Source organism: Rhinolophus sinicus, linkage group LG10 (genome assembly GCF_036562045.2).
Source record: "Rhinolophus sinicus isolate RSC01 linkage group LG10, ASM3656204v1, whole genome shotgun sequence".
In the NCBI taxonomy this organism is placed as follows: Eukaryota; Metazoa; Chordata; class Mammalia; order Chiroptera; family Rhinolophidae; genus Rhinolophus; species Rhinolophus sinicus.
Genome location: NC_133759.1, coordinates 66,290,309 through 66,417,942, shown reverse-complemented (window position 1 = coordinate 66,417,942; position 127,634 = coordinate 66,290,309). Strand labels below are relative to the sequence as shown.

Genomic DNA, 127,634 nt, shown 5'->3' with positions numbered 1-127,634 from the left:
GGCTGCCACAAATTGTCCCTGTTGATGGTGGTCGAATAGCCTCCTTTAGTATTTCTTGTAGTGCAGGTCGTGTATTAGAAAATTCCCTCAGCTTCTGTATGTCTGGAAAGGTCTTTATTCCTCCTTCATATCTAAAGGATATCTTTGCTGGATATATTATTCTTGGCTCATGATTTCTCTCTTTCAATAGTTTGAATATTTGGTTCCACTCCCTCCTGGCTTGTAGAGTTTCTGCTGAAAAATCTGATGATAATCTAATGGGCTTTCCTTTGTAAGTTACCGTCTTCTTTCCCAGGCTGCCTTGAGGATTCTTTCTTTGTCGTTGATTTTAGACAGCTTCAATACAATGTGCCTTGGAGAAGGCCTGTTGGGATTGAGGTAACTAGGTGTTCTATTTGCTTCTTGGATTCGAGGGTCCAGTTCTGTCCACAAGTTTGGGAAGTTCTCATCGACAATTTGTTTGAATATATTCTCTGTTCCCTTCTCTCTTTCTTCTCCTTCTGGTATGCCCATTATTCTTATATTGCTCTTTCTGATGGAGTCAGAAAGTTCTTGTAGAGTTCTTTCATTTCTTTTAATCTCAATCTCTTTCTTCTTCCATCTGTGTCATTTCCAGATTTCTATCTTCGATGTCACTGATTCTTTCCTCCATCTGGTCAACTCTACTACCTAAGCTGGTTATTTCATTCTTAATTTCTTCTATTGAGTTCTTAATCTCCAGAAATTCTATTTGGTTCTTTTTTAAAATTTCAATCTCTTTCGTAAAATGCTCATGCTGTTCTTTGATTGTGTTTCTGAGTTCATTTAACTGCCTATCTGTGTTTTCTTGTATCTCGTTGAGTTTTTTCAGAACTGCAATCTTGAATTCTTTGTCATTTAAGTCACAAAATTCTGTATCTTTAAGTGCCTTTTCTGGAGATTCTTCACTTTCTTTCTGAGCTATCTTGTTGCCTTGGTTATTCATGGCAATTACTGGTTTACTATTTGTCTTCCTAGACATCTACAGGAGTGGGTTCTGCAACAGGTTGATAGGAAGCGGTCTTTTTGTTTTCCAGTACTTGTTGGTAGAATGTTTTATTTTTTCTCTAACTGCAGCTTATTTTTCTTCTCCCACACGGTAGTGCTATGTTTTCTCTGCACTATTCCAGCTTCTCACACAATGGGGGGATTCCCTGGGAGACCGGCTTCTCCTCTGTTAATAGTTCATCTAGGTCACTGGGCGCAGTGTCCCAGTGGGTATGCGGAGAGCTTTTGATGTTCCAAAGCTCTTCCAGCTCCTGATTCAGAGCCTGTATGTTTCAGCAGTTCTGTTTACTCTTGCAGGGACCCGCCCAGGTAGGTGGGGCCAGGGGCAGGGTGAGTTGTGAGAGGTGGCCCAGAGCAATTGTGGCGACCACCACCACAGCCGGTCCTGCTTCCACAGCTCCCTCCCCTTTGCCAGACCTAGTTGGGCTGCGAATTTGTGTCTGCGGTCCACAGTTCTCAGAACAGCAAATATTCTGTTCTTTTGCTCTGACACTGCTACTGTTCCGCTTCTGGCACCGGGCAGGTGGGGGTGGCGCGAGCTCTGGGAGGGTAGGGAGGGGGCAGCTAGTCTCAGTGCCTAAGGCTTCCATTCTCTGCTCGGCAGTGAGGGCTTAAACCACCGTTTTCAGCCTTCTTCCCTCAGTCTTTTCTCCGAAGTCTCTGCCGTGAGCGTTGGGTTCAGCCGTGTTATATGCTGTCCCCTCAGCCCTGTGGGCCATAAGCGGAGCCCTAGCAGTCCGAGTTCTTCCCGCTCCCGCAGCTGCGGTAGTTTCGGGAAACAGCGAGCTCAGAGCACTGAGTGAGGTCTGTGTCCTGCGCCCGCGCGGCTTCCCTCCTCCTCCCCCACTCGCGCGAATCTCCCACCTGTAGGTAATTTCAGTCGGTAGTGGGCCTCTTTGTCTTGCCTGTCTGCTGTGCAGGGAGTCCTTTGTGGAGTTATTGTTGTTCGATTCGTTGTAAATTCCAGGGGAGCTTTACAGAGGCTCACCTCACGCCGCCATTTTCCCGGATACTCTCATTTGAGTTTTTGAACCCAGAACTATTTATGGACTTTTCACTTACAGGTGCCAGTACATTTTTTCCCCCTGTATTAGTTTGAATTGTGTTTGCTGTTACTTGCAATTTAAAGAGTTTTAGCTAATACAGTAATTTGTACCAGGAGTGGGTGGTCTCCTGGCAGCCAGAATCCCATAAATGTCCACAACAGAGCCATAAAGAACAGATTATGGAAACATTGAATACTTAAGTAGAAAGGAAATTAAACGTTATCTGACCCAACCATGTCACTTTATGGGCAGGTAAATAAATCAGCAAGAAATTAAATAAATCAATATGCTCTAAATGAATGAAACTTTATAGAGTGGGTTATTATAGCCCAGTACTCTGAACGTTAACAGGAAAAAATTTTCTCAGAACAACACTCAAAATGAATATAGTGTATTGTGAAACTTTGCTGATAAAAATTGGTCCCACAACATGGATGGATCTTGAGATTATAATGCTAAACGAAATAAGTCAGACAGAAAAAGCAGAGAACCATATGAGTTCACTGATGTGTGGTATATAAACCAAAAACAACAAAAGAACAAGACAAACGAATGAGAAACAAAAACTCATAGACACAGACAATGGTTTAGTAGTTATCAGAGGGTAAGAGGGGTAGATGAGGGTAAGGGGATCAAATGTATGGTAATGGAAGGAGAACTGATTCTGGGTGGTGAACACACAATGGAATTTATAGATGATGTAATACAGAATTGTACACCTGAAATCTATGTAACTTTAATAACAATTGTCACCCCAATAAACTTTAATTAATTAAAATAAAATAAAGGATTAAAAATGAAGGAAAAAGACTGGTCCCAGTCATGATGTAGCAAACTCACTTCATTTCTCTTCAATAAAAAAAATTTTGAGTACCAGAAATGTATTAGGCATTGAGTTAGGTGATGGGTATGGAGCAGGGTATAAGATCAGCAACGACTGTATACTCAAGGAACGTTCCGGGGAAGGCTTTACCCCCAAATTTTTTTACAATTATTACTGCAAAGAAAAAGTGCAGGATGTTATGAGTGAATATAAGCAGAGGACATGCCCTGATGTTTAGGCTTAGAGGAGGCTTCCACAAGGAAATGACACTTAAATTGAGACCTGAAAAACAGTAGAAACCTGACCAGTGAATTTGTAGGGTGGAGGATTCCAGGCACCTGATGATTCCCTGTGATGAGAAAGAGCTTGGTTTCTTGAAGGACCAGAAAACAAACCAGCTAAGTGGAAATAACTGAAGTGGGAAAAAGTAACTCAAGATGAAGGTAGGGAGATAGGTAGGAGGTAGGTCACACAGGGACTTTCTGAGACATTTGGAAAGGAGCTGGACATTATCCTAAGAGCAATGGGAACCACTGAAGGGCTTTACACAGGGTGGGGGTGGCTTATAGTTTTGAGGGGCCCAGAGTGAATGCACAGAGATAAAGAAGCATTACAACAACAATCCAGGCCAGAGATGACAGGGATACAGAGAATAATGATTTGAGTGGAGGCAATAGTAAAGATAAACAGGAAGCTGACTCAGTTAATATTCAGGAGGTAGAAGCAATACACTCTTTTTTTCTGTACTAGTTTGAGTTGTGTTTTCTGCCACTTGCAATTCAAAGGGTTTTATCTACTATAAAAGGTGGTACTAGGAGTAGGGTACTAGGAATGGAGAAGTAACGATTTAGTGATAAGTGTGATGTGAAATTCAGGGAGAGGGAGGAAACAAGAGTAATGGTCTTCTGGGATAAGGCAGGGGTGGATGTTGGTGACATTTACTGACTTATGGAACAATGGAGAAGAGAAGGAGGTGGAGTATTAAGAGATCGTGATGAAGGAGAGGACTAGTTTTGAGCTGTGTGTGAGCTAAAGGTCCTGATGAGGGAGCAGACAAACAAGATTGCAGTGGGAATGGTATAACTATTGAAGCCAGAGATTCTCAAACTTTTCCACCTATGTTTCTTTAAAAAGACAAGGAAGGCAGAACTTCAGCAAGTGGACCCTCTAGTGAGTAAACATCTAACATCACGGCAGACTAATAAATTGCCATTACTTCAAGCTGATATTCTTCAAAAATCCATTAGCTATTTTTTTAGTGGAGGTAGGTGGACACAAACAAGGAATTTTTAATTTGAAATTTATGTTTTCAAGTTTATTCCTCAGAACAATCTATGAGGAGGGTTATCATTAGCCTTATTCTAGTAGTGGAAAGTCTGAAGCAAAAGGAGGGTCAATAAGCTGGTATGGATCATGGTCAGAAAACGGCAGAAGCAGGATTTAAACTTAATTTTGTCTAACTATAGTGTCTGAATCCTCACCATATCTCACATAATAATTTGAAGTGGGATCTTAGTTTTTCTAAAAAACCACACTAGATGCCTTAACATTTTAAAATGTTTTAAAATATAAGGAGGAAACTCAGATGAATTGAGTACCTTGTGCTGATTTTAAAGAGACTCAGGATTAGGGGAAAAAAAATCTTTATATAGACTCAAAAAATATGATTCAGTTATTTTTGCTATGTGTAACGAGCTAACAAGTCATGTTCAATTTTGTTAAATAAAATGTAGGAATTTAGAGAATTAATTTTTATATTCTCCAAATTCTCTTCATTCTATCTCAAACACAAACACCATTAAAACCAAATAACATAATTTACAGTATGGCATTTTTAGAAATAAGCACATTAAGATTTTTAATTAAATTTATTAGGATGACATTGGTAATAAGATTATTTATTTCAAGTATACAATTTTATAATATATCATCTGAATATTGCATTGTGTGCTCACTATCCAAAGTCAAGTCTCCTTTCATCAGCATATATTTGACCCCCTTTACACTCTTCACCCTCCCCCCAACCCACTTCCCTCTGGTAACTACCATACTGTTGTCTGTGTCTATGAGGCTTTTTTTTTTTTGGTTTGTTTTTTTTTTTGTTCATTTGTTGATTTCTGTTTTATATCCCACATAAGAGTGAAATCATATGTTTCTTGTCCTTTCCCATTTGACTTACATCGCTTAGCATGATAATCTCAAGATTCATCCATATTGTTGCAAGTGGCAGTATTTCATTTTTTCTTATGGCAGAGTATATTCCACTGTGTATGTGTACCACGTCTTCTTTATCCTGTAATCTATCGAAGGACACTTCACTGGTTTCCATATCTTGGCTATCATGCATAATGCTGCAGTGAACATAGGGGTATGTATATCTTTACAAATAAATGTTTCCGAATTTATAGGGTAGATACCCAGAAGAGGGATTGCTGGGTCATATGGTACCTCTAACTCCAAAAATTTTTTTTTTTTACTTAAAGTTTATTGGAGTGACAATTGTTGGTAAAGTTACATAGATTTCAGAGGTACAATTTTGTATTACATCATCTATAAATCCCATTGTGTGTTCACCACCCAGAGTCAGTTCTCCTTCCATCACATGTTTGATCCCCTTACCCTCATCTACCCCTCTTACCCTCTGATAACCACTAAACCAGTGTCTGTGTCTATGAGTTTTTGTTTCTCATTCGTTTGTCTTGTTCTTTTGTTGTTCTTGGTTTATATATCACCACATGTCAGTGAAATCATATGGTTCTCTGCTTTTTCCGTCTGACTTATTTCACTTAGCATTCTAACCTCAATATCCATCCATGTTGTCACAAATGGTCCTTTTACATCTTTTCTTACAGCCGAATAGTATTCCATTGTGTATATATACCACAACTTATTTATCCGTTCATCTATCGAAGGACATTTTGGTTGTTTCCATGTCTTGGCCACTGTAAATAAAGCTGCAACGAACATTGGGGCACAGTTGTCTTTATGTATAAATGTTTTCAGATTTTTTTGGTAGATACCCAGGAGAGGGAATGCTGGGTCATATGGTAATTCTATGTGTAATTTTTTGAGGAACCTCCAGACTGCCTTCCATAACGGCTGCACCAATCTGCATTCCCACCAACAGTGTATGAGGGTTCCTTTTTCTCCACAGCCTCTCCAACACTAGTTACTATTTGTCTTGTTGATGATAGCCATTCTAACTGGGGTGAGAGATATCTCATTGTGGTTTTTATTTGCATTTCTCTGACGATTAGTGATGTTGAGCATTTTTTCATATGTCTATTTGCCATTTGTATGTCCTCTTTGGAGAAATGTCTCTTCAGGTCCTCTGCCCATTTTTCATTTGGGTTGTTTGTTTTTAGGTTGTTGAGTTGCATGAGTTCATTTTATATTTTGGATATTAGCCCCTTATCGGAGGCACTGTTTGCAAAAATCTTCTCCCATTCAGTTGGTTGCCTGTTTATTTTGCTGATGGTTTCTTTTGCTGTGCAGAAGCTTTTAAGTTTCATATAGTCCCATTCATTTATTATAGCTTTTACTTCCCTTGCTTTTAGAGTCAAATTCATAAAATGCTCTTTGAACCCAAGGTCCGTAAGTTTAGTACCTACGTTTTCTTCTATGCAGTTTATTTTTTCACGTCTTGTGTATACGTCTTTGATCCACTTTGAATTAATTTTGGTACATAGTGATAGATAGCAGCCCAGTTTCATTCTTTTGCACGTGGCTTTCCAATTCTGCCAGCACCATTTATTGAAGAGCTGTCTTTTCTCCATTGTATGTTTTTTGCTTTTTTGTCAAAAATTGTCTGTCCATATTTATGTGGTTTTATTTCTGGGTTCTCAATTCTATTCCATTGGTCTACATGTATATTTTTCTGCCAATACCATACTGTTTGGATTATTGTTGCCCTGTAGTACAAGCTAAAATCAAGGAGTGTGATACTCTAGCATTGGTCTTTTTTTTTAAGATTGCTTTGGCTATTCGGGGTCTTTTGTGGTTCCAAACAAATCTGATGATTTTTGGTTCTATTTCTTTTAAAAATGCCATTGGGATTTTGATGGGGATTGCATTAAATCTGTATATCGCTTTGGATAATATGGCCATTTTAACTATGTTGATTCTTCCAATCCGTGAGCATGGAATGTCTTTCCATTTCTTTGTGTCTTCTTCAATTTCTTTTAAAAATGTCTTATCGTTCTCAGCATATAGGTTTTTTCACATCCTTGGTTAAATTTATTCCTAGGTATTTTATTCTTTTTTTCTGCAATTGCAAAAGGAATTGCTTTTTTAAATTTCTTTTTCTGAGATTTCATTGTTACCATATAGGAATGCAATGGACTTTTGTACGTTGATTTTGTAGCCAGCAACTTTACTGTATTCGTTGATTGTTTCTAATAGCTTTTTGGTGGAGTCTTTAGGCTTTTCTATATATAGTATCATGTCATCTGTAAAGAGTGACAATTTAACTTCTTCATTCCCAATTTGGATGCCTTTTATTTCTTTCTCTTGCCTGATTGCTGTGGCAAGGACTTCCAACACTATGTTGAAAAGCAGAGGTGATAGGGGACAGCCCTGTGGTGTTCCTGAACGTAGAGCAAAGGGCTTCAGTTATCACCACTAATTATGAGATTAGCTGAGGGTTTGTCACATATAGCCTTTATTATGTTAAGGTATTTTCCTTCTATATCTATTTTATTCAGTGTTTTAATCATAAATGGATGTTATATCTTGTCAAATGCTTTTTCTGCATCAATTGATATAATCATATGATTTTTGTCCTTTATTTTGTTTATGTGATGTATCACATTGATGGATTTGCAGATGTTGAATCATCCTTGTGCCCCTGGGATGAGCCCCACTTGGTCATGATGAATAATCTTTTGAATACATTGTTGTTTTCGATTTGCTAGAATTTTGTTTAGGATTTTTGCATCTGTATTCATCAGAGATATTGGTCTGTAGTTCTCTTTTTTTGTGTTGTCCCACCCAAATTTTGGTATCAGGGTAATGTTGGTGTCATAAAATGAGTTAGGGAGTACTGTCTCTTCTTCAATTTTTTGGAAGAGTTTGAGCAGGATTGGTAGTAGAGCCTCTTTGAAGGTTTGGTAGAATTCACTAGTGAAACCATCTGGTCCTGGACTTTTGCTTTTGGGAAGGTTCTGGATGACTGATTCAATTTCCTTACTGGTGATCGGTCTGTTTAGATTTTCCAGTTCTTCATGGTTCAGCCTAGGAAGGCTATATGTTTCTAATAACTTGTCCATTTCTTCTAGGTTATTGAATTCTGTGGACTGAATAAATGGACTGAACTCACCAATAAAAAGGCACAGAGTAGCAGATTGGATCAAAAAACTAAACCCAACCATATGCTGAATATAGTCGTTCATAGTATTCTTGGATGATTCTTTGTATTTCTGTGGCATCCTTGATAACTTCCCCTTTTTCATTTCTGATTTTATTAGTGTCTTCTCTCTTTTTATCTTAGTGAGCCTAGCCAAGGGTTTGTCAATTTTGTTAATCTTTCAAAGAAGCAGCTCTTTGTCACATTAATTTTTTCTATTGTCTTTTTGTTCTCTATTTCATTGATTTTTGCTCTGATTTTTATTATTTCCTTTCTTCTGCTGTCCTTGGGTTTCATTTTTTCTTCTTTTTCTAGTTCTTTATGGTGTAACATGAGGTTATTTATTTGGGATTTTTCTTGTTTCTTGAGCTAGACCTGTAATGATATAAATTTCCCTCTTAAAACTGCTTTTGCTGCATCCCAAATATTTTGGTAGGATGTATTTTCATTGTCATCTGTTTCTATGTATCTTTTGAACTTTCCTCTAATTTCATCTTTGACCCGGTCATTCTTTAAAAGTATGTTGTTTAATCTCCATGTATTTGTGGATTTTCCTGCTTTCTTTTTGCAGTTGATATCCAATGTCAAAGTCTTGTGATCAGAAAATATACTTGGTATGATTTGAATCTTCTTAAATTTGCTGAGACTAGTTTTATGTCCCAATATATGGTCTATCCTTGAGAATGTTCCGTGTACATTAGAAAAGAATGTATAGTCTGATGTTTTAGGATGAAGTGCTCTATATATGTCAATTATGTCCATTTCATCTAATGTGTCATTTAGGGCTGCTATTTCATTATTTATTTTCTGTTTGGATGATCTATCCATAGCTGTCAATGATGTATTTAAGTCCCCTAGTATAATTGTGTTTTGGTCAATTTCTCCCTTTAGTTCTGTTAGTAGTTGCTTGGTATATTTCGGTGCTCCCTGATTGGGGGCATAAATATTGATGACTGTCTTCTCGTTGTATAGTCCCCTTTACCATTACGAAATGTCCATCTTTTTCTCTTGTTACGTTTTTCACCCTGTAGTCTGTTTTATCTGATATCATTATGGCTACACCTGATTTTCTCTGGATACTGTTTGCTTGGAGTGTCAATTTCCACCCATTCACTTTGAGTTTATGCTTGTCCTTGTAGCTGAGATGTGTCTCTTGGAGACAGCATATGGTTGGGTTTAGGTTTTTGATCCAATCTGCTACTCTGTGCCTTTTTATTGGTGAGTTCAGTCCATTTATTCCTAATTTTTAAGAAACCTCCATACTGTCTTCCATAATGGCTGTACCAGTTTACATTCCCACCAGCAGTGTATAGGGTTCCTTTTTCTCCACATCGTCTCCAACACTTGTAATTCCTTGTCTTGTTGATAATAGCCATTCTAACAGGTGTGAGGTGGTATCTCATTGTCATTTTGATTTGCATTTTCATAATAGCTAATGAAGTTGAGCATCTTTTCATATATCTGTTGGCCTTGAGAAAAGTGTCATTCAGGTCCTCCGCTCATTTTTAACTGGATCATTTAATTATTTTTGTTGAGTTGTATGGGTTCTTTATATATTTTGGATGTTAGCCCCTTATCAGAGATGTTGTTTGCAAATATTTCCTCGCATTTTGTTGGTTGTCTTTTTGTTTAGTTGATGGTTTCTTTTGCTGTGCAGAAGCTGTTTAGTTTGTTCTAGTAATTCATTTATTATTTTTGCTTTCCTTCCCTTGCCTTTGGGGTCAAATTCATAAAATTCTCTCTAAAACTAAGGTCCATAAGTTTAGTGCCTGTGTTTTCTTCTATGCAATTAATTGTTTTAGGTCTTTGATTCATTTTAAGTTAATTTTTGGTGTCAAATAACAGTCTAGTTCCTTTTTTTTTTTTTTTTTTGCATGTGGCTTTCCAATTTTTCCAACACCATTTTTTGAAGAGGGTTTCTTTTCTCCATTGTATATTTTTGACTCTTATGTCAAGAAATTAGTTGCCCATATATTAATACATGTAGGTTTTTTTTCTGGGTTCTCAGTTTTCTTCCATTGGCCTGTGTGTCTGTTTTTCTGCCAATGCCATACTTTTTTGATCATTGTAGCTTTTTAGTATAATTTGAAGTCAGGGTGTAGTATAATTTAGCATAATTTTTAGTATAATTTGATATTTCTGGTTTTGTTCTTTTTTCTCTGGCTACTCAATCTTTTGTGGTTCCATACACATTTCATAGTTTTTTGTTGTATTTCTTTGAAAACTGACATTGGAATTTTGATGGGGCTGCATTAAATCTGTATATTGCTTTGGGTAATAAGGCCATTTAAACTATGTTGATTCTTCCAATCCATGAACATGGACTATCTTTCCATTTCTTTGCGCCTTTTTCAATTTCTTTCAGTAATGCCTTGTAGTTTTAAGTGTATAGGTCCTTCACATCCTTTGTTAAGTTTATTCCTAGGTATTTTTTCTTTTTGTTGCAATTTCCAATATAACTGGGTTTTTTTGTTGTTGATATTTCATTGTGTACAGAAACACAAGGGATTTTTGTACATCAATTTTGTATCCTGCAAATTTACTGCATTTGTTTACTGTTTCTAAAAGCTTTTTGGTGGAGTCTTTAGTGTTTTCTGTATATAGAATCATTCATCTGGGAAAAGTGACAATTATTACTTCTTCGTTTCCAATTTCTTTCTCTTGCCTGACTGCTCTGGCTAGGCCTTCCAGTACTATGTTAAATAACAGTGGTAAGGGTGGGCATCCTTGTCATGTTCCTGACTGTAAGTGAAGAAAAGCTTTCAGTTTTTTACCATTGAATGATTTAACTGAGGGTTTGTCATATATGACTTTAATTATCTTGAGGTACTTTCCTTCTACACCTATTTTATTGAGTTTTAATCATAAATGGAAGTTGTCTAATGCTTTTTCTGTATCTATCAATATAATCATATGATTTTTGTCCTTTATTTTGTTAATGTGGTGCATCACACTGATTGATTTGCACATGTTGAAACTTTTGCCCCTGGAATGAACCCACTTGGTTGTGAAAGTATTATCCTTTTGATGTATTGTTATATTCAATTTGCTAGTATTTTCTTTAGAATTTTTGCATCTGTATTCAAAAGAGGTATTAGTCTGTAATTTCTTTTCCTTTTCTTGCTTTCTTTCTTTTTTTTTTCTTTTTGTATTGTTCTTGTCAGGCTTTGGTATCAGCATAATGTTGGCCTCATCAAATGAGTTAGGAAGTATTGGATCTTCTTCAATTTTATGGAAGAGTTTGAGAGGATAGGTATTAAATGTTCTTTGAATATTTGGTAGAATTTACTAGTGAAGCCATCTGGTCCTGGACATGTACTTTTGGGGAGGTTTTGGATGACTGTTTCAATTTCCTCAGTGTCTATTTAAATTTTCCAGTCCTTTATGATTCAATCTAGGAAGGCTATATGTTTCTAAGAACTTGTCCATTTCTTCTAGGTTATTGAATTTGGTGGCATATAGCCTTTCATAGTATTCTTGTATGGTCCTTTGTATTTCTGTGACGTCCATGTAACTTCTCTTTCATTTCTGATTTTACTTTGAGTTTGTTTTTCCTTAGTGAGTCTAGCCAGAGGTTTGTCAATTTTATTAATCTTTTCAAAGAACCAGCTCTTTGTTGCATTAATTTTTTCTATTGTCTTTTTGTTCTCTATTTCATTTAATTTTACTCTAACTTTTATTTCCTTCCTTCTACTGACTTGGGGCTTTATTTTTTCTTCTTTTCCTCATTCTTTAGGGTGTAATGTTAGGGTGTTTATTTGAGATTCCTCTTGTTTCTTGAGGTGGGCCTGTAATGCTATAAACTTTCCTCTTACTAACACTTTAGCTGCATTCCAAATTTTTTGATACATTATCATTCTCATTTGTCTCCATGTAACTTTTGATCTTTTTTTATTTCTTCTTTGACCCAGTCATTATTTAGTATCATGATGTTTAATCTCCATATATTTGTGTTTTTACCAGCTTTCTCTTTGCAGTTGATTTCCAATTACAAAGCATTGTGTTTGGAGAATATACTTGGTATGATTTCAATCATCTTAAATTTTGAGGCTAGTTTTGTGCCCCAACATGTGGTCCATCCTTGAGAATGTTCCATGGCAGTAGAAGAGAATGTATATTCTGGCAAGCAAAGCTTGTAAATATTGATTATGTCCATTTGTTCTAATGTGTCATTTAAGGCCAGTATTTCCTTACTTTTTATTTGGAGGATCTATCCATTGCTGTCAATGGAGTATTTAGGGTCCCTACTATAACTGTATTTTTGTCAGTTTCTCTCTTTAGTTCTGATAGTAGTTGCTTTATATATTTTGGTGCTCCCTGTTGGGTGCATATATATTAATGTGTTATGTCTTCTTGATATATTGTCTCCTTTATCATTATAAAATGTCCATCTTTGTCTCTTGTTACCTTTTATATCTTGAAATGTTTTGTCTGATATAAATATGACTATACCCTTTTTTTCTCTGGACACCACTTTCTTGGAGTGTCCTTTTCCATACCTTCACTTTGAGCCTATGTTTGTCCTTGCAGCTAAGATGTGTCTCCTGAAGAAGCATATACTTGGGTTTTGTTTTTTGATCCAACTCGCTACTTTGTGCCTTTTAATTGGTGAGTCTGTCCATTTACATTTAGGCTGATTATTGATATATGAGGATTGCTATAGTCATTAATAAAGCACATTTTAATGATTTTTAAAAGTAGCTAAGCTACTTGCTAAACCAAATATTTATTTACATAAAAGAACTAAATATTATTTAATATTATAAATTTTTAAACTTGAAATCTCATATAAGAAAAGACACTTCCAAAATAACACCAAAAGACATGTCTTTTTTAAAGCTTTTAATTAAAAAAAAAAAAGTAAAACAGATGGCATTATAAAAGACAAGACAGTATTTAAATCATAATATTTATGTTCTTTGTAATTTGCTGTAATAATTCCTTTTCTTTAGAGTATTTTTTTTAATGCTCATTTCTTCCCAAAGAAAAATTACTACAAAAAGTTTTTCAACATAAAAAAACGAATTCAGCATCTCCTTGGGAGCTATAAAAAATAGGTACACTTTTCAGTGAGAATACAAATATGTAAAACTGATGAAGCAGCAGTTTCATATGATTCTTATGTGTTCATGCATATGGTAATACAAACACAAATGCTTTATCTTGAATTCTCGAGAGACTATTTCCAGTTTCAACCTGTTAAGAACAAAAACTAGGACAAAGTTCTCTATTTGTTTGCCAGAGAATTCTCATCAGCTTTAAATACCAGTACTGCAATTGTGAAATGATATGACATAAGGTTTCACAATAAATCAATTTAAAAAGCACAAAAAATGCTGGTTCCTTCTTTAAAAGGCATGTGGTGTGTGTGTGTGTGTGTGTGTGTGTGTGTGTGTGTTATGTGCTTTTTAAAATGTTTGGAAAGTTATTATCATAAAGATTTAGGGATTAGAACTTAATCTGACCTGCACAGAGATCCCAAAATTCTGTCACTCTGCCACTAATGCTAAGCACCTTGGTACCACTCAGAAGCTGACATCCAAGACAGGAAGGGAAAGGAAAAAATGAAAAAGAGTATGATGATAAAGTAGAAAAACATGAGAAGTTCCCTACCATTCTGTTAAATGAGAATATGATGATTTGTGCTCCTATGTAATTCAACATATTCCTGAATTCAACGTATTTCTTAATTCAGTCATGAAGTCATGTTCATTTTGGTTTATTAACACACACAATTTATCTTTTTTTTGTGTGTGTGTGTAAGTATCAGGCAACATTCATACATTTACCTAAAATTGTATGAGTGTTGTCCTATCTTCTGGGTTGATTGGAGTGATTGTTCCATTAATGGATCACTATTTTATGACTATAAATACTGCTTTTTTATGGTTTGTTTTATGAACACCATAATTGCAATAAGATAAATACTCTCAAACATCTATGAGTTCATACAAATACCCATTTTAATAATAAATTCAGTAAAAGTCACAGCAATTTGCAGTGGAAGCATTGAAAATGTAACAGAAATCTCAAATAAATGTAAAGCTTGGAACATTATATGCTAAATGCAAATTGTTACTTTTAAAGTTGAAGGTAAACTTAAGTAGATTTTCTAATTAGTTAAATTTCTAAATATGAAATTTTCAACGTAAGTCTCAATTTCTGAGACATATATTGGAAAAATAAAAACTCAGCAAGAAATACATTGTCAGCATTTCTAGTGACCTGGCTAATAAAAATTTCAATCTCAATGCATACCAAAATACTGCCACATTTTGCTATTAGAAAGTGTTCTTTCATTTTCCAATGGAATTCTATATTCAAATGTATTCAACAGAACTTTAAAGGAAATGAGAAGAGAATAGGAGAGGACAAGACAGGAAAGGAGGAGAAGAGAGAACCAGTCTCATGTCCTTCCCATAGAGATTCAATGTGGCATATTAGGTAATACACAATTTGGCAAATTTCAGACCACAGACTGCATATTTTAGGAGTCCACTGAATTAAAATTTGTGGTTACTAAATTTCAAAGGCACTAATGTAGTAGTTTTCTGGGAATTATCAAAGGCAGAAAACATAGTTCCTCATGGTAACATCCTAACTAGAGAAAATAATGAGAATTTCAGGCAGCAGGAATTGGAAGAACCAATTTTCTCTAAATTCTCCACCAAATTAACTTAAAATTTCAGGATACAGCAAAGGGATTCCAAGGCAGAAAACCATACTGAATTCTAAGGTTTTACATTCTCATAATGCGTCATTCTAGACTGTTCTAGAGTTCTACGAGTATGATTGACCTTTACTGGAAATCCTTTCTGCATGTTCAGACCAGAACCAATAGTTGAGAATTGTGGGTAAACCTCATAAAAGGCATTGTTGTATTCAAAGTCTTTATAACAGATTTTTTTGTGGGACTCACCAAAAGAGGAAAGGAACTTCTTTAGGTCTGTGAGCCACCAACAAACCTGAGTGACATTTATGGGTTTCACTGGCCATGCTGACTTAGTACAAAGAAAACTGGAATAGACGTCAGGGAATCACAACCACATCTTGGCTCTATCACTAAAACCCTGTTTGTGGGTATATAGCATTTTCCCCCATCCAAAAGACAATAAAAAAAATTGCCCCACATCCATTAGATATAAAATAATAAATGATGTCACCTTTAGTGGTGAAATGATGAAACATGAAAGACAACAGTAAAGAGTTTCACATCATAATGATAATTTCCTTAATAAAAATAATAAACCACAAACTGATCAAAGGGAAAATATGGGATATTACTCTAACATTTTGGATTTAAAATTTCTACTACCATAATGGTTCTGTACATCAGTATTGATTGTTATCTATATATTTCTTTGCAGTGCTGAGATTTTCATATATTTTTTCAGGGCAAGACTTTATCTACTGATAGAGAACCTATGATGTCCTCCTGAATTTCAATATATAAGATACCAGGTTTACATTAACAAAATAATATTTTTCATCTTACACTTTCAGATTGCTGTCTATATATAATAAAAAGCATTTAATATGTTTGTTTCCAAATATTTCTCTGTAAAATAGGATGTATATTCTACATATCTGTATATCTTACAGAATAGCAGTTATATTGGGTATGTTTGTTTCTTTATGTTACAATTTACTTATTTACCCAGTGTAGATAATACAGGCCCCTAAGTTCACACGGCTGTTGCGAGCATCAAGGAGATCATTTATACACAAGGTTTTTGTTTTTTTTTTTGAAATAAATAAAGCATTATGAAAAATGCCCTTATGCTGCTACCAGTTACGTGAGCAACTAGGGCTTAAGTCAGATCCCTTTAGGGAACAGAATATAGAACTTCCTCTATTGCAGCTAGGTGATAAGACCTGCCTCGTTCCTTAGCTAAGAGCTGGGTAACTCTAGAGAAGAAAACAAAAATTTAAAGAGAACTTTCTAAGGCTGGTAGGAGGTTGAATTTTCTTGCCAATGGATCAACTGAACTATTTAGTCTGTACACATTAAATTTAAAGTTAGCCTTTAATTTCCAACTATTGCCCAATAGTTTAAAGAAGAGAAGAGGCCACACCCACTTATGATGTAACAGATAAAATGTTTTTTGTCTGTGGGTAAACACAAAATCACATTTCTTTGCTAAACAGACCCCGTAGGTTTAATACAATTACTGAATTTTCCTTCAAAAGCTATGGTTGCACAGATGTTTCTTATGATTTGGTCTTCCACAAATGTAAATAAGTTTTCTTAGAAAAACATCCCCACATATACTTCATCTTTTAACACTGCCCAGTTAACTGAAATCTGAATGTTTCTCTCAGATGTATTTTAAATAAAGCACTGTAATAATAACCATTTTGTGTAACTTCTTAGTCTCCAACATAAAAATCTCAGCCTAGGGGCCAGCTTTTACTCAGATTACTTGTTTTAGATATGTGTTACAATGGACGATAACCATAAGTAAATATAGAAATAGGAAAGAATATAGAAATTTAAAAATGAAAGGAACTACATTAAACATAATCTTTTTCACTGGTTGGTAGGATTATGGCTAATGTAATCTTGATTTTGGTTCACCGAACTACATTCTCTACAAGTTTTTAAAATTTGTTTGCTTGTTTTACAAGCATGTATTATTTTTATTACAACGGTAAGGGGGAGCCAATTGCATAGAAAGAGTTGCAGGGATACAAGATAAATATACTGCCTCAGATGCCACTGATATTTTCTCAGAAACTTAACAGGAATTGGAAGGCTGACAAAAAGTTCCTTTTGACAGCTAGCTCAACCTGCTTGAACAGTGTTAAATGAGTAATAATATGTTTTTTAAAAACCAGTGAGATAAATAGCACTTTAGAAAAAAAAATTAAAGCATGTTTCCTTTTAGGGGCAACTAATTTAGCAACATTTAACAAGGCTTTTAAAACTCAGTTGTCATGGAGCACCTTTAAATATTCACACAAAAAAAGATGCAGGCAGCTTAGAGATGACTATTTCCTTCTTCATGAGATGCCTAATTGACTTGCAACAATGCGAAATATTCAGTGCATCTGGTTGGGGCCGACATGGATGATGACATGTTTCTCATAAGCCCTTTTCATAGTTTTCTCTATTTGCTTCAGAAAAACTTGTGGGATTCGTCCACACAAAGTATGCACAGTTTCCAAAAACTTCAGTTGAAGAGGGTAATACATGGATTGAAAGAGATTGTCTTGAAAGGGAAACTAAAAGATAATTTTTAAAAAAAGAAAGAAAAAGTTTATTTTAGTTACTGAAATGCCATTTAAAATACAAATAACTTTTACTAAGGAATGAAACAGGGAATTACTGTAAGTACACAGGCACAGGTTTGTATATACATAGTGGAACATTTCTATGAGGATTGAGGTTCAAATCCTGACTCAATCCTGTGCAACCCCATGTAATCATTAACTCATTCTTGGCCTCAGTTTCTTTACCTCTGAAAAAAAAAAGGATAATTTATTTGGGTCCCTAAAGCTCTTAAAATATAAAAGCAAAGCATATCTCTAAGGACAGGTTGGTCTCTGTATAGCATGCTCTTGCTGAGTAGAAGCAAGACTCAAGTAGACACTTGAAATCTATAAAAAAGCACTAAATTTTTCATAATTTTTGCCTTTGTAGGAATCTTAATTAAGAAACTTTAGGGTATATCTATGACAATCTCATGAAGTCCTGAGTTTAGCAATTACTTTTAACATTTATTAGCAGTGAACTTTATTTTAACAATTCAAATACCAAATACTAATTGTTGGTTTTTCCTACTTAATATTGGGCCTTAAAAAAAAAAAGTTTCTTGTTTTCCCATGGAATGTGTCCATGACCAGTACTTTCCAAAATAAATCTTTCAGATTATTTAGTTATGAGCATGTGTCAAAGTTTTACTACAATCTTGTTGAAAGGGAAAAGGCCTCTAGTAGCCCAAGTCTAAGATTCATTTTTGGAAAGGACATTTTATACAAAAAGACTGGGGAAGAAAAGGAAATAAAGAACGGTGAAAGGTCAGTATACTCTTGCCTGACAGCAGAGTGGGTGGGTGTTTGGTTTCCTAGAACAAGTCTTCATACCTTTAAAGTTCATCAGAAATATTAGTTAAGCATGCTTATCAGAAACATGCTGGGAATTTTCTTTCTGGGAATTTCTTCCCAGAAAGAGATGATAAGTTATGTAATGCAAGATAGAGCTGCCTGCGACCGTGTTTGAGACACTTTTTCTTTCATAGCACAATTTAGATTATTGGTAAACTCCTTTTCACAACTATATCCTCAATGACAGGAACAGAATAGATCAAAACTATGGAGTCATCCTTGATTCCTCTCTCCTACATTCCTCAGCCAATCTATCAGCAAGTGCTCTAAACTCTCTCTTGAAAACATACCCTAGACATGGCCACTTCCCATCTTCCTGCTATCACACAAATGCATGCCAGCCCCATCACTCACCTGGGTAGCTTCAATAAATCTTATTAAAGAGCTTTTGCGTTTTCACCCACCAAGTTACCAAGGTGATATTTTTAAAGCATAAATCAGAGCATACCATTTTCCTGCATGGGCTTCTCATTGAAATTAGAATGAAAGTTCAACTCCTTTTGTGTCCTAAAGGCTTCATGTGACCTAGAACCCTCCATGCTCATATCCTCTCTCCCCTCGTCTTATCAATTTGTTTTCCCTGGCTTCTTCCCTGTCCTTAGGGTATACCACATTCATTTCTGCCTTAAGGACTTTCCCTGAGTTATTCCTTCTACTTAGGAGTACATTCCTGCAGGTTTCTCCATGGCTACCTCAATCTGATCAAGTCTTAGGCTTGCAAAGGCTGCCCTGAAGACCCCAGCACTTCCTTTACCTGTGACTCAGTCCACCACCCTGTTCGGGTTCCATTGTCTGATACAATTTTTATTGATTTCTTTGTTCATGTGAGCATCATCTGGATTCCCCTACTCAGAATACAATATATATATACAGTATATGCTTCATGGGGACTGGGCTTTGTCAATCTTGTTAAATTCTGACTTTGTTAGGATCTAGAATTAATTCTGAATAAAATAGGTTCTTCTTAGATCAAGTTGAAAGAATTATTGAAATAATGTCTATCTGATAGATGACTTTCTTTGAGTCATGATAGGAGGAGACTGCACTTACCTTTCACACAAACACACACACACAGGATTAGTGTGTGTGTGTGTGAGAGAGAGAGAGAGAGAGAGAGAGAGAGAGAGAGGTGTGGAGAAAGAGACGGAAAGGGAGAGGGAGGAAAGAAAAAGAGGGAGAAGGGAGAGGGGCAGGGAGAATATTTTCAAAGAGAGATGTGAAGAGAAAGAAATATAGTGAGAGAAAGAAAATGTTTATAGAAATAAAGAGAGAAAAAAAAAAGCAAGTGGTGAAATGTAAGAAGCATAGGGAGAGAGATAGTGTGAAACCGTTACCATCAAAACAATTTCTAATTATTGAGCACAATTTGTCAGGTGCTGTAGTACTAAAAGTTTAAAGACCATCATTGTTGAATTCTCACAACACTTTTATGAGGTAGCTAATATCATCTCCATTTAACATATGAGGAAACTGAGGCTTAGTAAAGGAAGAGCAGAGTTAATGACTAATTACCAGAAAGTGACAAAATTGGGACCTGAAGCCAGGTCTGTCCATTCCCAAAGCCAAGCCCTGACCCCACTGCCCTATGGTGCACAGCACTGTGGAAGGTCAGGAAATATGTATTTGATGATGGAATCTGTCTATATTTATTTACATTTCAGGATGAGGTTAATGATATTCCTGATTGAAATGCTTGAATGAAAAATGTCTGTTTAGGCCCAACTGAAGAACATCATTGAATGTATTAGACAGGATCATTCACGAAAGAGTTTTTTGATCCTCTTCTGATCCCCCAGAAAACAAACAAGATGCATTGTAACTCAAGAGCCACAGTTGCTCAGTCCCAAACCAGGGTTAACAGATCACAAATGAAACCTGAGACTAGCTCTGATGTACACATATCTGCTACATGCTTATTTAATATTCCATTTGTACTCCTAAGTGGGTTTGACACTGGAGTCGGTGTTTGAATATCTAAATGTGATGATATCACTAAGTACAAAACAAAAAATTTCTTACGTAATTAAATCACTTGGCCTTTAAAAACCAACAGATGGAAATGCAGGAGAAGAGGTGTTAGCTTATAGGCATGTGAAACTCTTTCCCTGCACAGAAGACAATCCTGGGAATTCCAGAGTTGGAATTCTCTGGAATTCTCCTTAGCAAAATATACATTTTTATAGAGACAAAAATGTATTATTATGTTGCAGGATTCATCCCCTACCTCATTCCTACCAAAGCCAGTTCATGAATCCATGAAGGTTCCTAGATCTTTAGGAGAAAAATCTCGAATAAAGTGTACACACTTTATGTCAGGGGTCAGCAAATTTTTTCTGTAAAAGGCTACATAATAAATAATTCAGACTTTGTGGGCTATATGGTTTGTCACAGTGACACATTTCTGCAGTTTCAGTGTGAAAATAGCCACGGACAATACATAAATGAATGGTAGTCACCATGTCCCATTGATTTATGAATGCTGAAATTTGAATTTCATATGATTTTCTCATGACTTAAAATATTCTTCTTCTTTTTATTTTTTCCAACCATTTAAAAAAACCATTCTTAGTCCATATGTCTTACAAAAACATGCAGCAAGCCAGATTTGGCACAAGTTTGCCAACACTTACACTATGTCTTGGAATTGTTTCAAAAGGAAAATCCTTAAAAGTAACTTCTAGTTTTCCCCTAGCAATCTCAAGGTAAAAGGCAATGTGAAATGCGGCATTTCCCAAAGTGTGGGATCCAAGATACAGTAATCCCTCCTTATCTGAGGTTTTACTTCCCATGGTTTCAGTGACACTCAGTTAACCACAGTCTGAAAATATTAAATGGAAAATTCAAGAAATAAACAATTCATAAGTTTTAAATTATGTGATGTGCTGAGTAGTGTGATGAAATCTTGTGCCATCCAGCTCTGTTTTGCCTGGAAATGAACCATTCTTTGGTCCAATGTATCCATGCTATATATGTTATCCATTGATCAGCTATCAGATAGACTGTCCTGGTATCTCAGTTCTTGTGTTCAAAATTTATTGTTATAATTTTCTTTTTATTACTAGTTATTGTTGTTAAACTCTTAATGTGCCTAGTTTATAAATTAAACTTTATCATAGGTATGCATATACAGTAATCTCCCCTTATCCATGGGGGATATGGTCCAAGACCTCCAATGCATGCCTGAAACTACAGATAGTACTGAACCCTAAATACACTATGTTTTTTCCTATACATACATAACTGTGATACACTTTAACTTATGACTTTCAGTCAAGATGGCCAAGTAGGTATATACTGTGCTCCCTTCCTCCCATGACTACATCAAAATTACAACTAAATTATGGAACAATCAACCTGGAGAACTATCTAAATACTAGCTGAATGGAACTCCCATAAAGAAGAAGCCACGGCATCGAGACTGGTAGGAGGGGTGAAGACACAAAATAGGCTGGTCCCACATGTGGTGGTTGAGAACTGGGAGGGATATCTCAGCTGCAGAGGTCCCCATGAGGAGCAAAGGATCCCAGCCTCATACTGGGCTCCCCAGTCATCAGTGCGGGAAGAGGAGTCCCCACAATATCTGGATATAAAAATTAGCATGGATTCTGCCTGGGTGACATAGAGAACTACTGGAAACCCAGATGTCTTCTTAAAGGGCCCACACATAGACTCACTTGTTCACAAACTCTCACCCTAAGCTCCAGCAAAGGGACAACACCTTGAAATGTGCCAGGGACATATGGGGAGAACCTGAGTTTTGTGGCTTCAGAGCAAGAGCTGGAGGGGCAGCTGACTGTTCTAGCGTTGAGCCCTCCTCCCACATAGCCTGCAGGCACAGGTGGGTACCATTATTCCTGGGTTGAGACCTCCCACACACACAGCCTGCAAATGTAGGCAGGCACCAAATCAGAATCTGTGTTAACCACTCACCCCACTCTGGTAACTTCCTGAGACACTGACCCACCCAACTTTCAGACTACCTGAACAACTTTCAGTGGCAGGCAGCTGGCCTTGGATCTCACTGCAGACTTTCCTAAAAACTCTCTAAGGTCTGCAGGCTCCAGACAGGCAGTGGTTGGCCTCGTAGTGTACTGCTGAGTGGTCCCAAGCTCGGAAATGGTGGCAGTGGGACTCAGTACACAGTGTGGCCTCTTCCACATGCTTCTGGGCCCAGTGTTGGCAGTTAGCAACCATGGATCACTTTGTAGCTACTACCAGGTGGTTCCAGGCTGGGCACAGGCAATGGTTGACCTTGGCATGCATCAGAGTCCTTCCCAAGGGGCCTCAGAACCAATAAACCCAGTGGCCAGCTTCAGACCACAACAGAGCACTACCTACTTAGCTCCAGAAAAGGTATGGCAAAGGGCAGTCTCAGCAGTCAATATAGCACCACTGGGGCAAATCTCCCTTTGTGGGGTCAGCTTCCAAACAGCAACTCATTCCCAGTGGTTGTGACCAGTCCTTAGAGCCAGTCAGCGTGAAGATCAAACACACCCCCTGATGTGCCAGCATCAATCAAGGGTAAACTACAACATGAGGGTACACACAACCCATACAAGGGACACACCTGAGCACCTGGCACAGGTGACCAAAAAGACTGCACCGTTGGGCCCCATAGGACACCTACCTACTACATAAGGCCACTCTACCAAGACCGAGAGACATAGCAGTTCTACCTAATACATAGAAACAAACTCAGGAAACAGGAAAAGATGAGAAAACAAAGAAACATGTCCCAAATGAAAAACCGGACACAATTTCAGAAAAAGAACTAAGTGAAAAGGAGACAAGCCATCTGCTAGATACTATAGAGTTCTAAACACTGGTTATAAGTATGGTCAATGGGCTTAGGGGCAGAACAGATGAACTCAGTGAGAACTTCAACATAGAGATAGTAAATATAAAAACTGACATACAACCATAAAACATCAGAAGTGAAAAATAAAATAACTGAAATGAAGAATACACAAGAAGGAATATACAGCAGATTAGATGAAGCATAGGATCAAATCAGCAATTTGGAAGAGAAAGTAACAGAAAAGACTCAATCTGAAGAGGAAAAAGAAAAAATGATTTTAAAGAACAAGAATAGTTTAAAGAATTTATGAGACTATATCAAGCATAACAATGTTCATATCACAGGGGTATCAGAAGAGAGTGAACAATTGATTGAAAGTGTATTTGAAAAAATTATAACTAAAATTTTCTCTAATTTGGCAAAGGAAATAGACATACACGCCCAAGAAGCACAGAAAGTCCCAAACAAGATGAACCCAAGGAGGCCCACACTAAGACACATAATTAAAATGCCAAAAGTTAAAGACAAAGTGAGAATATTAAAAGCAGCAAGGAAAAAGCAGTTAGTTACTTATAAGAGAGCTCCTTGTAAGACTGTCAGCAATTTCTCAAAAAAACTTTGAAGGCCAGAGGGATTGGTACAAAATATTCAAAGTAATGAAAAACAAGGACTTACAACCAAATTACTCTACCTAGCAAGGCTATCATTCAGAATTGAAGGAGAGATAAAGAGCTTCCCACACAAGAAAAAGCTAAAAGAGCTCATCTCCACCAAATCAGTATTACAAGAAATGTTAAAGGGACTTCTTTAAGAAGAAGTGTGTGTGTGTGTGTGTGTGTGTGTGGGGGAGAACATAAAAATGGATAATAAAATGGCAATAACTATATACCTATAAATAATCACTTAAAATGAAAATGGATTAAATGCTCCAATCAGAAGACACAGGGTAGCTGAGTGGATAAGAAAACAAGACCCATACATATGCTATCTAGAAGAGACCCAATTCAGATTAAAAGACAAACACAGAATGAAAGTAAAGGGATGAAAAAAAAAATTCATGCAAATGAAAAAAAGCTGCAGTAGGAATACTTATATCTGACAAAATAGACTTTAAAACAAAGGATGTAACAAGAGACAAAGAAGGACACTTTATAATGATAAAGGGACCAATTCAACAACAGAATATAACCCTTGTAAATATTAATGCACCCTACATAGAAGCATGTAAACATACAAAGCAAATATTGACAGAAATAAAGGGAGAGAGTGACAGTAATACAATAATGGTAGGGAAGTTTAACACTCTATTGACATCAATGAATAGATCATTCAGACAGGAAATCAACAAGGAAACAGTGGCTTTAAATGACACACTAAATCAGATGGGTTTAATTGATATTTTTAGTACAATTCACCCAAAAGCAGTGGAATATACACTCTTTTCAAATGCGCATGGAACGTTTTCCAAGATAGACCACATGTCATGCCACAAAACAAGTCTCAGTGAATTTAAGAAGACTGAAATCACATCAAGCATGTTCTCCAATCACAATGGTACGAAATTAGAAATCAATTACAAGAAGGAAACTGAAAAACACACTAACACAGGGAAGATAGATAACATGCTACTAAGCAATGAATAGATTAACAATGAGATCAAGGAAGAAAACAAAAGCTATTTTGAGAAAAATAAAATGCAAACACAATGATCCAAAATCTATGGGACAGAGCAAAGCAGTCCTAAGAGGGAAATTCAGAGTAATTACAGGCATATGCAAGGAAATAAGAAAAATGTCAAATAAACAATTTAGCTTTACACCTAAATAAACTAGCAAAAGAATAACAAACATAGCTCAAAATGAGTAGAAGGAAAGAAATAATAAAGACTAGAGTGGAAAAAGTGAAATAGAGTCTAAAAACATACAAAAAACAATCAATGAAACCAATAGCTCATTGAAAAGATAAACAAAATTGATAAACGTTTAAACAGACTCATCAAGAAAAAAAGAGAGAGGACCCAAATAAGTAAAATCAGAAATACAAGATGAGAAGTTACAACTGACACCACGGTAGTACGAAGGATTATAAGGAAATACCACAAACAATTACATGCCAACAAATTGAAAAACCTGAAAGAAATGGATAAATTGCTAGAAATACACAATCTTCCAAGACTGAGTCAAGAAGCAGAAAATCTGAATAGACTGAGAACTACTAATGAAATCTAGTGAGTAATCAAAAAAACTCCCAACAAACAAAAGTTCTGGATTGGATAGCTTCATAGATGAATTTTACCATTCAAAGAAGAATGAACACCTATCCTCAAACTATTCCAAAAAAATCAAGAGGAGGGAAAGCTCCCAAGCTCATTTTATGAATCCAGCATTATCCCAATTCAAAAACCAAATGAAAACATTACCAAAAAATATTATATGTCAATATCACGAATAAACATAGATGCAGAAATCCTCAACAAAATATTAGCGAACCAAATTCAGCAATACATTAAAGAGATCATACATCACGATCAATTGGGATTTCCTCCTGGGATGCAAGTTTGGTTCAATATCGTCAAACCAATTAATGTGATACATCACATGCAGAAAAAGCATTTGACAATGTCTGGCATCCAGTTATAATAAAAATTCTCAGCAAAGAGGGAACATACTTCAGCATAATAAAGGCAATGAATGACAAGCCCACAGCCAATAGCATACTCAGTGGTGAAAAGCAAAAAGCATTTCACTTAAGATCAGGAACAAAACAAGGATGTCCACTTTCATCACTTCTATTCTACATAGTATTGGAAATCTTACCTACAGTCATCAGACAAAAAAGAGGCAAAAGGCATCCAAATTGGAAAAGAAGTAAAACTGTCATTATTTGCATATAACATGATATTATATAGGGAGCACTATAGAGTCCACCAAAAAAACATTTAGAACTGATAAATGAATTCAGTAAAGTAGCAGGATACAAAATTTATATTCAGAAATCAGTTGTATTTTTATACACCAATAATGAACTATCAGAAAGACAAATTCAGAAAACAATCCCATTTACAATTGCAAAAACAAACAAACAAACGAACAAAAAAACCCTAGGAATAAATTTAACCAAGGAGGTAAAAGACCTGTATTGGAAAGTTATAAGACATTGAAGAAAGCAACTGAAGAAGATACAAATAAATGGAAGCATGTACCGTGCTCATGAATAGGAAGAATTAACATTGTTAAAATGTCCATACTACCCAAAGCAATCTATAGATTCAATGTAATCTCTATCAAAATACCAATGGCATTTTTTACAGAACTAGAACAACTACATCTAAAATTTCTATGGAACCATAAAAGGCTCTGAATAACCACAGCAATCTTGAGAAAGATGAACAAAGTTGGAGGTATCATGCTGCTGATATCAAACTATACTACAAGGCCATAGTAATCAAAACAACACGGTATGGCATAAAAACAGACACATTGAGTAGTAGAAAAGAATAGAGAGCCCAGAAATAAACGTATGCCTCTTACTCTATGACAAAGGAGGCAAGAATATACAGTGAAATAAAGACCAACCTTTTCAGTGAATGGTGCTAGGGAAACAGGAGAGATATATGCAAAAAAAATGAAACTAGACCACTTTCTTATACCACATACAAGAATAAACTCAAAATTGATTAAAGACTTAAATGTAAGACCTGAAAACTTAGAATTTCTAGAAGAAAACATAGGCAGTAAACTCTCTGACATTGCTCTTAGTAATATTTTTTTTCTGGTATATCTCCTCAGGCAAGGAAAACAAAAGAAAAAGTAAACAAATGAGACTACATCAAACTAAAAACTTTTTGCATAGCAAAAGAAGCTATCAACAAAATGGAGATATTCACCACTGACACCTCCAATCAGGGGTTAATATCCAAAATATATTAAGCACTCATACAACCTAACACCAAAAAGCAAACAATCCACTAAAGAAATGGGCAGAGGACCTGAATAGATATTTCTCCCAAGAGGATATACAGATGGCCAACAGACATATGAAAAGATGCTCAACGTCTCTAATCCTCAGAGAAATGCAAATTAAAACCACAATAAGCTATGACCTCAAACCTATCAGAATGGCTATCATCAATAAATCAACAAACAACAGGTACTGGTGAGGATTTGGGGAAAAGGAACCCCTGTGCACTGTTGGTGGGATTGCAGATTGGTGCAGCCACTATGGACAACAGTATGGAGGTTCCTCAAAAAATTAAAAATAAAACAACTATATGACCCAGCAATTCCACTTCTGGGTATTTTTCTGAAGAAATCCATTAACTCGAAAAGATATATGTATCCCTATGTTCACTGCAGTATTATTTACAATAGCCAAGATGTGGAAGCAACTTAAGTGTCCATCAATATACAATTGGATAAAAAGATGTGATACTTATATGAGGTGTGACAATTAAGTTTGAGAACTTGTTGTAATGATGTTGAGAATCTTTTTTGATATCAGAGGGATTATTCATTATGAATTTGTACCAAATGGACAAAGAGTTAACCAAGTTTACTATTTGGAAGTGCCGAAAAGGCTGCGTGAAAAGACTTGAATTTTTTGCCAATAATCCATGGCTCTTGCACCAGTACAACACACCAGCTCACACAGCACTATCTGTGAGGGAGTTTTTAGCCAGTAAACAAATAACTGTATTGGAACACCCTCCTTACTTACCTGATCTGGCCCCCAATGACTTCTTTCTTTACCCAAAGATAAAGGAAATACTGAAAAGAAGACATTTTGATGACATTCAGGACATCAAGGGTAATATGACAATAGCTCTGATGGCCATTCCAGAAAAAGAGTTCCAAAATTGCTTTGAAGGGTGGACTAGGTGCTGGCATCGGTGTATAGATTCCCAAGGGGAGTACCTCGAAGGTGACCATAGTGATATTCAGCAATGAAGTATGTAGCACTTTTTCTAGGATGAGTTTGCAAACTTAATTGTCTGAGCTCATATACAATGGAATATTGTCCATAAAAAAAGATGAAATTTTGCCATTTGTGACATGGGTGGACTTAGAGAGTATTATGCTAAGTCAGATAGAGAATGACAAATACCATATGATTTCACTTATATGGGGAATCTAAAAAACAAAATAAAAGAACAAACAAAACAGAAACAGACCAATGATACAGAGAACAAAGTGATAGTTGCCAGATAGTAACCAGGGACCTTGGGAATCTGGGTGAAAAAGGTGAAGGGATGAAGGTGAGGGGTTTAGAAAATAGTTGGTAACCACAAGATGGCCACAGGGTTTTGAAAATTAATTTGGGGAACGTAATCAATAATGTAAAGATTTTGTAGGGTATCCGATGGACATGTGTCCCATTTGGGAGACCACCTCAGGGATGATATAGATGCCTGATCTCTGCACGGTACACCTGAAGCTGAACAATACTGAATGCCAACTATAATTTTATATATATATATATATATATATGTATGTATATGTATATATATGTATGTATAGGGTTACAGGAAGCGGAGTACAGCATTAGGAATAGAGACAGTGGAAATGTAATGGCTCTGTGCGATGTCAGAGGGATATTGGATGGGTGGAGAGGGGTTCACACAGTGTGAGGGATATAAATGATAAACGTCTAAGTATTGCTTTGTCTTGTGCACCTGAAACTAATAAAATTTTATATATATATAAAGAAGTACAAATTGGTAGTTACAAAATAGCCATAGGGATGTAAATACAGCATAGGGAATATAGTCAATAATATTGTGATAACTATGTATGGTGTTGGGGGTGGGTACTAGACTTATGTGGGAATCACATCTTAAGTTATATAAATGTCTAATCGCTATGCTGTATACTGGAAACTAATATTGAATGTCAACTCTAATTGAAAAATAAAAATAAATAATGAAAAAATTTAATTTCTAAATTAGGCACACTAAGAAATTAACAATAACTAATAATAAATACAACGACTATAACATTATACTCTAATAAAAGTTATGTAAATGTACTATCTTTTTCTCAAAATATCTGATTATGAAGATGGCTACGAAGTGACTAATGGGCAGGTAGTATGTGAGATTTCATCACGCTACTCAGAAAGGTGCTCAATTTAAAACTTATGAATTATTTATTTCTGGAACTTTCCATTTAATATTTTTGGACCACAGTTGACTTCAGGTAACTGAAACTGCAAAAAGCAAAACCATGGATAAGGGGGAACTACAATATAGGAAAAACCATAGTATATATATAGGGTTCAGTATTATCTGCAGTTTCAGGTATACACTGTGGGTCTTTCAGGTACCCCCCATGGATATGGGGGGACTACTGTACTAGCAGGCAGCACTTGATATGATTTTAGGTGGTGAACCACAAAGTAAGTTTATTTCAACCTTTCCATTTACTGCAAGAATATAGTTCACATATCTTTAACTCCTCCATGACATTTGCTAATCAGTCTCTTCAAGGTAGTAAGAGGGGGCCTCGGGTCTTGAGGAGTCCAGTTCTAGGCCAGAATCCTGTTTGTGATTTCTGAATCAACCATAGGATATTACAAGGCTGCCTGTTGGCTTGTGGGGAAAGGCTGCCATCCCTGCACCAGACCTGGTACACAGGTACTGTACTGTAGTTCTCTTGAGGGAGTTGCAGTTACAGGACTCTGCCTACTTCTCATGCTCATATGTATATCTGAATTCCTGTCCCAGGCACCTGCATGTGGAGGCCTGCTGGGGGGTGTTACATTTTCAATTGTGCCTTCTTTCCTTCTCATTCCCCCTCCCCTGGCCTAGGGGTCCATAAAGATGCAGGAGTCTTGAGATGATTCCTGCCTCTGTGCTGCGTCCACTCAACCTCCACCCAGCACTCTTTGGTAGGTAAAAATGGAACACCAAACACGGGGAAGCTGGTGCCTCTTTCCCTCTCCTGCCTGTACTATTGCAGTACTTAAATAAAGACTTGACTGTTATTTTCAGTTTGACTCCTCATCCTAATTGACTACCTCCACACCTGACTGTTCAACAGGGTGGAGGTGTCGAGCAGGCAATACACTTAGCTTGAAATAAATAATATTATTTTATTGTTATTGTATTTTCTTTACCCTAACCCATTTCCCTCTATCATGGCAAATGGCACAGGGTTCTCTTTCTTATATGAAATGTCCTCCTTGAGTGAATTTATTTAAGGGGAAAAAAAACCTGAGTGACTTATTTAGAAATACTAAGTAAAAAGTGAATATAGTATTAGGGGGTAAATGCATATACTGAAATAGAGTGACTGAGTTTGGGAAAATCTGGTATAACTCCGTACTCTGGGAAATTATTTGGCCTTCAGAGGGCACGGTGACTAAAGCATCCACAGTGCTTCATGCTGACAAACGTGTCTGCTGAGTGGTGGTAAGAACACACTTACATCCCGTATTGCTTCATAGAGGGCTTTGAAAGTTGGCTGTTTGTCATCATGGAAGACGCCTCGGTTCCCATGCAAAACAGACACCCCTTCAAGCTCAGCCTCTCTGCAGTTGCTTCCATACATGCAGTGGTCGGGACGGTAGTTCCATGGGCAGGGGAACACATAGAGACACTCTGGTGATGACAAGAGAAAGACACGTGTCCACGGTCAGCGCCAGTTCTCTTCTACATGCCTAGTGATTAAACCAGTTTCTATAAACTGCACACGACATGTGATTCAAATGCATGAGTGTGGTTATGACTCATAGACCAAATTTCACCACACTTGTTAATATTCTGAGATCAGGAATTGAAGGGGCACACAGTGATGTTGGAGGTTTCACCTTCCAAAAGGAGGGCAGTATAACATGATGGAAGGTCAACAAGGGCATTTGACAGCCTGGTCTAAATCCCCATTCTCTCACTCAAATACAGTGAACCCTAGGTCCATTGACTTAATTTCCTGGTGCTTCCATTTCCTCATCTGTCAGATGGGAATAACAGAATCTCCCTCTTATTCTGATGATTAAACTTAAAAAACACACATGTAAAATGCTTAGCAGAGTGCTGAGCACACAGTGCTGAGTGTTAGCAGCTGTAATAGACACTTCTGAAAGTTTCTGTGAAATAGGCAGACCAGTAAAATAGAAGTCAAGATTGAAGCAAAGATTCCTTTTAGGATTAAACACCTACCAACAAACAAACAAAAAAAATACAGAAAAAAATGAACAGAAAACTACAACAGCAAAGGGAAAAAAATCCAAAGAAAAAAGCAAAGCCAAAAAACGTCCCTATGTCAAGGTAAGTATATACACTGGGTGAGCATGTGCACACACATACTTGTGTGTTTGTATCTGTAATCCAGTGGTTCTTAGCCAGGGGCGATATTACTACTCTACCTTGGGGCCATTTGGCAATGTTTAGACGGAGACATCGGTTGTCATATGTGAGAGGGGCTGCTACTAACATCTAGTGGATAGAGAACATGGGTGCTCCAAACATCTCACAGTGAACAGGACAGCCTCCACAACAGCAGTAATACCAAGGTTAAGAAACTGCTGGAATCCTGTTTCCTCTTGGTGGCTAGGATGATACAATCAGCAATAAATTCACGACCTCCTAACTTCCTGGCTCCTCGGCTTGGTGCCTTTAAGGGCAGGGGCTAGAGGACTATGGATCAAAGCTCTGTGAATGTACCATGAGATTAGGAGAAAAGCCCATGTCAGAGCACACAAGAATTAGAGCAAATCAATTACCAGTGGCAGAAAAGCAACTTAAAGATGTGCTTGTTGGTTGGGTTGACAGCATTCCTTTCTCATGGGAGGTACCACTGCTTACAGAATATTACAGAAGGCTTCAAGATGGGAAGCAGAGAGTGAAGACACCATCACACATCCCCTCTGGCAGACTGTGTATTGTATTTCTACCGTTCAATCCTTATAGTGACGTCCAAGCAACCTGAATCAAATTCCTAATTGTTTACAACGCAGACATTTTTCTTTTCTTGGGAGACTTCCATTCCAGCATTATGTTCCTCTGACTTGCATTCACCTCCACACTTGCATGTAAATAATCCATAGATGGGAGAGAGCAGTGCTTATCCTGAAGTCATGTTATTTAGATTTGAATCCCAACTCTATTAGCTGTGTGATTTTTCTGCAGTTTCATGCAGAGGGTGGGTGTGAAGACTACATGAGTGAAAATATCTAAAAGAGCGTTTGTGCTTTAGCACTGTGCTCTACCCTAGCCCAATTGTTTTCATTTGTAACCCAATGAGTCACATCACTCATTTAGGATAGCTGCCTGGGCGTTTGAATTTACAGTCCCTGCTTAAGCACCTGCTAATATTCCCTGCTGAATCAACTGCACTAAAACCCATCTTTGTTTTTGTAAACACACTGATAGATTTAACAACAAATATTCATTGAATGCCTGCTATGTGTACAGTTCCTGCCTTCACGAAGTTTAAGATTGGTGATGAAAATTTTTGCCTTTTCCCAAGTAGTGTAGGATCCCCACTACAAAAGGAAACCTTTTCTCTCTTTGCGGCCTCTTTAGTGATGACACTCTAAGGTAGAAGATAAAATAGAAAGGCTTTGAAATCAGACAGATGTGGATTCAAAGTTGGCTTCTGCCACCTCCCAACTCTCTAACCTCAATGAGTTACTAAAACCCTGATCTCAATCTAGAAGCAGTAAAGAGAAGCTAAATTATCCTGGTTTGAATCCCAGCTTTACTGTATATTAGCTGTGACATAATAGCAGAGTGGCTAACAGAAAAAGCTCTGGAGTTAACCCACTGGGTTTGAATACAGAATTTCACCACTAGTTGCATGAACTCAAGAAAATTATGTAATTTTTCTGGGCCTCCGTTTCATCATCTGTAAAAGGGGGGAGATTGTAAATATCACTTGTCCAAATAGGATTTGTGGGAGTATTAAATGAGTTCATATATACATATATGTACTTCGAACAGTACCTGACACAAAGAAAGCACACAATAAATCTAGGCGGTAATAATTACTATTATCATTGTCATTGTTATAATGAGAACATTTGGTTGTCAGAAGGATAAAACAAGATGAATTGAATGAACCTAGCACAGTTCCTGACACACAGTGCACTGCTAATAAATGTTTTACTACAATTGCTTCTAGACATGCAGGTGGCCAGACATTCTTAAGCTTTTCTGGGTTACAGATCTCTCTGAGAATCGAATGAAAGCTTTAGGCCCTATCTCTGGAAAAACACAACTGAGTATATATGAAGAATACTTGCTTACAACTTTAGGGGTTTATAGACCTCCTTCATGGAGTTTAAGACCAGCTAAGAACCCCAGCTATTGAATGTCAAATATGAAAGACGGAATTCAATTCACATCTTTATACTGCCTTCAGAATTTTCCAGAGGAAGAAATGTAAAATACATCAAGCATATAATTAAAACAAGCATTGGTTCACCACATTATTGCAAGGCACTGTTGTCACTGGATGAGTCGGTGCTATTCCTACCCTCACAGCTCACAGAATGTACACTCTTGCAGAGGAGATAGTAGATAATGTCATCAAAATGAACATGTTTTATCAGGATTCATAGAAAGAAGGTCATTTCAGTAAAGTTTCATTTAAACTTAGACTTATAATAACGATGGAATTTTGACAGTCAGGTACAGAGGCCTAGAAGAGCATTTGAGGAAGAGAAAATGTCCTGATCATAATCATGTGCTTTAGAAAAGATAAGCCATTATTTAATTTTGCTGGGGCAAAGGCAATCTATTCAAAGGGGTAAAAAAAATGGTAGAAAAGTTGTCATATAAGTAGATTGTTTTGACCTAAAATATTCAAGAGTATAAATCTATATTAGATTCCAAGTAACCAACTTTGATTCTAGCTAGACAAGCAAAAAAAAAAAAAAAAAAAAAGAAAAAGTTTTTCTCCCCCCTTCTTTCAAAAGAGGAGGGTAGCTCATAAAATCAGAGGTAAAGCTGAATTGGGGAAGGAAGTAGAGCACTCCTGGAATACGGAAGAAAGGGACAAATAACGTCAGCTTTTTGGCACTGCTGCCAGGATGAACCAGCCTAGGCTACTTTCTGTTCTTAGATTCCCAGACTCAGGTTCCCAGGAGATGGGCTGACCGGTATAGTGGGAGTCAGGGGCCGGCAGGGCTCTAAGACTCCATGCAATGGGGAGGAGGGGTTCCCTGGAGGAAAACTGGGGCACTGTAACTAAAAGAAAGGGAAATAAAAAATGGGCAATTAAAAATAACAGATGTGTCATTTTATTCACAGATAAATTTGCATGGGTTACACTTTGAAATCTCCATTTGGTTAATGGGGAAAGGAGGAGGAGAAAAGAGCCTCAACTAGCATCACAGGGTGGGCTGAAGATGGAAAACCTATACAGATAAGCCAATGAACATGCAGAGTGGAACAATGATGGTTATTTGGCACATGATCCGTAACTATTCCAACATGGATCTATTTTAAGCAAGATTACCAGGGGTGTCAAAATCTGATGTTTAAAAATCATAGCATGTTGAAATAGATTATTTTTCCCCTTCTGAGTGAATGGTTTTAAAATTCCAAATTCCTAAAGCCTTAAACTACTGCAATTCTTATTAAAATTACCTTTTCAAGTCAACCTGTCTTCCTACCCTGGGTCTTGGCCTATTTCTGTCCATTTTACATAGATAAAGAAGCTCTTCATTACAGAGGACAAATTGATGGTTGCCAGATAGGAGGGGTTTGGGAGTCTGGGTGAAAAGGGGGAAGGGATTAAGGAGTACAAATTAGCAGTTATAAAATAGTCACAGGGAAGTAAAGTACAGCATAGAGAATATGGTCAATAATATTGTAATAACTATGTATGGTGTCAGGTGAGTACTAGACTTTTTGAGGTGATCACTATGCAAGTTATATAAATGTCTATTCACTATGTTGTATACCTGAAACATATATAATATTGTATGTCAACTGTGATTGAAAAAAAATGAAAAAAGATCTAGTACCTATCTGGCACTATACCTAGTTATTACAATATTATTGACTATATTCCTAATGCTATACTCTACCATGCTATACCATGACTACTGTGTAACAGGCAGTTTGTATTTCTTAATCCCTTTCCTTCTCCTAAACCCCTCTCTCATCTTAAAAAAGTCCCTCTAAGATTCTTTGTAATACTGTGGTTTTATTTTTGTCTGGGAAGCTCCTTATCTGTCTTTCATTTCTAAATGATAGCTTTGCTGGGTAAGGTATTAAGAAATACAAATTGATAGTTAATGCAGTATGGTGGAATATAATCAACAATGTTGTAAAGATCACGTCATAGACTGTCCAATGCGCTATGCACCTGAAACTAAAGTAGAATAATATTGAATGTCAACAATAACTAAATATATAGGTATATATAGTCACAGGATGTGGAGTTCAGCACAGGGAAGATAGTCAATGGTATTGTAACAGCTATATAAGATGTCATAGGGGTAGCAGCTTGGAGGGTGGATTATCACTTTATGAGGGGTTTAAATGTCTAATTGGTACATTGCTTTGTACACCTGAAACTAATAAAAAAAATTCTTATAACTGAAAAAAAAAAAGAAAAGAAAAGAAGCTCATCATTAATGGATTGTCTATGGGTCTGAAATGCCTTATGATACCTTCAGGAATCTACATTTATTTCCAGAGCTGCCAACTATTTGCAAAGTACTGTATGAATTGATTGTCTCTTACATTTCTCCTTATATCAAACTCTTGGGGTCTCTAAGATTATGGAATAGATTATGCCTGATTATTTTAATTTCACAGTGAAAAAGTCTTGCTACTCACTCACTAAGCTGTATCAACAGAACAGAGGCTGTTTGATTCCGCTATTAATAGTTTTTGTTTGTTTGTTTGTTTAGTTTTGTTAATGTCTCATTCTGGAATTGAGCTTTCCCAGCCTTCTCTTCCTCCTTCTTCCACAATGCACCTTGTTCCAGAAAAGGGCAATTAATTCTTCAAAGAAGATTTACCTTCCTGACCACAAAATCAAAAGCTCTTCTCTCTCTCCAGCTTTGATAGTCTCTTTCTCAACCCCTCATTTGTTTCCTTCATAGTATTTAACACAATTTGTGATTTTGAACAACTACTTGTTATTTTTTGGGAGTCCACCTTTTCCAATAAAAGGTAGGTTTCACGAAAATGGGAACTTGGTCTATTCTGTCTACTGCAATATCCACAGTGCCTAACCCTGTGGCTGGCACATAGCTCAAAAATATCTATTGAATAAATAAGTGAATGAAATCTTATACTTTTCTTTACCTTCTGTACCTTTTTTCTTTCCCTGTCCTCTCTCTCCCCATTTTCCTTTCCTTATACTTTCCTTGCTGTGGTCCTTCTCTTCCATCTACTTCCCTCTTTCACTCCATTCTCTTAATTCCTTTAACCAAAAAAAACACACAACAAAACAAAAAAAACACTTCTGAAGACCAACACCATTTAAGTCACTAAGCTTTGCACTGTTGAAGACATAAAATAGACACAAACCCCTTCCCATGAGGACCCTATAATCTTCATTCTTGCATTTTTATATCAGAGTTCATGAACTTCTCAGATTCCCCAAACTGTGATTTGTTACCAGTTTCCCAGAACAGTCCTAATACTAGATAAATGGGCCTGTCAACCTTCACAAAAACACTAGTCACTGCCTGTTACAGGGTACTTTTGGTGGGGTGAATATGCAGTGTGGCTGCACACTTGAGCATGGAACTCCCGTAATGGCTGGCAGTATGAGAACAAGACCTTGATGGGGCCAGCGAAGAGGCATGTTCCATGGACTGTGTTCTGTTCCCTGTGGCCCCAGTAAACCTTCTAACTCCCTAGTATCATAGTCAACTCATGGACAATCTATGTGGATCCCATGGGCATTTCAGCTCTTCTCACTCCCTGTGGGCAGGACCCTACTGCCTCTACTCGGACTGGGTGGCCTGCCTGTGACACTTGTACATACTTGGCTGACCGGAGCCTATTTTTCTAGAAATTACCCCCAAAGCAGGGGGAGACCTAGATGGTCATGTTTGAGAGAGCAAAATGTCAAATGACCTTGAGCCTCTGGTCCCTGATGACCAGACTGAGTGGTCTCCCTATCCAAAGAGAACTGATTCAAAGCTACACTAGGAATCAACTCATAGACTGGCTCAGGCCAATCTCTCTCTCTCTCTCTTTCTCTCTCTCTCTCTACTTAAGAATAAGAATTAGGAGGATTGACGTCATCAAAATGGCGGCGTGAGGTGAGCCACTGTAAAGCTCCCTTGGAATTTACAACTAATCAAATACCAATAACTCCACAAAGAACTCCCTGCACAGCAGACAGGCAAGACAAAGAGGCCCACTACTGAATTCACCTAAAGGTGGGTGAATCGCGCAAGCTGGGGAGGAGGGAAGGGAGAAGTGTGGAGACGGAACCAAGCGGGCGCAGGACACAGACCTAGCTCAGTACTCTGAGCTCGCTGCATCCCAGAACTACCGCAGCTGCGGGAGAGGGAAGAACTCGGACTGCTAGGGCTCTGCTTATGGCCCACAGGGCTGAGGGGGCAGCATGTAACACGGCTGAACCCAACGCTCACGGCAGAGACCTCGGAGAAAAGACTGAGGGAAGAAGGCTGAAAACGGTGGTTTAAGCCCTCACTGTCACAGAGAACGGAAGCCTTAGGCACTGAGACTAGCCGCCCCCTACCTACCCACCCAGAGCTCACCCCGCCCCCACCTGCCCGGTGCTAGAAGCGAAACAGTAGCAGTGTCAGATCAAAAGAACAGAATATTTGCTGTTCTGAGAACTGTGGACCGCAGACAAAGATTCGCAGCCCAACTAGTTCCAGCAAAGGGGAGGGAGCTGTGGAAGCAGAACCGGCTGTGGTGGTGGTCATTGCCGCCATTGCTCTGGGCCACCACTCACAACTCACCCCGCCCCTGGCCCCACCTATCTGGGCAGAACCCTGCAGGAGTAAACAGAACTGCTGAAACATACAGGATCTGAATCTGGTGCAGGAAGAGCTTTGGAACTTCAAAAGCTCTCCGCATACCCACACGGACACTGCACCCTGTGACCTAGGTGAACTATTAACAGAGGAGAAGCCAGTCTCCCAGGGAATCCCCCCATGTGTGAGAAGCTGGAATAGTGCAGAGAAAACATAGCACTACCGTGTGATAGAGAAAAAAAAGGCTGCAGTAGGAGAGAAAATAAAACATTCTATCAACAAGAACTGGAAAACAAAAGAAAGACCTCTTCCTACCAACCTGTTGCAGAAGCCACTCCTGCAGATGTCTAGGAAGAGAAATAGTAAATCAGTAATTGCCATGAATGACCAAGGCAACAAGATAGCTCAGAAAGAAAGTGAAAAGTCTCCAGAAAAGGAACTTAAAGATACGGAAATATGTAACTTAAATGACAGAGAATTCAAGATTGCAGTTCTGAAAAAAACTCAGCGAGATGCAAGAAAACACAGAAATGCAGTTTAATGAATTCAGAAACACAATCAAAGAAAAACATGAGCATTTTACAAAATAGATTGAAATTTTAAAAAAGAACCAAAAGGAATTACTGGAGATTAAGAACTCAATAGAAGAAATTAAGAATGGAATAACCAGCTTAGGTAGTAGAGTTGACCAGATGGAGGAAAGAATCAGTGACATCGAAGATAGAAACCTGGAAATTACACAGATGGAAGAAGAAATAGACTTGAGACTTAAAAGAAATGAAAGAACTCTACAAGAACTTTCTGACTCCATCAGAAAGAGCAATATAAGAATAATGGGCATACCAGAAGGAGAAGAAAGAGAGAAGGGAACAGAGAATATATTCAAACAAATTGTTGATGAGAACTTCCCAAACTTGTGGACAGAACTGGATCCTCGAATCCAAGAAGCAAATAGAACACCTAATTACCTCAATCCCAACAGGCCTTCTCCAAGGCACATTGTATTGAAGCTGTCAAAAATCAATGACAAAGAAAGAATCCTCAAGGCAGCCAGGTAAACGAAGATGGTAATGTACAACGGAAAGCCCACTAGAATTTCATCAGATTTTTCAGGAGAAACTCTATAAACCAGGAGGGAGTGGAACCAAGTATTCAAATTATTGAAAGAGAGAAATTATGAGCCAAGAATAATATATCCAGCAAAGATATCCTTTAGATATGAAGGAGAAATAAAGACCTTTCCAGACATACAGAAGCTGAGGGAATTTTCTAATACACGACCTACACTACAAGAAATACTAAAGGAGGCTATTCTACCACCATCAACAGGGACAATTTGTGGCAACAAAAACATAAAAGGGGGGAGAGTAAGGCCTGAACCGGAATATGGGAATGGAGAAAATAAGCCTGCTGAAGAAAATGGAATACTCTATGTATCAAACTTTCTTTTACATAAACGTAAGGGTAACCATAAACTTAAGGGTAACCAAAACTGAAATATATACTGTAATAAAAGAAGAAACAGAGGGAAACATCATAGAATACCACCACACAGAAATAACAGACAACAACAAAAAGCAAAGAAACAATGGAGACACAGCCTAACCAGAAAACTAAAGATAGAATGACAGGAAATCCTCACATATCAATAATCACCCTAAATGTAAATGGACTGAACTCACCAATAAAAAGGCACAGAGTAGCAGATTGGATCAAAAAACTGAACCCAACCATATGCTGTCTCCAAGAGACACATCTCAGCTACAAGGACAAGCATAGACTCAAAGTGAAAGGGTGGAAATTGACACTCCAAGCAAATGGTACCCAGAGAAAATCAGGTGTAGCCATAATGATATCACATGAAACAGACTTCAGGGTGAAAAAGATAACAAGAGACAAAGACGGACATTTCATAATGGTGAATGTCTACAACAAGAAGACATAACAGTCATCAATATTTATGCCCCCAATCAGGGAGTACCAAAATATACCCAGCAACTACTAACAGAACTAAAGGGAGAAATTGACCAAAACACAATTATACTAGGGGACCTAAATACATCATTGACAGCTATGGATAGATCATCCAAACAGAAAATAAATAACGAAATAGCAGCCCTAAATGACACATTAGATGAAATGGACATAATTGACATATATAGAGCACTTCATCCTAAAACATCAGACTATACATTCTTTTCTAATGTACATGGAACATTCTCAAGGATAGACCATATATTGGAACATAAAATCAGCCTCAACAAATTTATGAAGATTGAAATCATACCAAGCATATTCTCTGATCACAAGGCTTTGAAATTGGATATCAACCGCAAAAAGAAAGCGGGAAAAAACACAAATACATGGAGATTAAACAACATACTTTTAAACAACGACTGGGTCAAAGAAGAAATTAGAGGAGAGATCAAAGATACATAGAAACAAATGACAATGAAAATACATCCTACCAAAATTTTTGGGATGCAGCGAAAGCAGTTTTAAGAGGGAAATTTATATCATTACAGGCTTATCTTAAAAAACAAGAAAAATCCCAAATAAATAACCTCATGTTACACCTTAAAGAACTAGAAAAAGAAGAACAAGTGAAACTCAAGGTCAGCAGGAGAAAGGAAATAACAAAAATCAGAGCAGAACTAAACGGAATAGAGAAAAAAAGACAATAGAAAAAATTAATGTGACAAAGAGCTGGTTCTTTGAAAAGATTAACAAAATTGACAAACCCTTGGCTAGACTCACTAAGATAAAAAGAGAGAAGACACTAATTAACAAAATCAGAAATGAGAAAGGGGAAGTTATTTATCACGGACAGCACAGAAATACATAGGATCATCCAAGAATACTACGAAGGACTATATGCCACCAAATTCAATAACCTAGAAGAAATGGACAAGTTCTTAGAAACATATAGCCTTCCAAGGCTGAACCATGATGAACTCGAAAATCTAAACAAACCGATCACCAGTAACTAAATTGTATCAGTCATCCAAAACCTTCCCAAAAGCAAAAGTCCGGGATCAGATGGCTTCACTAGTGAATTCTACCAAACCTTCAAAGAGGATCTAATACCAGTCCTGCTCAAACTCTTCCAAAAAATTGAAGAAGAGACAGTACTCCCTAACTCATTTTATGAGGCCAACATTACCCTGATACCAAAACCTGGTAAGGACAACACAAAAAAAGAAAACTGCAGACCAATATCTGATGAATACAGATGCAAAAATCCTAAACAAAATTCTAGCAAATCAAAAACAACAATGCATTCAAAAGATTATTCATGACGACTAAGTGGGGTTCATCCCCGGGGCACAAGGATGGTTCAACATACGCAAATCCATCAATGTGATACCTCACATAAACAAAATAAAGGATTAAAATCATATGATTATATCAACTGATGCAGAAAAAGCATTTAACAAGATACAACATCCATTTATGATTAAAACACTTAATAAAATGGGTATAGAAGGAAAATACCTTAACATAATAAAGGCCATATATGACAAGCCCTCAGCTAATTCATAATTAATGGTGAAAAACTGAAGTCCTTTGCTCTACGCTCAGGAACATGAACGGGCTGTCCCCTATCACCTCTGCTTTTCAACACCGTGTTGGAAGTCCTTGCCAGAGCAATTAGGCAAGAGAAAGAAATAAAAGGCATCCAAATTGGGAATGAAGAAGTTAAATTATCACTCTTTGCAGATGACATGATGCTATATATAGAAAACCCTAAAGACTCCACCAAAAAGCTATTAGAAACAATCAACGAATACAGTAAAGTTGCTGGCTACAAAATCAATGTACAAAAGTCCATTGCATTCCTATATAGTAACAATGAAATCTCAGAAAAAGAAATACAAAAAACAATTCCTTTTGCAATTGCAGCAAAAAGAATAAAATACCTAGGAATAAACTTAACCAAGGATGTGAAAGACCTATATGCTGAAAAATATAAGACATTTTTTAAAGAAATTGAAGACGACACAAAGAAATGGAAAGACATTCCGTGCTCACGGATTGGAAGAATCAACATAGTTAAAATGGCCATATTACCCAAAGCAATATACAGATTTAATGCAATCCCCATCAAAATCCCAATGGCATTTTTTAAAGAAATAGAACAAAAAATCATCACATTTGTTTGGAACCACGAAAGACCCCGAATAGCCAAAGTAATCTTAAGAAAAAAGAACAATAATGGAGGTATCACACTCCCTGACTTTAGCTTGTATTACAGGGCTACAATAATCAAAACCGCATGGTATTGGCAGAAAAACAGACACATAGATCAATGGAATAGAATTGAGAACCCAGAAATAAAACCACATAAATATGGACAGATAATTTTTGACAAAGAAGCTAAAAACATACAATGGAGGAAAGACAGCCTCTTCAATAAATGGTGCTGGGAGAATTGGATAGCCACGTGCAAAAGAATGAAACTGGACTGCTATCTGTCACCATGTACCAAAATTAATTCAAAATGGATCAAAGACTTAAGCATAAGACCTGACACAATAAACTGCATAGAAGAAAACATAGGTACTAAACTTATGGACCTTGGGTTCAAAGAGCATTTTATGAATTTGACTCCAAAGGCAATGGAAGTAAAAGCTAAAATAAACGAATGGGACTATATGAAACTTAAAAGCTTCTGCACAGCAAAAGAAACCATTGACAAAATAAAGAGGCAACCAACTGAATGGGAGAAGATTTTTGCAAACAGTGCCTCCGATAAGGGGCTAATATCCAGAATATACAAGGAACTCATGCAACTCAACAACCAAAAAACAAACAACCCAATCGAAAAATGGGCAGAGGACTTGAAGAGACATTTCTCCAAAGAGGACATACAAATGGCAAATAGACATATGAAAAAATGCTCAACATCACTAATCATCAGAGAAATGCAAATCAAAACCACAATGAGATAGCACCTCACCCCAGTCAGAATGGCTATCATCAACAAGACAAATAGTAACAAGTGTTGAGAGGCTGTGGAGAAAAAGGAACCCTCATACACTTTTGGTGGGAATGCAGACTGGTGCAGCCATTATGAAGGCAGTGTGGAGGTTCCTGAAAAAATTACGAATAGAATTATCATATGACCCAGCAATCCCTCTCCTTAGTATCTACCCAAAAAATCTGAAAACATTTATACATAAAGACACGTGTGCTCCAATGTTCATTGCAGCTTTGTTTACTGTGGCCAAGACATCTAAACAACCAAAATGTCCTTTAATAGATGAATGGATAAAGAAGTTGTGGTATATATACACAATGGAATACTATTCGGCGATAAGAAAAGATGATATAGGAACATTTGTGACAACATGGTTGGATCTTGAGAGAGTAATGCTGAGCGAAACAAGTCAGACAGAAAAAGCAGAGAACCATGTGATTTCACTTATATGTGGTATATAAACCAAAAACAACAAAAGAACAAGACAAACAAATGAGAAACAGAAACTCATAGACACAGACAATAGTTTAGTGGTTACCAGAGGGTGAGGGGGGTCGGGGTGGGAGATGAGGGTAAGGGGGATCAAATATATGGTGATGGAAGGAGAACTGACTCTGGGTGGTGAGCACACAGTGGGATTTATAGATGATGTAATGCAGAATTGTACACCTGAAATCTATGGAATTTCACTAACAATTGTCACCCCAATAAATTTAAAAAAAAAGTAAGAATTAGGAAACATAAGAAAGCCAACATTGGTATGGCTTATAAGATTGTTCAACAGAACATCAGGGTTGGGTCATGTGCAAAAAACAAAGAATGCTTTCTAAGAAGAGAAAATGGAATCAGATGGGTACAGAGAGAAGCAAAGCAAAAATCACAGAAACAGGAGGGATGAAGAAATAAGCTCTGGTCCTTAGCAGCTTCCCAGAACTCATTCTCATGAGGCTTGGTGTGATCTGATCCATGTGTTCATGGGACTGTACCTGGACGCTTACTTAGCTGGCCTGAGTGGAGCTTTGTTCTTTGCAAACTAAGTACATTAATCCAAGCACATTTTCTACATAGAGTTTTCTTTTGGCACCTGTCAAGTTTATCATTTCTATAGAACTCAGATCTTGAACTCAATCTCATCTGTAAAAATGTGAGCTCAGTCTTCTACCTCTTGAAGAAATTACCTTGGCTTCCCTGGCAGGAAATTTCCTGCAGGCTGACCTACATGCATGCCCTCCACAGGCTTCAGCTGTCTCCTCTTGAGTCAGCCTGTTAACTAACACTACAATTACCCACCCACAGGCAGGTGCTACTTAACTGTAACAGGGGTTTTTAAAACAGTTTTTAAGCTAATGACTTTTAAACACATTTTAAAAGTGATATTATTGGCTGCAGAAGGCAATAATAATAATAAGGACAATAACAACATTCTAGGGATGTGCTTTGATTTTGTGTGCACTGTGTCACCGTGGCAATCCAAAGAACCATAAAAATAATCATGTTGATCTCCTGTATCAGGGCCAATCTTTTCTCCTTGCCGGGGCTAAAGGTGACAAACCTTTTTTTTCAAATATAGTTTGTTCTTGTTTATAGAAAGTTCTCACAACCAATATAAACAAAGAAAAGCCTTTCAATGTAACAGGCATTACTGGTTTTCAGTTCAAAGATGTCATGTTTAATAAAGTACTTGGATAAAGAATAAAATAGGAAGATGAAATGCAGGTCACACAAAGAACAACCAAGTAGTTACCTAATACTCACTGGGCCAAAGCCAGGACACTTGGTTATTCACTCTGCTACCGCTTGGAACCAGGAGAAGTACAACTTCATGATTATTTGATAATATTATTGTACTCAATGGATCTAAGATGGGGAGTGTAGAAGTCATTGAACTCAGGTGGTATTAAGCCCCAATTAAAGAAAAGTGGTTCGTGTCTAATTGCAAAGCTGCTTATGGCTGCCTTCGAATACTACAGAGGATGCCAAAAAATGTTGTGCACACAGTCACAGCTGGGTTGCCGGCAGCAACACCCCCGGGGCCCAAAGGTTGCTCACGTTTTACCCTTTGCTTCAAGATTGGCCGGACTTGGGGGTTGGGAGCTACGTTGTCTCCACTCGCTTCCTCTGCCTCTGCCTCAGAATCTCCACTGTGGGGCCCCTGTTCTAACAGGTGGACCCGAGCTTCCAGCGCATCCAACCGGGACATCTGATCTGGCACCTGGGCCATTTCATTAAGCGCGCTTTCCGTGTTGAGAGTCAAGGCAGTGAGGAACATCCAGCCCACACAGCTGGCTGTAGCCTTTGCCTCCTCTGGCAGCCGCTCATCCAGAGCCTGCAGGGCCCTCTCCATGTCCTCCCACCCCTCCATGGGGTTCCCGCTCTCCGGCAGCTGCTCCTCCTGGTCTTCCTGAGACTGAGTGTTCATATGCACAAAATGCTCCACCACCCTTCAGAAAGCTTTGGCCGGCACTGTACCCTGTTCACTGCGCCATGTGTCATGTGGGGCGGCCTGCGGGGTCTCTGCTCCCGCTCACATAAGAATGCAGGATGTGGCTAGGTGTCACGTGGGGTGTCATGCGGGGTCTCAGCTCCCGCTCCCCACACAAGAACACAGGATATGGTGAGGCCAAAAAGGAACACCCACGGAGCCATAGGTAGGGGAGTCATACCACTATAGTCTCACTGGAGGCTGGATTCACATGACCTGCCACCTGCTGTCCGCTTTTCTGCCAAACGACCCACTCGACTCATGACTCCAGCCACGGCAGTTATATCAGTGGCCAACTGGCCAACTGGCTACAGCTGACGGCCAACTATCCACAGATGACGGCCATCTACTACCCGAGCCAGCACCTTTCCATGTGAGGCCGAGAGCCTGGAAACTGCTCTCCGGGACTTTGTCCCCACAAATGTATATACATTTTAAGAAAGGAAACAATTGTATTAATTGTAATACTCAATATGTACTGATAACAAAAGATGAACACAAGTCATGTTTGACTTCTGCAATTACAAGAGGTGCTCAAAGTGGTTACCACCAGCGTCCAGACACTTCTGATTACGGCAAACTACTTTTTGAGCATAGATAACATCTCTTAAAATGTATACATTTTTTTGGCACCCCCAGTATTCACTTACTTATCACAGCCTCAAATAATCTGCAACAGGAGGATTTCTGGGGAGGCAACTCTGTGAATCTTTTGAATTCCTCAGTTTGGGAATACAGACAGATAGGCTTATGGAAGATAGTTTTAACCACACAACAGAGAGGAAAATGCAATATTTATATCACAGAAATAATGCAGCAGAGAGATACATTTTGTGATATCTTCCCAGCTCTCTAGATGTCCCCATCTTAAAAACTTTTCTTTCCCAAATACACAGAACTAGAGTTGGAGAGGCCTGTTCCAGCATTCATTAGCTGCTATGCAAATTATTTAACTGTCTTTCACTTGGTAGCTTTGTCTATAAAATGGGGATTATACTCAGGGCTGTTGTGAGGATTAATGAAGATAATGCTTAGAACAGCACTTTGCATTTAGTAACTAATAGATGTCAGCCATTATTCCTTAGTGCCATGCTCCTGGCCTCACTGATGCATGCAGCAACCATCAGGTGTCTCCCCTGGGACTTTGGACTTGGGATGAAGTTAGTCTTTCCTTTGGAACTGGGATGAAGTTAGTCTTTCTGTGTGGCTGGACTTGGAGTCTGAAACCTTGGTACTTTGCTTTAAGGTCTGAGGATGAGAGAATGCGAGTCCTCAAAGGAAGGACTATACTGACTCAGTAGGAGAAAGTCCAACCTGGATTCTTCATTGTTTTCCTTTTCCTGCTTCAGGTCCTGGGCTGAGCCTGCTGGCCTTTCTGCCCTTGGTTTCTATGGGACAGCGGTTTGCTTGTAAAAAAGGTATCCTTTGTACTTAGACTAACGCCAAGGTTCTTTTACGTGCAGCCAAGAGTCCTAACCAACACATCTACACCTAGAAAAAATATGAAATCTGCTTAACAAGAAAAAGGAGGAGGTATACACTTTACAAACCCTGTTAATATCAGAGTGGAAAGGATTAAAATATGCCACCAGTGAATGGCTAAAATAGTCCCTTTGTCTAATGAAGGAATATTGGGAATCTTTCCCAGAAACTCTGTATCAACATGCTTTTTTTCATTTCCAGGATTTGATCCTTTCTGATGCAAAGACATATGAGATTAGGTTTTATTTCAGAGTTTTGTTAAAAAAAAAAAAAGTGCTTAGTAGGTACTTCCAGGTTGATATGCAACCATAGCCCGAAGTCTTTATAAACAGGATTCTCTACTTCAGGATTTTTTAAAGACAAAGGAAAGGCCGGAGAAGATTGGGGTGAGAGGGTTTTTCCCCCAAAGATCTTTCTCAAGGAAAAACATGGTTTAGATTTTAACGACATTAAGTAAAGTTTTAGCAAGAAAAAAAAGGAAAATATTTTGTTAGCTTTAGGTGTAAAAATAAAATCATAGACCAGAAATTTTTGTCGCCCTCCCTTCCCTAACTCCACCAACTCATTGACTTAACAATATAAGAAGAATTTCATTTGCCCCAGATGAAAAGAAAGAGGGATTTAGGGATCTGAGTCTTTATTGTGGACTCTTTTACCTCTAAACAAGTCACTTAACTTTAAGGATCCCAAGAATCAAGTCTTCAGTCTAACAATTATTCAGGCTGTGGAGGGCCTCCTGCCTAGATTATAATGTTTTCATTTAGTTCTGTGCTTCCCATTAATTTTCCCTATACTTCTTAGAAGAATGGTGCTGGCAAAACCTAAAAGAGATTCTCAAAAAACGGAGTCCAGTGTTGGAGGTTTCCACATTTGGCCTTTTGTGTTAGCAGCACAAGGACCGACATCTGTGAGATCTCAGGGGGTGTATGAAAGGACACAGCTCATGGCTGGGGTGGGGAAAATGGTTAGGGTTAGAGGGGGGAATGAAGACACAATTCAAGCTTCCTCAAGAAGCAGACCAGGCTGGAATGTGCTCTGTGGGCCAAGGTGGGCATACTCCTATACAAATGGCGTTCTGGAAAGAGAACCTACCTGGATTGAAATAAAAAATAATATTTAATAAATCTTGGTCTCCCCATGTGATGGCATTCTTGTACTTCTGGTACAGAAGGTACAACATGTCCTCCCAAGTCAAGCCTGTTGGAATCATGCTGTTCTGGAAAAGAGAAAACATCAGAGCAGCTTAAGCAAAGCAAATATATCTTGTTTGCTGAGAAACCATATAGAGAGACTGGTCACCTTCTCCTCCCCCCCCCCCAAAAGCAAATAGAGGAGAGGTCTTACTGGCCCAAGTCATAGGGCAAAGCAAAATTAGAGCTGTAGACTGTGGAGCTTCAGGTGTACACATGAGTACTAGATGGAAAAGGAATTGTTAGTTAGAACTATGATTTCTACTTAGGAAAAGCATGCCCCAGATCGAACCTCTTTTTTATGCTTAATTCTTGCCTCTGAAGTGAAGGAACATAATACAGATAGCAGAATTAAGGCATCTTAAGGAAAAATACTCTTTCCTTATCTTAAAATAATTATTTAATTTAAAAATAAAAGCAACACATTCACAGACTAAATATTCAAACAACATACAAAGATCTAAAATAAAAAAGTAAAAATATTCTTCCTCTATCTTCCTACAATTTCTATTCCCACTTTCCCTAGAAGTATCCACAATTAACAATTAATAATCTCTTAGGCAGTTTCTCAAACATCACTCATCTCTAAAGCATAAAAGGGATCACACTCTATGATATGCTTTGTTGTATTTCAAATTTTTTCACTCAGTAGTCTTAGGGATCTTACTTATTTACCTCACACTTTTAATAGGAAGATCTAGACAGACAGATAGATAGATAGATGATAGATAGATAGACAGACAGATAGATAGATAGATAGATAGATAGATAGATAGATAGATAGATAGATTTTTTTACACTAGTTCTCTACTGATGTTCACTTAGGTTCTTTCCAGTTGTTTGCTAAGATAAATGATGGGGCCATGAACAGCCTTGTACAACTATCTAGTGTGCTTATGTAAATATACCCCTAGGGTAATTCTAAGAACTTTTCCACGGTTTTTGAAATTTCGAATACACACAGAGTTCAAACATTATGGAATTCAGAGATGGAACATAATGGTCCTGAATAATAACTCAGCTGAAGCTTTAAATTCCATAATCACCTGGGCTTTTCCTGAACAAACAAATATTCTATATATTTCCAGATACTTTTCTCTTCCCTGGCTCCTCCCATCTTCACCTACAAGTCACCTGCTTCCAAAATCAGCACACTGAAACTCTAGGAATGTCACTGTTGAAAAGACAACGTACCGATTTTTAAACAAGGAAATATAAAACAGTGCCTTACCTTGAAATGGGCACTTCTTATACGAGTTAAATTCATTAGCATGACTCCTGAATTAACTCCTGCAGAGCCATAGAACGGGTGCTGAGCAAAGCGGCTGTACCAGCCGATCTTGGGGATTTCATGTTCTGGGGCCATGGCTGCAAGCTGGGTGGAATTAAACTGCCTCAGAAGCTTCCAGATGTCATCAACAGGTCTCAGAAAGAGAACATCGGTGTCCACATAGAGAAGTGAGTCCACATCCTTTAAAATCACCTTTGTGTGTATTGGGGAGGGGAAAGAGGGAGAAAACAAAACAAAAACGAGTCAGAAACAAAGAAAGTGTCTGATTTCAACAATGCCACCGATTTCATAGACTAATGTTGAATTCTAGAAAGGGAACAACTCTTAGCTCCCACTCCTCCCTTCTCCATAAGTGTCAATAAAGAGGTAAAGACTCAGAGTTAGATAAATCTCAGTTTAGATAGGTTCAATTCAGGACCCAATATATTTGGCAAGGGCTGAACTTTCAAAGGAATGAGAAATCAGCCAATTACTGTGACTGTCTTCTTCTATCTTCCAATAAAGGACATCTGTCTTTCTCTCTTAGGTTTTTTCTTGGAATAACTAGGTCTGGCATTAGACAACTTGAAGTGGACAATTTTGAAATGAATTTCATGCCAGGCTTTGGGGTAAATACTCTGTCTCTAGATCCATTTTTTCTAGTGCTGATGGGTATGGCTCTGCATCTTTTTGAAATGATATTTTGAGCTAAGATTTGGACTTGGGAATAGGCAAGGCAAATCATTGGCCAGTTTTGTTTGCAGATCAGGGACTGGCAAACTCTTTCTCTAAAGGGCCAGAGAGTAAATAATTTAGGCTTTATTAAAACTGCTCAACTCTGTTGTTGTAGCATGAAAGCAGCCATTGACAATGAATGAGCCTAGCTGTATTCTAATACAACTTTATTTAGGGACACTAAAATTTGAATTTCATATAATTTTCAGATGTCACAAAATCATCTTCTTTTGATTTTTTTTAACCATTTGAAATGTAAAAACCATTCTTGGCTCAATGGGCTGTGGTTTGTCAACACCTGTTGTAGGTCATTCAATCAAACCCCTTAAGAAAATAACTTCTCTTCTGGTAACTGCTTAGCTTACCAGAGTTTTGCCCTGGGGTTTCAGATTACAAAGCCTTAGAGAGTGATAGTGTTATTTGCTTTATTTTGCCATTGTTCCACAATTTTAGGTAAAGATTAACCAAGAAAAAATCTGAATACTCCTGGATCTCTGGCCTACCATCATTCTAACACCATAACAATACTTGTTACGGACTGAATGTCTGTGTCCTTCCAATATTCACATGTTAAAGCGCTAACCCCAAATGTGATGGTATTTGGAGATAGAGTCTTTGGAAGGTAAGTAGGGTTAGAAGAGGTCTTGAGGGTAGAGCCCTCTGATAAGATTGTGTCCTTATAAGAGACACCAGAAACCTAGCTGTTCCAAGAAAAAAAAAAAAAAAAAACTAAAAGAAAAAGACATTCTTACCCCCGTGACAATCTTGTGGTTACCGACTGTGCTTTCTAATCCCCTCACCTTCCCCCTTATCCCCACCCTTCCTCCCATCTAGCAACCCTCAGTTTTTCCTCTAAGTCTCTGAGACTGTTTCTGATTAGCTCATTCATTTATTCTTTTCTTTAGATTCCACATATAAGTGAGATCATAAGGTATTTGTCTTTCTCTGTTTGACTTATTTGGGGAATGTAATTAATAATGTTGTAAAGATTTTGTAGGGTGTCCAATGGACACTTGTCTCATTAGGGAGATCACCTCAGGGATGATATAGATGCCTGATCACTGCACTGTACACCTGAAGCTGAAGCTGAACAATAATGAATGTCAACCACAATTTTATATGCATATACATATACATATACATATACATATACATATATATGTGTGTATATGTATATAGTTACAAGAAGCGGAGTACAGCATTAGGAATAGAGACAGTGGAAATGTAATGGCTGTGTGAGATGTCAGAGGGGTAGTGGATGGGGGAGGCGGGTTGTCACTGTGTGAGGGATATAAATGATAAATGTCTAACTATTACATTGTTTTGTGCACCTGAACCTAATAAAAAAAAAACGTTAAAAAAAGAGTAAATGGAAACCAAACCAAACCAAAACAAACCAAAAAAAAAGAAAAAGACAGATGGCCTTATTGGAGGATGGAAGAACACAACCACAGTACTTTGTTGCTGTGTTCATTCATTTGAAAGTTCAACCCTCACCAGAGAGCTTGCTCACTCTTCACACCATGAGATGATGCAAGAAGACAGCCTTCTGTAAGCCAAGAAGAGGGCTCTCACCAGAACCTGACTATGCTGGCACCCTGATTTTAGACTTCCAGCCTCCAGAACTGTGAAAAAATAAATTTCTTCTGTTTAAGCCACCCAGTCTATGGTATTTTGTTATGACAAGCTAAGACAATATTCTATTGGGATCCCCAATATTTAAGATTGATGAATATGGTACTATACGATACAGGTATCATAGAGATTTCATTCTTGAATAATTTCAAAGCTTACATGATTAGCCACAGAATTTATCTTTCTCATCTACTAGGGGAAGAGATTCTACAAACCAATAAAATAAAATAAAAATAATAATTGTCTACCATTTCATAAAAGATATTTTTTGACATCCATTATAACATCTTGAAGATCCTAATTTCAGAATTAGGATCAATTCTTTAAATTGAATATACAAACAACAACAAAAGTCCCCCATATTATCCTTACTTTTCCCTCTTACTTTGCCATGGAAAAATAAAAACTTTGCCACAGATTAGTATTAGTGTGCTGACATTTTTTTTTTTTTTTAATCACAACTCCAGAGTACTGTGGAGGAAAGTCAACCTCTCTACACAGAAATTGTAAATGCATATTATAATGCTAATTATGTGTCACATGTAAATACAGTTGTGATGTCTTGCATGCCCAAGACCATCCCAAGGGCTTGGTATCCTGCCAATATTATTTTACTGGGAAGGAAAACTAAAGCACAGAAAAGTCTTCTGTTCAAGTTCATGTGTCAAATAATGCTAATGATTGCTGGATTTTGGCTAATAAATTAATTTTCTAGAAAGTCTTTAAGGAAACAAGAGACTGCATGGTGTTTCAATAAAAAGTTAATTTAGAAACACTGAATCATTAAGAAAGAGAAAACTATTTCAACCCATGTGAAACAGTGCAAATTTCTCTTTATGGTTGATTATCTAATAAGGCCTGAATAAAACCATATAATACTAATGTTTTAATCAACGGAGGGTTATGCAGACATCTACCCCCAAAATTCAAGGTTATTGAATTAATTTATTTCCTTGGTCTTAAATCATTATTACTGTTAAAGCTATCATTACTTTCTCCAATAAAATAAATGTATTATCACCCCTCGTTAAAACAAAAAAACTTGAAAAAGGAAAACTCAAAAAAAGCAAAATAAGTCACACAGAAAAAGTCGAGAGCCATAGGATTTCACTGATATGTGGGATATAAAACTGAAAGCAAACAAATAAAGAAACAAAAACTCATAGACACAGACAATAGTTCAGTGGTTACCAGAGGGAAAGAGGGGAGAGGGGTGGTAGATGAGGGTAAAGGGGATCAAATATATGGTGATGGAAGGAGAACTGTCTCTGGGTGGTGAACACACAATGGGATTTATAGATGATGTAATACAGAATTGTACACCTGAAATCTATGTAATTTTACTAACAATTGTCACCCCAATACATTTTTCTTATTAGTTTATTTTAATTTAAAAAAACCCTGAAGGATGGAGGTATTCCATCATGAAGCTTCAGGTAATATCTTCAATCAATAGAGAAAAAGACAAACAAGTTGTATCAGAAATTTATAAAATCAGAACAATCTTAAATAGTGTAAAATTTTTATTTGACCAATATCTTATTATGTAACATGCATATTGCTTTCCTTTTTCACTATTATAAACAATGCTACAATGGGTATCTTTTTGTGACATTTCTAAGAACATAATATGGCATTTCTTTTTCTTTTTAACTCAGTAAATATTTACATGGTTAAAAATAAAAATATGTTAAATTCCTTGATAAGTTATTCTTCCTTGTCCTTCTGTCACCAGGTCCCCTCCTTAGAAGAAGCTAGTGTTATTGAATTGCTCTGAGTTGTGCCAGACATATTTTGTGCATATAAGAATAAAAAGCTATGTGTATGCAATTCCCTCTTTTATGCTACAAATGGTAGCATAGCATACATGATGTCATCAGCCCACTTGTTTTATTTTTTCAAATAAGCAATAAATGTAGGACTTTCCATATCAATACATTAAAATTTTATTTATTATTTTTTATTCCTGTATAGCATTCCATTGTGTTGATCTACCAAATTTATCCAGTCATTTACTGTAGAACACTTAGATTTTTCTCAAGCTTCTTTTATTGCAGTGTCACAATGTAAAACTTCATATTAATTCATTTCAAACACACATGAGTATACCTGTAGGATAAATTCATTAATATATAATTACTTAAAGAATACCACACATTTGTCAATTTTATATATATTATCAAACTACTTGCCTTGAAGTGGACTGATTTAGGTTTCCCCTAGCAATGTAAGAGAGTGCCTCTTTCCCTTCATCTTCACTAACACAGGTATGATCAGACTTTTGGATGTTGGCCTACAAGGAGGCATACCTCAGAGGGTCCTAGTCTACCAACCTACTTTAGGTCATAGTTTTCTGCCAGGCTTGCCCTGGTCGCCTTGCCTGGGATGTGACCTGGAGGCTTCACGAGTCTAAAAGACAGTGACAAGCTTTGAGGGACACTTGAACAGCAGTGTTGGTCCCACCAGATGCCACCACCAAGGCCTCGATGTGAACCCTCACAGGTGGGCAGCCCTTTACTGATCCTTTACCATAACTAATGCTGCCTTTGATGAGGTTTGATTCTGGACACACACTTTCTGGACTAGGACTGAGGAACAAGGAAGAAAATCTTTTCAATACATTTATGGCTACTGGTTTTGGAAAACTTGCACGTCTTCAGTAAAGATGGCAAAGCCAGTTCAGCCTAAACTAGAGATTGCAAACTAGGACCTATGGGTCCAATTCAGCTCACAGATAGATTTTTTAAAAAATATTATACATAGCCTATTTTAAAATTTTGAATTAGTTGACATTTTTTAAAAACTGGAGTTTCACAAAAATATTTGAATTTCTGTCTTCTTTTGACAAATCTAGAACAGCCTACATGCTACAAGGGAAAAATGTGCTGGTGCTTGGCCATAGGCACCCCATCCATTCTCCATTCATTCATAGAATAAATATTTACGAAGGGTCCTCTAGGTGCCAGATGTGACCTGCAGTGACTGAGACAGACAAAATTCTCTGCCTTCATGACAGAGTCCGATAATAAACAAGAGAAATATATGGATTATATAGTATATAAGCAGGAGAAAAATAAAGCAGGGGAAGGGACTAAGGGTTCCATGTGTGGAGGAATTTGCAATTTTAAATAGTTGGTTGGGAGAGCCTCACTTGGAAGGAAGTGAGCAAGTGGAAATAAGGAAGGAGCACGGTGGCATACACTCTCAGAACAGCAGGGACCATGTGGCTGGGCCTCGGTGAGCTATGGGAAGAAGAGCCAGAGGTGTGGCTAGACAGGTAAAAGGGGGCCAGTTACTTAGGGCTTTGTTTGCCCTTGGAAGAATTTTGGCTTTTAATCTGAGTGAGATGGGAGCCATTGGAGGGATTTTAACAGAGGAGTGACATGATCTGACTTAGATAAAAGAATCACTTTGGATGCTGCATCGAGAACAAAAGATTGGGGAGCCCAGGGCAAGCAGGGAAACCAGTCAGGAAGGTATTTTAATAATTCAGGGAAGAAGCAATGATGGCTTTGGCCCAGGTGGTAACAACCCAGAGAGTGAGAAGTTGTGAAAGCCTAAATATTGTTTGAAGATAGAGCCAACGGAATTTCCTGATGGATTGGATGTGCAATGTAAGAGGAAAGAGAAAAAAATAATGGCAACTCCAAGGAGAGCAACAGAATGGGGTTACCTTTAACTATTAACTGAGATTGCACCTGATGTGTGCCATTCCTTTCTGGCTGTCGAAGGTAAGTATTGGAGTTTGTAGTTGTTGAAGCCTAGCTCCCTCCCTCTTTTTTCTCCCTTTTTCCCTCCCGTGTATCTGCTATCCCTGAATATAAAGATGTTGGTGATGGTCCTCGGACAGACTACATTGGTGGTGTGATGGGGTGATGGTGACATTGTCCAGGTCTTGGACATAATGATAGCTACATAGGTGTGAGCTTGTTAAACTAAGCATACAAAATTTGGGTGTGCTCTTTTTGATATGCAGATATACAAAAGTAGCCCTAATATGGTACATATCAGTGATGTGACAGAGGATAGTCCTTAAGAATCTTGAACCTGGCATTCCTGAGTTCAAATCCTGGCATCATGACCCCTTAGCCTTGTGTCTTTGGACAAATTCTTCAGTCTTTGCAGGCATCCATTCCCTATAGGTAAAAAGTGGAAAGCAATGCCACCACCACCCATCTCCCCAAACTGTCACAATGATCCAGTGAAATAAAACACACTGTACTCAGTACAGTGGCTCATACATGGTACATAATAAGTAGCAGTGTTACTACTGTCTTTGTGTTTTCCCTTTTGAAGTAAGATGTATAGTTAGTTACCATTCACATTACTTCAAAACATGCCGATCACAAAAAGCCTTTTATATAGACAGTCAAGCAGAGAAGAAATGAAACTTCTAATATCATAATCCACATATTACATTGGCAGTAAACAAGTATATAAAGCGTTTTCAAATTCTTTATTTGAAAAAAACAAAGACCAGGGGAAAACCCCATTTTGTATCTATAACATTGTGTCTCTGGAGGCTAATTCTGTAGCAATAATTGCTGGTATTAATTTGAAGAGGAATATTTGGCCACATTATAATGGGAAGAGGAATATTTACCAAAAGGATATAAAATTAGCCATTCTAATTCTCTTACTAAAATTAGTCAGCACTAGAAATGAGGCCTTTGTTTTCTGAGAAGGAGGGGTGGGGGGAGGGAGCACACAAGAGCTCTTCATGCACAATGCTGCTGTCGGCAGTGCGGGTTCCAGCCTCTGCTCCACTCACTGCCTCAATCTGGGCAGCTGCCTCCAGTGAATCTCACTGGTTCCCTGTGCTGTGTGAGGGCTTTAGCCCAGCCACAGGAAGCAAGATTTTCAGGGGCTCACTGGATCATCTTCAAGTGTGTTTTATTCCAACCCTGTTTCGACTTTGACAGTATAACTTTGTAGCTGAGAGTTTTGGGTTTAAAATCTAACTACCTGTGCTCAAATTCTGTTTCCATTACTAACAGAAAGTGCGGTCTTGGACAAGCTGCTTAAGTCTTTTAAACCTCCATTCCCTCATGTTGTAAGTGATTGATAACCCAGTTCATAGTGCTGCTGGGATGATTAAATGAGATAATGCATGCAAAGCCCCTGGCACACACAGAGGAAGGACTCAGTAAAATGCTGTGTGGTATTCTTATCAACCCTCTCTCATGGGGGTTAATCCTTGACTCACAGCCCAGGTAATGAGTAACTAGATATAATAGTAGTAGTGAAAGAATGAGGTATATTCTCAGTTCTCAAGGAGCTTTAGTAGGAGAAACAGATAAGAGGCAAAGCAAAGTGAGGTGCAGATGCTGATGGGGTCACACAAAAGCACAGAGCAGAGGCCCTAAACCAGCCTGGAGTGAAAGCAGGGAAGTCTTCCCAGAAGAAGTGACATCTACAGTGAGAGATAAATAAGTGAAGAGCAGGGAAGAGTGTTGAAGGTAAATGAAACAGCATATGAAAATGCCAGTGACCAAGAGAGAGCATGGCATAGGGAGGCTGGCAAGTTGGTTGGTGGGGCTGGAGGTTCAGAGGGAGAACCAGAGGTGGTAAGAGGCTGGCAAAGTGGGCAAGGGCCCAAACAGAAGCTATGGTGACAAATTTGGACTTATCCCAAGAGCAATGGGGAGATGTTAAATGATTTGAGCCTGAAACCTCTAGGTCTGATGCTTCTTCTCCTACCTGCATCACCCACATCCAATCCTCAGCAAGTCCCGTAGCTTCTACCTCCAACATACATCCGAATGGGCCATTGTCTTCCTCTCTCCTGCCTTAACCTGAATCCAAGGCATCACCCCAGTGCCTCTAGGATTCTGGAAGGTCCAGTCACCAGTCTCCGTGTGTCCACACTGGCTCCCTCCAATCTATTCCTCACAGAGCAGCCAGAGGAATGATTTCTTCCTTGACCCATGGATTATTTTACAAGTGTGTTGTCTGATTTCCAAATGTTTGAGATTTTCCAGATACTTTTTTATTATTCATTTCTAATTTAATTCCCTTGTAGTCAGGGAACATACTTTGCATGATTTCAATCCTCTCAAATCTATTGAAACTTGTTTTATGGCCCAGCATATGGTCTATCTTTGTGAATGTTTCTCATACATTAGGAGAGAATGTTTATTTTAAATTCTATGTTGATTAGGTCATTTTGTTGACAGTAGTGTAAGGACTTCTATATCCTTACTGATGTTCTGTCTGTCTGCTATAACCACAGAAGCTCCATGGAGTTTTATCTTCAGACACAAAGAAAGAGAGAAATGTGAAGTTACTGCCAATTCACTTACACCAATAGATACGACCTGGGAACCATCATTCATTTTCACACTAATCATAGTCAGTTATCAAAAGAGGAGTGCTGAAGTCTCCAACTCTGTGGATTGCCTATTTCTCTACTTGCTAAGTGTGGTTTTGCTTTGTAGATTTGGAAACTCCTAGTAGGTTCATACTCATTTAAGGTGGTTATATCTTCCTGATGGATTGATCCTTATATTATTATGAAATGTCCAAGGGGCATTTTAAAAAAACTTACATTAGATGACCTCACTTTCATCTTTAAACCCCTTTAAGACTTTTCACTGCACTTTAGTCACACATGTACTGCAGTCCATAAAAGGCTCTGTAGGATGGATGTGCTCTGTCCATCTCTCCAACCTAGCCTTCTGCAGTGGCATTCTTCCACCTCCTGGCACAACCTAAAGTTCTTCTGGCTTGAGGGTCTTAAACTTTTCGTTATGGCTCTGTAACTGTCCAAGTCAGCAGAGGGTGGGGAGTAAAATAAGCTTAATAGGGAGCCAATGAGCTCCTAATTCACTTTCTGCCTACAGCCGGCGTTTTCTCTGTCAGAGATGCTCTTATGTCTTTGCTTGGGTAGAAATTAACACATAAGTGCCCTCTTTCAGAAAGAAAACCCAAAGTAAAAACTTTGAATTTCTGAATTTCTCATGTAATAGAGGATTCATCTTGGATTGTTTTCTCTCACTTCACTCCCTAAGTTCGTGACACCTGAGGTGAAGAAGATAAGGGCGTCTGATATGCTTCAAAACAGTCTCTTTATTGATCCCAAAACACGTGTGCAACTCCTGATGCCTTAGTCATTTTCAAAGTTTGTGAAGTATTGTTTTAGGTAATTGCTTAAAGTATCAAAACTATAATTAGTGTGAAAATAAATTATATTTCCCTAATCATGTCTGTTGATGTAAAGGAATGAGAGTAACTTCACATTTCTGCCCCCTTAATTGGATCTGAAGATTAAGCTCTGTGGGGCTCCTGTGATTTACGATAAGCAATTGCCCAGGCTTTTAGTCAAGTGCTATCAAAACCTCCCCAGATGCAAGGCAGAGCTTTTCACTTTTTATTCTTGAACACCCAGCTCTGACTCATCCTTCAGATCTGAGCTCAGACGTCACTTCCTCAGTAAGTCTTTCCCAAAGAGCTCCCTCCTTTTTCCCTCTCTAGTATCTTCATCACACTACCCTACTTATATTTCTATCACTTCTCATAACAACTGGCCCTTTTTAAAATTTTTGCTTATTTATTGCTTGCATCCCCCAATTAGAATAGAAACTCCTTGAAGGCAGGGATCTTCTGTGTCTAGTTAACCTCTAAAGCCTGTGTGCCTAGCACAATGCCTGGTTTGTATCTTCGGCATCCATAAATATTTACCCAAACTACAGAATTCAACTGATGAACTTTTTTAGAATCATTGCAACTTTAAATATGCTTCAAGGCTGACGGTGGAAGAGGACAGGTCCTGAAAAATGAGGTCTGTGAATAACTGAGGTATAGATGACCCACGTTCCTGAAGGAAAAACACACATAATACCTACCACACTGAATATCCTTCTTTTGCTTGTGTGGTCCAGTGTGTCCCACTCCAGGCCTCTGTTGACGGGAGGTCTGGGTCATTAAGTATTCCATTTCCTTACCTCTCAACGATTTCTAAAAGACCCTGAAAACTGAAGGAATAAAAAGGGAGCTGGAGGAGGGAAGGACAGAAGAGAAGCAAAGACAAAGAAGCCATTTAGATTCAAGTAGAACTGAACTCCAGAGAAGAAACATTTGGAAAATGACGTTAGTGATAATCATGAGAAGGAAAAAGTAGTTAAAGAGGGTTAAAGCCGGAGGTGGAAACCGAGAGGAGGAAAGGACAAGGTCTCAAGAAGAAGAAGAAAAAAAGGAACACGTTTTTTTTTTTCTTTTTCTTTTTGGCCATATATGAAAAACAGAGATTTGAACATAACTAAATTAGCCACAATTCCAGTATACAGAATCAGCAAGTCCCAGCCTCCATATATGCTAAGTCAGATTGAGTAAAGAAATGATGCTCCCTATGGAAAGGCACAAGAAATACAGACACTGTTTCAGTTTGGTTAGATGAAAAAGTTCTGGACTGAGAGGGTGGTGGTGGTTGTGCAACAAGGTTCTGTTGTTGTTGCAACAAAATGCCAGGGAACTGTACACTTAAAAGTTGTTAAAAACATTTTATATTTTATACAATGTACTCTATGGTGTTTACTCACCTATTTCTATCTTTGTAAGTTTTACTGCTCTAAACCCAATATATTTGAGGAGTTTTTCCAAGACAATCTTTCACTTCCACAATTATATCAGGTCCCTGTCCTTTTTTAACTTTCCTGTCTGTTTTTTTTTTTCTCAACATCCGACCTTGGTATTTATTGACATTTTCTACAGTGCCTGGTACATGATCAACTTTTTTAATATCCTGAGACAACTAAATAGTACATGTGTATTTGTTTAATTATCAAACCAAACACATCATATTACGGTAATCTATAACTGTTTAAGTTGTTTGTCCACCTCATCTATCCAAAATTGAGAGAGGTTTGTCAACATTTCTGCTATGGTTTTGATTTTGTCACTTCTATTTCAGTTTGTTTAAATCCAAATTTTCTTCTATACCATTTCCTATACTGCTGCTGTGAAATATGATGCCCTCTTATGCCCAGTCTTTGTATGAGAATTTCTCCCCTTCTCTTTCTCTTTCTAGAAGCTTTAGATACTTCATTCCATAGAGGATTCTGAAGGGTGACAAGCATATGCATGGTGGAATCCTTTTTATTCATTATTTTGGTTCTTTGAAGGACATTCTCAATCTGGAGATTCATATTCTCTGGTTCTGAGTTATTTTCTAATGTAGTTTTAAAAATTATTTCCTTCCCCTATTTCTTTACTGTTTATTTCTGAACTACAGATAGTCAGATGTTAGGCCTCCTAGAGTGATACCTTAATTTTCCAATTTTTTCTCTCCTATTGTCTTTCTCTTCAAGTTTTGGGAGCTTTTTTAAAATTCATTTTTGAATGTTTAAATTTCAAGAATTCTTTTTTATTAAACTTATTAGGGTGACATTGGTTAATAAAATTATGTAGGTTTCAAGTGCACAATTCTATAGTACATCATCTGTTGTATTATAGATGATGTACTATAGAATTGTACAATGCACTGTGTGTACACCACCCAAAGTCAAATCTCCTTCTATCACCATATATATGACCACCTTTATCCTTTTCTACGTCCCTCCTGCCTCTTCCCCTCTGGTAACCACTAAAGTGTTGTCTCGGTCTATGAGTTTTTGTTTGTTTGATTATCTTGTTCATTTGCTGCTTTTAGTTTTATATCCCACATATGAGTGAAGTCATACGGTTCTCGACTTTTTCTGTCTGATTTATTTTGCTTAGCACAATAATCTCAAGATTCATCCACGTTTTTGCAAATGGCAGTAGTTCACCTGTTCTTATGGCCAAGTAGTATTCCATTGGGTATATATACATCTTCTTTATCCAACCATCTACTGAAGCACACTTTAGTTGTTTCCATTTTGGTTGTGTTGGCCACCATGAATAATGCTGCAATGAACACAGAGATACATATATCTTTATGAATAAATGTTTTCAAATTTATGTGTAGATACCCAGGAGAGGAATTGCTGGGTTATATGCTAATTCTATTCTTGATTTTTTTGAGGAACCTCCATACTGTTTTCCATAGTGGATGTACCAGTTTATGTTCCTACCAACAATGCATGAGGGTTCCGTTTCCTCCACAATCTCTGCAGCACTTGTTATTACTTGTCTTGATAATAGGCATTCTAACAGGTGTGAAATGGTATCTCATTGTCATTTTGATTTGCATTTCCCTAATAATTAATGAAGTTGAGCATCTTTTCATATATCTGTTGGCCGTTTGTATGTCTTTTTGGAACTGACCTGATGTTCAGGTCCTCTCCCTATTTTTCAATTGGATTGTTTGTTTCTTTGTTTTGAGTTGTATGAGTTCTTCATATATTTTGAACATTAGCCCCTTATCAGAGGTGTTGTTTGTAAATATCTTCCCCATTTGGTTGGTTGCCTCTTTGTTTTGTTGATGGTTTCTTTTGCTGTGCAGAAGCTGTTTAGTTTGATATAGTCCCATTCATTTATTTTTGTTTCTTCTATGCAGTTTATTGTTTCTGATCTTATATTTAGGTCCTTCATCCACCTGGAGTTAATTTTTGAGTATGGTGTGAAATAGCAGTCTATTTTCATTATTTTGCATGTGGCTTTCCAATTTTCCTAGCACCATTCATTGAAGAGGATTTCTTTTTTTTTTCATTGTATGTTTTTGACTCCTTTGTTAAAAATTATTTGCACATACATATGTGGGTTTATTTCTGGGGTCTCAATGCTGTTCTATTGGTCTGTATGTCCATTTTTCTGCCAATACAATGCTGTTTTGATTATTGTCACTTGTAGTATAATTTGAAATCAGGGAGTGTGATACCTCTGGCCTGTTCTTTTTTCTCAGGATTACTTTGGCTAGCTGGAGTCTTTTGTGATTCCATACAAATCTGATGATTTTTTTTTTTTTGCTGTTGTTCTAGTTCTTGAAAACCACCATTGGGATTGTTATGGGGATCGCATTAAATCTGTATATTGCTTTGGGTTACATGGACATTTTAACTATGTTGATTCTTCCAATCCATGAACATGGAATATCTTTCCATTTCTTTGTGTCCTCTTCAATTTCTTTTAATAATGTCCTGCAACTTATGGTGTATAGGTCCTTCACATCCTTCGTTAAGTTTATTCATTAAGAACTTTCCTTTTCTTGTTTTGAAGCATTAGTCATTCCTGGAGCACAAATTTCTCTAGGTAATATGTCTATCAAGGCTAACTGAGAGGCCATCTTTGCCAAGAAAGGAGTATGAACAGCATCCCCTCTGTTACCCACGTCCTTTCCTAACAGAGAACTTTCTCCTGGGGGGTAGATTCTGGGAAAATGTTTGGTGCCCTCACTCCTTTCCTCACAGAAAGATAAACTGGATAGAATAGGGCTTCTAGGGCAGTCTGAACTTTCTCCTCTGGGGCCAAAATTCCTAAGTCCCCAAGCCAAAATCAGAAAGGAAAGGGAATTCTACATTTCAACACATATTTTCAATTTGATAAAATTATCTTTTCCTCTACCATTCTGTCACACTCTTTTTCAAAAATTGCACACTGGACCTATGTTGAATAAGGCTCTTCCAGAGACAATAATTATTGAGAAAAGGGAGAAAGTCAGATAATATTAATAATGAATATTTCTGCTGATGGCTGGGTAACCTCTGAGAGATCCTCCAGTAAACAGAGGTGAAAATCTAAAAGATGTAAAACCATGGTTAAAACAGGCAATAGCCCAAGATGTCTATGTAAACAATAATCCTATAAAATAACTAGGTAGAAAATTTACTATCTTGACTAAATAGTTATAAACTTGTAAACACATATATAACACTTAACGTGTGCTAGGTATTATTCAAGTAGCTTTCACGTATGAACTCATTTAATCCTGACAACTTAATGTGGTAGTACTATTATAATCTCCATTTTATAGGTGATGAAACTGAGACACCAGAGAGGTTAAGTTACTTGCCCAAGGTCACACATCTATACTAAATATTCAATCAGCAGATGTTTTTGTCAATAAGGCAATTTATAAATGTAAAGGAATAATAATCGCTTTGTTTATTTAGCACCTGTTAGGTGTTAAGCATCATTCTGGGAATTTCATATTCATTGTTGCCAGTGCCTCAACAACACTGCTAAGGTGGTATTACCTCCACTTAACAGATGAACTTAAGTAGCTTCCCTATGGTCACCACTAGTAAATAGCAGCACCTAGATGAAAACAGGGCTCTTTGATCCCAGAACTCATGTTCCTTCTGCTCTACTACGCTGATTTTCACCAAACATGAAGCAATAACCCTACATATTCACAATGCAAATAACGAACATGGTTAGTGTTAGATCAGTTGCTCTTAAACTTCAGTGTGCATGGGAATCATCTGAGAGGTTTGTTTAAAATGCAGATTCTCAGGCCGTACCTCCCGATTCTGAATTATTGGTTCTGGTATAGGCCACAGGAATGTATGTGTGTATTTGTATTTTTTTTCTTTTTCAGTTTGAAATAATTTTAGATGTACAGAAGAGATGCAAAGAGTCCAGAGGGTTTCCAGGACTCTTCACCAAGCTTCCCCTTGTGTTAACATCTTACATAACAACTGAACATTTATCAAAACAAAGAAATTAACTTTGGTACAATACTATTGACTAAACTGTAGAGTTTACTTCAGCTTCACCCGTTTTTCCACTCATGTCTTTCTTTTGTTCCAAAATCCTGTCGAGGATCCTACATTGCATTGCATTGTGTTGTAATGTCTACTTAATCTCCCCTAGTCTGTGATAGCTCCTCAGTTTTTCCTTGTCTTTTCATGCTTAACATCTTTGAAGAGTGTTGGTCAATTATTTTGTACAAAGTCCCACAATTTGGGTGTCTGATGTTTTCTCATGATTACATTGAGGTTATGTACCTCAGTCTTTCCTTGTCTTTTCATGCTTAACATCTTTGAAGAGTGTTGGTCAATTATTTTGTACAAAGTCCCACAATTTGGGTGTCTGATGTTTTCTCATGATTACATTGAGGTGAAGTGTCTTGTGTCTCATATCTGGGCGTCCATGATGTTGAATATGTGCTACTACTGATGTGCACCTCAATCACTTGGCTGAGATGACATCTGCCAATATTCTCCATGGTAAATTTATTATTTCCTCTTTTGTAGTTACCAAATATTTTGGAGGAGACACTTTGGAGCCATGCAAATATCATTTATTGTTAAACTTTCATTCTTTAATTTTAGCATTCACTGGTAGATCTTACCTGTGGTAATTAGTACTATGGTGTTTTAATGATGATTTTCTATTTCCCTCATTCTTTCTACATGTATTAATGTAGATGCTTCTGTAAGAAAAGATTTTAATTTCTCCCCATTCATTTATTTAATGTTATTTATTTATGTCTGTATGGATTTATGGAAAATTATTTATTGGGGGATTATAATTCAATACTATCCTTATTTATTTTGTTGCTCTACTTTCTAGCACTACAAAACACTCCAGGTTCATCTCTCACTCTCCTTGCCCTTGGCCTTGGAATCAAACAGTTTCTTGTACTGGATGATGGAATTTAGAAATCAATATCTGGATACTGAGTATGCTCCTTGCTACTGGGATGTCACTGCTTCTAGCCTCTCAGTGAATAGAGTTAGAAAATACATGTATGTACACTAACCACTACATACACATATATCTATAATTATCTATCTCTCTGTCTCCCTACCTATTTATTTTTTAAATTTATGAGTTCGCACTGATACCTGATTTTTGAAGTCTGTGTGTATGTCTTTGCAAAATAATTTGTTAAAGGGAAAGAAAATTTTGAGCTTAGATTATTAGGGTGTTGGGCTGAATTTTTAATTATTGGGTATGATTTTAATAATTGACGCTGGAGGGGAAGGAGCGGAGTGGTCAGGATATGGTCCTCAAGCAACAGTAGGAAGGAGGGTAATGTGCACAGCATTTGAGAAGGACAGTGACAGCCCAGCCTTGCTAGAATGAGAAATCATGATTTGGAATAATGCTGAAAAGTTAACAGGTGAACTCAGTCAAAATGCAAAGAGCCCCGAATACCAGGCTGAGGGATATGGACTTGAGCCTATGACAAACAGGGCCTCTGAGTAGGTTTTGAGCTGAGAATTCACATGATGAGAATAACGTTCAAAAACCAAAAATCCAAGAGTGGCATGCAAGAGGGAAGGGACACAGATGGCAGGAAGACAAGTAAACAGGTCAGTACAATAATCCTTTTCTCTATTATCATTGCATTATTTATTTATGTATGTATTAATGTAACTCTATTCAGACCCAGGACACCTGGTCAGAAAAAGAGGCCTGTACCTTCATGTCTCTATCATTCTGGCATATCTGTATGTCCTTGCAACCGTGTCCATAAACCATGAACAGCCTTGATGTTTTCGTTCTTTTCTCTTTCTTATTGGTTTGCCATTTAAAAGAATCTGCTTAAATTACACAATACACAGATTCATGGTTCTGTTATAAAAACATACAAACAAGTCAGCAATCTACTTGTTTGTATGTAGATTTGTAAGAAATTCAAGTTGTTCTTTTCTTGCCTATCCCCACCACACCACCACTCCAAGCCCCCACAACCTTCTCTCTTCTCTTCAGAATTAACTAACATTAACAATTCAGTGAATATCACCCCAGGCTGTTTCTAAGCATTTCCTTATATGTGTGATCTTTGTATGGGCAGGAATTCAGATCTCAATTCTACTGTTAACTCTTCAGAGAACCCACTTCCCATCACTCTCTAAACTCTTTTTTTTTCCCTCTCTCAATCATATTACTACCTCAAATTAACTCATAATTTACTTTTTTTTTTTTGGTCATTCTTCTCTGACTTGTAAGCTCCATGAGAGAGGAAATTTGAATATTTTGTTCACAGTCATATTTCTAGGGCCAGCCACATAGTTGGAGATTAATAAATAATGTTGAATAAATAGCTGTGTGTATAAATATTTATGCAATAAATGCTGTGTAAATACACATGAGCACACACACAAACACATATACTTTTGGATTTTTAAAGACACCAATGGAATTATACTATATATACTTTCTAATTGTCTATTTTGAGATATTTCCCTTTTGTTTTGGATGTGTAGAGAACAAAAAACTTTCTGTTAGATGCTATATATTCTCAAACATCCTCTTTGATAATGTTAAAATAGTTTTAGAGAATTATGAACATTTGGAAGGTATCATTCTTATACAGTGCTTTTTTCCTGTTTTTTAAAAATACATTGAGAAATTGTAGAAAAATATTCATTCTTTTTTAATGGAATACGTATATTTTTTCTTTTCTCTTTTTCTTTTTTTTCAATTACAGTTGACATTCAATATTATATTAATTTCAGATGAACCGCATAGTGGTTAGACATCTTTTGTAATTTACAAAGTGATCCCCCTGATAATAAATATCCATTCTTGATTAAATAGTGATCTATCATGTTAACTGTTTTGAGATTTTAAAGTTGTTTGTTAAATTACTAGGTTAAAATGGCACGGGAGAAAATTAAATTATACCAATTTTTATTTTTGCTTCTATTATGCCCCCTTGTGGAATCATATATAACTTACATATTCATTTTTGTGAAGTTTAAAAAAAGAGTAGAGTACAAATGTCTTGGCTACATTCACAGCTGTTCCCATCAATGAAGTAGACTTTTCTGATGAGTTTAATCTTTGATCTCCAAGCAAACAAGATTCAGATTGCCTCTGAGTTGGGCAAATCAATATGGCTTTGTTCAGGATGGTTCTCCTAAAATTCTGGTTCATCAAACTTGTATTTGGTCTTTGATTTCATCATCTCAGCTATGTGGCCAACTGTTATATCTGTATGCAGGACATTTTCCACAGCCCTTGCCTTACTGAAGGTATTGGTTTCTCTGGCACATTCAGCTCTTCCATCTGCTTCCATCCCTTTTGGCTTGCTTCCTCCTGTTATCAGGTGTTGTAATCCCAGCCAGCAAGTAAACACTATCTTTCCTTGTTGGCTACAGACATCCTGTTAGCCATGGCAACTGTCATTTAAAGCAGAGTTACTTTTTCAGTCAGATGGTGCCTCCCTAGAGTATATGTTTTCTGTGAGGGAGTTGCTGAAAACAGGACCATTGGGTCACAAAAAAACTGTAGATCTTGGCTCAAATTGGATTGGCTTTCAAACAATGTTTTCTTCTCCTTATATTTGAAAATCAAGTCCAACTAACATTTACTGAGTATATAGTGGGTCAAGGCTGGACAATTTTATAAGTCTTCAAATCCTCTCTACCACCCTTTGAAGCACTTGTTAAAGCCCTTTTTATGAGTCCATTCATCCATGTGTGCATGCGCCTTCTGTTAATATGTGCTTTACACTACTCTTGGGTGCTGGAGATCAAAGATCTTTCCCCTGGTAAGGTTTACATGCTAGTGAGAGAAGCCAAAAACTAAAATAAACACGTAAGTTACATAGTATTCTAACTCTGAAGATAGTAGAGTAGGGGGGCAATAAAGCAAGTGAGGGGAACAATTTTATTTATTTATTTATTTACTCCAATTTTTATTATAAATTTTAAATTTTATTTTTCAATTACATTTAACATTCAATATTATTTTATATTAGTTTAAGGTGTACAGCATACTAGACATTTATATGATTTATGAAGTAATCTGGAAGGGGAATAATTTTAAGTACAATAGCCTCACTAAACAGGTGAATCTGAGCAAAGACATATGTACTATTTTTTTTTCTTTCTTTGAGGTAATTTTTTTTTATTAAATTTATTGGGGTGACAATTGTTAGTAAAATTACATAGATTTCAGGTGTACAATTCTGTATTACATCATCTATAAATCCCACTGTGTGTTCATCACCCAGAGTCAGTTCTCCTTCCATCACCATATATTCGATCCCCCTTACCCTCATCTCCCACCCCCACCCCCCTTACCCTCTGGCAACCACTAAACTATTGTCTGTGTCTATGAGTTTCTGTTTCTCATTTGTTTGTCTTGTTCTTTTGTTGTTTTTGGTTTATATACCACATATCAGTGAAATCACATGGTTCTCTGCTTTTTCTGTCTGACTTATTTCGCTCAGCATTACTCTCTCAAGATCCATCCATGTTGTCACAAATGTTCCTATATCATCTTTTCTTACGAATAGTATTCCATTGTGTATATATACCACAACTTCTTTATCCATTCATCTATCGAAGGACATTTTGGTTGTTTCCATGTCTTGGCCACCGTAAACAAAGCTGCAATGAACATTGGAGCACACGTGTCTTTATCTCTAAATGTTTTCAGATTTTTGGGTAGATACCCAGGAGAGGGATTGCTGGGTCATATGGCAATTCTATTCGTAATTCTTTGAGGAACCTCCACACTGCCTTCCATAATGGCTGCACCAGTCTGCATTCCCACCAACAGTGTATGAGGGTTTCTTTTCTCCACAGCCTCTCCAACATTTGTTACTATTTGTCTTGTTGATGATAGCCATTCTGACTGGGGTGAGGTGATATCTCATTGTGGTTTTTATTTGCATTTCTCTGATGATTAGTGATGTTGAGCATTTTTTCATATGTCTATTTGCCATTTGTATGTCCTCTTTGGAGGAATGTCTCTTCAAGTCCTCTGCCCATTTTTCAATTGGGTTGTTTGTTTCTTTGTTGTTGAGTTGCATGAGTTCCTTGTATATTCTGGATACTAGCCCCTTATCGGAGGCACTGTTTGCAAAAATCTTCTCCCATTCAGTTGGTGGCCTCTTTATTTTGTCAATGGTTTCTTTTGCTGTGCAGAAGCTTTTAAGTTTCATATAGTCCCATTCGTTTATTTTAGCTTTTACTTCCATTGCCTTTGAGTCAAGTTCATAAAATGCTCTTTGAACCCAAGGTCCATAAGTTTAGTACCTATGTTTTCTTCTATGCAGTTTATTGTGTCAGGTCTTATGCTTAAGTCTTTGATCCATTTTGAATTAACTTTGGTACATGGTGACAAATAGCAGTCCAGTTTCATTCTTTTGCACGTGGCTATCCAATTCTCCCAGCACCATTTATTGAAGAGGCTGTCTTTGCTCCATTGTATGTTTTTAGCTTCTTTGTCAAAAATTATCTGTCCATATTTATGTGGTTTTATTTCTGGGTTCTCAATTCTATTCCATTGGTCTATGTGTCTGTTTTTCTGCCAATACCATGCTGTTTTGATTATTGTAGCCCTGTAGTACAAGCCAAAGTCAGGAAGTGTGATACCTCCATTATTGTTCTTTTTACTTAACATTGCTTTGGCTATTCGGGGTCTTTTGTGGTTCCAAACAAATCTGATGATTTTTTTGTGCTATTTCTTTAAAATATGCCATTGGGATTTTGATGGGGATTGCATTGAATCTGTATATTGCTTTGGGTAATATGGCCATTTTAACTATGTTGATTCTTCCAATCCATGAGCATGGAATGTCTTTCCATTTCTTTGTGTCTTCTTCAATTTCTTTTAAAAATGTCTTATCGTTCTCAGCATATAGGTTTTTTCACATCCTTGGTTAAATTTATTCCTAGGTATTTTATTCTTTTTTCTGCAATTGCAAAAGGAATTGTTTTTTGTATATCTTTTTCTGAGATATCATTGTTACTGTATAGGAATGCAATGGACTTTTGTACATTGATTTTGTAGCCAGCAACTTTACTATATTCGTTGATTGTTTCTAATAGCTTTTTGGTGGAGTCTTTAGGGTTTTCTATATATAGCATCATGTCATCTGCAAAGAGTGATAATTTAACTTCTTCATTCCCAATTTGGATGCCTTTTATTTCTTTCTCTTGCCTCATTGCTCTGGCAAGGACTTCCAACACTATGTTGAAAAGCAGAGGTGATAGGGGACATCCCTGTCGTGTTCCTGAACGTAGAGCAAAGGGCTTCAGTTTTTCTCCATTAATTATGAGATTAGCAGAGGGCTTGTCATATATGGCCTTTATTATGTTAAGGTATTTTCCTTCTATACCCATTTTATTAAGTGTTTTAATCATAAATGGATGTTGTATCTTGTCAAATGCTTTTCCTGCATCAATTGATATAATCATATGATTTTTGTCCTTTATTTTGTTTATGTGATGTATCACATTGATGGATTTGGATGTTGAACCATCCTTGTGCCCCGGGATGAACCCCACTTGGTCGTGATGAATAATCTTTTTAATGCATTGTTGTATTCGATTTGCTAGAATTTTATTTAGGATTTTTGCATCGGTATTCATTAGAGATATTGGTCTGTAGTTTTCTCTTTTTGTGCTGTCCTTACCAGGTTTTGGTATCAGGGTAATGTTGGCCTCATAAAATGAGTTAGGGAGTACTGTCTCTTCTTCAATTTTTTGGAAGAGTTTGTGCAGAATTGGTATTAGATCCTCTTTGAAGGTTTGGTAGAATTCACTAGTGAAGCCATCTGGTCCCGGACTTTTGCTTTTGGGAAGGTTTTGGATGACTGATTCAATTTCGTTACTGGTGATCGGTCTGTTTAGATTTTCCAGTTCTTCATGGTTCAGCCTTGGAAGGCTATATGTTTCTAAGAACTTGTCCATTTCTTCTAGGTTGTTGAATTTGGTGGCATATAGTCCTTCATAGTATTCTTGGATGATCCTTTGTATTTCTGTGGTGTCCGTGATAACTTCCCCTTTTACGTTTCTGATTTTGTTAATCAGTGTCTTCTCTCTTTTATCTTAGTAAGTCTAGCCAAGGGTTTGTCAATTTTGTTAATCTTTTCAAAGAACCAGCTCTTTGTCACATTAATTTTTTCTATTGTCTTTTTGTTCTCTATTTCATTTAGTTCTGCTCTAATTTTTGTTATTTCCTTTCTTCTGCTGACCTTGGGTTTTACTTGTTCTTCTTTTTCTAGTTCTTTAAGGTGTAACATGAGGTTATTTATTTGGGAGTTTTCTTGTTTCTTGAGATAGGCCTGTAATGAGATAAATTTCCTCTTAAAACTGCTTTCGCTGCATCCCAAAAATTTTGGTAGGATGTATTTTCATTGTCATTTGTTTCTATGTATCTTTTGATCTCTCCTCTAATTTCTTCTTTGACCCAGTCCTTCTTTAAAAGTATGTTGTTTAATCTCCATGTATTTGTGTTTTTCCGCTTTCTTTTTACAGTTGATATCCAATTTCAAAGCCTTGTGATCAGAGAATATGCATGGTATGATTTCAATCTTCTTAAATTTGTTGAGACTGATTTTATGTCCCAATATATGGTCTATCCTTGAGAATGTTCCATGTACACTAGAAAAGAATGTATAGTCTGATGTTTTAGGATGAAGTGCTCTATAAATGTCAATTATGTCCATTTCATCTAATGTGTCATTTAGGGCTACTATTTCGTTATTTATTTTCTGTTTGGATGATCTATCCATAGCTGTCAATGATGTATTTAAGTCCCCTAGTATAATTGTGTTTTGGTCAATTTCTCCCTTTAGTTCTGTTAGTAGTTGCTTGGTGTATTTCGGTGCTCCCTGATTGGGGGCATAAATATTGATGACTGTTATGTCTTCTTGTTGTACAGTCCCTTCACCATTATGAAATGTCCATCTTTGTCTCTTGTTATCTTTTTCACCTTGAAGTCTGTTTCATCTGATATCATTATGGCTACACCTGATTTTCTCTGGGTACCATTTGCTTGGAGTGTCAATTTCCACCCTTTCACTTTGAGTCTATGCTTGTCCTTGTAGCTGAGATGTGTCTCTTGGAGACAGCATATGGTTGGGTTTAGTTTTTTGATCCAATCTGCTACTCTGTGCCTTTTTATTGGTGAGTTCAGTCCATTTACATTTAGGGTGATTATTGATATGTGAGGATTTCCTGTCATTCTATCTTTAGTTTTCTGGTAAGGCTGTGTCTCCATTGTTTCTTTGCCTTTTTGTTGTTGTCTATTATTTCTGTGTGGTGGTATTCTATGGTGTTTCGCTCTGTTTCTTCTTTTATTTCAGTATATATTTCAATTCTGGATTTATTTTGAGTGGTTACCCTTAAGTTTATGTAAAAGAAAGTTTGATATTTAGAGTATTCCATTTTCTTCAGCACGCTTACTTTCTCCATTCCCGTATTCCGGTTCAGGCCTTTACTCTCCCCCTTTTTGAGTTTTGGTTGCCAGAAATTGTCCCTGTTGATGGTGGTCGAATAGCCTCCTTTAGTATTTCTTGTAGTGCAGGTCGTGTATTAGAAAATTCCCTCAGCTTCTGTATGTCTGGAAAGGTCTTTATTCCTCCTTCATATCTAAAGGATATCTTTGCTGGATATATTATTCTTGGCTCATGATTTCTCTCTTTCAATAGTTTGAATATTTGGTTCCACTCCCTCCTGGCTTGTAGAGTTTCTGCTGAAAAATCTGATGATAATCTAATGGGCTTTCCTTTGTAAGTTACCGTCTTCTTTTCCCTGGCTGCCTTGAGGATTCTTTCTTTGTCGTTGATTTTAGACAGCTTCAATACAATGTGCCTTGGAGAAGGCCTGTTGGGATTGAGGTAACTAGGTGTTCTATTTGCTTCTTGGATTCGAGGGTCCAGTTCTGTCCACAAATTTGGGAAGTTCTCATCGACAATTTGTTTGAATATATTCTCTGTTCCTTCTCTCTTTCTTCTCCTTCTGGTATGCCCATTATTCTTATATTGCTCTTTCTGATGGAGTCAGAAAGTTCTTGTAGAGTTCTTTCATTTCTTTTAAGTCTCAAGTCTCTTTCTTCTTCTATCTGTGTCATTTCCAGGTTTCTATCTTCGATGTCACTGATTCTTTCCTCCATCTGGTCAACTCTACTACCTAAGCTGGTTATTTCATTCTTAATTTCTTCTATTGAGTTCTTAATCTCCAGAAATTCTATTTGGTTCTTTTTTAAATTTCAATCTCTTTCATAAAATGCTCATGCTGTTCTTTGATTGAGTTTCTGAGTTCATTTAACTGCCTATCTGTGTTTTCTTGTATCTCGTTGAGTTTTTTCAGAACTGCAATCTTGAATTCTCTGTCACTTAAGTCACATATTTTTGTATCTTTAAGTGCCTTCTCTGGAGATTTTTCACTTTCTTTCTGAGCTATCTTGTTGCCTTGGTTATTCATGGCGATTACTGGTTTACTATTTCTCTTCCTAGACATCTACAGGAGTGACTTCTGCAACAGGTTGATAGGAAGAGATCTTTCTTTTGTTTTCCAGTACTTGTTGGTAGAATGTCTTATTATTTCTCCAACTGCAATTTATTTTTCTTCTCCCACACGGTAGTGCTGTTTTCTCTGCACTATTCCTGCTTCTCACACAATGGGGGGATTCCCTGGGAGACAGGCTTCTCCTCTGTTAATAGCTCGTCTAGGTCACAGGGTGCAGTGTCCCGGTGGGTATGCGGAGAGCTTTTGAAGTTCCAAAGCTCTTCCTGCACCAGATTCGGAGCCTGTATGTTTCACCAGTTCTGTTTACTCCTGCAGGGATCCGCCCAGATAGGTGGGGTCAGGGGCGGGGTAAGTTGTGAGAGGTGGCCCAGAGCAATGGCGGCGACCACCACCACAGCCGGTCCTGCTTCCACGGCTCCCTCCCCTTTGCTGGAACTAGTTGGGCTGTGAATTTGTGTCTGCGGCCCACAGTTCTCAAAACAGCAAATTTTGTGTTGTTTTGATCTGACACTGCTACTGTTTCGCTTCTAGTACCGGGCAGGTGGGGGCGGGGCGAGCCCTCAGAGGGGAGGGAGGGGGCGGCTAGTCTCAGTGCCTAAGGCTCCGTTCTCTGCTCGGCAGTGAGGGCTTAAACCACCGTTTTCAGCCTTGTCCCTCAGTCTTTTCTCCGAGGTCTCTGCTGTGAGCGTTGGGTTCAGCTGTGTTATATGCTGTCCCCTCAGCCCTGTGGAGCCCAGGCGGAGTCCTAGCAGTCTGAGTTCTTCCCTCACTTGCAGCTGCGGTAGTTCCAGGAAGCAGCGAGCTCGGCGCACTGAGCGAGATCTGCGTCCTGCGCCCACGCGGCTCCGTCTCCGCGCACTTCTCCCTCTCCTCCTCCCTCCACTCGCGCGAATCTCCCACCTGTAGGTGATTTCAGTTGGTTAGTGGGACTCTTCGTCTTGCCTGTCTGCTGTGCAGGGAGTCCTTTGTGGAGTTTTTGTTGTTCGATTCTTTGTAAATTCCAGGGGAGCTTTACAGAGGCTCACCTCACGCCGCCATTTTCCGGAAGTCATATGTACTATTTTTATACCCATTCAACAGTTGAAGAATAGGAGCTTCAGGAGACTCTTCCAATGGAAGTATTTTGGAACACTTGGGAAACGTTCTCTATAAATACAGGAGAAAACTCTGAACTTAAAAACTGCAAGTAGGGCAGAATGACTACACTACAGGAAAAAACTGTGCTCAAATCCAGTCTCTAAGATTTACCCCAGGAAAATGATATAACTTCACTAAGCTTCAGTTTTCTCATTTCTGAAAAGAATATAAATCAGTACATTCCTCAAAGAGCTGTGAAGAGTTAATGAAATCATAAATCTAAAGATCCTAGCATGTGTTAAGTGTAGCAAACATTGTGTGGCCACCTACCTCTTCTTTCAGAGGTATGTCCTGAAGACATATTTTAAAGCTTCATTTCTCAAACTATTTTCAACTATGCCTCATAGTAAGAAACTAATTTATATCACAATTCAAGTACATGCATACATAAACATATAAAACAGAAACAAAATTTTAAAAATAACATTTGTCCTTACTATATCAATGTATGTCCATTATTCAATTCTATTCTATGTTATTTAATTTTTTATAATCCACTAAATTAATTTCAAGAGTTACTGGTGGGTAATTTCCCATAATTTGAGAAATATAAGGTTCAAACAGCTTGGTAAATAAGTAAATGCTTGTATCGATAGGTAGACAGACAGATATGTGGACAAATAAAAAAATTCCTCAGTGTCTCCTATACATTTTCCCCTCTCACAGTAAACAACCAATAACAATTCTTTAAATTGATTCTTTGGATATGTACCTCCATGTTTCTAAAAAACATGCTAGAAAAAAACATCTTAATTCTGTGAACTCACAGCACTTCTGACACCAAATGTGTGGGAATTTTTTTCATACTAACCAATTTTCAAACACTCTGGATACCAACTGGGTATCCAATTCTTTTATGACACTAACTACCTGAGTTAGTGGAGACACCACAGGTTAAGGACCCAGTCCCACAAGATTGCCCCCCACACTTCAGAAGCCAATTGTAAGTAGTGGGTCCCCAGGTTACCCACACTTCAGTCTGAATTGGCTATAAGTCAGGGCCTTGATCCCCTCCTCAGGTTAAATGATTTGCTAAAACAGCTCAAAGAACTCAGGGAAACACTTATTTCTATGGTTTATTATACAGAATACAATAAAGAATACAGATAAATAGCCAGAGGAAAAAGTACATAGAATGAAGTCCAGAAGGGTCCTGAACACAGGAACTTCTGTCCCCATGAAGGTTGGAGTGAACCACACAGTCCAACAATCCAGAATCTCTCTGAAACACATAGTTTACAGATTTTTATAGAGACTTCATCATGGAGGCATGATAAGTTATTTTTTTTCATGTAAATGAATTTATTCTACAATTATAGTCGATATACAATATTATTAGTTTTAGATGTACAACATAGTGATTAGACATTATGTACCTTACAAAGTGATGACCCTGATAAGTCTAGTACCCATCTGACACCATATGTAGTGATTACCATATCACTGACTATATTTCCTATGCTATACTTTACATTCCATGACAATTTTTTAATTATTAATTTGTACTTCTTAATACCTTCACCTCTTCACCCATCCCCTCAACTCCCCTCCCATCAGGCAACCATCAGAATGTTCTCTGTATCTATGAATTTGTTTCTGTTGTTTGTTCATTTATTTTGCTTTTTAGATTCCATATACAAGTGAAATCATATGGTATTTGTCCTGCTTTGTCTTAGTTGATTCAGCATAATACCCTCTAGGTCCATCCATGTTGCAGATGGCAAGATTTAATTCTTTTTTATGGCTGAGTAATAGTCCATTGTATATATGTACCACTTCTTCTTTATGCATTCATCTATTGATGGACACTTAGGTTGCTTCCATATCTTGTCTACTGCAAATAATGCTGCAATGAGCATATAGATACATATGTCTTTTTGCATTAGTGTTTTGGGTTTCTTTGGATAAATAACTAGAAGTGGAATTACTGGGTCCGTCTTTGACTCTTCTAATAACCTGTTTTTTAGAGTCTATTTTATCTGGAATACAGGTCTGACAATTAAGGTCACAAACTTGTTGCAATGATGTTGCCAACCTTTCTTTCATATCAGAGGGATTACTCATTATGACTTTGTACCAAATGGACAAATAGTTAACCAAGTTTACTATTTGGAAGTGCTGAAAAGGCTGCATGAAAAAGTTAGGCGACCTGAAATTTTCGCCAACAATTCATGGCTCTCGCGTCACGACAGTGCACCAGCTCACACAGCACTGTTTGTGAGGGAGTTTTTAGCCAGTAAACAAATAACTGTATTGGAACACCCTCCCTATTCACCTGATCTGGCCCCCCATGACTTATTTCTTTACTCGAAGATAAAGGAAATATTGAAAGGAAGACATTTTGATGATATTCAGGACATCAAGGGTAATACGACGACAGCTCTGATGGCCATTCCAGAAAAAGAGTTCCAAAATTACTTTGAAGGGTGGACTAGGCACTGGTGTCGGTGCATGGCTTCCCAAGAGGAGTACTTTGAAAGTGACCATAGTAGTTTTCAGCAATGAGACATGTAGCACTTTTTCTAGGATGTGTTCACGAACTTAACTGTTTGACTTCGTAAGTATTTCTACTCCAGCTTTTTCGTTTTTTCTTCTCATTTCCTTTTTCATGAAATATCTTTTTCCATCCCTTTACTTCAGTCTTTAGTGCTGAAAATGGCTTGATTCTACACATACAGTTGATGTGTAGTTGGCTTGGTATGGAATTCTAGGTTGGAAATGATGCCTCTGAGTTTTAAAGGCATTTCTCCAATATCTTAGTAACTCCACTATTGAGAAGTCTGACGCCCTTTTCATTTTTGATCCTTTGTATATGAACTGCCCCCACCCTTACAAGCACTGAATATGATCTTTTTATTTCTATTGTTTTGAAAGTCCAAGTCCTTTCTTCTGCTTGTTCTATTCTGTTGAAATCTTCTATTTAATTTTTCAGTTCAGTTATTATATTCTTCAGCTCTGTGATTTCTGTTCAATACCTTCTCTTTGTTGTAAATCTCACTTTTTTTCATACATTATTCTCCTGACTTCAGTGAGCATCATTATAACCGTAAATTTGAACCCTTTATCAGATAAATTACTTAACTCCATTTCATTAAGGTCTGTTCCTGGGGGTTTTATATTGTTCTTTAGTTTGAAACATATTCTGTTTCTTCATTTCCCCCCTCTGTACATTAGATAGAAGAGCCACACCTTCCAGTCTTGAAGGAATGGTCTTGTATAGGAGACGAAACTTTTTGATGAAACTTTACCCAACCTCTTGGTTACCTCTCAAACCTTTGTGATTGTACAAGCCACCTTCTTTGTTCTTAGTGGCTCCCAGTAGTTGAGGGTGTACCAAGACCTGTTTTGATGTGGGTATTTTCTCACTTGCCCAATGGGTAAGAGTCCCCCAACTAGTTTCTGGATTTATTTCAGAGATATTTCTTCTGTGTGTGGCTGTAGATTCAGTGTGTCCATGGGAGGAGGGGGAGTTCAAGAGGCTCCTATGTTGCCATCTTGGACTGGGATCACTGAAAGTCCAAGTCATGCTGCCTGATACTGTGTGTCTTATTTTTCATGTAATGTGATATAGTTTTTTTGGTGAGTTCCCTCAATCTGGGAACTTACATATTCTTATTCTGGAAAATTTTGCTCTTTGTGCTCTCTGGACTCTAAATGTTTCAACTTTTTACAGAATCCTATGTGTCATCATGTATTACCTTCTTTTATTTCTCTGACACTAATGATAATTTCTTTAGAAGTTTTATTCATCCTCCATAGATTATTTACTCTAAATTTATGTTTTCAGTTTGTCTTGATGTCTATCCTATTAGAGGGTTCCATTAAATTTCTAGTGATTGTTGGATTTCCATTGATATTTAAGAACTGCTTGAAAGTATGTGGAGGGGGCTTGTCAGCTGTGTTGTTCAGTATAGGAAGCTCTGGCTGGGCCACCTTAATGGAGAATACCTTGATGTTAGTATCCTTAAATCCCCACAGATATTTTTTCCTAATCCCTGCCTGGAAGGCATACTTTTTCTTGCAAAGTTCTTGGAGATATGTGGGAGAAACAGGCCTAGGGTCTCAACATTCATATATAAGTTTTCAATTGACCTTTATATTTTCAACATGATGCCCTTAATTAAGCCTGGATTTCCCTAGTCCAGAAACCTTCTGATTTATCTTCTCTAGAAACTAAACCTCCAACTTTTTACTCAGGGAGGAAAGAGATATGCTCCCAGTTACATGATATAAAACAGGCAATCTGGGAGTCTAACTGCTATTCAAAAAGACTTGCAACCAAACCTACTAATTTTAGGTTCATCTTCACTTCCACTTCCAGACGTAGCTGGTACCACCAATTCATTGGCATTGTGGAGGTTGTGTCATACAAATCATTTACTTGTAGGCTTTCTTCACTAGTGATTAAATATACAGATGTCTCAAGTAATTTGGTTAACACTACTCCAAATCTAGTTTGAGTTTTAATTGCCTGCTCTCCTATTCTTTTTCTCCTAGAATAGAAAGTTTATGGTCTTTTAAAAATTAGCAATTTTAGTATAGTTTAGGGAACAAATGAATATAAATGCAAATGTTTTGCTTGTCATCTTTAATCAGACACAAGCCTAGTTGGCCAAACTTCTCTTCCATCCTAAGAGCCCCTAACAAACTTTCAATCAAATCACCTTTTAATGATTAGGTTGGTGCAAAAGTAATTGGGGTTTTTGCAATTATTTTTAACCTTTTAAACCTTAATTACTTTTGTACCAGCCTAATAACTCAGCCTTAGCAAATTATAATTGCTTGCAACTAGAGAACTACGTTACATAGGTAATCAACAAATATTAGTTATGATTCATATAGCATGCTTCAAAACAAACATTGTGATTCCAGAACTACTAGGATAGTAATCATGTTGGGGGTCAAAAAGGTAATTCCTTACCATGTATTTGATGCCATTATAAGAGTGTTCTCTGCTGGGATATGTTATAACTGTTCTGTGTTGGTTATGACTTGGCCAACTAGACCAAAATTTTTTGTTGTTGCTACTATTAACAAAGATAAGGTCCTTTGGGGAAAGTGGTTGAAGATCTCAGCAATTTTATGCCACGTATCAGTCCTCATCACAATAACAATAATGACAAAAATAGCAGTTAAAACCTACTATGTACCAAGCACTGTTCTTAAGGGTATTAAATGCAATAACTAATTTAAATTGTCACAGAACTATGAGATACGTAATATTCTTATTCCCATTTTACAGATGAGTACATTGAGACAAGTAAAGATTATTTCTTCAGGTTACAAAGTGGTAAGTGGCAGAAGCAAGATTTGAACATATTTGGAATTGCTGGGTCATAAGGTAGTTCCATTTCCAGTTTTTTTCAGATACCTCCATACTGATTTTCATAGTGGGCACCAATCTGCAATCCCACCAAGAGTGCACAGTGGTGCCCCTTTTCTCCACATCCTTGTCAGCACTTGTTGTTTGTTGATTTATTGATGATAGCCATTCTGACATTCTGACAGGAGTGAAGTGGTATCTCATTGTGGTTTTTATTTGCATTTCTCTAATGATTGGTGAGGTTGAGCACTTTTTTTAAAAAAAAGATTTTATTGGGGGAGAGGAACAGGGTTTTATTGGGTAAGGGTGTGTACTTCCAGGACTTTTTTCCAAGTCAAGTTGCTGTCCTTTCAATCTTAGTTGCAGGGGGCGCATCCCTTGCGGGAGTCAAGGAATCGAACCGGCAACCTTGTGATTGAGAGCCTGTGCTCCAACCAACTGAGCCATCTGGCCACCCAGGAACTGGGCGGCAGCTCATTGACTTAATTCTAGTTGCGGAAGGCACAGCTCGCTGGCCCGTGCGAGAATTGAACCGGCAGCCCCGTTGCCCAGAGTGCAAGCTCTAACCAACTGAGCCACCCATCCGCCCCTAAGCATTTTTTCATATGTCTGTTGGTCATCTGTATGTCCTCTTTAGAAAAATGTCTCTTCATGTCCTCTGCCCATTTTTTAATTGGGTTGTTAGTTTTTTTAGTATTGAGGTGAATGAGGTTTTTTTTTAATTAAAGTTTATTGTTTATTGGGTGACAATTGTTAGTAAAATTACATAGATAAGGGGATAATATCCAAAATTTCTTTAAAAAACTCATTCAAAATTGTACACTTTTTTTTTAATATATAAATTTTGGATATTAACCCCTTATCAGATGTATCATTGACAAATATCTTCTCCCATTCAGTAGGAAGTCTTTCTGTTTTATTGATGGTTTCCTTTGTTGTGAAAAAAACTTTTTAGTTTGATGTAATCCCATATGTTTATTTTTTCTTTTACTTCCGTAGCCCAAGGGAATATATCAGTAAAAAAATATTACTAAGGTTAATGTCTGCAAATTTACTTCCTAGCATTTGTCCTATTAGGGAGACCACTTCAAGGACAGTGTAGATGCCTGACCACTGCACTGTACACCTGAAGCTGAAGTTGAATAATAATGAATGTCAACTATAATTTTATATATATGATTTTCAACTATAATTTTATATGTATATATATATATATATATATATGATTATAATGTGTGGCCTTTAAGAAATTTAATAGCCATAGTATTAGGAAGTAGTTAATGGAGATAAAAATTAAGATATATCAAGGCAGTATGACATAGTTGTTAAAATCACATTCTCTCGAGGCAGCCCAAATATGTTCAAATCTTTTTTTTTTATTAGTTTCAGGTGTACGAAACAATATAAACGTTAGACATTTATACCCCTCATAAAGTGATACCCCCCCAATCTACTACCCCTCTGACATCATGTATAGCTGTTAGAATTCCATTGATTCTATTCCCTATGCTGTATTCCACATCCCGTGATCATATATATATATATATATATATATATATATATATATATATATATATGTGTGTGTCACGGGATGTGGACCATATATACATATATATATATATATATATGTATATATGGTCTAACGATATAATGTCTAATGATTACATTGTTTTGTACACCTGAAACTAATAAAAAAAAAAAGAATCCATGTGGTTCAGATGCAGTTGACCCCTGTAGCCCATGAGAAACAATGTGACTCAGGTGAGGCCAATCAGAATATCCAACTTCCTGGCCACAATACTTGTTCAGTGATAACACGTGAATCAAGCTATGTAATTCACCCTTTTCTAGTGAACAACTCAATGGTTTTTAGCATTTTCAGAGTTGTGCAACCATTATTACCACAATCTAATTTTAGAACATTCCTGTCACCTGAAAACAAAAATCCTGTACCCATTAGCAGTCACTCCTCATTTTCCCCACCCTGCTTAGCCTAGGCAAGCAATAATTTATTTTCTATATCCACAGATAGATTTGCCTATTTGGGACATTTCATATAAATGGTCTCATACAATATATGTTCATCTGTGAAAGGCTCCTTTCACTTAGTATGTTTTCAAGGCACATCCTAGTTGTAGTACATATCAGTACTTCATTTATATTTACAATGACAAATATTTTGCCATTGTATGAATATACCACATTTTATCAGGTTGGTGCTAAAGTAATTGCAGTAATTGCAGTTTAACGGGTTAAAAATAATTGCAAAAACCACAATTATTTTTGCATCAACCTATTATTTATCTAGTCAACAGCTGATAGACATTTGAGTTGTTTTCATCTTTTGGCTCTTACAAATAGTGTCGCTGTAAATATTTGTGTACAAGTTTTTGAGTACCAGCAATATATGAGTTTTCGAATTTTCCATATCCTTGCCAACACTTATTATGTCTTTTTGGTTATAGCCACACTAGTGGTGTGAAATAGCATCTCAATGTGGTTTTGGTTGCATTTCCATCATGACTAATGATGTTCAGCATCTTTTCATATGCATAGTGCCCATTTATATATCTTCTTTGGAGATGTGTCTATTCAGACCTTTTGCCCATTTTTTTTTTAAATTGGGTTCTTTGTTCTTTTATTATTGAGCTTTAAGAGTTCTTTATATATTCTAGATACATATACCTTATCAAATATGTGATATACAAACATTTTCTACTATTCTGTACATTTTCTTTTTACTATCTTGATGGTCATTTGAAGCACAAAAGTTTTTGATTATGATGTCCAAATTATCTTTTTTTCTTTTGTTGCTTATGCTTTTTGTCATATCTAAGAAATCACTGTCTAATCGTAGTCATGAAGATTTATTCATATTTTCTTCTAAGACTTTCACATTTTCAGCATTTATATTTAGGTCTTTGATCCATTTTGAGTTAACTTTTACATATAATATGAGGTAAGGAATGCAAGTCAATTTTTTTTCTTTTTTTTTTGCATGTGTTGAGAAGATTACTCTTTCCTCAGTGAATTGTCTTGGCACTTGTATCTGAAATAAATGGTTTGTAAATATGAGGGTTTATTTATCAACTCTTAGTTGATATGTATATCTTTATGCCAGTACACTGGGTTGGCTACTATAGCATTGTAGTAAATTTTGAAATCAAGACGTGAGAGTCTTACAACTTTGTTCTTTCTATTCAATATTGCTTTGGATATTTTAGGTCCCTTGAATTAAAAAAAAAAAAAAAAACTTAAAGAACTTTTTAAGAGCAGTTTTAGATTCACAACAAAATTGAGGGGAAGGTACAGAGATTTCCCATGTACCCCCTGCCCCCACACATGAATAACCTCCCCTATTATCAACATCACTCACCAGAATGGTGTATTTGTTACTAGGGATGAACCTACATTGACACATCATAGTCACTCAGACCATAGTTTACATTATGGTTCACTCTTAGTGTTATATATTCTATGGGTTTGGATAAATACAGAGGGTGCCAAAAAAATGTACACACATTTTAAGAAAGGAAAAAAGCTATTAAAATTGTTATACTCAATATATACCAACAACAAAAGATGAATACAAGTCACATTTGACTTCTGCAATTACAAGAGGTGTACAAGTGGTTACCATCAGGTCCAGACACTTCTGATTACAGTGATCTACTGCTTGAGCAACGTTGACCAAAATGTCCACTTGTAAACATTTTTTTGGCACCCCCAGTATACAATGTCATATATCCATCGTTATAATATCATACAGAGTATTTTCACTGCCCTAAAAATCCTCTGTGCTCTGCCTATTCATCTATTTCCCCCACCCACCCCAGACAACCACTACTATTTTTTATTGTTTCCATAGTTTTGCCTTTTCCAGAATGTCATACAGTTGGAATTATAGTATGTAGCCCTTCTGATTGGCTTCTTTCACTTAGTAATATACATTTAAGTTTCCTCTATGACTTCAGGGCTTGACAGCTCATTTCTTTTTGGTGCTAAATAATATCCCATTATCTGGATGTGCCACAATTTACATGTCCTTGCACCTACTGAGAGACATGTTGGATATTTCCTTTTGTAGCTTGAACATATTTATAATGGCTGCTTTGAAGTCTTTTTCTATTAAATCTGACACCTGGGTCCTCTCACAGGCAGGTTCTGTTGCCTGTACTTTTTCCTGTGAATGAGTCACACTTTGCATGCCTCATAGTTTATTTGTTGAAAAAAATTAGATAATGTATTTAGGACATTAATATACTGCAGCAGGATAATATATCTTAGGATGTCTTAGATAATATATTGTAGCAGCTCTGGATACTGATCCTCCATCCTTCTTCCCCCACTGCCCCCCACCCCCCTCCCCCCACCCCACCCCCCACCCCCCACACACCAACATACAGAGTTTGTTGATGTTGGTTGCTTGTTTATTTGTTTAGTATCTTGACTGGACTATTTTAGTGAAGTCCCTTTCACCCACTGTGTAAAGTCTGTTCCCCAGTGGGTGTAGCCTTGGGTATGTGTACAATCACTCTGAATGACTGGTTTTTATCAGGGCTCTCTTTAATTGACTCTTTTGCTAATCTTTCTGTTAAGCCATCTGCCTCTGTTGGTATCACACGAGCTATTAGTCTCCATTAATTGTCAGCTCATTGCTTTATTGTTTTTGACAATGGCCTGAGGCACAAATTACTCTGCAGCCTTATCCAATTAAATTCAGACCCATTTGCAGTAATAGTTTTTGAGGCCAGTCTTTGAACTTTGTTCTGACACCAAGAGGGTACTTTTTATGTCTCTTTTCCTAGTTCTCCTCTTATTAACTAACTGACCTATAGTTTAGCTTATTGCTCTCATGAAGTTAACAGCTTCATTGTAATTAAGGGAGTCCATGAACCCTATGCCATATTTGTCTGGAATTTAAACTCTGCAACACATACCTGGTAGAGATGAGAAATGCTGATGACCTGCCCTCTTCCCCCAAGGAAATACCATATCTCTCAACTGGGAGCTGTGGAGAAAAGGATCCCTGTGTTCTTGACTGAAGTGTCTAGACTTGAGTTTCCATCATGCTGAGCTGGAAGGGGAGAGGGAGGAAGTAGGTCGTGGTTCAAATGTCACAGATTCTCTCTCTTTCTTACTGAGTTTTAGTAGATTTTCTTGAATAAGAAACATGTTTCTTCATGGGCCTTTGCTCAGGTCCTTAGGACAATTACCAAAGACTCTAGATAGTTATTTTTAAAATAGTTTTCACCAGTTATGCTTGTTTCACTGGGAAGCAATTCCACAGAGCTTCTCATGCCACCTTTTGGATGTCACCACCCTGCCATGCTCTTTTTCCGCTGCAGTAGCTAAGCTTCCAGAATTTGGATGTTAGGCTGCTTCAAGCGATCATCATGCTCACGGAGTAAGTCTTGTCAGGGACTGAAGATGAGACAGAGCCCTGGACGTTACGGGAGCACCGGATTAGCCCTATCTTCTGCTTTCACAGTCAGATAAGCCAACAAATTTCCTTCTTTACTTAGCTAGTTGGAGTTGAGTTTCTCTCACATGTAACCAAGAGTTGTAACTAATGTTGTGAATGTCAAACCTTTAATAAACTGTGAGTAAACAAATAATTAGTGCAGTGGAAAACTTGTTTAACAAAATTGTTATCAAGGATCATTTTCATGTGATCCTTTTGGTAGTTGTCTCATCCCAATAATGTATGGCTTCTTGGTGCTTGATGAAATATATAGACATCATTTATGGTGATTCTAACTGACATTCCGCTTAATAAAGATTTTTAATATATTCCTATTTTCCAGTCAATATTTGTTGATATCCAAAGGGTTGTTTCCAAGGAAGCTTCAATATAAACTGCTAGTGCTGAGGTTTAATTGAGGTTTAACAATAATAATACAGAGACCTGACCTTAATTATAAACAAGTTCTAATAAGTCAGGTAAACCTCCCTTTTCCATTAGCCAATGGCAAACTCATTACAATATCTCCGGTAAGTATATAGTTTTCCAAACATTGGAACCAGTTCAGACCTCCTTAACAAACTAGAAGTGGAAAAAAGGAAGATTGATTGTATGTTGTTGTCCTTGATGTGATATAAAAAAAATCTAGGTAACCTAAGATTATTGTTTATTTGGGTGGTACTCTTTTGAAATATTAAAGAATGGGACAAGTATGTTAGAAATAAATTGAGTTAGAAAACTCTCAGGACAGATTTACAGGTCAAGGCTGTAAGCAATTTTATCCTGTCTCTGTTGACAATATTCTTCCTTAAGTTCTTTAAACGTAGATGCTTACAGCAAGTGTTGGGAGCAAGAAAGACATCAGACATTATTATAATCTTGGAAATTATTCAAACTTGGTTAAAAAAGACTTTCTCCCTGGGTGAGGCCTGTATAGTGCCTTGACCTAATTCATATTACCATTTTGGGTGCCACATGACAATAAAATATATGAAGATTCTGTAATCCAGTGATTTCTGCCATATTTTAAATATCTCTAGCCTCCCTAGTGGAGCACATTATTGAGGACATAGGTCTTTGTAATCAAATAGGCACAGTGTGTAACAAAATGTATAGAACCAATATAAAATCTCACTAATTCTTATTAAGTGGGGGAAAGCTGATGTGAATTCATGAAACTCAATTATTTCCTTTACTAAGGGAAAAGAGAAAAGTCCTCTATGGCCAATTTTAATGAACAGTTTTGATTTATTTGTAATTGGCATATTGTTTTAAATACTTTAAGCTTCTGAATCATTTAACAGCAGTATGCAGTTTAGAGAGCTTAATCAAGCCACCTGAAGGTTAGTGTGCACTAATAATGGTCCTGCTCTTAGACCATTATTCAGATATACAAAAGTAAATGTCCACTGATTTCTAGGACTTCATAAATCTTGAATTGGTGGGATCTAAATTTCAGTAATAGTACTTGAAAATCTAATAGGCTTGAGTTGCAAAGACTTCTTCTCTGGTTATTCTCATAGTAAAATCTTACCCAAGAAAGGGTTTCTTCTACAGGTTTGAGGTAGGTAAGACCCCCTCAGAAAATGGGTAAGACTGAAGTTCTCAGTCAATTGACTGGCCACCTGATAGAATGTTTACATTTTAGGATCTCCATCTTCTCTATGCTTCTCAGCAGCATGCCTGATTTGGTTTTATAGAGGTGAACTTCAAGGAAAACATCACCTAAACTTTATTTCAAATTATATTTGAGGATCAATATATCTCACTGATGCTACAAAATTCCATGTTCATAATCTTCTGTTATGACATATGACTCAGAGAAGGTAAATGTCCTGTCAATCACAATCTCTATTGTTTTTAAGGAATGCTTAGTTTCCATTATCAAAAGCAGATAATGAATGCCAGCACCCATATGTCATTGAAAATGGAATACTTACTTAGCAGGGGTGAATGAAAACCATTATGTTATGGGTTTGTTAGTTTTTAATAGTGGCAATAAAGTCACAATTCCAGGTTGGGGAAAATTCAAATGTGTTACTAATATTTTTGGGGTAGGTTGGGGAGACAATTTTCTAGCAGTAACTTTGGCTATATAATACATTTTCCCCCTAAAATGGAGACAAAAAGCAGAAACCTGACATTTTTCCCATCATCTTCTCAAATGATAATTAGGTTTCAAATCACCAACCTAGAGATTTTAGTGCCAATTTGAGGTATTTTTTCTTACCATTATACGCAATTAATTCCATCTCACAACATTATATAAAATTATGCAGCATGTGAAAAACAGGTCATTTAATAAGTGGGCGAGGTTGTGCAGCAGATCAGCACCAACAGTACATTCAGGCCTTGTTCTTCTCACAGGTTCTGCGTAGGAAATGCTAAAAGTACCTCCTGCCACTTAGGGTTTCAGACCAACAGACAGTAAGACTTCCCTGTGATGTCTCCCAGGCACCTCAAAATCAAAATATTACCCACATTAAACTCATCTCCCCTCTTACCAAAACAGATCTTCCTCCAGTCTTTTCCATCTCTAAATAGCACCACCATCCACTTAGTAGGTTAAACCATAAGAAATTGACTTTTTTGTAGGTCGTAAAGAGCTGGGTATTGGCAATTTCAAACAGATCAACCTTAGTTGTTCAGATAAGAAACTTCGGTAAAATCCTTATCATCTCACTTCTTTTCAACTCTTACAACCAGCCAATCATGAAGAGTAGCACATTCTATTTCTCAGGCAGATTCTGAATCCATCTCTAAGACAACCATCAGAGCACAGGTCATTATTAATTGGCCTCAGCAATTCCACTGTCCACACTGCAATGAACCAGTGTGTCCTCTTTAAAACACAAGTTAGATCATCCCTCTTCCATGGTAGAAACCAATCAATAGCTTCTCATTGCCCTTAACACAAAGAGCAGAAACTTGAATAAGGCTTACACAACCAGAAAGTTCCAGCCCCTGATGACCTCTTCAATCCCACCTCCCTCTACTTTCTGGTTAGTGTGTTTTGTTTTACGTTCTCCAATATGCTCCTTCCCAACTCAGGGACTTTGTACATACTGCTTCATCTGCCTGGGACACTTTTCTCTCTCATTATTCCCCAGGCCCTTGTAACTCAGTGATCCCTACTTCTCCTTTATTCATGTCTCAGCATAAATGCCATACCTCAAGAGAACTTTCTACGACTTCTACCAGACCAGAGTGGTAGCCTATGTTCCATGAATGAGATTCTGTTCTCCACCTCAGCACAGATCACTCTTCCAATTACCTGTTGAATGTCCTGCTGGACTCAAACTCTCAAAGGATAAGATCACACCTATCTTCTTCACAGCCATATCACCATCACTAAGCAAGAACTTAGCACCTAATGGGCACTCAATAAATATTTGCTGAGGCACAAATCCCTCAGAAACATCAAGGCTACAATTCAAAGTTGCCATCTTGGCTCAATGATATCATCAGTTTTGTATATTCAGCAATTTTTCTATTTAGGATTTAAAACATAAAATTAAAATATTAAATTAAAAAATTCAAAACTGAAAGCCAGAACCAGAACTCTGGGCCTTCTCTGAATTATCCTCTAGGATGGCTACATGTAGCAGTAGTTATTGTTATAAGAGAAATAATAATAATCAAAGCTAATATTTACTTAGGATCAATTATGTGCCAAGCTAATAGAGTAAATTGAGGTATAGAGAAATTGGGAGATTTTCTGAGGTTTACACAGCTAGTAAATGGTGGAGCCATAGTTACAAAGACCCATAACCCAAAACATGCCTTGGATGCTCTCAGTCCCTCCATCTTTGGGAAAGAAAGTCCCTTTCAAATACAGGAACCCTCTCCCTACACTCTGAAAACTAGCAGCATTAACTACAGAATCCAAGAGAAACACATTTTAAGCTTTAAATAAAATGTCTCTGAATATAACCCAGTAAATTTCACAACATTGCCAGGAGCAATTCTCTCCCAAGCAGCATCTTTTTAAAAGCTGGTGTTCCTACCGGAAGAAAGAGTCTCTGGGCAGCACAGGGTTTGAATAATTTCTTCCATTCCTGAGGGTTTCCAACTGAAAATGTAATTGGGTAGATTCTGTGCTCAAACTTCTTTGTATATGAGTCAGGCCACTGTCGTAACTAAAAAACATAGAAGACAAGGGGAGGGTGATTAGACCCCAGAAATATAGAAAACACCTAAAGCTTCTGAATGATCAAATGAAGTTTATTCAGGCAACTGACATAGAAAGTCTAACTTCATCACCACTATTAATACTCACTGAATGAAAGACCGTTGCTAGGATTTGAAAAATAACATTCAGAGGTGGCAAGGGTAGTGGGAAACACACAAAAACACTTCCAAGAGGACAATTTGGAAATAGTAACAAACCCCAAAAGACAGAGATACAGGACTTTCACAAAAACCTATTTTGTAATTAAAAAAGGGGGAGGTGGAAACAAACTAAATGCTCAATAATAAGAAACTGGGAAAATTTATTATGATAGAAATATACAATGGACTACTTACTGTATAGTTAGAATAAAGTAGATCTATATGTGCTGACATGGGAAAATAGTTATGATATATAGTTAGTTTTCAAAAAAAGTGAAGTGCAAAATATGCTTATCTTATAGGGAAAAATATGTGTATATATATTTTACATAGAGAGAAAAAGCTGAACAGATGTGCACCAAAATGTTAAAAGTGGTCACCTATGGATCATCCTGAAAGAGGTCCGAGATGGTGATTAAGTAAATGCTATGCCTACTGCATCCCAGGATCACACCAAAATTACAAATAAGTTATAGAACAATCAACTTCAAGAATCATCTGAACACTAGCTGAACAGAATCCCTATAACTAAGGATACAAACAAGAGGTCACATCAAAACTGGTAGGAGGGGCAGAGACATGAAACAGGCTGACCCAAACCCACAGATAGAGGTGGAACATCAGGAGGGACACCTCAGTAGCAGAGGTCCCCCTGAAGAGGGAGTGGCCTCTTGCCCCACATCAGGCTCCCTAACCCAGGGATCTTGTGCTGGGAAGAGGAGTTCTCACGGCATCTGGCAGTGAAAATCAGTGAGGACTCTGTCTGCCTTCCTGGTGGGGTGGAAGGCAGCTGGAAACGCAGATGCCCTCTTGTAGAGCTAGCACATGTACTCGCTTGCTTGTGGGTATTCACCTGGTCTCTGGTGGAGGGGGTGGCAGCTTAGGAGGTCCAGGGATGTGTAGGGAAGGATTGAATCGCATGGCTTCCATATGAGAGCTGGAGGGACAGATGCCATTGTTGTCCCTGTGTGGCGTCTGACACATGTGTGGCTTACAGGAGGGCACCATCTTTTCAGGGTTAGGCTCTCCCCCAAAGGGCCAAGTCTGGGACTGCATTGCTCTGGTAGAGTCACACGTGTGCACTGCCTTGGTGATGCCGTAGTCCATGCCCTCCACACAGCTGGGGCTACATCGCCCAGGAAACTCTTGACTGCTGGGCTGCTGGCCCCACCCCAAGGCTGTGGATTAAAGTGGGCAGAGGGCCTGTGGTGGCCCAGGAAACATCTATTGGTAGGCGGTACCCCAAGACCCGTGCCCCATTGTAAATGGGCAGGGGCTAACCATAGTGTGCTTGAGGTATTTTTGCAGGGTGGCCATGGGCCCAGCACCAGTGCACAAGCTGAGACTGCATTGACTTTTCAGAAAGCACCAACAATATTCCTTAGCTCCTTGGAACCCCACCAAGTTCACCTAAAGCTGCATTGCTAGAGGCACTCTGGGCACCTGGGTGGCCAACCACACTGCACAAACTGCAGAGATCTTTTACAGCAGGAGACAATCCACAATGGTCAAGAAAGATTTTGGGGGCCGGCCCGGTGGCTCAGGCGGTTAGAGCTCCATGCTCCTAAGTCCGAAGGCTGCCGGTTCGATTCCCACATGGGCCAGTGGGCTCTCAACCACAAGGTTGCCAGTTCAACTCCTCGAGTCCTGCAAGGGATGGTGGGCTTCGCCCCCTGCAACTAAGATTGAACACGGCACCTTGAGCTGAGCTGCCGCTGAGCTCCCGGATGGCTCAGTAGGTTGGAATGCGTCCTCTCAACCACAAGGTTGCCAGTTCGACTCCCGCAAGGGATGGTGGGCTATGCCCCCTGCAACTAGAAAACGGCAACTGGACCTGGAGCTGAGCTGCGCCCTCCACAACTAAGACTGAAACGACAACTTGAAGCTGAACGGCACCCTCCACAACTAAGATTGAAAAAGACAACTTGACTTGGAAGAAAGGCCTGGAAGTACATACTGTTCCCCAATAAAATAAGTCCCCAATAAAGTCCTATTCCCCTAAAAAAAAAAAGAAGAAAAAAAAGAAAAGAAAAGAAAGATTTTGGTGGAGGACAGTGACCTCAAAACTGCACCACATCACTCTGGGGCACCTCTGGGGAATTTGCGAGCCTGAGGCAGTGGATGGCTGCAGTGTTCTCAGGCACTGTGCAAGGTGGTCATAGACCAGGTACTGGCATAAGAACTCAATCTGCATTAACTTTGAAAAACCACCAGTCACGTCTCGTGACTCCCTTGAACTCCACCCCATCCAGCTAGTGCTGCAATCTGGATTCACCGAGGGCAATCTGGAGGGCACTCTCAACACCAGGTCAATCAACCCAGCATGTACACCTAAGGAGGCAGCAGCCAACCACATATTGCTTTGAGGGCTCTACTAGGTACCCATGGGCTGGAAATAGGCAAGGTTTAAATTGGCCTGCATGGGAGCCCCGCCCAAGAGACACCAGAAATAACATACCCAGAGGCCAGCATCAGACCATTAGAGCACTACTTGGTTAGACTCACTAGAGGCACATGTAAAAGGGGGGGTTCAACAGGCATAAGAGCCCACACAGTTGAAGTCTTCTCTGAGGGGTCAGCCCCCACAGCAGCTCATACACTGTGGGTGTAGCCAATACTCACAGTTAGTCAGCATGGGAGTCAATTCCACCCACTGACATGACAAAAGCAATCAATGCTCAATTACAAAAGAAGAACACACACAAAACACTCTAGGGACACTCTTGGAACACATGCACAGGAGATTAGGGAGATTGCACAATTGGATCACATGGGACACATACTATATAAGGCCACCCAGGAAAGACTGAGAGACATAGGAGATCTACCTAATACATAGAAGCAAACACAGAGCAGTAGCCAGAATGAGGAAACAAAAAAACATGCCCCAAATAAAAGAACAGGAGAAACCTCCAGAAATGGAAATGAAATGGAGGCAACCAACCTACCAGAGACAGAGTTTAAAATGTTGATTATAAGAATGCTTAAGGAACTTAGTAAGAATTTCAACAAAGCGATAGCAAGCATAAAGAAAGACATAGAAACCATAAAAAATAACCAGTCAGAAATAAAGAATACAAAAACTGAAATGAAACATACACTAAAAGGAATCAATAGCAGATTAGATGAAGCAGAGGATCAAATCAGTGATTTAGAAGATAAGGTAGCACAATAAACCTTATTGCAACAGCAAAAAGAAAAAGTATAATAAAAAACAATGAAGATAGTTTAAGGGACTTGTGGGACAACATAAAGCATAACCACATTCACATTATAGGGGTACCAGAATGAGAAGAGAGGGAGCAAGGGATTGATAACCTATTGGAAGAAATAATGACCAAAAATTTCCCCAATCTGGTGAAGGAAATAGACATACAAGCCCAGGAAGCATAGAGAATCCCAAACAAGATGAACCCATCTATATAGGCCCACACCAAAACACATCATAGTGAAGATGTCAAAGGTTAAAGAGAAAGAGAGAATCCTAAAAGCAGCAAGAGAAGGGCAACTAGTAAGTTATAAGGGCACTCCAATAAGATTGTCAGCTGAATTCTCAACAGAAACTTTGCAAGCCAAAAAGGAGTGGCAAGAAATATCCAAAGTGATGAAAAACAAGGGCCTACAACTAAGACTACTCTAGCCAGCAAGGCTATCATTTAAAATTGAAGGAGAGATAAAGAGCTTCCCAGATAAGAAAAAGCTAAAGGAATTCATTACCACCAAGCCAGTATTATAGGAAATGTTAAAAGGACTTCTTCAAGTGGAAGAAAGAAGAAACCAAACAAACAAAATAATGAAGATCAAAACTATGACTAATAAAATGGCAATAACTATGCACTCTAAATGTAAATGGATTAAATGCTCCAATCAAAAGACATAGGGTAGCTGAGTAGACAAGAAAACAAGACCCACGCATATGATGTCTACAAGAGACTCACCTCAGTTCGAAAGACACACACAGACTGAAAGTAAAGGGATGGAAAAAGATATTTCACACAAATGGAAATGAGAAAAAAGCTGGGGTAGCAATATATTATCAGACAAAATAGACTTTAAAAAGATTATAATAAAAGATAAAAAAAGGACATTTGTGGGAACAGAGTCCCAGAGAGCAGTTTCCAGACTCTCGGCCTCGCGTGGGGAAGTGCAGGCTCGGGTAGTGAATGACCATCAACTATGATTGGTTGGCCATCAGCTATAACTGGTTAGCCAATTGGCTACTGATGTAATTGCGGGGCTGCGTTGATTGGTTGGTTGGTTGGCAGGCAGAGAAGTGAACGGCAGACTGTGGATCGTGTGGCTACTACTGTGTGTGTCTCGCCCAGCCGCCAGAGAGAATATAGTGGTATGACTCCCCTATCTATGGCTCCGTGGGGGTTTCTTTTTGACCTAGCCATATCCTGTGTTCTTGTGTGGGGAGCGGGACCAGAAGCCCCGCGGGTCGCCCCACACGACAACATTACATAATAATAAAGGGATCAATTCAACAAAAGGACATACCGTTGTAAACACCTATGCAGCCAACACAGGAGCACCTAAATATGTAAAACAAATATTGACTGACATAAAGTCAGAGACCAACAGTAACACTATCATAGTAGAGGACTTCAACACCCCACTGACACCAATGGACAGATCCACTAGACAGAAAATTAAATGACACACTAGACTAGATGGATTTAATTGATATGTTTAGAACATTTCACCCCACGCAGCAGAATATACATTCTTTTCAAGTGCACATGGAACATTGTCCTTAATAGACCACGTTAGGCCACAAAACAAGTCTCAATAAATTTTAGAAAATTGAAATCATATCAAGCGTCTTGTCGACCACACTGGTATGAAACTAGAAATCAATTACAAAAAACCCCCCAAAACTGAAAACACATAAACACACAGAGACTAACATGCTACTAAATAATGAATGGGGGAATAATGAGATCAAGGAAGAAATCAAAAGCTATCTTGAGACAAACAAAAATGAAAATACAGTGATCACAAATCTATGGGACACACCAGAAGCCGTCCTGAGAGGGAAATTCATAGCAATACAGGCCCACCTAAAGAAACAAGAAAAATCTCAAATCAATAGTCTTTCTTTACATTTAAGGGAATTGGAAAAAGAACAGCAAAATAAGCCCAAAGTGAGTACATGGAAGAAAATAATAAAGATCAGAGTGGAAATAACAAAATGGAGAAAAAAACTTGACAAAAGACCGATAAAACCAAGAGTTGTTTTTCAGAAAACATAAACAAAATAGACAAACCTTTAACCAGACTCATCTAGAAAAAAGGAGAGAGGACCCAAATAAATAAAATCAGAAATGAAAGAGGAGAAGTGACAACAGATGCCCTAGAAATACAAACAAAAAATTTAAGAAAATACTATGAGCAACTATACACCAACAAATTTGACAATCTGGAAGAAATGGATAAATTTCCAGAAGCATACAATGTTCCAAGACTGAATCAAGAAGAAATAGAAAATCTCAGCAGACCAATTACTACAAATGAAATCGAATCACTAATCAACAAGCTCCCAACAAACAAAAGTCCTGGACCAGATAGCTTCACAGGTGAATTTTACCAAACATTCAAACAAGAATTAGCACCTATCCTCCTGAAATTATTCCAAAAAATCCAGGGAAAGGGAAAGCTCCAAAGACATTACAAAAAATATTATAGGTCGATACCCTTAATGAACATAGATGCAAAAATCCTCAACAAAATATTAGCAAACACAATTCAAAAATACATTTAAAAGATCATACACCATGATCAAGTGGGATTCATTTCTGGTATGCAAGTTTGGTTCAATATCCACAACTCAATGAACATAATACACCACATAAACAACACGAGAAACAAAAATCACATGGTCACATCAATAGATGCAGAAAACTCATTTGACAAAACCCAGCATCCATTTATGGTAAAAACTCTCAGCAAAATTGGAATAGAGGGTATATATCTCAACATGATAAAGGCCATATATGACAAACCCACAGCTAACATCATACTCAATGGGGAAAAGCAAAAAACAGTCCCCTTAAGATCAGGAACAAGACAAGGTTGCCCACTTTCATCACATTTATTCAACATAGTACTGGAAGTTCTAGCCACAGAAATCAGACAAGAGAAATAAATAAAAGCATGTTAATTGGGAAGAAGGAAGTAAAATTGTCATTATTTGCAGATGACATGACATTATATATAGAGAACTCCAAAGATTCCACCAAAAGACTATTAGAAATCATGAATGAATTCAGTAAAGAAGCAGGATACAAAATTAATATACAGAAATTTGTTGCATTTTTATACACCAATAACGAACTATCAGAATAAGAAATTAAGAAAACAGTGAATATGGTGGATAAGGACACACTGTAATGTTTTTATTTGACAGTAATTGCCATATACCAGAAGTGATGTATGACACGGAGCGTTGTCGTGATGGAGGATGATTTACAGCACACTTTAAAAACACACCTTCTCTCAAGCATAGTAGCTCACATCCGACTACACCAAACAAGTTAAAACTCGTCACACACTGTTACTAAGGTTTGATGTGCCACTTCCCCTATTGAAGATCCCTGCCTTTCCATTGGATGGCACTCTGTAGCAGCATTCACCATATTTTGTGATCATAATGAAAGGTTCCATGTGACACATCACTTCTGGTACGGCAATTTCTGTCAAATAAAAACATTACGGTATGTCCTCATCCACGTTATTCACCGATTCTGGCACCATGCAACTTCTGGCTCTTCCCCAAAGTCAAAACGATTCAGGCATAAATACCCAGTACAATTGCTCGAACACATCAGAACTGATACTAGGCATAAACATTCAGTGCAACAGTACTAACCATTCAGAACGGACACTAGGCACAAATACCCACTACAACTATACCACTGCACAACAACCCAAGGGGGCAGAACAGGAAGGTCTCAGCTCTACTGGTTTCCTTGACTCTTGGATCTTTACCATCTTGTCTTCTAGAAGGGTTTATCTACCTTTGTCAATCTATGTCTTTTAACTGAAACGTTCAGTCCATTTACAATTTTTACTACCTATGCTTATACACAAATAGTATACTGATTGCAGCCACTGGAAGTTCCTGTTGACAATTCTTCCAATGGCAGAGCTAAACACACATACACACACACACACACACACACACACACACACACACACACACACACAGGATGCTGCTGCCTCACTGGCCCCACCTATCACCCGAATGGACTGATGGTCATCCCCACTTCTGTGTCCCACTATTTCCTGAGACTGAGTATGGGGCAGGAGCACAGATTAGTCAAATTTAAATCACATGTCTGATCCTGAGCTTCCTGGAGAGTCTAAGAAATCAACCAGCTGAAACTTTAAAGTATTGAAGATCTACTTATCAAGAATCACGCTAAATGTAAATGGATTCAATGCTCAATCAAAAGACACAGGGTAGCTGAGTGGATAAGAAAACAAGACCCATACATATAATGTCTACAAGACACTCACTTCAGATCGAAAGACACACACAGACTGAAAGTAAAGGGATGGAAAAAGGTATTTCACACAAATGGAAATGAGAAAAAAGCGGGGATAGCAATACATATATCAGACAAAATAGACTTTAAAATGAAGATTATAATAAAAGATAAAGAAGGACATTACATAATAATAAAGGGATCAATTCAACAAAAGGACATCACCGTAGTAAACATCTAAAGGGATCAATACAACATAAATGGTAAATACCAACAGACACATTGTTCTTTAGCAGCTTAAAAAAATTCTGCTTACATAGAACTTGCCCACAACACAACTCCCAGAGGAACCACGATGGTAATTAGTGTTTTGTTTTGCTTTTACCTTGAGGTATGTGACACTGCACTTCCAAGGAAGAAACTCTGGATATTCCCAGAAGGCCTCTCCGTGTTGGAACAGATAGCCTGGAGAAGAGTGGCATAACCTGATTCTCCACCAAGTCCTGAGGTTGAGCAGAAATCTACTGCTGCTGATCTACTACTTTAGGGCTAATTCAGTGCCAAATAAATAGAAACATTCCCAAGACTCCTTACACAATGAGAGAATATGTAGATTATCTGATTCAGCCTCACAATTTTACTCTGCAATAAGCAGAGCAAGAATCATTTGTCTCTTTTTTGTATCTACCATAGGTTCTTTTCTTACCCTTTGATATAGATGAAGAAATTGGGGCTGAGAGAAGTTCTGTGACTTATGTAAGAGCCAGTATTTAAAATTTTAACTGGCACCATAACCTCAGTATGGAAAAGAAAGGGGTTACATCATAGTCCCTGTGTAGCTTTTAACATCCTATTATAATTTCCTTTGTTAGTTGAGCATCACTGGTTTAACAAAGACCTGAGGAAAAATGAGCCATCCAAGGGATAAAGTCATCAGGGCAATTCAAAACATGGCACAACTTCACAAGTGTCTAAAATGATCTCCGACATGCAATTTAGCTCCTAATTTATAATATTCAGTTACTATGGCCCATAACTAAGTATCCCCAAACTTACCATTTTCGTATGGTGTAAGACCGGGTAATACAATATAATAATATAATAATATGACATGATATGATATGATATGATACCAGGTCTTATATTAATTTTTGCTCCAAAAGATGCATTAGAGCTGATGGTCAGGCTAGGTCTTATTTTTGGGGAAACATGGTAGTAGTATAAAACAACCATTTATTATGCTCATAGGTTCTGTGCATCACGAATTTGGGGAAGGCACAGAAAATAAGGCTTGACTCTGTTCCACAATGTCTGGGGCCTTAGCTGGAAGCTTGGAAGGCTGGGGTCTGGAATCATTTAACGGTTCATTCACTCACACGTCTGGAAGGTGAGGGTAGTTTTTGGCTGGGGACTCCAGTTCCTCTCTGTGTGGACCTCTGTGTGTGGTCTCTCTATAAAGACTAGTTTGGGCTTCATCACAGCATGGTGTCCAGGTTCCAGTAGCAGGCATCCCAAGAAAGAACTAGGCAGAAGCTGTATCCTTTTCTATGACCTAGCCTCAGATGTCACATAGCATTATATTTATAAAACCCTATTATATATATATACAAATATTGTGTGTGGAGGTATATGTATTAGCCATTGCCTTATAGCAACTTACCTCCAAACTTAGTAGCTTAAAACCAAAAACATTTATTATCTCATATAGAGTCAGGAATCTGTGAGCTGGGTTGTTCTGGCTCTGGGCTTCTCACGAGATTGTAGCACAACTATTGGCTGGGGCTATAGTCATCTGAAGGCTAGACAGGGCTGGAGGTTCTGTCTCCAAGTTCACTCACATGAGTGTCAGTAAGAGGCCTTCACTCCTTAACATTCCTTGGAGAGACCTTAGGCTTCTCCAAGGTCTGCTTTTACATGGCAGGTGGCTTCCCCCAGAGCAAGTGATCCAAGAGAGAAAGATAATGTGAACAAGACGGAAGATGCAGTGCCTTTTTAAAAACCTCATTCTGAAGTGATATAGCATCACTTCTTCCATATGCTATCGGTCACACACCAGCCCTTGGACAGTGTAGAAGGGAGGTACATAAGGTGTGAATAACAGGAGGTGGAACCACTGGAGCCTCTTGGAAAACACAATCTGCCACACACTTCTGCTTATACATATGCATCTTCCTTCCTTTTACTGTTTTTTAAGTCCAAGTCTATATTTTGTTTTGCTCCATCCTCATACCGCTGCTTCTACCATGCAGCAGGTACTCAATAATACTTGTCAAATTGCTACTTTACAAGACATTCCTAGTGTTTTCCCATGGCCAGTTTCCTCCCTGCCTGAACATAGAGTACTTCTCAACGCCTTTGGAGCTGGGTGGGCCTTGTGACTTCTGTAGTGAGCAGAAAAAACCGGTATCACTGTCAAGCTGAGGGAATAAAAAGCACAGTAGTGATCTGTTAGTCTCTCTCTTGCTTGAAGTGGCATCCCGAAAACTATAGAGGTCTCGTGTTCTAGGAGGTGCACCTATAAGCATGAATGGTCTGTCAGCTTTGGTCCCAGACCTAAGTGGCTGTGTGGACAGACTGCTGTGTGAGACAGAAGCAGGCATGTGGAGAGTCTCTGAGCTTTTTGGGAGTTGTTACTGCAGTCTGACCTAGCCTATCCTGATTACAGATATATCATCTCTTTATCAATCCTGCCAGTCCCAAGTTGTAGATGGGAAAACTGAAGCTCAAAAAGACTTGCTGAGATCATCCAGAAAGTAAGTACTAGAGCTCAGTTTTCTGTCTCCTAGTTTGGGAGGTAGTAATGTATAGTGGTTACGTTCATGGAGGTTTGACTCAGTAACCCTGAACTGACACCTGATGAGCAAATCACTGAAACTCTCTAAGCCTCAGTGATCTGTTTATAAAATAGGGACATGATTGTTACCTTTTCCCAAGCGTTGTTGTGAGGATTAAATAAGAGCAAATCATAAATTATAAACCCTTGACAAATGCTTAGTATTATTACTGTCGTCATTTCCCTACACTACAGCTTCAGAGCAGCTAACTATGTGTGTTTCAATCCTTCTCCTTTCCTCTTCCCCTGAGCCAGATCATTTTCAAGGCATTTTGCAATCAATTTCAAAGCCCTAAGATTATTTGTTCCCTGCCTTCTCTTGGTGAAGTTGTCAACGCGGTTCTTTTTCTTTAGAAAACATAACACATTTTCTAGCTTTCTGCTATTAACCTTTCTCTGCCCAAAATGCTTGTACAGTGTTTCTCCTTAGCGCAGCTAGCCTGTTGACTCAAGTCAGTAGACACAAAACAAAATGGGTCCTTGTTCTGCCTATACTCAAGCACTTATTGCAAGAGAAGACTTTCAGGGAAACAATGCTTGGTCTGCAAAGAAACACATGTACCTAGCCTGGGGAAAACAGATATTTCCAAAGCTCTCCTTGTGTACTGGTGAAAAAAAATCATTATTTTTTCCTCAGTATAGGAATAGTCAGATAAATGATGATCCAGCCACATAATAAAATACTACGTAGTGACCAAAAAGAATGAGAAAGAATGTATGACTCCTGCCTTGGAATGATGATGATGATGTGGTTTTAAGTGACGAAAAGCAAGTTCCAGAATAACATGTAGAGAATAATACTGATTTTGTAAAACAAATATATTTAAGCTCAGTACACACATATTCATGTATGTGCCTGTATGTATACAAAAATACATGAATATACACATATGTACACTCTCATTCAGATACACACACACACGCACACACCTGTATATGAAAAATACATATAGAAGAATCACTCAAAATTGTTAATTCTGATAGTTTTCTGGGTAGCATTGAAGGATAGCAAGGACTGCCATCTTTTAGTTTCTAACATCTATATTGTTTGAGCTTATTTTAACGGACGTATATTACTTTTCATTCATGAAACATATATAAATCAATAAAAATAAGCTACCTATCTCCCACGTGAAGACAATGTTGATAGCATGAGGAGGGTTAAGGCCTGGGTGAGGTGCATTAAGTGCATCATCTCATTTAATTCTCACACTGTCTCTATAGGGTATGTGTGACCATCCCTATATACAGATGAGAACAGTAAGGCTCAGAGCTGAGGGCCCACAGTCACACAGCTGAGTGTGCAACAAGTACATTAGTGAGCATGGTGTGCATTCCCAAAATGCAGCCTGGCCCTGCTCAGTAAATATTGTGCTATGATTTCCACAAATTCACCTGCTTCTCAAACTCTGGCTTCAGAGATTCTTCTGTGAAAATATGAAATTGCATCTTCCTGTGGCTAAAGAGCACAGCTGATTTAAGCATGACCAGTGTCTCCTCCAGTCTATTGCCACAGGCTACCACGGCCAGGTGCATCCAGAGCCTATGTGGCAGCACAGCATGGACATTCCTTGGTTCTCCAGGCCTCCTAGGAAAAAGGAAAAAGAAGAAAACATTAAAGCTATTACTAAACTCATTAAAAACAACAACAATAAAAAACAGCTAGTGAATGGTTGGAACATTTCAAAACATGAACAGGCACAATCCGTTATATTTTATAAAGTGATAGCATTTTGACAATTCTTCCTGCTTAGAGAAACACACCATTGATGCTGATACTTATCCTGGCAGCAGCAGAATACGTCACTGTTGGGACTGCTGTAGGTGTCTGAGACATTTTCTGCCAGCACTCAGCTGTCTGGTGCCGGCTGGCTGTCTGCTGGCCATGTTTGGAAATAGCATTGCTAAACTTCAACAGCTGACACTAGGGTTGTGGCGCTCCCACCCGCAAGGGCCATGGAAATTAGATTTGAATGCAACTTGAACAAGAGGAGGGTGGGTCATGGCTTTCCCATGTGAAATGAGCAATATGATATCCCCATCATCTGGATGGTTTTAGGTTGCGGTGGAATGCATGACAACTGAGCCCAAGGAAAATCATACAAGTCCGGGAGGTGAGCAAAGAAATCAACACATGTGCCTCCATTACATTTTGGGAGAGTCTTAAAGAAACAGGTGTTGATCTTAACTGTCTCACTCTAGATTGCTGAGGTGGTAGGTGTGAAATTTAGCTTCCTGTATGAAAGTGATATTAATGAGAAACAGGCAGGCGATGAGGCAGGTTAAGTTGAAAATTACCAAGGTATCAAATACTGAGTCAACAGCTGGGAGGGGACCAGGATTCAAGAGTCCAGAATCATCATCCAGCAATTTCCTTGTAATAAAAGATTTGTTCCAGACAAGAGGAGGCAGCCAAGCCTCAAACACACCACTGAGAAACATTTGCTGGCACGTTGGAAGAAGTTGGACTGGAAAAAGTGCTCTGAGACAAATGAAACTAACTTACTTATACAAAAGATTCAGAGACCAGGGGAACTTGGACGTCAAATGCTACCTTCCTTCCGAAAACTTTGAATATGATCAGTGTGCTACGCCATTATTCACTGCTCTGCTGAATCATGGCAGTCTTGCTCCAGATTTCTTTCCCCAAGGAAAAGTTTAAGATGTGGACGGAGCACTTTGGATAGCTTTCCAATTTGATTACTTAGGAGCATGCTTAGTAGAAGCACCGCCTGCTGGCTCAGCTAAGCCCAGATGCAGAGTTACTCAGAGTCCACTTATTTCAGGGATCACAAGAAAAGACAGTAGACATGTCCTAAGTGTCTCCCTGAATTGTCCAATTCTCTTCATCCTCCTTTTGCTACCTAATGAGGCTACCATCTACCCTCACTTGGATAACTGTGACAGCCTCCCTTTAAGTGAAAAAGGTGAGTATAGTACAATAAGATATTTTGAGAAAAAAAGAGACTGCATTCACATAATTTTTATTACAGTATATTTTTATAATTGTTAACTTCTAACTACTGAATTTATAAATTAAACTTTATTATAGGTATGTATGTATAGGAAAAACATAGTATATACAGTCCCCCCTTATTCATGAGGGATATGTTCTAAGACCCCCAATGGATACCTGAAACTGTGAATAGTACCAAACACTATAATATGCTGTTTTTTTCCTATACATACATGCGTTTTCACTTAAAGGAAGCACTTTACGGCTCCTCTGTGACATATCCAAATTGTCAGCATCACTACTCTTGCATTTTGGGGCCACTATTAAGTAAAATAAGGGTGACTTGAAGATAAGCACTTTGATACCCCTACAGTCAATCTGATAACTGAGATGGCTACTAAGTGACTAATGGATGTATACCATCTACTCTGTGCATGTGCTGGACAAAAGGATCAGTCCCATGCCGTGTGGGACACCGTGGGCTGGCAGGAGAATTCATCACGCTACTGAGAATGTGGTGCAATTTAAAACTTATGAATTGTTTATTTCTGGAATTTTCCATTTAATATTTTCAGACCATGTTTGACCACAGATAAATGAAACCAGGGATAAGGAGGGACTACTGTAGTGAACAAAACAGTTCCCATGGCTGGCAGAAGTTACATTCTACAGGTGATAGAGGAAAGACAAAGAAAGAAATAACAGTTAAAGCAAATAGTAACTAAGTAACTTACATAAAAGTCATCCAGTGATAAACACTATGAAGGAAATACATAGTTGAGAAGGAAGAGATAGAGGAGTGGCTGCTGGACTAGCTCATAGCATATATTGCAAAGTCAAAAAAATGCCTCATTGAGAAAGTGAGATCTAAAGACAACTTGAAGAAGTGAGGGAATGAGCCACGTGCATTTCTGGGTGAGGAGCATTTCAGGCACAGGGAACAGTAAGAGCAGAGGCACTGGATCAGAAGCAGGCTGGTGAATTCGAGGATGCCTGCCTTGAGGACTGAAACATCTATTCTCTTACTCAGCTTCATGGGTGAGTTTTCATACCCACTATTAAAGCCAACTCCCAATTATCTTACATAAAGGGATGGGTAGGAGGTATCATAGATAACGCTTAAATCACAATCAAAAGACTAGCCAAAATAGGCTACAAAAGAGATTTAATGCAAACTCATTTACTTAAAAATATGCTCAATATTTAGGAACATAGGTATCATCCAAAGGTACTAAAACAATAAATGCAACTGCTTAGAAATCTTACATATGAACCATTAACAAACCCCCAAACAGAACAACTTTGCCTGGTTTAGCTTTACATACTGGGTTTCCACATGAATAAAAAATTGAAAGTTTTTTTGAAGTACAATAAAGTACAATTGAAGTACAATAAAGAGATGTCATTTTATTTTCACATTGGCAAAAATTAAAGAATAAAATAAAATTTGGACCATATGAGTTTTGAAATGGATGTTGAGGTGGGGGATAGTTCAGACACTGTGAGGGACAGTGTTTCAATGGCCCAAACACTTTGGAGAGCCATTTGGCAACATCTAGCAGGAGTGAAGATGTACATATACCCTCCTACTTAGCCCTCCCTTTCTACACCCACACGAATAACCTGAAGAAACTCTTGTACCTTTGCACAAGACTCCTGCAAGAATGTTCACATCAACCCTGTTTATCATAGTGAAATACTAGACATAACTTTGCTGTCCACCCAAAGGAGAATCATGAATCTATTTGATTTGTTTAAGTGGAATACAATGTAGCAGTGAAAAGGAACAAACCAGGATATCACATATTAATATAAGGCCAAAGATGAAAAAAGCGATTTGTAGAAGGATAACAGTGGGATGGCACCATTTGGATGAAACTTAAAAACAAGCGAAATAGCACTGTATGTTGTTCACAGACATATGAAGGAAAAGTAAACATGCATAAGGATTATAAACATCAAATGCATGATAGTGGTTATCTTTGTGGACTTAAGTTTTTATTTCCTAAGATAAGTGTAGGATACACAGAAATTCATTATGTTATTATCTTTATCTTTTTCTGCTTCCAAACTATTTGATATACACTTTGTTTTCTAATTATTAAAAAAAGCTTGCACTCCCCTGCTGCACAACAGGCCACTTTTCTTTGCAGGCCTCATGACTTGAGAAGGCATGGTACAAACAGCAGGGGTTAGGGGCTGCAGTCTTTCTTGGTGTTTAGTGGCAGATACTAAAAAAGATAAATAAAAGCCTCTCCTAGTGACCGTTCAAGTATCAGTGGTAGGGATTTAATGAGAGCTTTGCTGCCCCGAATTTATTACTTCTCACACAACATTAAAAATGTCAGAGAAATGAAAATAAAAACCACAATAAGATATCATCTCACACCAGTCAGAATGGCTATCATCGACAAGACAAATAATAACAAGTATTTGGGAGGCTGTGGAGAAAAAGAAACGCTTATACACTGTTGGTGGGAATGCATATTGGTGTAGCTGCTATGGAAGGCAGTGTGGAGGTCCCAAAAATTTAAGAATAGACTTACCACATGACTCAGCAATCCCTCTCCTGGGTATATACCCCAAAAATATGAAAACATTTATCTGTAAAGATAAATGTGCTCCGATGTTCATTGCAGCTTTATTTATGGTGGCCAAGATATGGAAACAACCAAAATGTCCTTTGATAGATGAATGGATAAAGAAGATGTGGTATGTATACACAATGGAATACTACTCAACCCTAAGAAAAGATGAAATAGTGCCATTTGCGACAATATGGATGGATCTTGAGAGTATTATGCTTAGCAAAGTAAGTCACACAGAAAAAGTCGAGAACCATATGACTTCACTGATATGTCAGATATAAAACTGAAAGCAACAAAGGAACAAGACAAACAAATGAAGAAGCAAAAACTCATAGACACAGACAATAGTTTAGTGGTTACCAGAGGGTAAGGGGGGAAGGGGGTGATAGATGAGAGTAAATGGGGTCAAATATATGGTGATGGAAAGAGAACTGACTCTGGGTGGTGAACATACAATGTGATATACAGATGATGTAATACAGAATTGTACACCTGAAATCTATGTAATTTTACTGGCCATTGTCACTCCAATAAATATTAATTTTAAAAAAAATCTCAGGCTTCACGTAATAAGCGTTTATGTTGTACAGTCACAATGAATAATAGAGTTTAAGATTGCTGAAAAAAAATGTGACTTTCACCAACTCCTATCCATGGCACACTCAACACCAACATAACACAGTAGAAAGCAGAGCCACAAAGTGGTGGGTCAGATCTCTGGTGGCATTATTTGAGCACCTGTATCCAGAAGCATGTGACCCTAAACTTGGACAGTTCTTTTATTAAGTCAATAAGTTCTCCTTTGTTTAAGTCATTTTGAAAGAAACTTACAACTTAGCAATCATAAGAGAGTCCTAACATAAATCTTTAAACTACGTTTCTAGGGGCGGCTGGATGGCTCACTTGGTTAGAGTGCAAGCTCTCAACTACAAGATTGCTGGTTCAATTCCCGCATGGGATGGTGGGCTGTGCCCCCTGCAACTAAAGATTGAAAACAGTGACTGGACTTGGAGCTGAGCTGTACCATCCACAACTACACTGAAGGACAATGACTTGAAGCTGATGGGCCCTGGAGAAACACACTGTTCCCCAATATTCCCCAATTAAAAACAAAAAAACATTTCCAATCACCTTTGACTCGCTCCACCTCTCTCATATTCTCACCTTGAGCCATCCTTTGAAGTGATCATTGAATTCATTCCTTCCCTGTTGCTCACTGGTAGGACCCTGATTCAAATCATGATCATGCTTCCAGTTTTGTAGCTAGAAGAGATACCAGACACCAGGTAGTGCAGGGAATCCCCTACCTGGCGGCATATCATAATCATCAGAGATGTTTGTTAATATGCAAAACTCCACCCCACAGAGATTCTAATTCGATGGGCTTGGGCATACTGTGTGGAGACTGCATACCGTGTTTCCCCGAAAATAAAATATAGCTGGACAATCAGCTCTAATGCGTGTTTTGGAGCAAAAATTACTATAAGACCCGGTCTTATATTATGTTAGATAAGACTGGGTCTTATATTATAGTAAAATAAGATCGGGTCTTATAGTAATTTTTGCTCCAAAAGACGCTTTAGAGCTGATTGTCCGGCTAGGTCTTATTTTCAGGGAAACATGGTGTTAACATACTTGTACTACCACCACCAGGAACTACTTATCTGAGCTGATCTCTCACCTCCCTTTTCTCTCCCAAACACTTCCCCCATTCCCTCAGCACTTCCCCCATTCCCTCAGCCTTTTCTCAGGGTATTCTCCTTAGCTCTTGCCTTAATGAAAATATGGCTGCTTGGTGAGGACACCACCTACCCCGAAGATCCCCAAATGGAGGCTATTCTTCCTCTTCTGCCCCAGGAGCCTCAGGGCAGCAGATGGAGCTGGTGTCCTTCTTGCTCTTCACTGCCATACCCAGACATGGAACACATCTTCAGTGTGAAGTCTGTGGATGAAACTATTCTGCCTTCTCCCTGTTCTTGTTGTGTCACTTCTCAGCTTCCTGGTTCTTCCTCTTCATTCACTGGAGAGTTTAGCTCCTCCCTCACAGTATTCCAACCCACTCCAACCCTGTCCTCATTCTTGGGGACTTCAACTAGTATTTAGAAGATGCTTCCAGCATTCTGACCCTTCACATTGTGACCTCCACATCCACCACCTTGTCCTTTTTTCTACCCGAGACACCCAGTGTTGTGCTCATTTCCTGGACCTTTACACAAACTGTGTCCCCCATCTGACATGTTCTTCCCTAGTTCTTTGCATAGCCACCTCCTTCTGTTTTGGACAGTAGAATGGTCTTCCCTGATCAACTCATCAAAGGAACACCCTCATTTCATTCTCTGTCATGGTCTTTGCCTATTTCCTTCCAAAAATTTGACTCTGCTCATGATTACAAATCCATTCATTGTAATCTATATCAAGTACACAACATTATATACAAGCGACATAAGATAATGTAAATAAACAAAATCTTTATCTTTAAAAAAACTGATCAGAATAAAATACACAATGTACATTTTTCTATTAAAAATATAAGTCTTGCACTAAACATGTGTTGCCAATAATATATTTTTCTTCTTTTGCATTATTTGCTTAGTCTACATTCCAGAAATGAAATTAATGGGTTAATAGCTATTATCCTATCAAGAATGTAGTCATTTTGACAGGTTCTCAAAAAACACCTGACCATGAAAGAAAAACAATAAACACAATAAACACTACCACAGTAGCCTGTGAGTTACTTGTATGATGTAAACATGCAGCTGACGTCTGAAACAAGATGAAACAGGCTTGCATATGGCACACATGCCTCCAGATTCAATGTGTCCCAAAGGGGGTGATGCATAGGTTGTAGTTATCATTTAGAAACTACATCAAATAACATAGAGTCTAATAGTAAGAAAGTTCTTTTTCAACGATATCAATAAAAACGTCTCAGCTTGGTGTTACTATGTCTTCAGCACATTTCTAACGTTACCTAGTCCTCTCTTTCAACTAAAAAGACAGCAGACTTAAGATATAGAACCTTCAGTAGACAAGAGTAGCATGTAATGAACAACACTGTTTAGTTTTCTCAGTGTCTGATTTGACAATTACCTTCTATTTGTGTTAGTGCCGACAATTTATGGAGGTGATATAAAATTTCTCCACTTATATTGCTGGTGTGATTATAAAATGATGAAGCCACTTTGGAAAACAGTTTAGCAGTTCCTCAAAAGGTTAAATATAAAACTGCCATGACCCAACAATTCCACTCCTAAGTATATACCAGAAAAATGAAAACATATGTCCACACAAAAACTTGTACACAAATGTTCATAACAGCCTTATTCACAATAACCAAAAAGTCCAACCCAAATGCCATAAGCTGATGAATGGATAAATAAAATGTGGTCTATCCATACAATGGAATATTATTGGCAATAAAAAGGAATCAAGTACTGACACATGATACAAAATGGATGAACCTTTAAAAGTGAACTGTGAACTTTGTGAAAATGCAAAAGACCACATATTTTATTATTCTGTGTATATGAACATAGAATATTCTATGTATTCTATGTCCAGAATAGGAAAATCCATAGTGACATAAAGCAGATTAGTGGTTACCAGGGGCTAAGGAAATTGGCAAATGCGGAGTGACTGCTTAATGGGTAGAAGGTTTATTTTGGGGGTGATAAAAATATTCTGAAATTAGTTACTGGTGACGGAAGCACAACTATGTGAATAAATTAAAAGTCACTGCATTGCACACATTTAAAGGGTATTTGAATTATATGGGAATAAGGCTGTAGATAGATTAGATAGATAGATAGATAGATAGATAGATAGATAGATGATAGATAGATAAATTAAGTTTATAACATGGATAGATTAAAAAAACTTTTTTGAAACTCCCAACAAATGAAAGTTCTGGACCAAATGGCTTCACAGTGAATATTACCAAACACTCAAAGAATTAACATGTATTCTTCTCAAACTATTCCAAAAAAGTCAAGTGGAGAAAAAGCTGTCAAGCTCATTCAGTAAGACCACCATTATCCTGATTCCAAAACAAAAGACCCTACAAAGAAAGAAAATTATAGGCCAATATTTCTGCTGAACATACATGCAAAAATCCTCCAGAAAATATTAATGAACAGAATTCAGCAATACATTAAAAAGATCATACACTATTATCAAATGGGATTTTTTGCTGGGAAGCAAGGTTGGTACAATATCCACAAATCAGTTAATGTGATACTACAAATAAACAAAATGAAAGATAAAAACCAGATGATCATATCAATAGATGCAGAAAAATCCAGCATCTGTTTATGATAAAAACTCTCAGCAAAGTGGAAATACAGGAAACATCTCTCAGCATAATAAAGGCCATATGTGACAAACCCACAGCTAACATCATATGCAACGCAGAAAAGCTAGAAGCATTTCGTTAAGATCAAGAACAAGACAAGGATGTCCACTACCACCACGTTTATTCAACAGAGCGTTGGAGTCCTAGACACAGCAATCAGAGAAGCACAACAAAAGGCATCCCAATTGGAAAGGAAGAAGTAAAATTGTCAGTATTTGCAGATGACATTACATTGAGAAACTCAAAAGATTACACACACACACACACACACACACAACTATTAGAACTGAAAAATGACTACAGTAAAGTAGCAGGATACAAAATTAATATTCAAAACAGGGATTATTCACTATGAGTCTGTACCAATGTACCTACTCACCTGATCTGGCTCCCAGTGACTTCTTTCTTTACCTGAAGATGAAGGAAATATTGAAAGAGAGACAGTTTGATGACATTCAGGACATCAAGGAAATACGATGAAAGTTATGATGGCCATTCTGGAAAAAGAGTTCCAAAATTGCTTTGAAGGGTGGACTAAGCACTGGTATTGGTGCATAGCTTCCCAAGAGGAGTACCTTGAAGGTGACCATAGTGATATGAGGTATGCAGCACTTTTTCTAGGATGAGTTCACAATCATAATTGTCAGACTTCATACATGCAAAAAAAAAATCCACCAAAAACTGGATCACCGTTTTACTCTATATACAATAAAAATGCAAGTGATTTCTGAATATTAAGTTTGTATCCTGCTACTTTTTAAAAATTCATTGACCAGTTCTAAAAGCTTTGCCGAGAGTTTTTATCATAAATGATGCTGGATTTTGTCAAATGACTTTTTTTTCTGCATCTGTTGATAAAATAAAATGATTTTTATCCTTCATTTTTATGTGGTGTATTATGTTAATTGATTTGTGGATATTGAATCAAACTTGCATCCCAGGAATAAATCCAACTTGATCATGGCATATGATCTTTTTAATGTATTGCCGAATTCTGTTTACTAATCTTTTGTTGAGGGATATGAATGTATGTTCATCAGGGATATCAGCCTATAATTTTCTTTCTTTGTAATGCCTTTGTCTAGTTTTGGAATCAGGGTAATGCTCATAAAAGGAGTTAGGTGCCTTCCCTCCTCTTTAATATTTTAGAACAGTTTGAGAAGGGTAGGTGTTAATTCTTCTTTGAATGTATGAATTCACCTGTGAAGCCATCTAGTCCAGAATTTTTATTTGTTGAGAGTTTTTTTGATTACTGATTCCAATTTGTTAGTAGTAATTGGTCTGTTGAGATTTTTTGTTTCCTCTTGATTTAGTGTTGGAAGATTGTATGTTTCTAGGAATCTATCCATTTCTTCCAGATTATCCAATTTGTTGGCATATAATTGTTCATGATTTTTTCGGATAACCCTTTGTATTTCTGTGGTGTTAGTTGTCACTTCTCCATTGTCATTTCTGATTTTATTTATTGGGCTCCTCTCTCTTTTATTCTTGATGAGTCTGGTTAAATGTTTATCAATTTTGTTTAGCTTTTCAAAGAATCAAGTCTTGTTTTCATTGATTTTTAACATTTTTTTTTACTCTATTTTGTTTATTTCCAGTCTGATCTTTTTTATTTCCTTCCTTCTACTCACTTGAGTCTTTGTTTGTTGTTCTCTTTCTAGTTCCTTTAGGTATAAGGTTAGATTGTTTAAGATTTTTCTTGTTTCCTGAAGTAGGTCTATATTGCTATGAATTTCCCTCTTAGGACTACTTTCACTGTGTCCCATAGATTTTGGGTCATTGTGTTTTCATTTTAATTTGTTTCAAGGTATCTTTTGATTTTTTTCCTTGATTTCATTGTTAACCCATTCATTGTTTAGTAGCATGTTTTTTAGCATCCATGTGTTTGTGTGTTTTCCAGTTTTTTCTTCTAATTGATTTTCAGTTTCATACCACTGTAGTCGGAGAAGAAACTTGATATGATTTCAATCTTCTTAAATTTATTGAGGCTTGTTTTGTGGCCTTACATGTGGTCTATCCTGGAAAATGTTCCATGTGTACTTGAAAAGAATGTATATTCTGCTGCATTTGGGTGAAATGCTCTAAAAATATCAAAATATCTGTTCTAAAACCATTTGGTCTAATGTATCACTTAAGGCCACCATTTCCTTGTTGATTTCCTGTCTGGATGATCTATCCATTCATGTCATTGTGTTGTTTAAGTCCCCTACTATGACTGTACTACTGTCAATCTCTCCCTTTATGTCCTGCAATATTTGCTTTATTTACGTGTTCCTATGTTGGGCACCTAAATGTTTTCAAGGGTTATATCCTCTTGTTAGATTGATCCCTTTAACATTTTTTGTAATACTTGTTTGGTGGCAATGAACTCCTTTAACTTTTTCTTGTCTGGGAAGCTTTTTATCTCTCCTTTAATTGTAAAGTATAGTCTTGCTGGGCAGAGTAGTTTTGGTTGTGGATCCTTGCATTTCATCACTTTGAATATTTCATGCCAATATCTTCTGGCCTGAAAAGTTTCTAATGTGAAATCAGCTGACTGTCTTATGGCAGTTCCTTTGTAGATAACTAACTGCTTTTCTCTTGCTACTTTTAAGATTCTCTCTTTGTCTTTAAACTTTGTCATTTTAATTATGATGTGTCTTGGTGTAGGCCTCTTTGGGTTCATCTTGTTTGGGAATCTCTTCACTTCTTGGATTTGTGTGTCTATCTCCTTTTCCAGGTCAGGAAAGTTTTCAGTTATTTCTTTAAATAGGTTCTCAATCCCTTACTCTTTCTCTTCTCCTTGTGGACCCCTATGATACAAATGTTGTTTTGCTTGATGTTGTCCCAGAGGTCCCTTAAACTATGCTAATTTTCTTTTTCTTTCTTCTTCTTCTTCTTTTTTTTTTTTTTACTGTTCTGATTCAGTGTTTTCTGCTACCTTGTCTTCCAAGTTGCTGATTCAATCTTCTGCTTCATCTAATTTGCTGTTGATTCCTTCCAGTGTATTTTTCATTTCAGTTATTGTATTTTTCATTTTGGACTGGTTCTTTTTGATGGTTTTTACATTTTTATGCTTGCTATCTCTTTTTTGAAGTTCTCACTATATTCCTTGAGCATGCTTATAACCAGTGTTTGGTAGATGGCTTGTAGGCGCTTCAATTATTATTTGGGGGAAAGGAGTTTTCTCCTGTTCTTTCATTTAAGACATGTGTTTTTTTTTTGTTTTCTCATTTTCGTTCCCTTTCTGTGTCTCTTTCTATGTATCCGGTAGATCTGCTATGCCTCCATGTCTACGCAGGGTGGCCTTCTGTGGTAGGTGTCCTTTGGGGCCCAGTGCTGCAGTCTCCGTTGTCACCTGAGCTGGGTGCTCCAGGAGTGTCGCTTGGGTGGGTTGTGTGTCCTCCTGTTGCAGTTGAGCCTCTATTGCTGTTGGCATGTCAGTGGGTAGGACTGACCTTCAGACTGACTGACTGTGAGGACTGGCCACTACCACAACATACAAAGTGCTGTGAGGGAGCTGATCTTATGGAAAGGACTTGCCCCAGCGGGCTCTGCTGCTTGTGGGGTTAATCAAATGGTTCTCTGAAGCTGGCCACTGGATATGTTGGTTCTGGGACCTCTTGGAGGGGTACCAGTACAAGCCAAGGTCAGCTGCCTGTGACCAGCCAAATTAACCTGTGAGTTAATTTGTGTTAACCTGTTGAGTTAACCTGTGTGTTGGAACTGGAGGTACGTGGGAGAGGCTGGCTGCCACTAATACCTAGCCTGGAGGAGCTCAACAAAAGACCTAGGGCATCCTGAGGCCTGCTGCCACCTGACCTAAGGATTCAGTCACTGAAAGAGTCTCAGGCAGTATGTGAGTTGGGTGAGTTGGGGGTCTTAGGGAGTCACTAAGAGTGGGTCAAGTGTTATTCACCAGGTTAATGCAGATTCAGAATCACGCTAATGCTGATCCTGGTCCACTCATCAAAAGGCACTGAGAACACTGAGGCCAGCTGCAGCCCACTTGTGGCCTGTGGACCTCAAATAGTTCTCCAGAAGACTGAAGTGTGGGCCACGCCAGCTGCCTGCCCCTAGGAAAGCCTCAGGCGGTGCTTGAGTTGGGTACAGCAGGGTCCAAGGGACTCACAAGGGTGGGGTGAGCGAAGTTCACCAGGCCAATACAGATTCAGATTTGGCTGTGTGGGGTGAGGGCTTAACATAGGGACAATGGTGGCTGTGGCTTCAGTCCTTGCACTGAAGCCACACAAGTCAGTCTCTCCCTGTATGTCTCTGGGCCCTCCCAAGCCACTGGCCCACTGCTGGAGACCACTGTGAGTGCCTGCAATCAAGCAAGTCTGTGCATCATCCCGTTAAGAGGACACCTGGGTTTTTACCAGCCCTCTGTCTCACCCGGGCCATTGGAATCCCTGCTCATTTTTCACAGCTGAAGTTGCGGGGGCTTCTCTTCCCAGCACTTATGCTCCAGGCTGAGGAGCCCTTGCTCCTCAGGCAGGATCTCTGCCATTGAGATTTCCCTCCTGAATCTCAACCACCACGTGTGTGTATGGGGCCAGCCCATTTTGCATCTCCACCCCGCCTACCAGTTGCCAAGTGGCTTCTTCTTTACATCCTTAGTTATAGGACTTGTGTTCAGCTAGTCTTCAGATGGTTCTCAGGATGATCATTCTACAACTTAGTTGTAATTTTGATGTGCTCACTGGAGGAGGTGAGCACAGCACTTCCCTACTCTGTCATCTTGAATGGAAATCCAAAAAAATTTTTTTCTTTTAAGTTAGCAACCATAGTGTAGTCACATTATAAGAATGCTAATGGTGATATGAAAATGACTCTTTTGGTAAACTCTGCCCCAATTGTCCTGGCTCAAGCTTACCCCATACACATGAAAAATAATATTCAGAATAACAGTGGAGGCTCAGAGGGAAAAGCAGCTTCACCACCTCCAATGCTGCCCAAGGCTTAATGGCTTAGAAGTCTCAAACATGTGACTTAATTAAACCTCAGTTTCTGGAGTACATAAATAATGAAATGTGGCATTTATGTGTAGTGCTATTTACTTTAAGCCTATTACTGCAAAACACACTGAATTATTAAAGCAAGTAATTGGTTCTACTCTGACCCTCTTTTCTGCCATCTCCTGCTGCCTCTCTTATCAGTGCTTCTCCTTAACTGACAAGCTAAGTGAACTCAGGTATATCTGATGCTGGAATACAGGCAGGCAGTATAAGTTTGAAGAAAATTTCAGTAATTTAAAATACAGCCTTAGACAATGTTGTTGGTAACTAGTTGTAATAGGGAAGGAAATGCAGAAATATTTGGGGGAAATGGTAGAAGATTAATTTTAAGAAGTTGATTATGCTCACCTTGGGGGAATTATAGATTACCAGAATCCCCCACCTGAGTGAAATCTTTTACAAGATGAAATCTTAGCTATTTGAACATGGAGAAGGTCCACAAATGAGACCAGAGTGGCAGTTTAGGAAGTAGAAACACCTTGATACATCCCTTAGAAGGAGACTCTGGTGATAAGTAATTATACCCATGTGAAGTGTGGGAAGTGAGAGCCACTAATAAAATTCCCTGCAAACCACAGATTTGGGAACACATTAATACCCTGACAAAAACTTTCCCCACTGAAGCTATGAGTAGAGCCTTCACTTACATACCCAGACATTACACTGTGTTAACAGTTAAATCACTTTTAATGACCCATGGTTTGGAGTTAAATCAAGTATCACGAGTCTTTCAAGATAGACAGAAAAGCTGACATTTGCCTTGAAGTCATGGTATTATATGAATGGTGTCAACATAGTGCCAAAAAACTGAAAAGGGAGAGGTGCTTAATACAATTATTTGATAAGTATGTTCAATTATGAATAGTATGTATTTAGTTTGGATCATATTTGAAACATGGGTTACGTGTTCCTAAACAAAGTCTAGGTCTAATACACAGTAAGTGTTCAATATCTAAAGTTGGTAATTTTATCTGAGTCTATGTGTGTTTGTGTGTCTTCTTTTAGATGTCACTGTATACCGACATATGTTTTATGAATAGCAAGGGGCAAAGCAAGGATTCAAACCCAGGGGGCTGGACTTAAGAGCCCTGCTTTTAATCATTATGCTATATTTGGGGCCACACACAAGTGAGTTGGAAAAGGAACCTCTTCTAGGCAGATGGGCTCTTTATCTGTACTCATGGCTGCTGGCTCAGTGATCCAAGTATGGATTGATTTCAACCTCTGACTCACAGCCTCCCTGGGCATGACGCTCAAAGCACACCTTCACCAACTCTACTTCTGTAATCCATCCATTTGCCATTAGCTCAGGACACACACAATAGTGTTTATAATTCTATAAACTATATTCTATAGTTACCCCTTGGAAACTCTATAGTTTCTGCCTGGACTAATTCTCATTTCATTTCTCCCATTACAATTGTTCCTGACACAGAAGATTCTATTTCTCCATCTCCTTCTTCTTTTCAAATTAAGATATTATTGAGATTTTAAAATATGAACTAGCAGTGATAGTTTGAAATAAATGGGCTGGTGACATATAGGGGAGAAGAATGAGGATTATATATTCTGCAAATGGGCACTTCTAGCTCATTTTCCAAAAAAAAAAAAAGAGGATGAAGAAGACTTACCAACTTAAAGGGAAGAAAACTTGTCTCCCCAACTAATTTCCGTGCTCCTATGCCTCAGGTCAATAAGGACTTTTTGATTTTTATGATACATGATATACTTTATACTTGTACAACTTATAAAACTGGTTTTATAAGTTGTACAAGTAATGCATACATTTATCATAGACAAAATTTAAAATACAGACAAGAAAAGGGGAGCACCCATAATGCCAATTCCATAGCTACCATTAACATTTTGGTATACTGGTTTTCTCTTCCAGAGTTGTACACAATACATGTGGGTATGTGTATATAAATATGTAACAGATTTAAAAAAAAACTTTTAAAAAAGGGATAATTTTTATAACCTATTTTTCCCTTACATTTATGAACAATGTACAAGTACAAAAGAGAGATTTTATCAAAGGAATCTTCTTCAAAATCTTCTTCTAGAATCTTCTGCTTCTAGAAAGCAATCAAATGGTTCAAATTTCAAGAATTGTTCCCAAGTACAGCATTTGTTGTTAGCAATTTGGCTCTGGAAACACATGGACCTGACTTCAAATTCTAGGTCTGTCACTGGCTGTCCCATCTTGGGCAAATGCTTTAACCACCGGTAACCCTCAGTTTCCCCATATGTGAAATGGACATATTGATTATAGCTTTCTATTTTGGTGTTTCTTACTAGTATCCATTTCCAGGAGTTTCTGGTAAAAGCAACTTAGTTTTCTTTGGGGAAAACCATCCCTCTTCCGTTCTCAGTCTGTAAGGTGTGGAGGGGTTGAATTATCCTCCCCCAGTGTGGCCATGAGTGACTGGATATGCATGTGATACAAGTCAGGTCAATAGAGCAGCCCTGGCAGGATGAAGCTTCTCCCTTGGCGGTTACTAAAGGAGGAGGACGCAAGTCCAGTCTGTTGGAACTATTACCTGGAGAAAACTCATCTGAGAGTGTATCTACACAGAAGGAAGCACAGCTAAAATATGGAGGCAAGATGGTTAGAAATCCTGGATACACCTGTAATAGAAGCTTTATCTTCTTTGCATTTGACAGTTTTATGAGCCAGTAAAGCCCCTTTTATGATTAAGTGACATAAACTTATGAGCTGAGATTCTATCACTTGCAACTGAGAGTTCTGACCCTTAGGCTGTTATGAAGATTAAATGAAATAATGCAGTGCAGTGCTTCACACCATACCTGGCATATTTTAAGTTGCCATTAAATATTATTTATCATCATTATTAAATTCTAACTTGAAATGTATCAGAAGCTTTCATTTTTCTCTAAATATTTTATATCCATGCCAAAATCAAGCTAGGAAGAGCATCAAAAAGCACTTGTTAATTTACGTATCGATATTTTATCTTATTGCAAACCAGATTTGAAGTTTTTGTACACTTTTTAAATTTTTCTAGAAGTTTCTTCTGAAACACCAGTTTCCAATAATCCATTTTCCCTGAGTAATAAATTCTGATACTTGAACATCAAGGCTTGTTACTTTGGGGCCAGTGATCAGACAACTGGGGTCCTTGTAATTCTCACAAAACTCGGAAGAGAAAAATGCAGCACATTTTCAAACCCAACCAGAGATGAGGGCCCCTGAATAGCAGTCTCTGTGGACAAAATTCTGTATTTTGTTTCTCTGAGAACACCGCCTAATTCCCACAAACTCTTCACTCACCCTCTGCTTTTTTAAGCTGAAACCAATAACTCAATGTGCTTGAGCAGACATCAAAAGTACAGATAGCAAGATTTCCAAGTTTGAAACTCTCCAGAACAACAGCCCAACTCCCTAAGATGCAGTGAAAAGGGTCCTGCCTCATCAACTCCTTCAGCTCTTACTGTGGGCCAGGAGATTGGGGTTGGAGTATTATTTATTATATATGGAAGCCTGGTCTTGATTTCCTCAAGTCATAACCCAAGAAGAGATTGCCTGAATCTGCATCTTAGACCTGGCTAACATTTGCTGCGAGTTTCTTGTGTGATACATACTGGGCCAGCATTTTACCTGCATTATTTTATTTCATCTTTGAACTTATGAGAAAGCTAAGATTTGCTGAGGAGGACTAATTCAAAGCCACATAGCTAGTTAACTGAGTCTAGTTACAATTCAGTTGCTAAATAACAAAGCAACAGTGGACACTAGCAGTACTGAGAAATGCAAATCATTTGCTGAGCCACCACCGTGGCTCCATCTTGTGCTAAGTGCTTTACATGCATTTTTATTATTTTACCTCCTTGAACCTCAGTTTCCTCCCCCATGAAAGGGAGTCATATTTTGGAGTATGTGTTCTCTCTTGTCTCCTACTTCTGTAAAGCTTGGATTCTAAATTGTACTGTGATGAATTTCCATTAGAGGATTACAGTCTTTTGTGTTGCTAAAAGAGGTTGAGGGGAGAGGCTTGGGAGGGCATCAAAAGGTCATCTTCAAATGTACCAAAGTCACTCTTTGCTGAAACAAAATCATAGACTCAATAAAGGTAGCAAGTCAAGAAACACCTCTCTCCGGGAGCAGTTTTCAGAAATTCATAATGTGAAATAAATCAAGTGCTAGGGAAGATTTGCAGAGGAATGTAAAATGAATTCCACCTTTAACAAAAGTCTCTTATTTTCTTTTTCAAAAAAATATTTTAAATGATGGTAAAATATATAGTATAACATAAATTTTTTTATTTTCTTACAGAGAATTATAACATGGAGAGAAAATATTTCCAAGGAAACAAATCTGTTTTCAAATTTTCTTCCAAAAAACCTCACCTGTGAATTTTTATGGGGATAAGTGTCAATATGGCCATTATTTACTGAATTTAGTGAAAGTGCTAAAAGCAGATGCTACGTATCCAAATAAGTCAGGACTCTTTGGTGGTGAGTGACAGAAACTCAGTTCGTGGAATCTAGGAAAGGGATGAAAGAGCACAGCCAGCGAAGAGTAGAAGCTGGCCTTGGGAATGACATTAGGACTTGCTCCCCACATCGGTCACTCTGCATTGCTTGTCATCTTTCCCCATCACCTTGGGTTCATGTACCCTCGATGTAGACCAACTCTCTCCACATAGCAGAAATGCGGCTGCCAATTCCTCAGTTTCAGACCTTATAGTATCAGCCACTAGAAACAGTTTGCCCTTTACTATTTCTAATCTTGGGTGGTCTTGGCCTCATCCCTAATTCAAGGGGTGGGCCTTGCATGGTTTAAGTCAGTTTAGCTGGTTCTATCTCACCCCTCCACTTCTTCCTTTTCCCTCCTCCATACTATAGGCATTTAAACCAACCAAAGCAAATGAGATGAAAGGAAACTTTAGCTGGGGTTTCTGGGAAATAAAAACATTCCCTCTCCCAGGTAAGCAAGTGAAGGGAGCTAGAATGATCCATGTCATAACTGATTCGAGTTGGAGACATCGGTATGAACCCATGTTTAGCTTAACATAGTTAGAAATGGTTACACGTGGAAATACTCTTATTTATAGATCTGTTGGCCATATTGACACTTATCCCCATAAAAAATTCACAGGTGAGGTTTTTTGGAAGAAAATTTGAAAACAGATTTGTTTTCCTTGGAAATATTTCTCTCCATGTTATAATTCTCTGTAAGAAAATAAGAAAAAAATTTATGTTATACTATATATTTTACCACCATTTTAAATATTCTTTTGAAAAAGAAAATAAGAGACTTTTATTAAAGGTGGAATTCATTTTACATTCCTCTGCAAATCTTCCCTAGCACTTGATTTATTTCACATTATGAATTTCTGAAAACTGCTCCCAGAGAGATCTGTTAACATACACAAGTTAGTATAGACACATATGTTTTGCTCTGTCAGCTGTGAGGAACTAAAAAAATAAAATGACACCCCAATAGCAACAAGCATGCTGAGTGCCCAGACCACGGTCCCTACACCATTGCCAACAAGAGGAAGCAGGGCTTCTTAAAGAAATACAAGATGAAGCTGGAGCATCTTGGAGTGCCAGACAGTAAAGAAGGGCTCAAAAAACAAAAATGAAAACAAAAACCAAAACACATTGATGGGGGTATGTGAAAGGAGCATAGATATGAACTGAAAGAGCTCCTGATGGCCAAAACTGAAACAATTTCAGAAACAAAATAAAGTCATATTGGATTGTAACTCAAAGTATGAAATAACTATCTATAGGTTCATACTGATATAATGACTAAAAAAATAATAAATGGTGGAGCATAATCAAATTTTCCATGCAGAAGAATTTCAAATAATTTATAGAGATACTCCATCCTCAAGGAGGGAAAGCATAACTCCCCAATCCTTACGTGTGCGCTGTGCACAGTAACTTCCTTCCAAAGTATGGAGAGGGGGACAAAGAGTAAGTTTACAATGGGGAGACCTGACACTATTTCAGCCAGGTGACTAAGGCCAATATTAGCAGTCCTAATCATGTTGATATATACTTGATACAATGTGATGAAAATGGCACTCTGCCTATATGGTTTCCTCCCATTAATCCATAACCCCAGTATTATCATGAATAAAACATCAGTCACATTCCAATGGTGCGGCATCCTACAAAAGATCTGACTAGTGATATTCCAAACTCCCAAGGTCATCAAAAACAAGGAAACTTTGAGAAATGGCCACAGCCAGGAGGAGACTAAGGAAACAAGACAACTAAATGTAATGTGGTATCCTGGCTGGGATCCTGCAATAGAAGAACATTAGGTAAAAACTAAGGAAATCTAAATAAACTAAGCATTGGTAATAATGTTAATATTAGTTCATTAATTATAACAAATGTATCGTACTAGTGTAAGATTTTAATAATAGAAGGAACTGGGTGCGGGGAGTAGGGATACTCTCTGCACTGCTTTTTCAATTTTTCTATAAATCTTAAACTGTTCTAAAAATTAAAATCTATTAAAAAGAAAATACGCATTCTCTCTTTTAAGGATGTTTTATTAAAGATTCTCACTTGTTTTCAATATTATTAAATAACATGTAATTGAATCATGTAAGTGAAGTCAGCAGTGCTGGCACCGGTGAACACTGCTTCATTCACCAGTTCAGTCAACAAATATGCATTGAGGACCTACTATGAGATCATCTCTTCTAGCATGTACATGAAGTATGTGTACATGGGGGGGGAGAAGCAAATAAAATACAATGTCACATAATAATAAATGCTACAAAAATATGTTAAACAGGGTAAGAGGGTAGAAAGTGAAGAAGTTTCTGTTTTTCTAGGGCAGCTGGGAAGACCCCTCTGAGGAGAAAACCTGAAAGCACAAACCTAAAAGAAGTGAGGGAGTTAGTGTTGCAAAGATGTAAGGCAAAGATCATTCCAGCATAGGAAGTAAATAAAAAGTGCTGCCATAGGAATGATCTCAGTGTATCTGAAGTCCAGTATGGCTCAAGTGGAGTGAGTGAAGTAGGGAGTGGCAGGCATCAACGTCAGAGAACTAAACGGGGTTGAGATCAGGCGAGGGCTTAAAGGCCATACTAAGAAATTGGGTTTTATTCTGTGATGAGAAATCTGTCACTGTAGGGCTTTTAACCATCAAAGTGATCTAATGTAGTCTGCATATTTAAGATTATTCCAACAGCTGCAGGGAAATGGACTGTCGAGGGTGTTAGAGTGGAAACATGCAAACCAGGTAACAGGCTACTGCAGATGTCCAAGTGTGAAAGGATGGTGTTTAGGAGATGGGTGGTAACCATGGGAGCAGTAGGAATGGTGGGAGTGGAGATATATTTTGAGATAGAACCCATAGAGTTTACTAATGAGTACATGTAGAAGGTGAAAGAGAGGACTCATGGACCAATCAACAAGAATGAATGATTAGAGCCAAGACTCATAGAACATAATATCATGGATGGCACCAAGATCTAGAGACCTTTAATGTGCTTTGGGTCTATCAGCTAATACCCAGCTGGCCATTTACTATAGAGATAGCATCGCTTCAGTGAGACCTTTATTCGAGCTAGGACCCTCTGAGAAGACTTATCTCAGAGGCCAGAGCGAACTGCAGGGAGTGTTATCTCTTGATGAGCAGGTATGCACACCTTCTCTCATTGGGCAATGGGGGAGGCTGCCAGGTATAGCATGTTTCTGTATTGTCATCTTTTCCCCAGCCCCCAATTCTGGGATGGCAGCAACTCTATTCACCACTGTAGAATGAGTACCTGGCCCAGAATATATGTGCAATAAACATTTGCTGAATGATTGTGGAATAAAATGTCACAGCAGCACCAAAGAGCATAGAGGTAGCCTAAGTCTCCCTTAGAAACCATATTTTAAGAGAAGACAGCAATATCCAGGCCAACACAGAAGAAAAAGAATAAAGTTCAGAAGAGGGCTGAGGTTGAGTAACCAATAAGAGTTCTAGGCTAGAGCCAATAAATGAGAAACAGTGATTTTGCAAGAGACAGCACAAAGAGCTGGACAATAAATAGTCTTTGTCGGGATTTTGCAGCTAAACTTGATGATCTCATCACAGAATCATCAAATGTCAGAGCTAGAAGAGATCTTAGAAAACTTTTGAATCAATTCACTCATTTTACAGATGAGGAAATTAAGATGAAATGTTTTGGGACTAGAATCCAATTCTCTGGACTCCAGATGCCAAATTCATTTTTTTACATGGCATGGGTTGGCAGTTGTATTAAACTCCCTTTTCCATATGTTGGCTCAAAGAGGAATTCTAAAGTCTGAAGTTTATTCCCAAGTTAAATTCTCCTTTTAGAATTCAGTTCCATGAAAAACAAATCATCTCTTTTCATCAACTTCAGTTATCATTCAGTGAAAACGAGGCATCCCACATGCTTCCCTTTTTGACAGGGCTGCCAGGAAGCTTAGAGCTAAATTTAACCCTTAATCCTCAACAATAGTGGCCTCAGTTTTTGAAAAACAGTGCGTATTTCCCCCTCCTCTTTTTGTCTTTTTATTTTTTATAACTATTTCAATGGTCTTATTGTATATGTGTTTTTCACTCTAAGTCATCTCAAATTCTTTTTGGAAGCCAGCCAAGTATAAATCACCAATAACCCAAACTAGAAAGATTTCATTTCTCTTGTGCACTGGAACTGCTGCTTACAGTTCAATGTTCCCAACACCTTGAAGAATGCTTACAGTGTGGTGTCCATTTTCAGATCCCACCGCTGACCTGAACTCTCAGACCTTACCTCCTGGCTTTATATTTATACAGAGGAGTGGCTACCACAGGATAGATTGCATACAAATGACTAGTTATAAAATTGTCGGGTTTGCCTGCTAACTAGGCAAATCCCTGGAAACTTCTCCGAAATGAAAACAAGATGTGGAATGAGAGTGCTGTGTTTCCTGTGCTGACGTGGCAGAACTTCACTGACAGCAGTACCCTGAGGGAGGAAAGCAGCCTGGTCCACGGATGGTCAGCAGGGGTGGACTGTGTCAAATCCAACTCCCAATTTCTTCTGACTATTTCGCAGGTCTAAGAAATGTGATCCTGGAACCTTCATCTCTTCTGGATTCTAGCCATGCAAAGAGATTAAAGCACTCGTTTTCTGAAAACATGAGGCTTTCTTTTTCCTCCCTAAAATAAAATTCCTCCTAAACCACAAAAATTTAACCCAGGCAGGATTAGGAAAGCAATAAGAGAGTCCATGCAGAGATCTTTCTTCCTGCTCCCTTACTGCTTCAGAATCTTCTGTTGCCATTTCTGTCTAGGTAGTAAAAGAAACACTAATAAGTCCCAGAAAATGTCAACTTCTCCAGAGGACACTAGGCTTTCATGTTTACGCATTTGAGCTTGAGATTTCCCCATGGCTCTTTTGTTTTTCACTCTTCCCTGAGTTTTTAAATTTTGCTCTTTATTCCTATGGTGTTAGCCATGATTTCTACGATAATCTAACAGATAAGTTCAAAAGAAAAATGGCTTTCAGTGGTACTGCTGCTCATGGAAATAGTCCTTCCCTAAACCATCCATTTGGATTCTATTCATGGTCTCTTCCTAGTCAGAGCCAATTAAGAGACAAGAATGTTCCCGATGTTCCCAACACCTTGAAGAATGAGACAGTTGCAAACATCTATGATGTTTATTCAGAAAAAAATCTCAGAAAAATTATGCAATGCACGCAAGACTAGTGTATGACATCAACATAGCAGGTAAGAGCTCAGCCTGGGCCTGGCTGGGTCTTTATCCCTGTCTACCACATATTATTTGTGAACCTTGGACAAACTGCTAAATCCTGTGCTTTGCTTTCCTCATCTGTAAAATGGCGATAACATTAGTGTTTACTCCACAGAGCAGGCTCTCAAACTTGGGTGTGTGTTAGGAACAATTGAGGGCTTGTTAAAACACAGACAACTGACCTTACCCCTAAAGTTTCTAATTTAGTGGTCTGGGGTGGTGCCTGAGAATCTGCATTTCTAACAAGGCCCCAGGTGACACTGGTGCTGCTGGTTAAAGGACACAATTTGAGAACCACTATCACAGGGTTATGGTGCAGATGACAGACGAAGTTAATATAAAGTGTTAACAATTACTATTTTTATGTACTGCTGTTAGCACTATGTCAAATGATGTCAGTTATTAACTTATTTGTAAGTTAATTTTTCCCATCAACTTACAAATCTCAGTAAGCCTGCAGTTGAACTGTAATATAATCCATTACAAGATACTTCAGTATATAGGAAGGAAAATCCCATTAAGTTCTTAACAGAAAAATCCTTATTTTAAAGAGCATATATATTCATAAGGGGCTGTAAGTGGTTATAAATATAATACTTAAAAGCAATTCTATATATCATTGTTTTTCCCCCTGAAAATTTGTCAGTACCCACCTGTACATTTATTGAGGGAGAAGAGAAACAAAAGCTGATACAGCTACTTCTTGAGGTTTCTTTTTTTAGTTACAATAAAAGCGCCAAAACACATTTAGTTATCACGCTCAAAAAGAATTCTTCAACTCATTTCAAATTATTAAGAAACCCAGCAAACGCGGACCTTGCAATGGCAGTTAGAAACATCTACAGCTTCAAACGGGAAGAGGAAACACAATGGCTACAAGACAAGGGGATTGTTAAAAAGCTCTCCACCACAGATGAAATGAACGCAAATCCCTAACCTGCGGGCGTTCCAGCAACGCAAAGGACAAAGATAAAACGCTCTGGCAAAAAGCTGTGGCATTAAGCTTTGCGTAGAGAAAGAGAATATCAAACATAACGTCGAACGTTAGCTGTTTTCTCTACAGGACTCTAACTGTTCTTGAGTCTGAACCAGAACGAGAAACAGGGAAACCTCCACTGTGTCTTTTCCGTGCTACGCATCACTCCTTTCAAGGAGAAAACTTTTTAATAAACGTAGATAGGTCGACTGCCTCTTCTGTTCTAAGCACAGGGTGATTCGAGGTTCAATGACAGGCAACCAGTCTTTGGTAAACATCTAACTTTTCCAACTCAATCAGATCTACGTTTTTGATAAAAATTCTCCAGTGAAACATGAGAATTAGATAAAGCATTCTTGCATTGTGATAGCTGTTGAAAAATTAAACGAGGGCGCACGTTTGCAAGAATACAAAAATATGCCTTGCCTTGACAGTTAAAAAAATGTAACATACAAACCACTTTGCCTGATACTTCTCTTTCAAAAATGTACTTAATTATCAGCATTGCAAATAATCAGGAGGACGACACGAAGTTGGATCTTCATTTCTAGCGGAGTAAGAAACACAAGTGGGCAGCTCGTGGGTGAATTTGGATTCTGTTCCTCCAGCCCAAAGCGTCCCTTGGACTTGGCACGAGCGGAGAGAGTGAGACCCGGGTCCCCAGACGGGACTCTGGGGCTGCCACGACTCACCTCGCCAACTTTTCCAGGCTCGCCGCGCCCCAGCGGCCAGCTCGCGGGCGCGGGCGCGGTGGCCGGCGCCTCTGAACGCCCCGCCCCGCCCCCGGGAAGGCGCCCGGGCCCAGGAGGCGCACGGGGACCCGCGTGGGATGGCGCTGCGGGGCTGACGCGGGGCGCGCAAGTGGCGCTGGGGGCTCGGCGCGGCCAGTGCGCAGGGTCAGCAGCACGAGCAGCAGCGTGACCAGCGCGAGCAGGAGCAACGCAGTCGCCTTACTGCGGAGCTTCATGGTGCGGCGCGGCAGCGGCGGCCCCGGGCAGCGCGGCCAGTCTACGCATCGCGGCGCGCAGGGCGGCGGCGGCGGCGGGGCGAGCGCCACAGCGCGCAGCGGGTGCCTTCTCCGCTCGCCGGCCCGGGACTGGGGTCTGGGTGGCGGGAGGGCGGGCGACCGCGGAGAAGGAGGAGAAGAAAGAGGAGGTGGGAGAAGAGGAGGCGCGAGTAGGGCTGGAGGAGGAGTGGCCCGCGCCTACCGTACTGTGTGGAGTAGCCGCCCGTCCCCCCACCCGCCAACCTCCAGGCGCTAGGGTTTCAGGTAGTGCGGCCTTAAAACCTCTTCATTCATTCATTCATTCATTCATTCATTCATTCCCTCCATCACTCCTTCCCTCTCATCCCATTCCCTCATTTACTTGCTCATTCATTCACTCATTCTCTTGCCCTCCTATTTCCATCCACTCTTCCACCTGATTCCCTCATTATTCCATGCATTTCCCCCCCGTTATTTAGTTCTATCCATCTACCCAAGCACTCATGCACCTATCCATGCATTCAATCAGGCAGGGACATC

At 38.2% G+C, this 127,634-nt stretch overlaps 1 protein-coding gene across 1 annotated transcript; it reads right to left on the bottom strand.

Moving 5' to 3' along the window:
• Positions 1 to 13,066: 13,066 nt before the first annotated feature.
• Positions 13,067 to 127,225, bottom strand: GXYLT2 (glucoside xylosyltransferase 2). Its single transcript, XM_074313296.1, has 7 exons — positions 126,802 to 127,225; positions 101,889 to 102,081; positions 89,846 to 89,977; positions 49,427 to 49,678; positions 48,098 to 48,221; positions 30,569 to 30,741; positions 13,067 to 17,464 (listed from the first exon to the last, which is right to left on the bottom strand). Exons 1-7 carry the CDS (start codon positions 127,074 to 127,076, stop codon positions 17,282 to 17,284), a joined length of 1,332 nt encoding a protein of 443 aa, XP_074169397.1. The 5' UTR covers positions 127,077 to 127,225; the 3' UTR covers positions 13,067 to 17,281.
• Between the last annotated feature and the right edge of the window lie 409 nt (positions 127,226 to 127,634).

Bases quoted from the DNA above. Each gene is read 5' to 3' on its own strand.
- GXYLT2 (XM_074313296.1), bottom strand. From the start codon at position 127,076: ATGAAGCTCCGCAGTAAGGCGACTGCGTTGCTCCTGCTCGCGCTGGTC. The intron at 49,679-89,845 runs GTAGGAACACCA...ATACACACAAAG, and splicing joins CCCAGAGACTCTTTCTTCCG to GTGATTTTAAAGGATGTGGA. The intron at 17,465-30,568 runs GTAAGTGTGTTC...ATTATCTTTTAG, and splicing joins TCTATGAAGCAATACGGGAT to TTTCCCTTTCAAGACAATCT.